Below are 101,696 nucleotides of genomic sequence, written 5' to 3'. Positions count from 1 at the left end.
ACATTCTTCTAGTATATGAATCTTTGTCCGCGTTGCACCAAGTATGTCTGCAATTAGGTGATGCCCTTTGTAATGCAGGCCTGATAGTGGCCCATGAAAAGGTGCAAACCACGGCACCGTCTCACATTTGGGTGACCTTATTTAACAGAGACACATTGTGCCCCACACTCTTCAGATGCAGGTTAACTGTCTTGCAACATTAACTGATTTTTTGACTTTTGGAGGCAACATTAAATGTCTCTTCCCAACCCTTGACTAACTGCTCATGATTTAGGCCTTGTTTTTGATACTGTCAAGGGAGGCCAGGCCCCTATGGCTCTGCTTACAACAGAGGCTAAGGCCACCTTGGACAGTGTTAACCTGGTTCTCTCTAATGTACAGTTCTCTTTATTGACCCATAGTCAGTAATGTTTTTAATTATTTCCCTAACTAAGCACATGCCCACCAGGATCCTTTGGCAGTCTCAGGGCCCTTTACAATAGCAACACATGGCACATGCTCTATATAAAACTGTTGGTGCCTTTTATGATGCTTTGATAGGCCTGATTGCATGTGGGTGAACACGTACTACTCAGCTCTTTTTAAAAATTCTTTCATAAAACTTTATTTTACAAAGAAAAACCCAAAATTTCTAAGCACAATAATTAAAGGGTAACAATGGTACCTGCACTGTGTATTGTTATCTTCAACTCAGTTATTCAGAGTACAAGGCTTCTGCTTTTAGTCATATGAACAGTACTAGTACAAACCTTTCACTTCAGTGAGCTTGGAGAAATCAGTAATATAACTATTTTGACTATTCTTCTTTATGGCTCAATAGTACTCCCTTGTATAAAAATTCCACATTTTTTTTATGCATTCCTCAGTGCATGGGAATTTAGGTTGTTCCCAAAATTTAGTTCTGACACATCGTGCTGCTATAAACACGTGTGCACATATAATTCTGTGGTAGGATGTTTTTTATTTTTCTAGAAAGAAACTCAGAAGGGGAATAGGTAGGTCAAATGGAGCCTCCAATCCTAGGTTTCTGAAGAATCTCCACACTGACTTCCATAGTGGTTGTATCAGTGTTCACTCCCACCAACAGGATCCTGTGGCAGGACTGAGGGTCTGTGGGTGAACACATACTGCGCAGCTCTTTGGTGATGTGTATACTGTCATTGTTCCGTTTCTTTCTCTTCAGCAATAGTGGCTGTGGAATTCCCTCAGTGGGAAGTGTCTCCATTTCCACAGAAGGGTCCTCTTTGGGCAGCAGAGGTTATATAATGGCCTCTTCTTCCTGAATACAGGATATAGGTTTTTCTACCTCACAGAAGACTAAATTTCAGGGTGTTCTACAGGCCTTGTAAGATGTTTTCCCCACTCTCATTAGCCTCTTTCTAGATAGCGCTTATGTTTGCAGTGTGGTGAGCCCCGTTGAACCTGCCACTCTCTACACTGGCCCAAAAGGTCTTTTTCACTGATCTCACACTCTCCATCTTGCCATTTTGCCCACCAAGTCCCCTGTTTCCCTGGTCATGTACATTCCCATTTCCAATTGCTGGGGCCTCTCAGTGAGGGAAGTGCTGCAGTAGACTGATCCCTGGCTCTGGGCACTGTGCTTCCTCAGATACTGTTCAACAGGCTTCTGCCTCCCCTGCCACCTTCCATCAGACTACTTCTGCGTTATACAACAGATCCTTTAATGCAGAACATGCTCGGCCAATTGTTAAATAACGTTCCTCATGCATAATACATCTTCCTCACTCCCTGTGCAGGTTAATCCCGAGGGTTACAGCCCAACCATCTCTGGAAAAACCTGCCAATCACATGCTTCTGTTTGACTCTCCCTTCTGGATCACATGTCAGTGGCTATTCCCTCAGGATTTATTTCTGCTTCTACCCACCCTGGTGAAGCAACTGAACATGTCACTGCTCTCTGCTGGGGTGCTTTTAGTATCCTTGGCTATCCGTGGGCACTTAAAACTGACAGTGGCCCTGTTTTTATGAGAGTTGATTTCCTAATGGGTGTAAAACTTTTCACATTTACCTCACCACATCAATTCCAATAACCCTCAAGATCAAGGAACTGTTGAAAGTGTTCATTGTCCACTCACTATTCAAACACAAAACTGAAAAAAGCCACCTTTCCTTATAAAAATCACATCTCAGAGGATACTTCACTTGGCATTTGTCTTGGTTGTCTTCTCTCATTGCTGAAACATAATTAAAAATGAAATTAAGAAAATTTCATTAAAAATGAAATTAGGAAAGATTTATTTAGCTCCCAGTTTGTGGAGGTTTCAGTCCATAATCAGCTGGCTCTAGGGCAGGGAGGCAAGGCACTGGGCAACACTTCAAGGTAGCAGCCAGCAAAACCATAACAAAGGGTGCTGAAACAAGCCTCTTCTCCTTCCTTATATTATAAGCAGGTGACCTCCACCACCCAGGGCATGTGTAGCACTCACAACAGCTCTGTGGCCACCTCTTGCACAGCCTGAGGATATCTACAAAGTAAGGATCCTGGCTTCTTGCTGAGACCCTTATTGAAGGTTTTAAATTTCTCAAGTTGACACACTGTATCAACCATCACAAAATTATATACCAGTTGCTTTCTAAATGCTAGTAGGGATGGGACTAACGCAGCAGAAAGACAGTTCAATTGGGTAAGGGAAAAGAAGCTAGGACGGGTCCTTCAGAAAGGTCTTTTACTGGATAATGGAAAGGACTCAGCCTCCTACTCATATGAGGCTGAGGATATGCTTGTGTCTTTTCAGAGAACACTAGTGCCCTATCTGGGTTAAAGAGCATGTTGTACATGTGCATGAAGGTCCTAGACACAGAGGAGTTTGTTCCACCAAGCACGAAGCTGACATTCAGTCCTGTGGCAATGATGCCTGAGCTGCCATGCCACAGCCTGTACACAAGGTTGACCTGAGACCTGACCTGGGGTCAATTTAAAAAATTATCACAGGATGCTCAGGAGAAGTGAGATCTTGTAATGCTCCGAGGGAGAAGAAAACTCACTCTACTGCAACGAGGTCCAGGCCAGTGCATGGCCTGTCACCAGCAGGATCCACCTGGGGACAGAAGTGTTCCTTCTCCTGAAACTGGCAGTGCAGTGTGCTGTGTCCCAAGTCATGTGTCAGCCAGCCTGTGGCTGAAGGTGATAATCTTGTGGGTGTTATGTGTAAATTTATGCTGTTATAGAATTTTAGACAGAAGATCATTTGTGCCTCCTGAAAAATTTGCATTCTGGAATTCACACAAGGAAATGTGAGCTGGGAGTGGTGGCACATGCCTATAACCTCAGCACAGAGGAGGCTGTCAAGAGGATCGCTATGAGTTCAAGACCAGTTTGGGTTACAGAAGTGGATTCAATGCAATTCTGAACTATATAACAAGACCCTGCCTGAAAAAATAAACATTTTTTCCTTTGACTAGGAATTTTAGATTTGTCTTCATTGTTATATTAGTATTTTTTGATATAGGGTCCAGGCTGACCATGAACTCACTGTGTAGCCCAGGCTGGCCTCATAACTCACAGCAATCCGCCTGCCTCAAATCCTGCCAAGTGCTAGGAATAAAAGTGCGTGGTACCAAAGCTGATTTATTGGTTTTTTTTTTAACACAGGGAAGCAGTGCTACATAATTTACATTTCATCAATATTTATCATGTCTTTAATACTACTTAAAATAATGAGAGTTTATGTATTCTATTTTTAAATTAGTATTTTAATGAATCTTTATTATTACTAATGTAAGGAGAAATTTTCAATATATCAGTTTAAACCTTGAAATAAATATTTATTCTTTTACCCCATGCAGTTGAAAAGGACTTGGTCAGTTTAAACTTTGGAAAACTACTACCCGGAGCTGCGAGGGTGCACACACCTGCAGCCCCGGCACTCTGGAATGTGGAGGCATTAGGACTGCAATTTCAGTGCAGTCTGGGCCACTACCTTGCTCGCCTCTACCCTGGCTGTCTACCAGCTCACTGCAGCTTCCTCTGGGTACCCGGAAGCTCACCTTCCACTGCCCAGTAATGGAGGTACTATTTTAAGTGCAGGCAGACTGAGCCTCTGCACAGCATGAGTTGTCAGCTCAGGTTGCTCTGTGCTCTCAGTGACTCAGTGGCTGCCATTTCACTGAGAGTCTGAGTCCCAGTCTCCCTGTGTCTGGAAGATCACTGCATGACTGCACTCAGCTGGTCTCACCCTCTTCCCTGTGCCCACTGACCACGTCTCCCTGTGCTCTTGCCAGAAGGGCCTTCTTGGTGTTCTTCTCTCACTAAGCTTCTCCCACTTCAGGGGCTAGCAACTAAAATTTCCTTCTCTATGGAGCACTCCCTCAGACCACTACAGGGTCTCACTTCTACCAGGTCTGAGCTCAAATTTACACTTCTCAGAGACCCTTGGTCCACCTGATGAAAACGTTTCCCTTTCTTTACAATGCTTGACCTGTCCTCCTCCCTCCAAGCAAAAGAACCACTAAGAACATCATATGCAGCTTAACTGAAGCTCCTTGTTCCACTTTGGTGATTTTCATTCACCTGCATATTTGAGCTGTTAATGCTGAACTAGAATCTCTTTTCTTTGGTGGCACCCAAGTTTGCAATGAATTTCTTTGGTCTTAATGGAGTTCACCTTTGGAACTGAATTTACCACAGGCTACACAAGGTATTGAAGAGAATCTGAAGAGTTGTTGGCTTAAATTTTGAGTTAGTGAGTTCTATCTTTCAAGAAAAAAATATAAAACCATTTAAAGTTAAACTCTTTTTATGCTTGGCTATGACATTGCAGACTGGTGATATTTTTGCTCAAGCAGGTAGTTGCAGGATTATATAGGCTGGGTATGGAGGCAAGATACCTATAATCCCAGCACTTGGGAGGCCAAGGCAAGAGGACCCCATGAGTTCAACGACAGTTTGAACTACCTAGCAAGACCGTATCTCAAAAAACAGCAAAAATGGAGGGTTGTAGACATTCTAGGTATTCTGGTGAGAGAACTACACAATACTAGCCTAATCAGTCACATCAGACAACTCAAATGCACTGATTTTTTGGGCTGAGGATTTAGTTCAGTGTCGTAAATGTCTGCCTGGAAAGTGTGAGGTCTTGAGTTCAATCCTCACTACCAAAAAAATAAAATAATAAAAGCCATGCACTATGAGATACACAGGTATCTTGTATTCTCAAACTGGAAGTATAGAAAAAGTTACCCATTTTCTGATTTAGCAAAATGGGAGGATTTTGTCTCATTTTTTTCCTGTCCAGTTTCAGTGTCTCTTAAGCTAGCCCTAGCTGCTATATGTTTATGCAGTCACATCTATGAGAAGACATGTTAATTTCTGAGTAATCTAAGAATGCTGTTATTTTATATTATGCACACATTTCCCGTTAATCAGGCTGATACCAAAAAAGACTGATTGATGACTCTAGAAGAATCTTTGAAAGCTACAGAGAAAACGGAATTGTTGCAGCCAGATAACTGGGAGGTAATGAAACCCATTTTAAGTGGGAATATAGTCAAGAAATTCTGCATGAGTTTATTCTACTTTTAACTTTCATTTGAAATTAAGGTTACATATACCATCTTACTGTTCTGAGTTCTTGAAAAGATTGCAGGAGTTCCTTTTGTTTATTTGTAATCATAGACATATAATTAAAATCTTCATTATGTTTTTTGCAAAGTATGAAATAATGTTACTGAAATTTTAAATATGAATACATTAAAGGAATAAATTAGAAGTCATTTGTTTCTATTGCTTAAATGTAGACACTAAAATTATGAATCATATTAAGAACATTATCAGCTTATACATATATATACATATGAATACAATACAGTATTAAATATATGCTGTGATAATTTTTTTGTACGTGTTACCAAGATTTGCTATGTAGCCCAGGCTGGCCTTGAACTTGCAGCAAGCCTCCTGCCCCAGCTTCCCCTGTGCTGGGATTACAGGTGTGCACCAGCACACCCAGCTATGCTTACTTTAAATTTATAGCTATACATGTATCCATATATTAGATGTCTTCATGCTATATAAAAGAAATGTTTAACAATAATATTTTATGAGCCTTAACCGATAGTATTCTTCATAAATATGATTTAAAGTATCGCTAATATCAGCTGTATGGTTATAGCATCATTTATATAATCATTCTTCCAGATGTAGAAGTTCACGGTAAATTCCAACATTACAGTAACAAATAACTCTACTCATTATATTTATTGTTATGCATTATTCATGCACCATCTTTGATGATTTTCTTGATATTTATGCCCAGGACTAGAACTATGCTCAAGATTTATGAACATTTTTGTTTGTTTCTCATTGAATCTTGTCAAATTGATCCAGAAAAATGTAGCACAACCAACTGTGTGTAAATGAGTGTATACACAGCTTTAAAAGCTTAAATAGGAGGTACCATCCACGGTAGATTAGAGAACATTGGCTATTTTCCCACATGAAAAATGTCAATCAGATGTTTAATTGTCCAGAAAATAAGGCAGATGCTTTAAAGTCTGCTAATATATCTTTGAAAATAATTGAACTCAATTATATTTTCAGCGAAAAACTCTTACCAAAGAGCACTGTTAGGCGTGTCTATAGTGACTGCATGTAAATTCCACATTATCTATTCCTTTCAAAGTTACCTGTTACTGTGATGGTGATAAAGGGTGATTTTCTAATGTCCTCGTTCCTTTTGCACTTGTAAACTGGCTTCTGACTATAAGGAAGAATCTATCCCTCCACCCAGTATTTCTCCCTATGCCAATATAGACTCATGGCCTTCTATTTTATTTAACAAGCTTAAAGCCTGTTATTATTAATTTCCATGGCCAGATCATCCCAGAGTTGCCCAGTGGGAGTTTTTTCTTCAACTGGCTTTCATGCACATTTTGACATGTCCCAGTCATTCTGTGAGGTCTTCCCTGCTTTGCTCTAAGGAGACTTTTAACGTCCATCTTGTTATTTCTGTGCTACCCTCAAAATCAACACTGATATCTCCAAATTCATTCCAATGCCTCAGATTTCAATGAAGCGTTTGTCTTTTTGTTCTTTCCATGTTTCACGTGAAATCTAACTCTCATGTTGGGGAAAACACAAAAATATTTCACCTATTTCCTCAATCTTAGAATGTACAAAGACGGCAGAATTCCTGATTCATGCCTCTAAAATGTTTGAGCTCGATACTTCTTTACATTTTTGTTTTTTACCAGAGGACATAGTCTCCAAATAGTGATCAATAGTTTCAGGGTTACTTTTTTCCCCTTCCCTTACTGTGGGTTTTTTTTTTAATTAATTAAGATCAAAATACTGTTTGTTCGCTCCTGTGTTGGTATTCAACTTGGGGTTTTCCTGTCTTGTAGTTGCAGCCAGGAAGCAGTGCTCAACATAAAGACCAGAATTCCTCTGAAAAGAAACGCAGCCATCTTCAGGGACAGTGAGGACCCGAGCTCTTCCAATTACAAATCAGTTCAGTTCATACCAGGAAAAACTCAGAGTCACATTCAGTATAGTGTGGGGAATCTGTTCACACACTAGAGAGTCAAAGAATCCCACTCAGGGCCTCAATCCCACTGCAGTGTCTTGCACAGGTCCAGTCCCAGGCTTCCAGCCCAGGGCACTGTCCTCTAATAGGCCAACTGGAGGTCTTCAGACCACAACAATGTCTCATTTAAGTCTGTATCAAGAAACTGCACTGGGAAAACACAAAGGCCACTGGTGGAAGCTAGAAAGCCTGCACCAGTGAGAGGAAGGATCTGTGCCAGCAGCCTGAGGATCTAAACTGGAGCCAGGAAGCCATGCTCAATGTGAGGACCAGAGACAGAGCTTTCCTGAAAAGAACCACAGCCATCTTTAGTGATAGCAAGGATCAGAGCTCCTCCGGTGATGAAAACAGCTCAGTTCACACCTGGAAAGCCAGCTTGACAGGCTTGTGCAGGAGAGTCAACAGTGCACCATCTTCTGCTCCAATTCTGCTCGGAGGCTGTTAGCAACAATCCTCGGGTGGGCCTTCCACATGCAGCACTTTGCTGGTGCAGTTCAGATGGGTGTTACAAGGTGACTGCCAGGTATCCATTCATTAGAGAGCCTCAATATGGCCTTTGAACCCGTGTCTCCTTGATACAGTTACTCTACAAAGTCTCCAGTATTCCTCAGGGTTTCCTGGGCACTTTTAGCATTCTGTAGCCACCTATACCTTATAGAAATTTTGCCCTGGACACAACCAACACTTAGAGCCACACATCCCCCACCATGGTTCCCATCCTTGTCCCTCATCTCAGCCCCACAGTCTGGGACACTCAGATCACCCCTGGATTCCATCCAAAACCCACTCCTTATCCCTCTCAAGCCTGACCATTCCTACCCTGCCCAACAACAGTACCCCCTCTTCCCCTACCCTAGGGATCTCACAGTCTGTCCTTTCTTACCTTTTGGGACACAGCCTCCAATTCCTGTCACCTCTTTTTACATTACAGGTTTAGAAATTTTTTTTTCGGTTGTTTGTTGGTTGAGGTAAAGCACCCTCCAGCATGTGGCCCTGGCAGTAGAAAAGACTGCTGCACATAAGATCATGGAAAAGGAGCTTTTATCATGGCCTGAGTTGAGGATGGGTGTGGGGGTGTTCATAAAAGCTGAAGATGAGAGAAAAAATGGTGGGAAAGCCCATGGTGTTGGGTAGAGCATGTTTCTGCCTGAAACATCTAACAGCTTGTGGATCCCCTGTGGGCTGCGTCCTCCCACTGCCCAGCTCCCACTAGCCCAACCTTTGCCAACCCGTGCCAACCCCCAGCTTCTTGTTGGTGGAATAAAATAGCTGACACCCACGTGATAAAGCAGGAAAGGTTCATTTCAGCTCAAGGTTTGTAGAGGCAGCAGGAGGAGGAGCAGGGCGGAGGAGGAATGGCTCCTTCCTGGGGTCAGGCAGGAATCCTGAGTGTGCAGTGTGTATAGGAATTTGTCTCAAGTGTAACAAGTTCAAGTCTAAAAGCCTGGGCAGCTGGAGCCAGGCCTGGGCCTAGGATGCTCTGAACCAAATGTGCCCTGGCAAGAGGCTCAGTGCTCTCTTCTCAGAAGGGGCCCAGGCCTGGGCAGGCAGGGAGCCAGAGGCAAAGGGGATAGTCTTAGTGACACAGTGTTGAGAGCTGGGATGGGGAGTGCTGCAGAGCTCTGGTGGCCCTGCAGGCCTTTTTTTTTTTTTTTTTAACCAAGGCTGAGCTAGGCTGTTCTAGGTCGCAAGCACTGGTACAGAGGCTTCCAGGAGCCACTGATCTCCCTTTTCCCCCCAGCAAGCTCCAGAAGGCAGGAAGGCAGGAGAGTGAGATGGGGTGTTTAGGGAGGCCTATGGTATGAGTAAAGAATGGCACAGTGCCCTGGAGAGGAAAAAGAGAAGTATTTCTGGGTTGTACCTGTTCCCAGTGCAGCCAGAGGCTGAGGTTGAGGCTGAGGCTGAGGCTGAGGCCTGGGGCTGGGAGGAGGGAGCTGGAGGCAGAGGGAACAGTCTTCCAAGCCCTGAACTGAGGAACCCAGACAGGGCTGATGGTGCAGGTGTTAAAGGCACAGAGAGTGAAAAGCAAAGAAGGGGACTCAACCAATCCACTCTAGTGCCTGGAAATTTTACAGATAATAATTCATTAAGTCTCTCAGTGATTTTATAGTTGTTGAATATTCCTCAAAGCATGTATTAGATTTTTGTTATCATCTAAAAATTAAAGAGCTCTTTGTCTGGTAAACTCTACAGTCATGGGATGGATGTATCACAATTGCTGTTCAGTGCTTTAGGTAATCCAGCAGGTCAGGGAAGAGTTGATAGCTCCTCTTAAGAACACAGAGGACTGCAGTGGGATGACCCCATCAGCTTCCTGGCATCTCCAGCAAGCCTTCCAGTCCTGTCCACAATTAATGCATAAAGGAAAAACAGCTTTTCCAAGTCTTGGTGTAGGGATTAGGGGTAGGAAATAAAGCCAGGTCGTAGCCTGTTTCATCATCACCAGTCAGGACACTGGGCTGCGGGCAGGGATAACAGAGAGGGCTGGTGGCAGAGTGGGAAGGAAGCTGGCAGCGGGCAGAGGGCAGGCTGAGGTGTCACTGCTCATGCCCCAGCCTGCAGGCCTCTTCTGTCTTCCTTACCGGGCTCTGCACCTCGCGAGTAAAGGGCTCTCCCCCAAAGTCAAAATGACCATGAAAGGTAAATATTTTGATGAGTTCAGCACACAGATGCAGCCACAACAGTGCCACTCCAGGCACCTGCACACGTGCATGCCCTCAAAAAGTGGCAAGAATGGTGGGGCAGGTGTCACCAACTAGAGAGGGAACATTTTGAGGGAGAATAATGATAAGGTGTCTCTTATGAGGAAATTTTCAAATTTACACATCCCCAGTGGATTCTCCTCACACCTCACCCAGGCGTTAGAGGGTAAGGGAGGTCATGTGGAAACACGGGATTTGGAGAGGCAGAGCCCACTGGGATGTGAGGTCATCACAGGTGGTGGGCAAATAACACACTGGGCAGGACTCCTTGCTCCTGTGATTGTGCTCATGTGGACACCAACAAAGGCACTGAGCTGCTAGTCCCAAAATATGGCACACATAGTGTGCGCATTATGTAATATGCAAAGACAATAAAAAAGTAGTGCTGGGGGCTTATGTATTTTCTACAGTGTGCTTTTAATTATCAGAATCCAAGTTTTTTACTTTAATAAAAAACTGCTTTTTTTAAATTTATTTTTTATTTTTTAAATAAGCCTATGTCCAGGGCTTTCAACAGATTGGGGACGGAGCTGCTCTGCTCCTTAAGAAACCCCTAGCAGGAAGCCTGTGGTCTACCTATGGTTCAGAGCCAGATTCCTACCCACATGAGTTAAGTGCTGGCCACATTTCCCACAGCACCTTTTCCCCCTGAGTGGGGGGAGCAGTTCTCTACAGCTGCCCTGTCTGGAGCAGCTCTGGACAAGCTTTAGGCGGGATGGGGTAGGGACAGCAGGAGACTCCTCTGTTTGAGGTCTGGGAGGCCCCTCTGGGCTCCAGTTATTTTCCCCTTGGGAAGGACTCTGAGTTAGAGCCCCTGAGTTTAAGCCCTCAGATGACAGCTTCCCCCACTGGCTCCTCAGCAGAGCTCATGCACCACATGTGTGACTCTGCGGTTCCCCTTCCATGGAGCACGATTAAGATAAAAACCACACATAAGTAGAGACAGTGAATTTGTCTCACTAATTTTAAGCCTTGTTAGTGGGTGAACAAGCCAAGGCTTTGAGACTATTGCTTTGCAATGCTAGGAAGAGCCAACATCTAAGGATCCAAGAGCCAGCAGGCTGTGAACCCTTGACGGTCAAGAGTAACTTTAACACCAAAAAAAAAAAAAAAAAAAAAAAAAAAGAAAGAAAGAAGGAAAAACAAAAGGGGCGGGGGATTTAGCTCAGCGGCTTAAGCGCCAGCCTTGCAAGCAGGCAGTCCTGAGTTAGATCCCCAGTACTGATAAAAAGGAAAAAGACAAAAAAAAAAAAAAAGTAACTTTAACTGCGGTAACTTTTCTGATGCTTTCTGCTGAAAACCGAAAAGGTCAGAGGGATCGAGAGGCCCCATTGTGAAGGTCTGTATTTGTACTGAAAATGCAGATGAGCCAGCTTTCTGCCTCCTCCCTGAGCTCGCTCTGGGACCCCTGCGCCTCGCGCTGGAGCCCTTGCGAGTCCGCGGAAGGGGCCTCCTCTTAAAAAACCCAAGCACCCCACACTCACAGAGGTCACTGTGCTGGGGTAGCTGCGTGAGAAAACCTTGGATTCACTCTTCATTGGGAGAAGAAGTGATGTTTGTTTATTTGTTAATGTATGAACTCTCACCCCACTTAAGATGACGCGAATTCTCAGTCCAGGAACTCCAGTGGGGGATTTCCTGAGGTTCAGCCTATTAGCGCCAGTCTTCTCAACCGGGGGCTGGTACCACCGCAGCAGGAGGCGGGGAGACGCTGGAGATGTCTCCAAGATTGGGGCGTCATCCCTTAATCCGAACATCAGAAAGCAACCTTGGGGAGCCCCTCAGCCTGCAGCAACAGATACTGTCCCACAGTGACTTTTCGAGTCGCTGGGCAGTTTCGGGGCTGAGCGGACCCCAAGAAACCTGCACCGACGGGCTCCTGATGCGAGCGTCCAGCGCTCGCGGAGTAGAGAGTCGCGGTGGTGATGGCACTCGTGCTGCTCGCTTGTGGGGCGCTGGTGACTGCAGGTAAGAGCTCGGGACTCAGGGGAAGAGACGTGACTTAAGGCTGTGCTCGCCGGGCGGCTCCGTCCCAGGGCTCGTGGGTTTGGGCCCTATCCTCATTCTCTCTGTGGGGACCTAGGAGAAAACGAAGAGGGAGTTCAGAGTAAGAAAAGTTCCTTTCCTTATGTCCTAGGGAAAGACATGGAGGGCGTCACGTCAGCGTGAGCGGACAGTGAAAAACTTTTCTGGGTATTTTTCTCTCGGATTCAGAGTCTCAGTGTGTAACCCAGGCTGGCCTTGAGCGCACTGTGTACCCCGGAATTGTCTTGGACTCCCAGTGATTCTCTAGCTCAGCCTCCCAAACTCTGAGATTACAGTTGCGCTGCAAGCTGGGTCGTGAGAGTGCGCACTTTGAGGAACTTAGCAGCGGGCCAAAGGAAACCACGAAAATGCAACCTGACACGACAAAGCGCAACTTTAGATGTTTTAAGACCTTTATAACTTTTGATTTTTTTTTTTTTTTTTTTTTTTGGTTTTTGTTTGGTGTTTTTAGATAAACCGCCCTCCAGCGGGGCAGGGGAGCCCATGTGACAAAGGCAGTAAAAGGGACTTTGCCAACATGTAGGAACATAGGAAAGAGAAGCGTTTGTCGTGGCCTGAGTAGGCTGAGGTTTTTGAGAGTGAAATCAGAGTGAGAGTTTGGGGTCTACATAAAAGTTGGAGAATATGGAAAAAACAGCTGGGAAGCACCTGTGACTGGATAGAGAATATTTTTTGCTTTGAGAACTTAGCAGCTTTTGTATGGGAGAGGGCGCCTCCCAACTACCCCCTTTTCACCTGCATAACCTTTGCAAAACACCCCCTTCTTCAGCAGTGCCCCACCTACCCTTCAACCCCCACATTCCAGTCCACCCTGAGGAACACACTGCCATTCCCAGCTGAGCCTTCACCAGCCCCTGCTACATTCACATCACTCCACTAAGGGCCCATTCCTTATGCCCCCTCCACCACTCAAAGGCCACCTCCTGCCCCCAGTGCGTCTCCCAGCCTGCCCCACCACCATCCCACTACTATGCATTCCCACTCCACCCCATTTCCTTCGCTTGTATTCCACTTCACAGCCTGACACATCACCCATCTCCCACTCCTGCACCCAGCCTTTGCTGCTACCCTCATCCCCATACCACCTACCATCCCCACCCTGTGCCCTCCATTTCCACATTCCTTCCTTCACTCACCATCTTCATCCCCCTAACCCTCACCTCACCTCTCACCTGCCCCCCAACCTCCCCCAATTCTGACCTGCTCCACTCCCACTCATGTCTAGCCTGGATAAACTAAATGTATGCAGGTATCAAATACCTGTATGCCCAGCACTGGGAAAACCGATGCAGGAGGCTTGTTGTGAGTTCCAAGCCAGCCTAGGCTAAAGAGTGAGTTCAAGGCCAGCCTGAACTGCATAGTAAAACTGTCTCAAAAAGACCAAGGGGTGGGGGGAATTGCAGATGCTGGGCTAGGACATGGTGGTGGCCAGAAGAGATGATGCAAACCTGGAGTCACCTCTTTTCTTATTGTAGCCTTCTCTCCCCTCTATCCCTTCCTGTAAAAATCCCTCACACCAGCTCTCAATAAGATGATGGCTTGACACAGAGGACTCTTCTCCATATCCTCGGAGCAAGCCTTAAAGAGAGTTGTTTTTCCCAGTCAACATAAATGGCCTCCTTAGAGTTGGCTAGAAATTAAATCATCAATGAGAAATTCTTAACACCTATTAGGCCTAGATATGCTAGTGATGAAGTGGGTGGCTTCTGTGTGTGAAGGGGTGGGCAAGGAGACACCAGGAAGCGAAGTGAGTGCCAGTGTGAGGGTTGCTGGGGAGCCAGAAGTGGATGCTCATCTTGGAGAACTTGGCAGCAGCTTCTAGCAGTGGAGCAGCTGTACACACAGCCATGTGGAATGACCTTGAGTGAAGGGAAATAATGAGACCTGTACACCATATACCCCAAACCACATGTGTACTGCATGCACGGTTATATACCATTACCATAAACAGAAACAAAGCAATACACTTTTACAGAGCACAAAAGTTGAAGACATGAAAGGACTTATAATGGGTTGCTGATGGGGAAAGGAAATGACAGTACAAAGAATGAGTGGTATTTGCATACATGTGCAGTAAATAATCTGAAAATAATATTGAGCAAAACTCCTTGTATAGTAGCATCAAAAAGAGTAAACTTGTTTATGAAGAAATTTAACAAGAGAAACAACACATGTATAGTTATATGCAACTCATAGTGGTGTTTTGGTCAGTGAAGAGTTACATACATGATTGTGGTCACATAAGATTATAATGCATATTTCTGGGTAGAGTGGTGTTCCCTGTTATCTAGCACTAAGGAGGCAAAGGCAGGAGGACTGGTGTAAGTTTTGGGTCTACAGAGTGAGTTTTCTGCCAGCCTGATCACAAGAAAAAGATTGCCTTCACCTGGTGACAAAGCGGTCATAAACTTGCAATGTAGCACACAGCTCATGTGTTTGTGCTCACAGGGATACAAACAAAACTCCTGTGCTGCTAGTTGTGTGAAAATGCAGCACACACAGTTATGCACAGATGTAAGAATGACAGTCGATGACACTGAGTTATGTATTTGCTATACAATGCCTATTAGATCACTTTAGAGTGTTCTATTTGTATATTTAAAAAAAAGAGTCCCATAAAAGGCCAGGTGGGCAGTAGCTTCATGAGTTTTGTCACTGCATCTTTGAATCTAATTAGGACCACAGTGAGTGGCTGCCCCATCCACTGAGGTTTGTGAGAGGTTTACACAGTTGATGCTCACACTGTGGTGAATCTGGCTGATGACAATTTCAGGTCCTGTCAGTGAGTGACCTGTGACAGGACTCTGACACCTATAAATATTTTCTAGAGAAATGTAACAAGATCCTCTCTTCCTGTCAAACTGGCACAGCAAATGCCACAGATCAGGTGGCTTCCCAGATATTTTTCTCACCATGATGGAGGCTGGGAAGGCTGAGAGGAATGTCCTGACTGAGGGAGTCTCAGCTGAGGGCCCGTTTGCTGGTTTGCAGGACACTTTGGTGTTTCTTCCAGGCAGAGTGAGAGATCTGTTCCCTTCTCCTGTTAGAAGGACACTAATGCCATTCCTTGGGTTCTGCCCTTAGGTCCTGGTCAATTCTCAGAGGCACTGCCTCCAAACACCATTGCCCTGTGGAGTAGGGCTCCACAGACACATTCTGGGAGGACAGAGACATTGAGTCCATAGCACGTACCACACACCCTTGCGTGGGTGATAGTGGTACTCCCATATCAGTCAGCAGATGGTGTGAAATTTCTAGCAGACTCTCAGCTGGTCACTTGGTAGAAGGTGGTAAGCTGGTTCTGAAATTCCTGTGGAATTATATCAATACAAACAGCCAAAATAATGTTGAAAAACAAGAAAGAGGAATCTTAATGGGTGCATTAGGGCCGTGAACTGAGAGCCTGTGCCCTGAGTCCTCACGGTTACCCCAAAAGGAATTTATTACTTGGTGGATTTGAGATACCAAGGATGCCCAAAACCAAGTGTGTTTTTGTCACAGGTTCTCTGAGAGTGGAGGTGCCACTAAGGAAACTGACCGTACGCCTGAATGACAATGTCACCATGCCCTGCAATTTCTCTGGCTTCGCAAGGCTGGATCTATGTGTTATGGGCATTAGGTGGTATCGCATAGATCCTGAGTCTAAATCGAAGATCACGGTGTTGGAGCTATTTGGCAATAATAAAAACATTCCCAGAACTGGGGCTGAAGTGTCTCCAGAGAGGCTACAGAGGGGCGACGCCTCACTGCAGCTGCCTGCGGTCCAGCTGGGGGATGCAGGAGTATACTGGTGCGAGGTGGTGGACACCCCTGCCATGGAAGATGACAGCATCTTGCTGGAAGTCCTGGGTGAGTGCCTGAGGGCAGAGGCCTGCAGTCACACTGTGCTAGGTCCTGGGGTGGAATGCAGTTGGATGTGTGGGGCAGAGTATGGGTCTATCCCAGACATGAGCTCCCGTCCTGGGCTTCTATACACCCTTAGATAGCTCTGGGCAAGTCATTAGTCAGTCTGAACTTCAGTGCTCTACCGAAGTTGGTCATTGGTGAGATTGGGGGACCACGGGTGAGCAGCTCAGCCCAGAACCCAGTCCTCATCAGTGTTCTGTAAGTGACAGTGCTAGCAGTTGGTAGCTAATTCCCTCCAGCTGTGAATCTACAGTCAGTGTCACTGTGGAAACCACAGGGCAATGAGTAACTGGGGAGGTCTGGGCCCTGGCCTGACTGACCTCAATTCTATCCCAGTGTTGCTGTTTCAAACCTGTGACTGTGGCCAGTCATTTAGTTTCTTGAAACCTGAATATTCAACTGTATAAAATGAGCTGAAAGCGCTTACCTGGCCCATAATAAGATGTAAGGCATTGTGGTGCATGTCCTTAGATGCCGGTGACCTGGGAGGCCAAGGCGGAGGATCTCAAGGGTGCAGAGATCCTAGGCAGCTCAGATAGATGCTCTTTCAAAACAAAGCAAAACTGTATAACCAATAAAGAGATAGAAAAAATATAGCAAATACATCACTGAGTTACAGTGATTCCCTGGTATAGGTGAAAATATCCAGCTGTTTGCCTGTTGTACTGTAGGGAGGTTCTCAGTCAAGGCTTAAAACATTCCCCCAAAAGCTATTTGAGCTGCTTTTTCCTCTTTTATAAAAGCATCTGACATGTGGTTGAGCGTTGTGGCTTTTAGTCTGTGGCATAATCACAGATGTTTATTTTCTTATAGTTCTGGATTCTAGAAGTCTGAGGTGAGATGTCAGTGTGGCTGATTTCCCCTGAGTCCTCTCTTCTTGGCCTTTTCTCTGTTCTCCCTCATGGTCATTTTTCTCTGTTTGTCCTAAATGTTTTCTTGGAGAGGCACCAGTTACAATCAATTAGGACCTACCCTGACAGTCTGTTTTTAATGTAATTATGTCTATAAGAATATGTGTTTAAATCTTCACACTCTATGTCCTCTCCAGGAACACTGGAGAGGACGTAGAAATTTTAGGGAGACACAGATCCTAACAAATGAGCAGCATTTTCAAACCCCCTTCAGTGTATGTGTTGTTTGATCACTTTGTGTCTAAGTAATACTAGGTGTGCAGCATTTTGTACTTGTAAAAATTCATTGATTGTGCAACTTGCAGAAAGCCTGAAATAGCAGTGCTTTTAAAAAAGAAATGAACAAGACATCCCAGTGGGTTCTCATATTATTCCTACCACTGTGCAGAATTTATCGTACCATTACCAGCTTGCCTCAGTATGGTGACTTTCATTTAATTAGAAAACCAATATCAATAAGTTCCTGTTAATCAGGGTCTGTAATTTATTCAGATTTCCTGAGTTTTTACTTAGTATGCTTTTTGTGTTCCTGGATCTCACGTAGAACACCATACACTTTTAATTTGCGTGTCTCTTTTCGGCTGTGAACGTTTCTAGACTTCCCTGGATTTTGATGTCCTTGAAAGTTTGAGCAGCAGTGGTCGAGCTGTTGTAGGAGACACTCTCTGGGAGTTTGTTTGCTGCACTTATGATGTGACTGGGGTTTGGATTTGGGAGGGTGATCATGGGTAAAGGGAGTTTGCAGCCCTCGTCCAGTCACATAATTCATGACTCTCCATGTCGCCCTTGTTCTCCTGGGTGCAGTCCTGTGTGCCTGGCTGCTTCACTGTTAAGTTACTCTTGCTCTAGGCTTCTGTGCTCTGGTCCTTGAGAGGAAGTCACTGTGTGTTACCCCACTGTAGGAGGTACACACCTTTCCCTATGGGATGCAGTAGCTCCATGATTTATTTGGAATTCTTCATAGGAGAGCTGTTTTCATGGGTTTTTCTTTGTTATTTTTTTAACAGATGTATGACTACATAGCTCTATTCAGAAATAGTAAGATCTCTGGGAGGCCATGTGGATGTTAGAGGGACCTAAAGGTGACCATATAGCAGGAAAGTAGCATTTCAAACCCTCCATCATAGAGTGTTGAATTTTGGGGCTCTATTATGTTTTTGTACCAGGCATCAAGCTCAGGACCTTGCGCTTGCAGGTGCTTGTGCTGCTGAGCTGCAACCCTAGCCTTGTTTAATACTGGAGGTGCAGACGTATGTTAATTACAGTTCATTTATTTTGCAGGTTACAGAAACTCTGAAATAACTGGCTTTTCAAAAAAGTTAAGATTCTTAAGATTGTCCAGAGAGGGCCTGGGGGCTTAGGTCAGTGGTAGAACACTTGTATAGCAAGCTGGAAGTCCTGAGTTCAATCCTCAGCAAGAAAGACACTTAAAAAGTTAACAAAGCAACAACACCAAAAAGATAATGCAGAAGGATCCCATGTTACTGTCTCTGCCCCATTACCTGTCATTAACAGCTCAATTTGTTAATTTAATGCACCTGTGTGATAGAGTGGCATCTAATAAAGTCCATAAGAGTCTTTTAGCTTTTACTTAATATTCTCTATTTGTACTAATGTCCTCTCTAGAGTACTACATATCCTCTAGAAGTTCTTAATTTATTTTTTTTTTTGAGGTTCCGGGGTTCGAACTCATGACCTCAGGCTTGCCAGGCAGGTGCTTATGCCACTGAGCTAAATCCCCACCCCCGAAGTTCTTAATTTTACTGAGTTGCAAATTCCCAACTTTTTCTTTCATGTTTTCTTTCATGGCTCATGTTTTGGCGTTTTACTCAATAGCTTTGTCTTTTGGCACTGCTGCAATTAGAGTCAGAGCCTAGAGCATGTCAGGCTTTGCACTCTCACAGGCGACCTCTGCAGCCTTTACCCTGTGTTTAAAAGTGCATCACCAAAAAAAACCAAAAAAAACCAAAAAACCAAAAAAAAAAACAAAAAAAAAACCAACAAACAAAAGTGCATCACCAAATTCAAGGCCACTGGATTTTCTTCTGTATTTGCTTAGTACATTTTATTGTCTTCTGTGTTTATCTAATTCTATGATTCACTTTGAATTAATAACTGTAGAATATCAGTCTGTATCCAAATTCCATGTGCATTGTTTGCATAGGAACGCTGAATTTCCCAGCACCATTCCTTGATTGATTTGGGGTGTTCCTGCTCAGTTATCACCTTGGCTCCTTGGGCAAAGATGAGTTGAACACATTGGTGTGTGTCTATTTCTATTGATTTATTTGTCTACTCTTTCAACAGAATCTCACTGTTCTTATGTAAAACTACTTCCTGATAGGTGCTTTTATCTTCCCTCATTATATCCAGAGTGAGCAGACCCTAGGTTCCGGTTGGCACACCTACCTGCAGTAGGAGTTGGTGATGAACCTTTCAACCTGAATGTGTTGTGTGCAACTGAAGATAAGCATGAGAATCAAGGTCACCGTGTGGCAACACCCTGCTGGGTCCCAGGACCCCCAGCCAGATGCCAAACTTGAACCAGACTCCATTGACTTTGTTTACACTTGCTGAAGTCTAACAGGGCAGATATCAAATTGGTGACCAGCTAGTTTATACCCACCATCCAGAAATTCCCAGTGTGCTGTGGCATCTCAGTAACCCTTCAGCTTATTGATTAGCATGGTTGAGGCATTATTTCTGCCACTGAGTGTACATCCTTGAAAGGAGTGGGTGCTGATATTGCCTGTCCTGCCTGGCTGTGGTAAAAGAGATGTAAATGTTTAGGGGTGGTAGAAGCCAGTTAGCCTGATGTGGGAGTGATAAAGGAGAACTCGCACTGAGTGCAACACTGTGACTTCTTTTCTCTGGCAGATGAGCAAACCAGCAGAGCATTTCCGGAGGGAAACGTGGGAAAAGGTAAAGACATACACCTGTGTGTCAGTCCAATGAGTTCTGCCTGGAAACCTGTAACATCTCAGGGAGAAGCTGACCAACAAGGGTCCCCAATACCAAAGGACTTCCACAGACACCAGTACTGATCCCATCATGAAGAATACGAGTGGTCTGTTTAACACCCCCAGCTGCTTGGAACCCACTGCCTCTCTGGAAGACAATGGGAGCATCTACCTGGTGTGGTAGTGGGCCACATATCCTTGCACACCTCCCTGAGGTTGAAGTGCATTCTGCCTGTGAGAAGTGTCTTCTCACACATTTCTTCCCTCTGCTCCTTGGTCCCTGAGTGGTCTAACGTCTTCGTCAGTGTTTGATGGGGGAAAACAGTAAACTTGGGCTAATGGAACAAGCCGGGTCTGTCTCAGTTGAACAGCAATGTGAGTTCAGTCCCTATTCAGGGGTGGTAGTAGTCATCAGGTGGAAATTGGTCTACGGGCCAGCTCATGACAGTTTTAGGTTTCTTGAAGGTCCTTGTGATGTAGAATGGGACACTTGTCAGCTGCTAGGAAAAAGGGACAGGATTGTGCCTCTGTCCCCTGATAATAAGGGCTGTGGGGCTGAGGACCAGCACCTCTTTCATTCAGACTCCAGGTCCACTAGATGCTATGATCTGACAGAGGCCAAACAGATAGTCCTTAGTAGGCTCTGTCCCAAGATGAGGAGCCATAGGAGGATAACCCTACAAATCCCCATGGCTCTCTGCTGACATACCTGATCCTTCGATAATATGACTCCTACTAAAACCTCCTGCAGGCTGGGGTTTTGGGGCTCCTAAGTTGGTTGCCCAGTTCTTATCTCTCCTATTGAGTGGGCAGGACCCCACTGATGAAATGAATGTTTCAGAGACAGCTTGAAGCCCTGAGGGATGTGAATGGAATAGGCCAGACTGGACCTTGGCTGATACTAAAGAGAAGTGGGTTGTTCTCAAACAAAGGCTGGGCTATGTGTGTGGGCACTGTGTGCAAGACGGGTGTGGCCCCCAGAGAGTGTGACCCCAAAATACGCTTGGTGTGGATGGGAGGAGGGCTCTGTCTGAATGGTATGGAGGTAATTGGTAAGAGACAGCAGGCTCTGTAAGCTGGGAGGATATGTATGACACATGTGTGTGGTGTGTGGGGTTTAATGCTACCTGCTTTCTGACATAAGCATTCTGTACAGTAAGTCGCTGACTTGAAGCATTTCAGTTCTGGGATAGAGTTCCTAGGTCAGACCTATTTGTAAATCTCACAAAATAAACAGTATACACCTTTGATAGCAATGTACAATATAAAGCATGAAAACCCAAAACCAAACACACAAATTCGATAAATATACTATTTCTCCTTTTACTCTTACCCTAACATGGTGGTAGAGTGCAGAACAACAACTGGACTTGCAACAACCTGCACTCCTAGCAGTCCTCCCCCCTCACCGTGGTACTGATGTCCAGCAGACACACATGAGTTACTCCTGACCATAATTTATTCCCACCTGTGTTGTTCACAGCATGAGGTCTGTTTATATATGTAAAAGTTCACAACCCAAATGTTCATTAGTTGGAGACTTCCTGTACTCAGAGAGTGGAGATGTGTGTGATAGGAAAGGGGATGCCAAGTCCTGTGGCTTGAAGTTGTGCTGGGATCTCTTGACAGGAAAGGGGCACAAAGCTCCTCGATGCTAGCAGGAGTAATTTGCTGTGCGTTGTCTTACGCTCTTGCCACTGGTTGCTCCTTACTCTGGTTCTCGTTTTTTCTGCAGCATCTAAGAAGATAGATTCCATCTGGATCCTTGCTCTTCCTATCTTACTGACTTTAATAGTGAATTTTAATATACTGGAACAAGGTATGGTGCACTGTCTTACTTTTTTAGTTGCTGAGACAAAATACTTGATTGTCAAAGTTAAAGGGGGCAAGATTTATTTCGCTCACAGTTTGTCAAGGCTTCAGTGCATAATTGGCTGGCTCCGAGGAAGGTGGCTTGGCAGACAAACACAGATCATGACAGGCAGAATGTAGCAAGAGCAACAAGACACCTTAGCGGCTTTTTTTTTTTCATTCTTCCTCTTGGATTATGGAGTGTCAAATCAATCAGTGAACTGATTTAGTGATTATACACCCTTAGTCCCAGCATTGAACCGTGAATAAATCGGACATGCTAGATCCAGGCACTTCTGGAAAAACCCCAGCTAATAATCACATGAAGCTTAAGGGGGACATCTAGACACAAGCCATAGCAGGCTCTGAAAGAAAAGTACAGTCTTTTGTTTTGGACTTTGCTCCAAGACCTCAGAATCATGATCGGTGGGCAGGGTCAGGCAGCTCTGAAGGTTGGTGCTGGTGCGTTGGAAGTTTTGTGTGTGATTTGAAGGCTCTTGGTCTGCTTATCCTAATCCTCTCTGATTTGTATTGCTGTGGGGTCAACATGTGTTGGTTTATGACACTGGGAAGATGCACTATGGACCTTCCTTTGTCTCTGTACAATGCAAGTGTCACTGTGAATTGAACCTGATCATGTGAACTCAGACCCAGGTTTTGAACTACGTGCAGGCTGCATGGGTCTCACACACACGCAGAGCACAGAGCAGAGAGAAGGTTATTCCCTTTCTCATGTCTACTTCATGTTTCAGCTGGATGAACCACCACCTTGGCTTAGTCCAGATACTTTTCAGCTTCCATGTTTCTACATGGAATCCTCGTGTGCGGCCCAAATATCAAGGGCCACAGCTTCAGTTTACAGACCCACAGGGTGAATGTGTATGCCAAAATGGTTCTATTTTACTTTTTCTCCTATTGCCTAGCATGCTGGCAGACACTGCCACTGTGCTATAGCGCCACTGCTTAAAATGGTTCTAGGTGATACAGTTTTTCTTAGTTACTTATGGCCCTGTCATGGTGAAATCTGTCCAAGACCAACCACCTCTCACCAGAAATGAAAAATGAGAAATTTTTTTCAAGAAAAAAACTGCTCATCTCAGATTAGTTATGTGAGTCCTGGAACTCATTCTCCTGGTTGGAGCGAAACCAGTGAGAAAACTGGTATAAAGTGGTTTTCACATGTTTCCATATGATATTTGTATTTATTGTCACTTTTTTCCTTTCTCTCATTCTCATATGCAGGTGCTCTTGTTGTAAACTAAAACCCAGCTGTGACAATGAAGAAAGAACTGTAGCCCTACAAAGCATGATCGTTTACAAAGATAACTCCAATTCCTCACTGTTTCTTTGTGCACATCTGCTGTCACATAAATTTCCCGTGCCCTCCAGCCCACTCTCTGGACAGTGGGCTCAGGCATGTGCCTTACTCCAGCTAGTATAAGAAAGTGACTCCACGCCAGTTCTCACTGTGCCCTTGAGAGGCCATTTGTGTCTCCCTTTGCTGTCTTTGGTGCTTCTGACATGAGAAGGACAAACCCTGGCTGGCCTGCTGGAGGAGAAGCAATACAGGCCACAGGGCCACATCATCGCGGGTGAAGTGACAGCCATTCATCTCCACTCATGCCGATCTACCTGTGTTCAGCAGTGCTGACAGAGCCAACTCTCAAGACAGGAGAAATATTTTTAATTAAATATTTATTTTTCAGTAATGATATTTGTCAATCTAACTGTGGTCAGGTGTGCTGACTGGGCGAACTCTAAGGACAAGAGAAATATTGAACTGAATATTTATTTTTGAACAATGATATTTAGCCACATCCATGAACTAGCCTAACCCTAACCCTAAGGCGCCCAAGATGAGCTAGATGAACAAGTTGTTAGGCAGAGGGGTTTCCACTGACTTTGATCTGAGTGCAACTATTTTTCTCCCACCAGGAGAGGAGGCTGCACCCCAGCTCGGCTTTCTGCATTCTGACTTGTATCTTCCTTTCTTCATCCTCACCATTCTTCCCCCAGGAAACTCAAGAGCTGCACTGGATGCAGCATTTTGGCCCCTGATAGGGACCGGAGGCATGAGGAAAATCATCATACAGCATGTGAGAGGACACCTCTGGTTCTCATATGCAGGTGCTCTTGTTGTAAACCAAAACATGAATCAAACAGGTTCATGAGAATAAAAGAGCACAGCAGGCTCACAAGAGGCACAGGCAATAACAATGCATGGGCTGATAATTAAACTCCATAACCCACCTACTCCCCGGCCCCAGTAAGAAATCCACTGTTTCAGAGGACAGGCTGAGTTGATAGCAACTAAGGTCCATAAAGCGACTAAATGCATTTCTTTTTTGGTGGACAAGCATTCTGAGCATCTCTTGGGAGGATGACAGTATGCAAGATAGCAAATATGAGGGATTTCCTTCTATCTTGTCTTTGAAATCCAATATTGGTCTTACTGTTTTACTTTGTTCTGATTAATTGATTTGCTTTATTCAGTATTCTGTTTTGATTGGTTTTAGTCCATTTTGGCTTTGGTTTGATTTTGCTCTACCCGATGGCATGGACAACTATTGTGAAGATAACAAGATATACTATGGTAGCTATCATTGTTTTCCTAGTACCCTGCACTGAAGTTCTGTACCAATTTTGCTGCTTTGTCTTGATTGGCTTTTTTCTGTTTTGTTTTTTTGGATTTTATTATCTCTCAAATCAAACATACATAAGCAGGAGAGGTGTTATCAACATTCATTTCTTTGGGTATAAAACACGGGGCAAACAGGCTCTGAAGAACAACAGATGTATACAGAAATGCTTGGTGTATTATTTATTCCTGCATTTACTTTTTGTTTTTGGACTGGCATCTGTGAGTGTCTTGATGACCGTGCACCTGTTGAGATGACCACAGAGAATTTGGCTTGGAGCACTATCTTAAAACTAAGTCCCTAGCAAAAAAGTTCAGTGGAGCTGTGGCACAAAGTGTCCCGCCCCAGACAGTGTACTTCAGTTTGTTAGTTGCCCAGGGAATGCTTCCTTTTCTAGTTGTGGTTGCTCCTGACTCTTAGAAACAGCTGGTCACTGAGATGCACATTGTATAAACCAGTCCCCCATTAACAAGCCATTCTGCCTGTGCACTTTTTGGTTGCTTATCTCATATGAACCCCAGACCACCAGAGATCAGGGCTTCATAGTTTGGGAAATTTCACCCCATTTTCCATACTGGAAACCTGCACTGGCATTTTCAGGCCCCTCAGGCCCCCCACACACCTCAGGCCTTTCTGCTGCTCACACAGGTCTCCCTGCAGCTCACCTCCTTCCAGCTCTGCCCTTCACCTGCTCACTTAGCTCGTCCTCAAAACATTTTCCTGGAGACAGCTTCCCTTAGAGCCAGCAGAGGAGAGTCCTGGCTCCTCACAGGTATCATGATTCCCAAGGCCTCTGAGGTTTCCCCAGGCCTAGGCCTCAGACCATTTATGTTGGACTAAGACATACAGAAGCCCCTGAGAAAGAAGACAGGAATTCTGTACATCAGGGTCATACTCTTTCCATACTGGGGCATCCACGTATCCACTCCAGGATGGAAGGAGGTGGGGACAGGAAGAACAGTGAGATTAAAACAGCTGGGACCAGAAGTGGGCCTTGCTCTATTATTGTAGTGGAGTCGAGATCATTTTAGCTTGTAGCCAGGCTCAGCATGCTGGGGCTTTCAAGATCCTAATGGGAAGGGAGATGGGTGCTTCCTACACTTCATTTGATTCTGTTCAGGGCAGGTCCAGCTTTAGAGGTGGCTGAAGGGTGGGCTGCCCAGACTAGCCACATAGGCGTTCATGCATGAACTCCTGCATTTCCCAGATCCTCATGTCTTCTAAGCTTTGATGGCAATGTGTGGAACACATGAGAGAAAGTGTATATTTGACTTCATGATTTCTTTCCTTCACAGTGAGACACAGCAGGGTAGAGGTGAGTAGCTCTGGTCAGCGCCAACCAAGAGCTTCCTCTGTTTATAGCTCAAAGTCAACCCCTCTCCACTAGTGGTGAACCTTGTTATCAGGAAACCTCAGGCTTTGCAGCCCGAATATGTTCCAAACTCCTCCTCCCCAAGCCATCAACAGCCCAGGTGAAGGAAAGCAGACTCTGTGGAGCTGTGTTGCACACTGGCCTGTGTTGCATTTGAAATAACACTGCTGTTACTGGGGAGGTGGAAGGTGAGCTTCCGGGTCCCCAGAGGATGCTGGGGTGCACTGGTAGACAGCGAGGATAAAAGCAAGCAGTACAGTGGCCCAGGCTGCATGGAAATTTGCAGTCCTTTTGCCTCCACTTTCCAGAGTGCTGAGGGTGCAGGTGTGTGCACACTCTCACAGTTCCTCTAAAAGGAAACACAGCCATCTTTAGGGGCAGTGAGAACCCAACTCCTCCGATGACTAAAACAGTCCCATTCATACCAGGAAAAACTTAAAGAGTCACAAGTAATATAGTGTGGGGAATTGGTCCACACACTAGAGAGTCAAAGAATCCTTCTCATGGCCAGGATCCCAAGGCAATATCTTGCCAACAACCACTGTAAGACTTCCAGTCCAGGGTAATGTCCTCTAAAGGGCTGTCCCCCAATGTCAAATTGACTATGAAAGGTAAATATTTTGATGAATTCAGCATACTGATGCAACCACAACAGTGCCATTAAAGACACCTATACACATGGATCCCCTCAAAAGGTGGCAATAATGATGGGGCAGGTGTGCCCAAGTAGAGAGGGGACATTTTGAGGAAAAATAATGACAATGTGTTTCTTATGAGGAAATTTTCAAATTTACACATCCCCAGTGGATTTTCTCAGGTGTTAGAAAGGTAAGGGAGGCCCTGTGGAAGCATGGGATTTGGAGAGGCAGAGCCCAGTGAGATGTGAGGTCATCACAGGTGGTGGGCAAATAACACACTGGCAGGACTCGTTGCTCCTGTGATTGTGCTCATGTGGAGACCAACAATGGCACTGAGCTGCTAGTCCCAAAATATCGCACACAGAGTATATGCATAGTGTGCGCATTATGCAATATGCATCGGCAATAAACAAACTAGTATTAGTGGCTTATGTATTTTCTATATTGTGTTTTTTAATCACGAGAGTTTAATTCTTTTTACTTCCATTAAAAAAAAATCTGCTTTTTTTTTTTTTTTAAAACAAGCCTGTGTCCAGGGCTTTCAATAGATTGGGGATGGAGCTGCTCTGCTACTTAGGAAACCCCTAGCAGGAAGCCTGTGGTCTACCAATGGTTCAGAGCCAGATTCCTCACCCACATGAGTTAAGTACTGGCCACATTTCCCACAGCACCGTCCCAACCCCCGCAGTGGTGTTGATGAGTTTTCCACAGCTGCCCTGTTCTGGTGTAGCTCTGGTTGGCCTCAGGCCTGGAGGGAAGAGGGAGGGCAGGAGTCTGTCCCTTCCAGGACTGGGAGGCCCCTTCTGGGCTCCAGTTATTTTCCCCCTGGGAGGGACTCTGAGTTAGAGTCCCTCAGTTTAAGCCCTCAGATGACAGCTTCCCCCACTGGCTCCTCAGCAGAGCTCATGCACCACATGTGTGACCCTGGGGTTCCCCTTCCATGGAGCACGATTAAGATGAAAACCGCACATCATCAGTAGGGACCATGAACCTGTCTCACTGATTTTAAGCCTTGTTAGTGGGCAAAGAAGCCAAGGCTTTTTGAGACTATTGCTTCACAATGCTAGGAAGAGCCAACATCTAAGGATCCAAGAGCCAGCGGGCTGTGAACCCTTGACGGTCAAGAGTAACTTTAACTGCAGTAGCTTTTCTGATGCCTTCTGTTGAAAACCCAAAAAGGTCACAGGGATCGCGAGGCCCCATTGTGAAGGTCTGCATTTGTACTGAAAATGAAGATGAGGGAGCTTCTGCCCTTTTCTCCCTGAGCTTGCTCTTGGACTCCTGCGCCTCCTGCTGGAACCCTGGCGAGCTCGCGGACAGGGCTTCCTCTTGAAACACACACTCACCCCGCACCCACAGAGGTCGCTGTGCAAGGGTAGCTGCGTGAGAAAACCTTGGATTTACTCTTCATTAGGGGGGAAGGAGTGATGTGAATTTATTTGTTAAATAATCTATGGAATTCTTACCCCAGTTAAGACCACTGAAATTCTCAGTCCAAGGACTCCAATGGGGTTTTTCTGATTGGTCCGAGACTCCGCCTCTGGGGCTGGCTACCAATGGGCAGGCAGTTGACAGAGAGGCGGCTGGGGCGTGGATTAGTGCGTAAACTGCCCAGATTTACAGCCCTCAGAAGATCCGAAAGCCGCCTTGGGGAGCCCCTCTTCCTGCAGAAGCTCTTGGTATCCGTCTTGGCCAGGGAGGTTCCTTCCTAGCTTCTGGGATGAGCGAAACCCAAGAAACCTGCACCGATGGAAACGTGACCGAAGCGTCCCTGGCTTGCCGAGTCGGGGGTGCCATGGCACTGCTGCTGCTCACTTGTGGGGCGCTGGCGACCGCAGGTAAGGGCTCGTGACTCGGGGAAAGAGATGTGACTGAAGGCTGTGCTCGCAGGGCGGGCTCCGTCCCAGGGCTCATGGGTTTGGGCCCAGTCTTCATTCTTTCTGTGGGGATCTAGAAGAAAACGAGGACGCCCAGTAAGAAAAGTTCCTTTACCGAGGTCCGAGGGAGCAAGATGGAGGGCGTCACATCAGCGTGAGCGGACAGTGAAAAACTTTTCTAGGGTTTTTGTTTTTTGTCAGGTTTAGAGTCTCACTGTGTAACCCAGGCTGACTCAGAGCGCTGTGTACCCCGGCGTGGTCTTGGACTCCCAGTGATCCTCCTGTTCAGCCTCCCAAGCACTGGGATTACAGATGAGATGCAGGCTGGGTCCTGAGCTGGCTCACCTTGAGGAATTTAGCAGTGGGCAAAAGGCAACCACTCAGAACGCAACCTGAGACCGCACAATGCAATTAGATTATAAGTTTTGTGATTTTTATTGTTGTTGGTTTTGTTTGATGTTTTGAGATAAAACACCCTTCAGTGGGGTGGGGCGCTCATGTGGCAAAGGCACTAAAAGGGAGTTTGCCAACATGTAGGAACATAGGAAAGAGAGAAGCATTTATTGTGGCCTGAGTAGACTGAGGTTTCCCAGAGAGAAATCACAGTGAAAGCTTAGGGTATACATAAACGTTGGAGAATATGGGAGAAACATCTGGGAAGCACCTGTGATTGGGTAAAGACTGTTTTTGCCTGGAGCACTTAGCAACTTTTGTAGGGGAGGGGAGAAGTTCCCAACTGCCCCTATATCACCTATCCAACCTTTGTAAAAAACTCTTCTTTAGCAATGCCCTACCCTACTCTTCAACCCCCACATTCCAGTCCACTCTTAGGGAGCACACCCCCCATGCCCGCAGACCTCTCACCAGCCTACCCCTGACAATCACATCACCCCCCTGCTGCGCCATTCCAGGCTCCCACCTAACCAACCCCATGTCCTCTCTTCCACCACCCTAAGCCCACCCACTCCCTACCTCCAGTCTTCACCAAACTCACCCATTCCCATCTTCTGCCCCCCAACATCTCACTCCCAGCCGTACCCCCACCACCATCCACTATTCTACACTCCCACACCAGCCCATTCCCTTCTCTTGTACCCCACCTCACAGCCTGACCAATCACTATTCCCCACCTCTGCCCCCAGCCTCTGCTCCCATCCCCATGCCCCACACCCATTCCCACCTTCTGTGCCCACCTACTCCACATTCATGCCTTGATTCACCATCATCATCCTCCTAAGCCTCACTTCCTACCTGCCCCCTATTTCCCACCACACCCACTACCACTCATGTATAGTCTAGATGAACTAAATATACAGGTGTCAAATACGTGTAATCCCAGCACTCAGAAGGCTGAGGCAGAAGGAGTGCTGTGAGTTCCAAGCCAGTCTGGGCTAAAGTGTGAGTTCAGAGACACCCTGAACTGCATAGCAAAACTTTATCTCAAAAAGACCAAAAAAAAAAAAAAAAAAAAGTAGATTCTGGCCCAGAAGAGATGAAGCAAGCCTGGAGGCACCTCTTTACTCATTTTATCCTTCTCCGTTCTATCCCTTCTTGTAAAATTCCCTTACAACAGGACTCAGTGAGATGGTGACTTGAAGTAGAGGAGTCCCCTCCATGTTCTCTGAGCAAGCTATAAAGTTTTTTTTCCCCACCAACATAAATGGCCTCCTTAGACTTGGCCAGCAGGCAGCAGACCTGAGCACAGGAACCTGAGTGGCTGAAACAGGCTAGGATGCCCCATTTTCCATCAGGAAGCTCAGTGGCTGAAATTCTGGCAGTGAGATGTTCGACCTCACTCTTTACAAACTTGAAGGCCAGAAATTAAACCAGCAATGAGAAATTCTTTAACACATATTAGACAGGCCCAGATGGGCCTGTGATGGAGTGGGTGGCTTCTGTGTGTGTTGGGGTTGAGACTTTATGAATGTGGGTGCTGGTGTGTGGGGTGCTGGGAGCCAGAAGGAGTTACTCACCTTGGAGAACTGGGCAGCAGCTGCTGGCAGTGGAGTACTTGTGTGCACAGCCTGTGGAATAACGTTGAATGAAGGGAAATAATGAGACCCAAACACCATACACCCAAAGCCACATGTGCACTGAATGCATGGGTATATGCCATTTCCATGAACAGCAGCCAAGCAACACAGTTTTACAAAGCAGAACAGTTGTAGACATGAAAGGACTTAGGATGGTTTGCTGATGGGGAAAGGAAATGAGAATACGAAGAATGAATGGTATTTCCATACATGTGCAGTAAATAATCTGAGAATAATATTGAGCAAAACTCTTTTTTATAGTAGCACCAAAAGGAACAAATTTGGTTATGAACAAAATTTAATAGGAGAAACAGCGCAACTCATAGTGATGTTTTGGTCAGTGAAGAATTGCATACACGATTGTGGTCTCATAAGATTATAATGCAGATTTCTGGGTGCAGCCTTTTATCCAGCACTAAGGAGGCAAAGGCAGGAGGCTACAGAGTGAGCTCTCTGCCAGTCTGATCACAAGGAAAAGATTCCCCTCAGCAGCTGGCAAAGCCGCTGTAAAGGTGTAATGCCGCACACAGCTCATGCGTTTGTGCTCACAGGGATGCAAACAAAACTCCTGTGCTGCTAGTTGTGTGAAAATACAGCACACACAGTTATGTGTAGATGTAAAAATGACAATGGATGACACTGAGTTATGTTTGCTATGCAATTCCTAATAAATCACTTTAGAGTATTTGTATTTTTTTTAAAGGTGTCCCATAAAATGCCAGGTGGGCAGTAGCTTGGTGAGCTTTGTCACCATGTTTTGAACTCAGTAGGATCACAGTGAGTGGCTGCCCATTCATTTAGGTTTGTGTGAGGTTCACTCAGTGATGCCCACAGATGGTGAGTGTGGCTGATGAGAGTTCCCATGTCCCTGTCAGTGAGTGACCTGTAACAGCACTCTGAAACCTGTAAACATTGTCCAGGGAAATTTAACAAGATTGAAATATATGAAGAGAAAATTTGGGCTGTCTTTCTGTCTGTCAGGCCAGCCTAACAAATGCCACAGATCAGGTGGCTTCCCCAGATTGACTTCTCACCATGGTGGAGGCCGGGAAGCCTGAGAGGAAGGTGCTGGCTGAGGGAGTCTCTGCTGAAGGCCTGATTGCTGGTTTACAGGACGCCTCTGGTGTGTCTTCCAGGCAGAGTGAGAGATCTGTCCCACTCTCCTGTTAGAAGGGCAGTAATGCCATTCCTTGGGTTCGCCCTTAGGTCCTGGTCACTTCTCAGAGGCACTGCCTCCAAACACCATTGCCCTGTGGAGTAGGACTCCATAGTCACATTCTGGGAGGACAGAGACATTGAGTCCATAGCACGTGCCACACACCCATGCGTGGATGATAGTGGTACTCCCACATCAGTCAGCAGATGGAGTGAAATTTCTAGCAGACTCTCAGCTGGTCACTTGGTAGAAGGTGGTAAGCTGGTTCTGAAATTCCTGTGGAATTGTATCAATCCAAATTGCCAAAGTAATCTTGAAAAAGAAGAAAGAGGGATCTTAATGGATGTATGAGGGCCGTGAACTGAGAGGCTGTGCCCTGAGTCCTCACGGTTACCCCAAAAGGAATTTATTACTTGGTGGAATTTGAGATACCAAGGATGCCCAAAACCAAGTGTGCTTTTGTCACAGGTTCTCTGAGAGTGGAGGTGCCACTAAGGAAACTGAGCGCACGCCTGAATGACAATGTCACCATCCCCTGCAATTTCTCTGGCTTCGCAAGGCTGGACCTAAGTGTTATGGCTATTAGGTGGTTTCGCATAGATCCTAAGTCTGGATTGAAGATCACGGTGTTCGAGGTATTTGGCATTAATAAAAACATTCCCAGAACTGGGGCTGAAGTGTCTCTAGAGAGGCTACAGAGTGGCGACGCCTCACTGCAGCTGCCTGCGGTCCAGCTGGGGGATGCAGGAGTATACTGGTGCGAGGTGGTGGACACCCCTGCCATGGAACATGACAGCATCTTGCTGGAAGTCCTGGGTGAGTGCCTGAGGGCAGAGGCCTGCAGTCACACTGTGCTGGGTCCTGGGGTGGGATGCAGTTGGATGTGTGGGGCAGAGGGTAGCGTGTGGGTCTATCCCAGACATGAGCTCCCGTCCTGGGCTTCTATACACCCTTAGATAGCTCTGGGCAAGTCATTAGTCAGTCTGAACTTCAGTGCTCTACCGAAGTTGGTCATTGGTGAGATTGGGGGACCACGGGTGAGCAGCTCAGCCCAGAACCCAGTCCTCATCAGTGTTCTGTAAGTGACAGTGCTAGCAGTTGGTAGCTAATTCCCTCCAGCGTGAGTCCAGTCAGTGTCACTATGGAAACCACAGGGCAATGAGTAACTGGGGAGGTCTGGGCCTTGGCCTAACTGACCTCAATTCTATCCCAGTGTTGCTGTTTCAAACCTGTGACTGTGGCCAGTCATTTAGTTTCTTGAAACCTGAATATTCCACTGTATAAAATGGGCTAAAAGCTCCTACCTGCCCCATAATAAGATGTAAGGTATTGTGGTGCATGTCTGTAAATGCCAGTGACCTGGGAGGCCAAGGTGGAAGATCTCAAGGGTGCAGAGATCCTAGGCAGCTCAGATAGATGCTCTTTCAAAACAAAGCAAAACTGTATAACCAATAAAGAGATAGAAAAATAGCAAATACATCACTGAGTTACAGTGATTCCCTGGTATAGGTGAAAATATCCAGCTGTTTGCCTGTTGTACTGTAGGGAGGTTCTCAGTCAAGGCTTAAAACATTCCCCCAAAAGCTATTTGAGCTGCTCTTTCCACTTTTATAAAAGCATCTGACATGTGGTTGAGCGTTGTAGCTTTTAGTCTGTGGCATAACCACGGATATTTATTTTCTTATAGTTCTGGATTCTAGAAGTCTGAGGTGAGATGTCAGCGGGGCTGATTTCCCCAGAGTCCTCTCTTCTTGGCCTCCCTGTTCTCTGTCATGGTCATTTTTCTCTGTTCGTCCTAAATGTTTTCTTGGAGAGGCACCAGTTAACATCAATTAGGACCTACCCTGACAATCTGTTTTTAATGTAATTATGTCTATAAGAATATGTGTTTAAATCTTCACACTCAGTGGTACCAGGAACTCTGGAGAGGGCATAGAAATTTTAGGGAGACACAGATCCTAACAAATGAGCAGCATTTTCAAACCCCCTTCAGTGTATGTGTTGTTTGTTCACTTTGTGTCTAAGTAATACTAGGTGTGCAGCATTTTATACTTGTAAAAATTCATTGATTGTGCAACTTGCAGAAAGCCTGAAATAGCAGTGCTTTTAAAAAAGAAATGAACAGACTTACAAGACATCCCAGTGGGTTCTCATATTATTCCTACCACTGTGCAGAATTTATCATACCATTACCAGCTTGCCTCAGTATGGTGACTTTCATTTAATTAGCAAACCAATATCAGTAAGTTCCTGTTAATCAGGGTCTGTAATTTATTCAGATTTCCTGAGTTTTTACTTAGTATGCTTTTTGTGTTCCTGGATCTCACGTAGAACACCATACACTTTTAATTTGCGTGTCTCTTTTCGGCTGTGAACGTTTCTAGACTTCCCTGGATTTTGATGTCCTTGACAATTTTGAGCAACAGTGGTCGAGCTGTTGTAGGATCCACTCTCTTGGAGTTTGTTTGCTGCACTTATGATGTGACTGGAGTTTGGATTTGGGATGGTGACCATGGGTAAAGGGAGTTTGCAGCCCTTGTCCAGTCACATAATTCATGACTCTCCATGTCGCCCTTGACCTCCTGGGTGCAGTCCTGTGTGCCTGGCTGCTTCACTGTTAAGTTACTCTTGCTCTAGGCTTCTGTGCTCTGGTCCTTGAGAGGAAGTCACTGTGTGTTACCCCACTGTAGTAGGTGCACACCTTTCCCTATGGGAGGCAGTAGCTCCATGATTTATTTGGAATTCTTCATAGGAGAGCTGTTTTCATGGGGTTTTCTTTGTTATTTTTTTTAACAGATGTATCACTACATAGCTCAATTCAGAAATAGTAAGATCTCTGGGAGGCCATGTGGATGTTAGAGGGACCTAAAGGTGACCATATAGCAGGAAAGTAGCATTTCAAACCCTCCATCATAGAGTGTTGAATTTTGGGGCTCTATTATGTTTTTGTACCAGGCATCAAGCTCAGGACCTTGCGCTTGCAGGTGCTTGTGCTGCTGAGCTGCAACCCTAGCCTTGTTTAATACTGGAGGTGCAGACGTATGTTAATTACAGTTCATTTATTTTGCAGGTTACAGAAACCCTGAAATAACTGGCTTTTTAAAAAAGTTAAGATTCTTAAGATTGTCCAGAGAGGGCCTGGGGGCTTAGGTCAGTGGTAGAACACTTGTGTAGCAAGCTGCAAGTCCTGAGTTCAATCCTCAGCATGAAAGACACTTAAAAAGTTAACGAAGCAACAACACCAAAAAGATAGTGCAGAAGGATCCCATATTACTGTCTCTGCCCCATTACCTGTCATTAACAGCTCAATTTGTTAATTTAATGCACCTGTGTGATAGAGTCCCATCTAATAAAGTCCGTAAGAGTCTTTTAGCTTTTACTTAATATTCTCTATTTGTACTAATGTCCTCTCTAGAGTACCACATGTCCTCTAGAAGTTCTTAATTTATTTATTTTTTTTGAGGTACCAGGGATCGAACTCATGACCTCAGGCTTGCCAGGCAGGTGCTTATGCCACTGGGCTAAATCCCCAGCCCTGAAGTTCTTAATTTTACTGAGTTTCAAATTCCCTACTTTTTCTTTCATGTTTTCTTTCATGGTTCATGTTTTGGCTTTTTACTCCATAACTTTGTCTTTTGGCACTGCTGCAATTAGAGTCAGAGCCTCACGCATGCCAGGCTTTGCACTCTCACAGGCGACCTCTGCAGCCTTTACCCTGTGTTTAAAAGTGCATCACCAAAAAAAAAAAGGGCATCACCAAATTCAAGGCCACTGGATTTTCTCCTGTATTTGCTTAGTACATTTTATTGTCTTCTGTGTTTATCTAAATCTATGATTCACTTTGAATTAATCACTGTAGAATATCAGTCTGTATCCAAATTCCATGTGCATTGTTTGCATAGGAACGCTGAATTTCCCAGCACCATTCCTTGATTGATTTGGGGTGTTCCTGCTCAGTTATCACCTTGGCTCCTTGGGCAAAGATGAGTTGAACACATTGGTGTGTGTCTATTTCTATTGATTTATTTGTCTACTCTTTCAAGAGAATCTCACTGTTCTTATGTAAAACTACTTCCTGGTAGGTGCTTTTATCTTCCCTCATTATATCCAGAGTGAGCAGACCCTAGGTTCCTGTGGGCACACCTACCTGCAGTAGGAGTTGGTGATGAACCTTTCAACCTGAATGTGTTGTGTGCAACTGAAGATTAGCATGAGAATCAAGGTCACCGTGTGGCAACACCCTGCTGGGTCCCAGGACCCCCAGCCAGATGCCAAACTTGAACCAGACTCCAATGACCTTGTTTACACTTGCTGAAGTCTAACAGGGCAGATATCAAATTGGTGACCAGCTAGTTTATACCCACCATCCAGAAATTCCCAGTGTGCTGTGGCATCTCAGTAACCCTTCAGCTTATTGCTTAGCATGGTTGAGGCATTATTTCTGCCACTGAGTGTACATCCTTGAAAGGAGTGGGTGCTGATATTGCCTGTCCTGCCTGGCTGTGGTAGAAGAGATGTAAATGTTTAGGGGTGGGAGAAGCCAGTTAGCCTGATGTGGGAGTGATAAAGGAGAACTCGCACTGAGTGCAACACTGTGACTTCTTTTTCTTTGGCAGATGAGCAAACCAGCAGAGCATTTCCGGAGGGAAACATGGGAAAAGGTAAAGACATACACCTGTGTGTCAGTCCAATGAGTTCTGCCTGGAAACCTGTAACATCTCAGGGAGAAGCTGACCAACAAGGGTCCCCAATACCAACGGACTTCCACAGACACCAGTACTGATCCCATCATGAAGAATGAGAGTGGTCTGTTTAACACCCCCAGCTGCTTGGAACCCACTGCCTCTCTGGAAGACAATGGGAGCATCTACCTGGTGTGGTAGTGAGCCACATATCCTTGCACACCTCCCTGAGGTTGAAGTGCATTCTGCCTGTGAGAAGTGTCTTCTCACACATTTCTTCCTTCTGCTCCTTGGTCCCTGAGTAGTCTAAAGTCTTCGTCAGTGTTTGATGGGGGAAAACAGTAAACTTGGGCTAATGGAACAAGCCGGGTCTGTCTCAGTTGAACAGCAATGTGAGTTAAGTCCCTATTCAGGGGTGGTAGTAGTCATCAGGTGGAAATTGGTCTACGGGCCAGCTCATGACAGTTTTAGGTATCTGGAAGGTCCTTGTGATGTAGAATGGGACACTTGTCACCTGCTAGGAAAAAGGGCACAGGATTGTGCCTCTGTCCCCTGATAATAAGGGCTGTGGGGGCTGAGGACCAGCACCTCTTTCATTCAGACTCCAGGCCCACTAGATGCTATGATCTGACAGAGTCCAAACATATAGTCCTTACTAGGCTCTGTCCCAAGATGAGGAGCCATAGGAGGGTAACCCTACGAATCCCCATGGCTCTCTGCTGATATACCTGATCCTTCGATAATATGACTCCTACTAAAACCTCCTGCAGGCTGGGGTTTTGGGGCTCCTAAGTTGGTTGCCCAGTTCTTATCTCTCCTGTTGAGTGGGCAGGACTCCACTGATGAAATGAATGTTGCAGAGACAGCTTGAAGCCCTGAGGGATGTGAATGGAATAGGCCAGACTGGACCTTGGGTGATACTAAAGAGAAGTGGGTTGTTCTCAAACAAAAGCTGGGCTATGTGTGTGGGCACTGTGTGCAAGACAGGTGTGGCCCCCAGAGAGTGTGACCCCAAAATACGCTTCGTGTGGATGGAAGGAGGGCTCTGTCTGAATGGTATAGAGGTAAGTGGTAAGAGACAGCAGGCTCTGCAAGCTGGGAGGATATGTATGACACATGTGTGTGGTGTGTGGGGTTTAATGCTACCTGCTTTCTGACATAAGCATTCTGTACAGTAAGTTGCTGACTTGAAGCATTTTAGTTCTGAGATAGAGTTCCTAAGTCAGACCCATTTGTAAATCTCACAAAATAAACAGTATACACCTTTGATAGCAATGTACAGTGCAAAGCACAAAAACCCAAACCCAAACACACAAATTTGATAAATGTACTATTTCTCCTTTTACTCTTACCCTAACATGGTGGTAGAGTGCAGAACAACAACTGGACTTGCAACAACCTGCACTCCTAGCAGTCCTCCCCCCTCACCGTGGTACTGATGTCCAGCAGACACACATGAGCTACTCCTGACCACAATTTATTCCCACCTGTGTTGTTCACAGCATGAGGTCTGTTTATATATGTAAAAGTTCACAACCCAAGTGTTCATTAGTTGGAGACTTCCTGTACTCAGAGAGTGGAGATGTGTGTGATAGGAAAGGGGATGCCAAGTCCTGTGGCTTGAAGTTGTGCTGGGATCTCTTGACAGGAAAGGGGCACAAAGCTCCTCGATGCTAGCAGGAGTAATTTGCTGTGCGTTGTCTTACGCTCTTGCCACTGGTTGCTCCTTACTCTGGTTCTCGTTTTTTCTGCAGCATCTAAGAAGATAGATTCCATCTGGATCCTTGCTCTTCCTATCTTACTGACTTTAATAGTGAATTTTAATATACTGGAACAAGGTATGGTGCACTGTCTTACTTTTTTAGTTGCTGAGACAAAATACTTGATTGTCAAAGTTAAAGGGGGCAAGATTTATTTCGCTCACAGTTTGTCAAGGCTTCAGTGCATAATTGGCTGGCTCCGAGGAAGGTGGCTTGGCAGACAAACACAGATCATGACAGGCAGAATGTAGCAAGAGCAACAAGACAGCTTAGCGGCTTTTTTTTTTTTTCATTCTTCTTCTTGGATTATGGAGTGTCAAATCAATCAGTGAACTGATTTAGTGATTATACACCCTTAGTCCCAGCATTGAACCATGAATAAATCGGATATGCGAGATCCAGGCACTTCTGGAAAAACCCCAGCTAATAATCACATGAAGCTTAAGGGGGACATCTAGACACAAGCCATAGCAGGCTCTGAAAGAGGAGCCCAGTCTTTTGTTTTGGACTTTGCTCCAAGACCTCAGAATCATGATCAGTGGGCAGGGTCAGGCAACTCTGAAGGTTGGGGCTGGTGCGTTGGAAGTTTTGTGTGTGGTTTGAAGGCTCTTGGTGTGCTTAACCTAATCCTCTTGATTTGTATTGCTGTGGGGTCAATATGTGTTGGTTTATGACACTGGGAAGATGCACTGTGGACCTTCCTTTGTCTCTGTACAATGCAAGTGTCACTGTGAATTGAACCTGATCATGTGAGCGCAGACCCAGGTTTTGAACTATGTGCTGGCTGCATGGTTCTCACACACACGCAGAGCACAGAGCAGAGAGAAGGTTATTCCCTTTCTCATGTCTACTTCATGTTTCAGCTGGATGAACCACCACCAGCTTTCCCTGGCTCGGTCCAGATACTTTTCAGCTTCCATGTTTCTACATGGAATCCTTGTGTGCCGCCCAAATAGCAAGGGCCACAGCTTCAGGTTACAGACCCACAGGGTGAATGTGTATGCCAAAATGGTTCTATTTTACTTTTTCTCCTATTGCCTAGCATGCTGGCAGACACTGCCACTGTGCTATAGCGCCACTGCTTAAAATGGTTCTAGGTGATACAGTTTTTCTTAGTTACTTATGGCCTTGTCATAGTGAAATCTTTCCAAGACCAACCACCTCTCACCAGAAATGAAAAATGAGAAATTTTTTTCAAGAAAAAAACTGCTCATCTCAGATTAGTTATGTGAGTCCTGGAACTCATTCTCTTGGTTGGAGCGAAACCAGTGAGAAAACTGGTATAAAGTGGTTTTCACATGTTTGCATATGATATTTGTATTTATTGTCACTTTTTTCCTTTCTCTCATTCTCATATGCAGGTGCTCTTGTTGTAAACTAAAAGCCAGCTGTGACAATGAAGAAAGAACTGTCGCCCTACAAAGCATGATCGTTTACAAAGATGACTCCAATTCTTCACTGTTTCTTTGTGCACATCTGCTGTCACATAAATTTCCCGTGCCCTCCAGCCCACTCTCTGGACAGTGGGCTCAGGCAGGTGCCTTGCTCCAGCTAATATAAGAAAGTGACTACACGCCAGTTCTCACTGTGCCCTTGAGAGGCCATTTGTGTCTCCCTTTGCTGTCTTTGGTGCTTCTAACATGAGAAGGACAAACCCTGGCTGGCCTGCTGGAGGATAAGCAATACAGGCAGCAGGGCCACATCATCGCGGGTGAAGTGACAGCCCTTCATCTCCACTCATGCCGATCTACCTGTGTTCAGCAGTGCTGACAGAGCCAACTCTCAAGACAGGAGAAATATTTTTAATTAAATATTTATTTTTCAGTAATGATATTTATCAATCTAACTGTGGTCAGCAGTGCTGACTGGGCGAACTCTAAGGACAAGAGAAATATTGAACTGAATATTTATTTTTGAACAATGATATTTAGCCACATCCATGAACTAGCCTAACCGTAACCCTAAGGCGCCCAAGATGAGCTAGATGAACAAGTTGTTAGGCAGAGGGGTTTCCACTGACTTTGATCTGAGTGCAACTATTTTTCTCCCACCAGGAGAGGAGGCTGCACCCCAGCTCGGCTTTCTGCATTCTGACTTGTATCTTCCTTTCTTCATCCTCACCATTCTTCCCACAGGAAACTCAAGAGCTGCACTGGATGCAGCATTTTGGCCCCTGGTAGGGACCGGAGGCATGAGGAAAATCATCATACAGCATGTGAGAGGACACCTCTGGTTCTCATATGCAGGTGCTCTTGTTGTAAACCAAAACATGAATCAAACAGGTTCATGAGAATAAAAGAGCACAGCAGGCTCACAAGAGGCACAGGCAATAACAATGCATGGGCTGATAATTAAACCCCGTAACCCACCTACTCCTTGGCCCCAGTAAGAAATCCACTGTTTCAGAGGACAGGCTGAGTTCATAGCAACTAAGGTCCATAAAGCGACTAAATGCATTTCTTTTTTGGTGGACAAGCATTCTGAGCATCTCTTGGGAGGATGACAGTATGCAAGATAGCAAATATGAGGGATTTCCTTCTATCTTGTCTTTGAAATCCAATATTGGTCTTACTGTTTTACTTTGTTCTGATTAATTGATTTGCTTTATTCAGTATTCTGTTTCGATTGGTTTTAGTCCATTTTGGCTTTGGTTTGATTTTGCTCTACCCGATGGCATGGACAACTATTGTGAAGATAACAAGATATACTATGATAGCTATCATTGTTTTCCTAGTACCCTGCACTGAAGTTCTGTACCAATTTTGCTGCTTTGTCTTGATTGGCTTTTTTCTCTTTTGTTTTTTTGGATTTTATTATCTCTCAAATCAAACATACATAAGCAGGAGAGGTGTTATCAACATTCATTTCTTTGGGTATAAAACACGGGGCAAACAGGCTCTGAAGAACAACAGATGTATACAGAAATGCTTGGTGTATTATTTATTCCTGCATTTACTTTTTGTTTTTGGACTGGCATCTGTGAGTGTCTTGATGACCGTGCACCTGTTGGGATGACCACAGAGAATTTGGCTTGGAGCACTATCTTAAAACTAAGTCCCTAGCCGAAAAAGCTTAGTGGAGCTGTGGCACACAGTGCCCCGCCCCAGGCAGTGTACTTCAGTTTGTTAGTTGCCCAGGGAATGCTTCCTTTTCTAGTTGTGGTTGCTCCTGACTCTTAGAATCAGCTGGTCACTGAGATGCACATTGTATAAACCAGTCCCCCATTAACAAGCCATTCTGCCTGTGCACTGTTTGCTTGCTTATCTCATATGAACCCCAGACCACCAGAGATCAGGGCTTCATAGTTTGGGAATGATACCAAACAGTGTTCATTAATGTAAATAAATCTTCCTCCAAATCTGGGGTGGTGTTTGGGTGTCTCACCTTGCCATCACATCTGGCGCATCGACTGAGAGGACTGGCCATACTGACCTCTTTGGTCACTGGCTGTGGGCCTCACAGACAGACCAAGGACCTCTCCAGTTCCTGAGGGGAAGTTGTGCCCTCAAGATTTCTGGAGTCCCTTCGGAGGTCAGGAGAAGGATTGCTGGTGTAGCGGGAGAAGAGTAGTAGCTCTTGCATTTCTGGGGACCTGGTTTGTTGAACTAAGCCTGGCTGCCCCTAAACCAGAGGGGTACATTTGCTGATAAGGGACCCTGCTGCATCAGTGTCTTTGGAGTTCCATTCATAATAAGCTTCCTTCAACCCTCAGGGATTTTCTGTGGCTTGTGATAGTCCACAGGCTGTGTAATTTCCTGTTTCCTTCCCTCTGCTGGTGACTGAAAAAACTGTATGATCCCAGAAAATCATGGCTGGAACACTTGAAATTTCCACTGCCTCTAAATGCTCCCCAGCCTTGAGACTCAGTTCAAGAAGGCGCAAAAAGAGCAGTGGTTCAAGGGCTGGATGGACCAAACCCTGCTTGTCCCCAGTGGTCTAGAGCAGAAGTGTGACTCAAGAAGCTCCAGCGGCCTTCCCGAGCTTCCAGACTGGGATCTGACAACAGGTGGGGTTAAGTGACTGCAAAGAATATGTCCAATATACCCTGGAGTCAGAGGGACCTCACTGGCACTTTCTGTGGCCCTGGTTTAGGATGGACCCTCCGTGTAACTCTTTCCACAATGACCAGAATCCTTGGTTTGTAGTGACTGCTACAGTGCATTCTAGGGAACACAACACCTACATTTCTGTCACTAATCACACTGGTGTGCAATGTTCTGGGCCTGTCCCATGGGAGGAAGCCAGGCTGCCTTTTCCTGATGGGAAACTGCTTGCTAGTTTCGGAAAATTCACCCCATTTTCCATACTGGAAACCTGCACTGGCATCTTCAGGACCCTCAGGCCCCACACACACCTCAAGCCTTTCTGTTCCTCACCCAGATCTCCATGCAGCTGACCTCCTTCCAGCTCTGCCCTTCATCTGCTCACCTAGCTCCTCCCAAAAACATTTTCCTGGAGACAGCTTTCCTTAGAGCCAGCAGAGGAGAGTCCTGGCTCCTCATAGCTATCAGGATTCTCAAGGCCTCTGAGGTTTCCCCAGGCCTAGGCCTCAGACCATTTATGTTGGATTAAGACATACAGAAGCCCCTGAGAAAGAAGACAGGACTTCTGTACATCAGGGTCATACTCTTTCCAGACTGGGGCATCCACGTATCCACTCCAGGATGGAAGGAGGTGGGGACAAGAAGAACAGTGAGATTAAAACAGTGGGACCAGAAATGGGCCTTGCTCTATTATTGTAGTGGAGTCGAGATCATTTTAGCTTGTAGCCAGGCTCAGCATGCTGGGGCTTTCAAGATCCTAATGGGAAGGGAGATGGGTGCTTCCTACACTTCATTTGATTCTACTCAGGGCAGGTCCAGCTTTAGAGGTGGCTGAAGGGTGGGCTGCCCAGACTAGCCACATAGGCGTTCATGCATGAACTCCTGCATTTCCCAGATCCTCATGTCTTCTAAGCTTTGATGGCAATGTGTGGAACACATGAGAGAAAGTGTATATTTGACTTCATGATTTCTTTCCTTCACAGTGAGACACAGCAGGGTAGAGGTGAGTAGCTCTGGTCAGCGCCAACCAAGAGCTTCCTCTGTTTATAGCTCAAAGTCAACCCCTCTCCACTAGTGGTGAACCTTGTTATCAGGAAACCTCAGGCTTTGCAGCCCGAATATGTTCCAAACTCCTCCTCCCCAAGCCATCAACAGCCCAGGTGAAGGAAAGCAGACTCTGTGGAGCTGTGTTGCACACTGGCCTGTGTTGCATTTGAAATAACACTGCTGTTACTGGGGAGGTGGAAGGTGAGCTTCCGGGTCCCCAGAGGATGCTGGGGTGCACTGGTAGACAGCGAGGATAAAAGCAAGCAGTACAGTGGCCCAGGCTGCATGGAAATTTGCAGTCCTTTTGCCTCCACTTTCCAGAGTGCTGAGGGTGCAGGTGTGTGCACACTCTCACATTTCCTCTGAAAGGAAACACAGCCATCTTTAAGGGCAGTGAGAACCCAACTCCTCCGATGACTAAAACAGTCCCATTCATACCAGGAAAAACTTAAAGAGTCACAAGTAATATAGTGTGGGGAATTGGTCCACACACTAGAGAGTCAAAGAATCCTTCTCATGGCCAGGATCCCAAGGCAATATCTTGCCAACAAGCAGTGTAAGACTTCCAGTCCAGGGTAATGTCCTCTAAGAGTCCAACTGAAGGCCTTCAGTCCATAAAGTCTCATGTAAGTCTGCATCAAGGAGCTGCACTGGGGAGGCCCACGTCTCGGTAGTGGAAGCTAGAAAGTCTGCACCAGTGGGATGAAGGATCTGTGCCAGAGGCCTGAGGATCTAAACTGGAGGCAGGAAGCCATGCTCAATGTGAGGACCAAAGACAGAGCTTCCCTGAAAAGAACCACAGCCATCTTTAGTGATAGCAAGGATCAGAGCTCCTCAGGTGATGAAAACAGCTCAGTTCACACCTGGAAAGCCAGCTTGCCAGGCTTGTGCAGGAGAATCCACAGTGCACCATCTTCTGCTCCAGTTCTGCTCTGAGGCTGTTAGCAACAATCCTCAGGTGGGCCTTCCACATGCAGCACTTCGCTGGTGCAGTTCAGATGGGTGTTACAAGGTGACCACCAGTTATTAACCCATTACAGAGGTTCATTTTGGCCTTTGAACCAATGTCTCCTTGATACACTTACTCTACAAAGTCCATAGTATTTCTCTGGGCACTTTTAGCATTCTGTAGCCACCTATACCCTATAGAAATTCTTTAATTCAATAGGTTTTTCTACCACTTCAGGTCAGTTTTCATTCATGCTTTCCTCTATATTTTATCTTTTAAACATACGTTCTGTTACAGGTAACAGCAAAACTAAGATAAATGAGAAAATTTCCCCTTCATAAAAGCAACCTAGGTGCTAGAGGTTTAGCTCAGTGGCATAAGTGCCTGCCTTGCAAGCAGCCAGTTGTGAGGTCGATCCCCGGTACCGATAAAAAAGAAAAAGACAAAAAAAAAAAAAAAAAAAGCAACCTAGAAGTAGGCGACATCAAGTTCCCATCTTGCCATTCTGCTGTCTTCAGTCCCTGATTTTGATCTTCAGGTTCCCTCACTCTAGGGGCCGAACATGGCTCCTGACGGCAAGGGGACACTGGCAAGAACTTTCCCTGTTGCATCAGCTGCCTTCAAGCACTTTTCAAATCCTGCAGCACTTGGATTTGCATCTCGAGTATGTCACAGGGCCACCACACTTGCTGAGGAAGCAAGAAATCCACAGGGAAATTTCCGTGCTGCAAGTAAAGGGTTTTTGTTTGTGGCTTTTAACTAGGAAGAGAAAAAAAAATAAAAATAAAAATAAAATAAAATAAAAAATAAAAATAAAAATAAAGGAAATGTTTGGCTGATGCTTTTCAGTTTTAGATCAAATCACCTCTGTTGGCTACCTAAAGCTCTGTGTTCATTTTTCTTTTGTGACAGAAAACATTCATTCCTACCACTGCATGAAAATACTATCAGAAATGTGATCTGTTCTTGCATATTAGCTCTAAGACCATGACATCTAGGTATCTCATCTCCCTCAGGTTTGCATATTAGTCCACCTGCAGCCTAAGAAAGCATTTTTCCATCTCTAAAAGAACAGCATGTATAATGCATAGGGGCCAGAAAACTGCAATAAAATTGACCTTTTACAAAAGGGAAACCCAGCAACACAGTAGTGGCTGCTGGTAGCAGCAGGTCTTGTCAAAACAACAATAAGAAAAACAAACAAACAAAAGACTCTCTGCTACCGTTTATGACTCTTATTACTTGGTTTGCCTTGGACACAACAATACTTAGAGTCATCCATTCCCCACCATGGTCCCCATCTTTTCCTCTCATCTCATCCCCACAGTCTGGGGCACTCTGACCCCATCCCTGGCTTCCACCCAAAGCCCACTCCTTATCCCTCTCAAGCCTGTCCGTTCCTACCCTGCCCAACAGCAGTTCCCCCTCCTCACCTACCCTAGGATCTCACAACCTGTCCTTTTTCACCTATTGAGTCACTACCTGCTAATTCTTGTCACCTCTTCTTACTCTACACGTTTAGAAGTTTCTTTTTTGGTTTTTGCGTGTTGGTTTTGAGGTAAAGTACTCTGTAGCATGTTGCATTGGCAGCAGAAAAGACTGCTACACACAAAACCATAGAAAAGGAGGATTTACTCTGGCCTGAGTTGAGGATGAGTGTGAGGGTGCTCATAACAGCTTGAGAGTGAGAGGGGAAAAGCCCAGGAAGCACCTGGGTAGAGAATGTTTCTTCCTGGAACCCCTGGCAGCCTGTGGATCCTTGGTGGGGAGTACCCTCCTGATGAACTCTCTCCCCCCAGCCCAACTCTTGGCAACCCTTGCCAATCAGAGCTTCTTGTTGGTGGAAAAAAGCAGGAAAGGTTCATTTCAGCTCAAGGTTTGTGGAGGTTTCAGTCCAGGGCTGGCTGGTACCATGCAGGCAGCATGACAAGGAGCAGGGCACAGGAAAAGGTTACCTCTTAGGGGCAGGCAGGAAGCCTGAGTGTGCAGTGTAAATAGGAGTTAGGCTCAAGTGTAACACCTGCAAGTCTAAAAGCCTGGGCAGCTGGAGCCAGCCTTGGCCCAGGGTGCTTTGAATGATAGGGACTCAGGCTAGGGGCTCAGAGCCCCCTTCTCAGATGGGGCCCAGGCCCGGGAAGGGAGGGAGCCTGAGGCAAATGGGGGCTCCTTAGTGACACAGTGTGGAGAACTTGGGGTGCTGAGCACTGCAGAGCTGTGGTGGCCCTGCTGGTCTTAGTTTCTTTTTTTTTTTTACCAAGGTTGAGTGGGCCTCATCTGGGTCACTGCATCTGGGTGCAGAGGCATGGTAGACTTTGAGAGCTTCCTCATGCCCCTGTGTGACCTTAGGGAAGCAGGACAGGTAGGACCATGGTGATGAGGAAAGATTGCCTGGGCCCCGGGGCCTGATATGAATAACAGAAATATCGCTGGGCTTCACCTGCTCCTAGTGCCATCTGAGACTGAGGCCTGGGGCAGGGAGGAGGGAGCTGGAGGCAGAGGGAACAGTCTTCCAAGCCCTGAACTGAGGAGCCCAGACAGGGCTGATGGTGCAGGTGTTAAAGGAACAGAGAGTGAAAAGCAGAGAAGGGGACCCAACCAATCCACTCTAGTGCCTGGAAATTTTACAGATAATAATTCATTAAGCCTGTCAGTGATTTTATAACTGTTGCATACTCCTCAAACCATGTATTAGATTTTTCCCTTATGTTATCATCTAAAAATTAAAAAGCTCTTTGGTAAACTCTACAGTCATGGGATGGATGTATCACAATTGCTGTTCAGTGCTTTAGGTAATCCAGCAGGTCAGGGAAGAGCTGATAGCTCCTCTTAAGAACACAGAGGACTGCAGTGGGATGACCCCATCAGCTTCCTGGCATCTCCAGCAAGCCTTCCAGTCCTGTCCACAATTAATGCATAAAGGAAAAACAGCTTTTCCAAGTCTTGGTGTAGTGATTAGGGGTAGGAAATAAAGCCAGATCGTAGCCTGTTTCATCATCACTAGTCAGGACACTGGGCTGCGGGCAGGGATAACAGAGAGGGCTGGTGGCAGAGTGGGAAGGAAGCTGGCAGCGGGCAGAGGGCAGGCTGAGGTGTCACTGCTCATGCCCCAGCCTGCTGGCCTCTTCTGTCTTCCTTACCGGGCTCTGCACCTCGCGAGTAAAGGGCTCTCCCTTGAGAGACTAAAGGGCTCTTCTCCAAAGTCAAAATGACCATGAAAGGTAAATATTTCAATGAGTTCAGCACACAGATGCAGCCACAACAGTGCCACTACGGGCACCCCTGCACACTCAAAAAGTGGCAATAATGATGGGGCAGGTGTACCCAAGTAGAGATGTTCCTTTTTTTTTTTTTTCTCGGTACAGGCGATTGAACTCAGGATGGCCTGTTTGCACGGCAGGTGCTTATGCTGCTGAGCTAAATCTCCAGCCCTGAGATGGTACATTTTGAGGCAGGATAATGACAACGTGTCTCTTATGAGGAAATTTTCAAATTTACACATCCCCAGTGGATTTTCCTCACACCTCACCCAGGTGTTAGAAAGGTAAGGGAGGTCCTGTGGAAGCACAGGACTTGGAGAGGCAGAGCCCACTGAGATGTGAGGTCATCACAGGTGGTGGGCAAATAACACACTGGGCAGGACTGCTTGCTCCTGATTCTGCTCATGTGGACACCAACAAAGGCACTGAGCTGCTAGTCCCAAAATACGGCACACATAGTGTGCGCATTATGTAATATGCATCGGCAATAAACAAACTAGTATTAGTGGCTTATGTATTTTCTATATTGTGTTTTTTAATCATGAGAGTGTAATTCTTTTACTTTAGTGAAAAAAATCTGCCTTTTTTAAAAAAAACAAGCCTGTGTCCAGGGCTTTCAATAGATTGGGGATGGAGCTGCTCTGCTATTTAGGAAACCCCTAGCAGGAAGCCTGTGGTCTACCAACGGTTCAGAGCCAGATTCCTCACCCACATGAGTTAAGTGCTGGCCACATTTCCCACAGCACTGTCCCAACCCCCGCAGTGGTGTTGATGAGTTCTCCACAGCTGCCCTGGTCTGGTGTAGCTCTGGATGGCCTCAGGCGGGTTGAGAAGAGGGAGGGCAGGAGTCTGTCCCTTCCAGGGCTGCCCCTTCTGGGCTCCAGTTATTTTTTCCCTAGGAGGGACTCTTGAGTTAGATTCCCTCAGTTTAATCCCTCACATGACAGCTTCCCCCACTGGCTCCTCAGCAGAGCTCATGCACCACATGTGTGACCCTGGGTTCCCCTTCCATGGAGCACGATTAAGATGAAAACCGCACATCATCAGTAGGGACCGTGAACCTGTCTCACGGATTTTAAGCCTTGTTAGTGGGCGAAGAAGCCAAGGCTTTGAGACTATTGCTTCGCAATGCTAGGAAGAGCCAACATCTAAGGATCCAAGAGCCAGCAGGCTGTGAACCCTTGGCGGTCAAGAGCAGGTGATCCCTGCAGAAACTTTTCTGATGTCTTCTGCTGGAAACCCAAAAGGTCAGAGGCATCGCGAGGCCCCATTGTGAAGGTCTGTATTTGTACTGAAAATGAAGATGAGGGAGCTTCTGCCCTCTTCTCCCAGAGTTCGCTCTGGGACTCTGTGCTTCCGGCTGGAGCCCTGGCTAGCACGCGGAAGGAGCCTCCTCCTGAAACACACACTCACCCCGCACCCACAGAGGTCGCTGTGCAGGGCCAGCTGCGTGAGAAAACCTTGGATTTAGTGTTCATTAGTGGGGAAGGAGTGATGTGAGTTTATTTGTTAAATAATCTATGGAAATCTTACCCCAGTTAAGACGACTGAAATTCTCAGTCCAATGGGGTTTTTCTGATTGGTCGAGACTCCGCCTCTGGGGCTGGCTACCAATGGGCAGGCGGTTGTCTGGGTGACAGAAAGGCGGCAAGTGGCGCGGCTTAGTGTCCCAGCTGCAGAGACTTCCCGTGGTCAGAAGATCCGAAAGCCGCCTTGGGGAGCCCCTCTGCCTGCAGAAGCTCTTGGTATCCGTCTGTGGCCAGGGAGGTCGCTAGGTATCTCCTGGGATGAGCCAAACCCAAGTGTCCCTGGCTTGCCGAGTCGGGGGTGCCATAGCACTGCTGCTGCTCACTTGTGGGGCGCTGGCGACCGCAGGTAAGGGCTCGTGACTCGGGGAAAGAGATGTGACTGAAGGCTGTGCTCGCAGGGCGGGCTCCGTCCCAGGGCTCATGGGTTTGGGTCCAGTCTTCATTCTTTCTGTGGGGATCTAGAAGAAAACGAGGACGCCCAGTAAGAAAAGTTCCTTTACCGAGGTCCGAGGGAGCAAGAGTGAGGGCGTCACATCAGCGTGAGCGGACAGTGAAAAACTTTTCTAGGGTTTTTGTTTCTCCTCCGATTTAGAGTCTCACTGTGTAACCCAGGGTGACTCAGAGCGCTGTGTACCCCCGGGTGGTCTTGGACTCCCAGTGATCCTCCTGTTCAGCCTCCCAAGCACTGGGATTACAGATGAGCTGCAGGCTGGGTCCTGAGCTGGCTCATCTTGAGGAATTTAGCAGTGGGCAAAAGGAAACCACTCAGAACGCAACCTGAGACCCCACAGTGCAATTAGATTATAAGTTTTGTGATTTTTATTGTTGTTGGTTTTGTTTGATGTTTTGAGATAAAACACCCTTCAGTGGGGTGGGGCGCTCATGTGGCAAAGGCACTAAAAGGGAGTTTGTCAACATGTTGGAACATAGTAAAGAGAGAAGCATTTATTGTGGCCTGAGTAGACTGAGGTTTCCCAGAGAGAAATTACAGTGAAAGTTTAGGGTATACATAAACGTTGGAGAATATGGGAGAAACATCTGGGAAGCACTTGTGATTGGGTAAAGACTGTTTTTGCCTGGAGCACTTAGCAGCTTTTGTAGGGGAGGGGAGAAGTTCCCAACTGCCCCTATATCACCTATCCAACCTTTGTAAAAAACTCTTCTTTAGCAATGCCCTACCCTACTCTTCTTCTTCTTTTTTAACCTGTTTTATTTTATTTTTTTTTAATTTTTATTTTGAAAGTATACAACAGAACAAGTCAGAATAAAGCCAACTAAGATGTACAGTGAAATTGGTACAGAACTTCACAGCAGGTTACCGGGATAACAGTAATAGGTATCACAGTATATTTTGTTGTCTTTATAATAGTTGTTCTTTCAATCCCGTATATCAAAATGAGATGGAATATAGAACACTATAGAACTTATCAAAACAGAATATTGAATAGAGCAGTATCATTAATCAGAAAAGAGCAAAACAGTAATAAAAATATTTGCCTTCAAAGAAATGGTAGAATGAAGTCCCCCTTATTTGCTATGGTCAACCTCCCAGGAGCTGCTCAGATTTCTGGTTCCCACTTGCTAATGGGCGGGGAGGAGGAGGAGCAGGAGGATAGGGAAAGTGAGGTAATTGACTCTAGGCCATGTAGCAGTAGGTTCACTATTGCTAAGCAGGGAGGCAGAATGGTCGTTTGTTTTCACATTGTCCTCAGTTCCAACATGGCGTGGATTTCAGGAGACACTGCTAGTTCTCCCCCTGGAAGGGCTGCAGTGGGCTACACTACCACTGCTTACCCTACCCTACTCTTCAGCCCCCACATTCCAGTCCACTCTTAGGGAGCACACCCCCCACGCCCGCAGACCTCTCACCAGCCTACCCCTGACAATCACATCACCCCCCTGCTGCGCCATTCCAGGCTCCCACCTAACCAACCCCACGTCCTCTCTTCTACCACCCTAAGCCCACCCACTCCCTAGCCCCAATCTTCACCAAACTCACCCATTCCCATCTTCTGCCCCCCAACATCTCACTCCCAGCCGTACCCCCACCACCATCCACTATTCTACACTCCCACACCAGCCCATTCCCTTCTAACCCCACCTCACAGCCTGACCCATCACTATCTCCCACCTCTGCCCCCAGCCTCTGCTCCCATCCCCATGCCCCACACCCATTCCCACCTTCTGTGCCCACCTACTCCACATTCATGCCTTGATTCACCATCATCATCCTCCTAAGCCTCACTTCCTACCTGCCCCCTATTTCCCACCACACCCACTACCACTCATGTCTAGCCTAGATGAACTAAATATACAGGTGTCAAATACGTGTAATCCCAGCACTCAGAAGGCTGAGGCAGAAGGAGTGCTGTGAGTTCCAAGCCAGTCTGGGCTAAAGTGTGAGTTCAGAGACACCCTGAACTGCAGAGCAAAACTTTATCTCAAAAAGACCAAAAAAAAAAAAAAAAAAAAATGTAGATTCTGGCCCAGAAGAGATGAAGCAAGCCTGGAGGCACCTCTTTCCTCATTTCATCCTTCTCCGTTCTATCCCTTCTTGTAAAATTCCCTTACAACAGGACTCAGTGAGATGGTGACTTGAAGTAGAGGAGTCCCCTCCATGTTCTCTGAGCAAGCTATAAAGTTTTTTTTCCCCACCAACATAAATGGCCTCCTTAGACTTGGCCAGCAGGCAGCAGACCTGAGCACAGGAACCTGAGTGGCTGAAACAGGCTAGGATGCCCCATTTTCCATCAGGAAGCTGAAATTCTTGCAGTGAGATGTTCGACCTCACTCTTTACAAACTTGAAGGCCAGAAATTAAACCAGCAATGAGAAATTCTTTAACATGTATTAGACAGGCCCAGATGGGCCTGTGATGGAGTGGGTGGCTTCTGTGTGTGTTGGGGGTGAGACTTTATGAATGTGGGTGCTGGTGTGTGGGGTGCTGGGAGCCAGAAGGAGTTACTCACCTTGGAGAACTGGGCAGCAGCTGCGGCAGTGGAGTACTTGTGTGCACAGCCTGTGGAATAACGTTGAATGAAGGGAAATAATGAGACCCAAACACCATACACCCAAAGCCACATGTGCACTGAATGCATGGGTATATGCCATTTCCATGAACAGCAGCCAAGCAACACAGTTTTACAAAGCAGAACAGTTGTAGACATGAAAGGACTTAGGATGGTTTGCTGATGGGGAAAGGAAATGAGAATACGAAGAATGAATGGTATTTCCATACATGTGCAGTAAATAATCTGAGAATAATATTGAGCAAAACTCCTTTTATAGTAGCATCAAAAGGAACAACTTTGGTTATGAACAAAATTTAACAGGAGAAACAGCGCAACTCATAGTGATGTTTTGGTCAGTGAAGAATTGCATACACGATTGTGGTCTCATAAGATTATAATGCAGATTTCTGGGTGCAGCCTTTTATCCAGCACTAAGGAGGCAAAGGCAGGAGGCTACAGAGTGAGCTCTCTGCCAGTCTGATCACAAGGAAAAGATTCCCCTCAGCAGCTGGCAAAGCCGCTGTAAAGGTGTAATGCCGCACACAGCTCATGCGTTTGTGCTCACAGGGATGCAAACAAAACTCCTGTGCTGCTAGTTGTGTGAAAATACAGCACACATCGTTATGTATAGATGTAAAAATGACAATGGATGACACTGAGTTACGTTTGCTATGCAATTCCTAATAAATCACTTTAGAGTATTTATATTTTTTTTAAAGGTGTCCCATAAAATGCCAGGTGGGCAGTAGCTTGGTGAGCTTTGTCACCATGTTTTGAACTCATTAGGATCACAGTGAGTGGCTGCCCATTCATTTAGGTTTGTGTGAGGTTCACTCAGTGATGCCCACAGATGGTGAGTGTGGCTGATGAGAGTTCCCATGTCTCTGTCAGTGAGTGACCTGAAACAGGACTCTGAAACCTTTAAACATTGTCCAGGGAAATTTAACAAGATTGAAATATATGAAGAGAAAATTTGGGCTGTCTCTCTGTCTGTCAGGCCAGCCCAACAAATGCCACAGATCAGGTGGCTTCCCCAGATTGATTTCTCACTATCGTGGAGGCCGGGAAGCCTGAGAGGAAGGTGCTGGCTGAGGGAGTCTCTGCTGAAGGCCCGATTGCTGGTTTACAGGATGCCTCTGGTGTGTCTTCCAGGCAGAGTGAGAGATCTGTCCCACTCTCCTGTTAGAAGGGCAGTAATGCCATTTTGTAGCCCCTACCCTGGGACCTGATCACTTCCCAAAGGCGCTGCTTCCAAACACTATCACCTTAGGGAGAAGGGCAGCATAGTCACATTCTGGGAGGACAAAACATTGAGTCCATAGAGGTGCCACACACATGTCCATAGGTGATATTGGTGACATGGTGAAGGTGGCAGTACTCCTAAGTCCGTCAGCTGATGGAGTATAATTCCTAGCAGACTCTTAACTGGTCACTCAGTAACAGGTGATAAGCTGATTCTGAAATTCCTATGGAATTGTAAGGGACCCCAGCAGCCAAAGTAATTTTGAGAAAGAAGAAAGAGGGATTTTAGTGGATGGATGAGGGCAGTGAACTGAGAACCTGTGTGTTGAGTCCTCAGGGTTACCCGAAAAGAAATTTATTACATGGTGGAATTTCAACCAAAGGATGCCCAAAACCAAGTGTGTTTTTGTCACAGGTTCTCTGAGAGTGGAAGTGCCACGAAGAAAACTGAATGTACGCCTGAACGACGATGTCACCATCCCCTGCAATTTCTCTGGCTTTGCAAGGCTGAACCTTAGCGTCATGGGCTTTAGGTGGCGTCGCATGGATCCTGTGTCCAAAGCAAAGATCACAGTGTTGAAGCTATTTGGCAATAATAAAATCATTCTGAGAACTGGAGCTGAGCTGTCTCCAGAGAGGTTACAGAGTGGCGACGCCTCACTGCAGCTGCCTGGTGTCCAGCTGGGGGATGCAGGAGAATACTGTTGTGAGGTGGTGAACACCCCTGACATGGAAGATGACAGTGTCTCGCTGGAAGTCCTGGGTGAGTGCCTGAGGGCAGAGACCTGCAGTCAGCCTGTGCTGGGTCCTGCGGTGGGATGCAGTTGGGCCCTGTGGGGCAGAGAGTAGAGTGTGGGTCTATCCCAGACATGGGCTCCCGTCCTGGGCTTCTGTACACCCCTGGTCGGCGCTGGGAAGGTCATTAGTCAGCCTGAGCCTCAGTGTGTCATTGGTGAGACTGGGGAAACAGGGGTGAGCGGCTTAGTCCAGAGCCTGGTCCTCATCAGTGTTCAGTAAGTGACAGCGCTAGCAGTTGGTAGCTAATTTCCCCTCGTGTGAGTCCACAGTAAGTGTCACTGTGGAAACCACAGGTCACTGGGAAAGGGAGAGGTCTGGGCCCTGGCTGGACTGACCTCAATCCTATCCCAGTGTTGCTGTTTCTAACCTGTGACTGTGGCCAGTCATTTAGTTTCTTGAAACCTAAATTTTCCTATGTATAAAATGGGCTGATAGCTCCTAACTGCTCCATAATAAATTGTGAGATAGGTGGTGCATGTCCTTAAATGCGAGTGCCCTGGGATACCGAGGCTGGAGGATCTCAAGTGTGTGGAGATCCTGGGAAGGTTGGCTTTATTTCAAAATAAAACCAAACTGTATAACCAATAAAGAGATGGAAAAAAATATAGCAAACACATCACCGAGTCATAGTGATTCCCTGCTATGGGTGAAAATATCCAGCTGTTTGTTGTACTGTAGGTGGAGGACTTAGTCAAGGTAAAACATTTCCCAAAAAGCTCTTGACCTGCTCTTTCCTCTTTTATCAAAACATCTGACACGTGGATGAGTGTTGTGGCTTATTAGTCTATGGCATAACCACAGATGTTGATTTTCTTACAGTTCTAGATTCTAGAACTCTGAGGTCAGAGTGTCAGAGGGGCTGCTTCCCTTTGGGTCCTCTGTTCTTGGCCTTCTCTCTGTTCTCCCTCATGGTTGATTTTCTCTGTCTGTCCTAAATCTCCATTCTTGAAAATTTGATTAGAACCCACACTGACAGTCTCATTCTAATGTAATTATTGTTTTGAGTGTTTATCTGCCAGTCTTCACATTCAGTGATACCAGGAACTCTGCAGTGCACATACGAGATTGAGGGAGACACAAATCCTAATGAAAGCAGCATTTTCAAACCCCCTTAAGTGTATGTGTTACTTTGATCACTTTGTATCTACTAATATTAGGTGTGCATCATTTTAGTACTTGTAAAAATTCATTGATTGTGCAACTTGCAGAAAGCGTGAAATAGCAGTGCCTTTTAAAAAACAAACAAACAGAGTTATAAGATAGTTCAGTGGATTCTCTTGTTATTCCTAACACTCTGCAGAATTTATCATATCATTACCAGCTTGCCTCGGTATGGTGCAGTTCATTCAATTAGTAAACAAATATTGATAAGTTCTTCTTAATGTATGTCCATAATTTACTCAGATTTCCTGAGTTTTCACTTAAGTATGCTTTTGGTCTTCCAGGATCACATCTAGAACACCACACACTTTTAATTTGCATGTCTCCATACTCTTTTTGGCTAGACTTTTCTGGATTTTGATGTCCTTGACAGTTTGAGCAGCAGTGGTCGAGCTGTTGTAGGAGCCACCCTCTTGGAGTTTGTTTGCTGCACTTATAATGTGACTGGGTTTGGATTTTGGAGGGTGATCACGGGTAAATGGAGTTTGCAGCCCTCGTTCAGTCACATAATTCATGACTCTCCTTGTCGCCCTTGACCTCCTGGGTGCATCCTATGTGCCTGGCTCCTACACTGTTAAGCTTTTCTTCCTCTCCACTTCTGTGCTCTAGTTCTTGAGAGGAAGTCACTATGTGTGACCTCACTTAAGGAGGTACACTGCTTTCTCTTTGGGATACAGTAGTTCTGTGATTTATTTGGAATTCTTCACAGGAAGATTTTTTTTTTGCTTTTGCTTTTTTTTTTATTTTTTATTATTTCTTTACAGACTCTATGCCCAAATAGCCTGATTCAGAAATAGTAGGAACTCTGGGAGTTCATGTAGATTTTTGGGGTACCTAAAGTGACTCCATAACAGAAGAGTAGGATTTTAAACCCTCCATCCTTGTACATAGATCTTTGAGTGTTTCATATGTATTAACACTGTAGTTGCAAATGTAGGTTCATTAGAGTTCATTTATTCTGCAGCTTACAGAAATCCCTCAATAACTGTGGCTTTTAAAAGTTAATAGAATAGTAAGATAATTCATTGGAGAGCTGAGAATTTAGCTCAACAGTAGAATACTTGCCTAGCAAGCTGGAAGCTCTGGTTTTACTCTTCTGCACCAAAATATTGAAAATCTAGGAAAAAAAAAGAAGAAAAATTCAGGAGGTTCTCAATTTAGTCCCATCACTATGCTCCACTTACCTCATCATTAACAACACAATTGATAAAACTGATGTACCAATATTGAAAAAATAGTGTTCAATAATGTCCACAGTTTAAGAGTATTTGTTTTTATTTAAGGAGAAAAAGAATAAAAAAAACCCCAGAAAAACGGTACAAGTTATACAGAATTTCAGAAAAAATAAACAGCAGGAAATCACTAGTTAATAGATTACATATTGTTATCTTAGAAATTACAAAATTACAAAATTAAAGCATATAAAGTGGACTTTCAAACAGTGAGACTGGAAACAGTTTTGTTCAGTGATCCAACAAAATTCAGTAATATAGTTATCTATCTTATACACTTAAATATATGTAGTTATATTCTTTAGAGCACTTTCTTTTCCTTTCTTTTGTACAATGACAATTACACATTTTGGGTTTTATTACTCCCACAGTTTTTATTACTTTTTTTTAAGAGAGTAAAACCAAATGTGACATAACAGAATAGAGTCAGTCAAATCAAAAGGATGGACATAATAGATAATGTAAAAACAAAAACAAAATACTAGGTGATCAACAATGGTTACCATACTGCCTCTTGTATCTTAAAAAGAATTGCCTATATCATCAGTTATGATAAAATTGAACAAAACAATAAAGAATAAAACCAAAGCATTGGAAACATTACAGGACTTTAAAAGAAGATAATAGTCAACCGGAATGGGCGTATAATGAATCTTATTGCCTTTACAGTTTTGCCTATACTTTCGAACTTGTTACTATTAAGCAAAGCAGAATAGAAGAAAATTAGTCAAAGCAAGCTGGTGAGGGCTATACAGGGTTTCAAATCAAGTTAATAGGAAGTCAAAGTGGGTTACTTTAATGTATCCTGCTATTTTTTATTTTTCCCTTAATTAAAAATAAAAAAGTAAATAATTAAAAAAAAGGAGACAGATAAAAGAGTGCATAACAACAAAACAGCACAGGTCAAAGCATAACCATTTAAGCAAAATAGTGTTTCATCACAAGATATCCTGGTATAAAAGTAGTTACCATAGTGTCTGTTTCCTTGAAATCTTTGAGTATAACTTCGTGTACTGTAGCACCAAACATATCAAGACAATGTAAAACCATTCAAGAGAATGATAGTATTACAGGGTATTTAGAACCGCCTATCAGAAAATGAACAATGGTTTCTGTATAATCTCCTTGTCTATAAAAGTTTTTGCTTATATTATCACATATAATAAAATCTAATAAGATACAACCTGTTAAGACCGATGGAGACAGAAGAATAAAAGCTTGATGGGACTTCAAAGCAAGATGATACTAAATCAGCACTAGCTATTATGATGTCTTGTTTTCTCCAAAATAGCTGTTCATACCATCCAATCTTCTCTGTCTCATTTTTGTTGAGCTCTTTTTCTGTCGTTTGTTGTCAGTTTGTCTTCTTCATTTCATTTTCTGCTCCATTCATTGTGGCCTCTCTGCCACTGTTTCTGAAATCTTGGTATTTTCCTTTTTTAGAATATCCTGCAGTATTCTCTGTAGAGTTGAATTGGTGGTTGCAAATTCCCCTAGTTCCTCTTTATCCTGGAAGCACCTTGTTTTTCCATCAATTTCTAGGGACAATTGTGCAGGATATATCAATCTTGGCTGGCGGTTGTTATCTTTCAAAGCTTGAATTATTTCCCCCCACGCTCTTCATGATTTGATGGTTTGTGCCGAGAAGTCTGCTGTAATTCTGATGGGTGTTCCCTTGTAAGTGATCTGTTTCTTGTCTCTGATGGCTTTTAGTATTCTGTTCTTATATTGGATTTGTGGAATTTTGATTATTACATGCCTGGGTGTAGCTCTGTTTGGGTTGTAGGTGGCTGGGGCCTTGTATGCCTCATACATCTGAGTATTTTTACCTTTTGCTGAATTAGGGAAATTCTCTTGGATTATTTCTGTGAATAGCTTTTGTAGTCCATTTGTTTGTGTCCCTACTTCTTCTTTTATGTTCTTAAGTTATAGATCCTCTTACCATCTTCTAGTCTTTGTATTATTGCTGTTTGTTTTTTTGTTATTTTTAAGAAGTTTTTCATTTCATGCTCCCATATTACAAATCTGCCCTCCCGTTCAGATAATCTATCCTTAGTTTCTTTCAAGCTGTTATGCCAGTTTTCAATTGAGTTTTTAGTTTCCTGGTAATCTCTTTGAACCTGCTTCATGTATTCTATGTTTTCTCTATTTTCTCCATCAAACAATTCTCCCCTTTTTTTCTGTTCTTCGATTCCACCATCTATTTTTTCTTGGGCAGTGCTTAGCATTTCTCTAACTATTCTACTTATATCTTGCTTTATTTCATTAAATGTTTCATTTTTAAACTCATCTATGAGGCTCTGGAGATATCGCTTTTTGTCTATTGGTGCCATGTTTGATATTGCATGTTTTCTGTCTTCCTTTGCATTTCCTTTTCCTAGACCAGTGTTCTCAGGATTGGGGACTGAGGACCCTTTCTTGTTGCTTTCTCTTCCCATACTTTTTGTTCCTTCCATACAAGCGAATGTAGGAGGCCCAAATTTTTTCTCTTTGTCGGTTACATTTCGTTTGAATTGTGCCGGCTAGGCATTCCTGCCCACTGCAGTGTACTAGGGAGACATAGACCTGGGCAGCCTCTGCTGTGCCCACCCCTCCAGGTCAACCTACCAAAGGCTTTACTGCTAGGGTGCACCTCTAGGTGCTGGGACCTGGTTTGGGCTAGCCTACTGGGTCTTAGTCAGTGGCGACACGCATGCCAGCCACTTCCCACCAATCCCGCCTTAAGGGGGAATATGCGACTAAAGTCACTGCAGCACCCTGTTCCAGCAAGTCTTCCCTATCCCAGTATGTCCTTTGCTGGAGCCTCCTAGTCTATGCAAGGGTCCCCAATCTGCTCACTCACCGCAAGTCGATGTAGGGCTCCCTGCTAGTCCCGCTCTCAACTCTGTTTGCAGATTCCCTCTCTGAGAGCTTTCGCACGTCTCTCTCCCTGTCCAGCAGATTTGGATCCAGCAGCGGCAGCAGGAAATTCAAATTGCGGCTTCCAGTGGCACGGGTTCTAGCTTCTGCTCTGAGATTTTATCTGTTCCTGTTATAGCACCAGCATTGGAGTTCCAGTTGGTTTCTCTTAGCTTAGTTCATTCCTGGGCCGGCAGGGTGTATTTCCCCTTGGTTAGGACTCCTCGTACTGAACCATTCCTGGATTTTAAGCGGGGTATCTCAGAGAGCCTCAGTAGCTGCTGCTATCTACCTGCCATGTTCTTCCGGAAGTCAGTAAGAGTATTTTAACTGTGACTCAGTATGCTTTTTTTGTGCCAAGATGCCATGTAGAGTACCACATTTCTTTTAGTAGTTCTTAATTTTACTAAGTGGAAACTTAATCAGCTTTTTCTTTCATGCTTCATGTTCTGGCATTCTACTCAATAATTTTGTGTTTTGGCACCATTGCAATTACAGCCAGTGCCCCATGCATGCTGGGTTTGCACTCTCATGCAGTTACTTCCCTGCCTTCACCTGTGTTTGAAATTCAAGGCCACTGGATTTTCTCCTGTGATCACTTAGAGCCATTTCATTGTCTTCTGTATTTATTCAAATCTATGATCCATTTTAAATTAATGACTGTAGAAACTAGGTGTCTCTCCAATTTCCATGTGCATTGTATGCATACGAGTGTTGAATTTCATGTAGTGCCACCTATTTGCAATAGGACTTGATCATGGATCTTTAAAGGTGAGTGTGTTACACCCAGCTGAAGATGAGCATGTTGTCAAGGTCACAGTGTGTCAACATCTTGCTGGCTGTGGTACCCTCAACCAGACTATTAAACTTCAGCCAGGTCCTATTCAGTTTACTCACCTTCCTTGAAGTCTAACACAGGCTAGATATCAAATTGGAGGTCAGTTACTTCCTACTTCTTGTTCAGAAATTCCCAGTCTGTGGTGGCAACTCAGTAAGTTTTGAGTTTATTGCTCAGCATGGTTGAGGCATTATCTCTGCCTCTGAATGTACATCTCTGAAAACAGCGGACCCTCGTGGTTTCAGATTTTCGGTTGCCCGGCTATGGGAGAGAGATGCTAATGTGTAGGTGTGGCAGAATCCAGTTAGTTTGATGTAGGAGAAGAAAAGTGTAATTAGTGCTGAGCTCAACTGTGTGACTTCTCTTCCCTGGTAGCTGCACCAACCAGCAGAGTGTTTGTGGAACAGACCACGGGGACTGGTAATGACATGTACCTTGTGTGTCAGTCCTTTGGGTTCTACCCAGAAGCCATTAACATAACATGGGAGAAGCGGACCCACAATGTTTCCCAGGACCAGAGGATTTCTACAGACATCTGTACTGATCCCATCATCGTGAATGAGGATGGTACCTTTAACATCACCAGCTACTTGAAACTCAGTGCCTCTCTGGAAGACACCTACTCTTGTGTAGTGGACCACATATCCTTGAATACCTCCCAGAGGCTGAACTGGACACTGTTTGTGAGAAGTAAGCATCTTTTTACATTTCTTCACTCTGCACTTTGGTTTCTGGGCAGTCTAAAGTGTTTGCTAATGTTTTATGATGAAAAGGATAAACTTGGGCTAAGGCAACAAGCTGAAGTCTGGCCTAACTGAGCCCCAGGGGCAGCAGTCTGAGTTCAGTCCCTGTCCAGGTGCTTGGCCAGGTAGGTGGAGAGGGGTGGTAGTAGTCATCAGGTGGAGACGGGGCTACTTGCCAGGTCATGGCAGCTTCAGGTTTCTGGATGGTCCTTGTAGCTGGGACTGGAGAGCTTGTCAGCTGCAAGGAAATGGGGATGGGATTTTTCCTTGTCCCCTGATGGTAAGAGGTTTTTGGGAAAGAGGACCAGCACCTCTTTTATTCAGGCTCCAGGTCCACTATACACTGCTATCTTATGGAGTCCAAATGAGTAATCCTTAACAGGTTCTGTCCCAACTTGAGTAGGCTGTAGAAGGGTGATCCTACAAATCCCCATGGCTCTCTGCAGACATACCTGATCCTTTGATAACAGGACTTCTAAAACCTCCCTCCTGCTGGGGCTTTTGGGCTAAAGTGTTGGTTGCCGAGTTCATATCTCTGCCGTTAAGGGGGGAGGACACCTTTGATGAAATGAATATTCCTGAGAGCTCGGAGCCCTAGGCAATGTGAATGGGACAAGCTGTATTGGACCTTGGGTGACACTAAAGGAGAAGTGCACTGTTCTTAAAACAAAGACTGGGCTACATCTGTAGGCACGGCATGTGAGGTATGTGTGGACCCAGAGAGTGGGAAACTGAAATACGCTTTGTGTGAGGGGAGGAAGGCCTCTGCTGAGCAGTACTGATGTAAACGGTAAGAGATGGCATGTTCTAGAAGCTGGCTGCATGTGAATGACACATGTGTGTTATGTGGTGTTTAATGCTACCCGCCTTGTGAGACAAATGTGCAGTATAGTGAGTCCCTGACTCACAAGCCTATTTGGTTTTGGGAGAATATTTTTAAGTTTGATCCATTTCTAAGTCTGAGAATGTAAGTGTGACACACCTTTGACAGAAATATACAGTGTAAAGCATAAAATCCCAAACACACAAATACTGTGAATTCAACATTTGTACTTTTACAGCTACCTTACAGTGAGGGTCTAGTACAACACAACAGCTGATACACCCGGGGTTGCACGGGTGTTACCTTGGGCTTCCCGGAAGTCCCGTCACCTCACCACTGTGATGGTATCCAGGAGACACATGAGCTACTTCTCACTCACACTTTGTTCCCATCTATGAATGCTCACAATGTGAGGTCCTTTTGGATCTGGAAAAATTTCCAACTCGAATGTTCCTAAGTTAAGGGGGTTCCTGTACTCAGATGTGGGAGATGTGTGTGGTAATTTGGGGGCTCCCTGTGCTCAGATGCAGGAGTTGTGTGTGATAGGAAAGGGGATGCTGAGACCTGTGAAGTGGGGTTGGTGGTGGGAACTATTGACAGGAAAACAGAAAAGTCTCACTGGAGTTAGTTGTTTTGTGAGATGTGTTTTGGGCCTTTGCCAATGATTTTTCCTGATTCTTCTCTCTCTCTCCTCTTTCCTTTTTGCAGAAGCTGAGATACAGTACATCTGGATTCTTTTAGCTTTTATCGGACTGATTTTAATAATGATTTTTTGTTTTATTTGGACAAGGTAAGGGGCCCTGTCTTAGTTACTTTTCTTGCTCCTAAGAGAAGATGCTTGACACCTGGAGTTAAACAGAGAATGATGTATTTTGCTCCCAGTCTGTTGAGGTTTCAGTCCATAACTGGTGGCTCCAAGGAAGGTGGCTCGGCAGCACAGCCCAGATCCTGGAGGGAAGAAGCAGCAAAAGCACCCAGAGACCTCAGCACCCTTTTACTTTTTTTCTGCTTCTTTTTTACTCTCTAAAGGCTACTGGGATTAGGGCTATGACAAATGAATTAGTGGACTAATTTAGTAATCACACATCTTCAATCCCAGCATTGTGCCATGAATCAATCACACACTCTAGATCAAGCCACCTGTGGACAAGCTCCATGTCCCATGAGACTTTGGGGGTTTGTCTAGACATAAGTCAAAACAGACTCTGAAAGTGTAGTCCTTCGTTTTGGAGTTGGCTCCAAAACCTCAGGATCATGGTCAGTAGGTGGGGTCAGGAAGTTTTGAGGGTTGGTGCTGGTGTGTTGGAAGCGTTGTGTGTGTTTCTCTCTGATGTTGTGTTGGGGAAGAACTTTGCTGTGGGATCATCATGTGTTGGTTTATGACACTGTGAAGATACATTCTGGAGCTTCTTTTGTCACTTTACATTGAACCTGACCATGTGAGCTCAGACAAGAGCTTTGAACTATGTGCAGGCTGCGTTATTCTGATGAACACCAGGCCCACAGCTGAGAGAAGGGAATTCCCTCCCATGCTTGCTCATGTCTACTTCATGCTGCAGTGGGATAACTCACTACTGGTTCTTTCTGTCTTGGTTCAGACTCTATTCACCTTCAGCAAGTGACACAGTGTGCTAGGCAAGCACTCTGCCAATGTGATACAGGGCTGCCTCTTAAAATTGTTCTATGTGATACAGTTCTTTTTAGTCATTTATGGACTCACCTGGTGAGATCTGTGCAAGAACCAACACTTCTCTTTGAAAAAAAAAAAGTGAGAAATTGAGTTTGTCAACCAAAGAACTGCTTATTTAACATTAGTTAAGTGATTTGTGGGACTTAGTCTCCCCGTGGAACTTACCCCAAGGAGAAAGCAGGGTGTAAAGCAATTTTCACGTGTTTCTTGGGATTCTTGTGATTGTTTTTATTTTTGTCCTTTCTCTAATTCTCATATACAGGTGCTGTTGTTATAAACCAACACCCAGCTTTGACCCTGAGGAAGGAAGCACAGACCAAAAATACGTGGCAGTTTACAGAGATGAGCCCAAACCTTCACACCTCTCTGTGCCTGCATCTGTTGCCACATAGCTTTCCAGTGTCTTCCAATGCACTCCCTGGACATTTGGCTCAGACTTATGATTTGCTTTATTCGATGGAAGAAAGTGACTACAAGCCATTTCCTAGTGTGGCCCATGAGAGCCCTTTTGTGTATCCGTTTGCTGTCTTTGGTGCCTCTGACATGAGAAGGACGAATCTCAGCTGGCCAGTTGGGGGATAAGCAATACAGGAAGCAGAATAACATTGTTCTTGGTGAAGTGACAGCCATTCATCTCCATTCGCGACAATCTACCTGTGGTCAGCAGCGCCGACAAAGCCAACTCTCAGGGCAAGAGAAATATGTTTTAATTATGTATTTATTTTTGAATAATGATATTGAAAAATACTCATGAACTATTATGTGTGGGGAGCAACTGAAGCTGGAGGTTGATCAAATGTACAGGGCTAAAGCAATGCCAGTCCTGAGAACTCAGAGCACCTGAGGTGAACCATGTAAGTGAGCTGCTGCAGCCCAAGAACACATGGCGCCCAAGGCAAGCCAGACAAACAAGCTACTAGGCAGGAAGATTTAACTGAGTTTGGCCTCCCCAGTGCAACTATTTCTCTTCCACCAAAAAAGGAGGCTCTGCTGAATCTTACCTTTCTACGTTCTGACTCTTGGCTTACTTTTTCATGGTCCCCTGTCCTCTCCACATGAATTTTGAGAGCGGTGTGTTGATGTTTTTCAATATTCATATCATGAGGTGTAAAACATGGGCCAGACAGGTTCTGAGAAACAACAGATGTATATAGAAATGCTTATTGTATTGTTGTATTATTGATTCCTGTATTTATTTTTGTGTTGTGGACCTGGATCACAGATTATCTCGATGATCATAAGCATGTTGAGAAGACCACAGAGGATTTGACATGAAGCACTACTTTTTTTTTTTTTTTTGTCTTTTTGAGACAGAATTTCACTATGCAGTTGAGGCTGGCCTTGAACTTGCAGTGAGCCTCCTGCCTCAGCCTCCAAAATGCTGGGATTACAGGCATATGCCATCATGCCTGGCTTCAAACTAAGCCCCAAGCATTAAGAGGATAGTGAAACTGTAGTAGAAAATGTACTGTCATGCCAGCCAGTATATTTCATTTTTTCATTGCCCTATTGTTCCTGTTCCAGTTATGGTTGCTCCGGTCTCTTGGAAACAGCTGGTCACTGTGGAGCACACTGTACAAACCAATCCCCAAAAGATGAGCCATTCTTGCTCTGTATTTTCTCCTTGTTCATTTGACATAAGCCCTAGACCACCAGAGATGAGGGCCTGACAGTTTGGGAACGATCCCATCACTGCTCATTGATGGGAATAAATCTACCTCTGAATCCTGGATGTTGTTTTGGTGTTTGTGCTTGCTGTTGAAAAGCAACAGCCCCCTGATAGAGCTTGAAACGTCTTACCTTGCTCCATCAAATAAGGAAGGAACTGTGGAGGAGGTTTGAAGAAGTCCCCTTCCCATTAGAAGTGTGTTTTGTTGTGACTTCCATTTCACACTCACCCAAAATAAAACTGATAACCTGAAGCGCTCCACAAGTGACTGCTTCCACTTAGAGTTCAAAATATTTTTCCCATGTCACAGGCTGAGAATTCTGCCCTTCATAGAAAAAAGTCATCCCGTCATTTTCTGTTAGTTGGTTCTAAATACGCTCGAATACTGTCATTCTCTTGAATGGTTTTACATTGTCTTGATATGTTTGATGCTACAGTATACGAAGTTATACTCAAAGATTTCAAGGAAAGAGACACTATGGTAATTACTTTTATGTCGGGATATCTTGTGGTGAAACACTATGTTGCTTAAATGGTTATGTTCTGACCTGTGCTGTTTTGTTGTTATGTCCTCTTTTATCTTAATCTCCTTTTTTTATTATTTATTTTTATCTTTTTAATTAAGGGAAAAAATAAATAAAAATTAGCAGGATATATTATAGTAACCCACTTTGATTTCCTATTAACTTGATTTGAAACCCTGTATTGCTCTTACCATCTAGTTTTGACTGATTTTCCTCTATTTTGTTTTGCTTGATAGTACCAAGTTTGAGAGTATAGGCAACAACTGTGAAGACAATAAGATTCACTATGATGTCCATTCTGGTTTGACTATTATCTTCTTTTGAAGTCCTGTAGTATCTCCAATGTTTTGGTTTTATCGGTTTTGTTCTTTACTGTTTTGTTCAATTTTATTATTACTGATGATATAGGCAATTCTTTTTAAGATAGCAAGAGGCATTACGGTAACCATTGTTGATCAACTTGTATTTTTTTTTACATTATGTATTATGTCCATCCTTTTGATTTGACTGACTCTGTTTTGTTATGTCACATTTGGTTTTATTCTGTTCAAAAAAAATAATAAGAATGGTGGGAGTAATAAAACGCAAAATGTGTAATTGTCATTATAAAAAAGAGAGGAAAAGAAAGTGCTCTAAACGATATAACTGCATGTATATTTAAGTATATAAGATAGATAACCATATTACTGAGTTTTGTTGGATCATTGAACAGAACTGTTTGCAGTCTCACTGTTTGAATGTCCACCTTATATGCTTTAATTTTGTAACTGGAACAACTATTTCTAGGATGACAATATGTAATCTATTAACTAGTGATTTCCTACTGTTTATTTTTTCTGAAATTTTGTATAACTTGTACTCTTTTTCTATTTTTTTTCTTTTGCTCCTTAAATAGACTTAAAAAAAAAAGGAACAAAGAAAAAACTCATCCCTTACAATTGGTACTAAGAGAACCCAGGGTGGCAGGAGAATCCCTGAAGGATTTTCAGCATGTTTTTATGCTGTTGCTGAAGTCCCAGATCACAATAATGTGTTACAAAGTTGTGTCTTCATGAAGCTGTACATTTTAACATTTTACAAGAAAAAATGACCTTAAAACAAGCGACCAGTACCTATGGCCCTAGAGCTCTTTTTACCTTGGGTTGTGTAGAGGTCTAAGAAACTGGTCATGGCACCAAATGATTGGAAAGAAGCTACAGGGGATAATTTATTGTGGAAGGGAAACATTCAAACTGTCCCCAGAGCAGGCTGCTCACAAAGCCACTGACAACATGGCCTTTACAAAAGACATGTTACTCAGTGAAGGTGCCTTTGCTGCCACAAATAATCAACTTAGATTTGAATTTGCAAGCATATCAACAAATTAAAATAGCTGCCACCAGCCTTGGAGGGAACTTCCTTCAAATGATGGGCCATCCATTGGTTGGACCTCCATTTGCCAGGGTCCCAATGAACTTTTCCAGAATTTCCCAGCACTCTAATAGCAAGCCAGAGAGAAGATTATGAATGACACAGATGCTGGCACGTTAATATTCAAGAATTGGCCTTTGACAAGGAAAGTAAATGGTGTGAAGAGGTTTAAGATGACAAAAAAGGGAGTTAGAGTGTCTGAGATGATTTGGATTTCTGTCTTGGTCCCTCATATGTAAAAGGGGCTGCCTTGACAGCAGCTATCCCTCATCCCCAGCCTAGAGGAAAAGGAAACAATAAGGTTGCTTGTTCCCGCTGCAGAGGCACGGACATCTCCTCAAAAGTGCTCCTCTGTACCTGTAAGGGCAGCACAGACATTAGCTGTCCCTTCAACAAAACCTTCTAATATGTGTCCAAAGTGTAGATGAGGCTATCCTTGGGCCACTGAGTGTAGATTCAAAGCTGATATGGAGGACTCACCCATTCCATGAAACTTTCAGCAGGGCCTGGCCTGGTTCCACCAAAAACTTGGAGTCCTTTCTCTACTTCCTCCCCAAACCTGCTCTCCACTGTGAAGACCATTTCTGAATTCGGTGAACAATAAAAACAGTGGAGCTTTGGACCTCAGTCTCTCCTCAAGATTCACACTAACTGCTGAAATCAGAGCCCAGGGATTCCTCCTGGAGTTTGTGGACCTTCACTCTAAAGGACAATGAGACTCATGCTAGGCCACAGAAGTCTCACTGAAAGGTCTCCAGGTTTTGCCTCATATCACGGATGCTGAGTGTACAGGGAAGATCACAGTTAGGGTTCCAGGGATTCAGTGCACTGTTCAAGTCATCCCAGACTCTCCTGTTGCTCAATTGGTTACTTGTCCTTTGACAAACATTCGAGAATCTATGAACAAGGAAAGAAGGTCCAAGTGTTTTTGGGTTCTCTGATACTTACTGGGTTCAACAGGTTAAACAAGATCATTCCTAGATGGAATTCATCACTGAGGCAGAAATATGCAAAGGGCTTTCAGGCTCAGGTGCAGATGTTTCAGTTGCTGCCCAATGTCACTGGCCATGGCAGTGTAGCAACTTCAGATCTGCCAGAGGTGTGCAGTGTTTCTTATCCTAGCAGAAGTGCTAAATTGTTAACCTGGAGGGATGCAGAAGTGCATTCCAGACGTGCCTCAACTCATGTTCTTTCCCATATGCCACTTACTTTATGGGGTTGTGATGTATATAGGATATGGAGCCATTTTTGGTCAGTCCTAACTCCTTGAGTTTCAACAGATTTATGACAAGTTTGCTCCCCTACTGAAGGGCATGGTAAATACCATCATGGAGGGAGAGAACTCCTTCCAGTAGACCCCAAAAATCTATGTGTTGGCATAGGTTATTTTACTTCACATTTTCAGGAGAGGCCTTGATCTCTTCAGTGACCCCATGAATGGCATTCAAGATCACTTGGATGACCTAAACCCTGTTTAGGTTGACCCATGGCCCCTCACTCAGGAGAAGCAGCTCACACACTGGCTAATGAGCAGATGACTGCAGGGCACCTAGAACCCTGCAATGACCCTTGTCATACTCCAATTTTGATAAAAAGGAAGTCAGGAATTGGAGGTTATTACAAGATTTATGGGCTGTGAATCGTACCATGGAACCTACGGGAGCTCTTCAACCAGGATTGCCCAGTATCCTAGTTATCTCTTCCCATTCTTCCTTCATGTGGATTGGTTTTAAAAGACTGGTTTTTTCACATTCCCTGTCCATCCTCAACATAAACACCACTTAGTATTTAGTTTACCTTTTCCTAACCGTCAAGCCCCTGTGAGCCCTTTCCAATCGTGTTGCCTACCACAAGGAAGGTAAATAGTTCTACTGTATGTCGAGAGTCTGTTACTGCAGCCATTTTGTCAGTCAGGCTGATCCATCTGTTTATCTTATTCGTTACATGGATGACATTCTTCTAGCATATGAATCTTTGTCCGCGTTGCACCAAGTATGTCTGCAATTTTTAGGTGATGCCCTTCATAATGCACTGATAGTGGCCCATGAAAAGGTGCAAACCACGGCACCGTCTCACATTTGGGTGACCTTATTTAACAGAGACACATTGTGCCCCACACTCTTCAGATGCAGGTTAACTGTCTTGCAACATTAACTGATTTTTTGACTTTGCGAGGCAACATTAAATGTCTCTGCCCAACCCTTAACTAACTGCTCATGATTTAGGCCTTGTTTTTGATACTGTCAAGGGAGGCCAGGCCCCTACGGCTCTGCTTACAACAGAGGCTAAGGCCACCTTGGACAGTGTTAACCTGGTTCTCTCTAATGTACAGTTCTCTTTATTGACCCATAGTCAATAATGTTTTTAATTATTTCCCTAACTCAGCACATATCCACCAGGATCCTTTGGCAGTCTCAGGGCCCTTTGCAACAGCAACACATGGCACATGCTCTATATAAAACTGTTGGTGCCTTTTATGACGCTTTGGTAGGGCTGATTGCATGTGGGTGAACACGTGCTACTCAGCTCTTTTTAAAAATTCTGTCATAATCAGGGCTGGGGATTTAGCTCTGCGGCATAAGCGCCTGCCTTGCAAGCAGGCAGTTGTGAGTTCGATCCCCAGTACAGATAAAAATGAAAATGAAAAAAAAAATTCCTTCATAAAACTTTATTTTAAAAGAAAAACCCAAAATTTTCAAGCACGATAATTAGGGGGTAACAATGGTACATGTACTGTGTATTCTTATCTTCAACTCAGTTATTCAGAGTACAAGGCTTCTGCCTTTAGTCATATGAATAGTATTAGTACAAGCTTTGAGAAATCAGTAATATAACTATTTTAACTATTCTTCTTTATGGCTAAGTAGTATTCCATTGTATAAAAAATTCCACATTTTTTTTATGCATTCCTCAGTGCATGGGAATTTAGGTTGTTCTCAAAATCTAGTTCTGACACATCGTGCTGCTATAAACACGTGTGCACATATAATTCTGTGGTAGGATGTTTTTTATTTTTCTAGAAAGAAACTCAGAAGGGGAATAGGTAGGTCAAATGGAGCCTCCAATCCTAGGTTTCTGAAGAATCTCCACACTGACTTCCATAGTGGTTGTATCAGTGTTCACTCCCACCAACAGGATCCTGTGGCAGGACTGAGGGTCTGTGGGTGAACACATACTGCGCAGCTCTTTGGTGATGTGTATACTGTCATTGTTCCGTTTCTTTCTCTTCAGCAATAGTGGCTGTGGAATTCCCTAAGTGGGAAGTGTCTCCATTTCCACTGAAGGGTCCTCTTTGGGCAGCAGAGGTTATATAATGGCCTCTTCTTCCTGAATACAGGGTATAGGTTTCTCTACCTCACAGAAGACTAAATTTCAGGGTGTTCTACGGGCCTTGTAAGATGTTTTCCCTACTCTCATTAGCCTCTTTCTAGATAGCGCTTATGTTTGCAGTGTGGTGAGCCCCGTTGAACCTGCCACTCTCTACACTGGCCCAAAAGGTCTTTTTCACTGATCTCACACTCTCCATCTTGCCATTTTGCCCACCAAGTCCCCTGTTTCCCTGGTCATGTACATTCCCATTTCCAATTGCTGGGGCCTCTCAGTGAGGGAAGTGCTGCACTAGACTGATCCCTGGCTCTGGGCACTGTGCTCCCTCAGATACTGTTCAACAGGCTTCTGCCTCCCCTGCCACCTTCCATCAGAGTACTTCTGCGTTATACAATAGATCCTTTAATGCAGAACATGCTCGGCCAATTGTTAAATAATGTTCCTCATGCATAATACATCTTTCTTACTCCCTGTGGAGGTTAATCCCGAGGGCTACACCCCAACCATCTCTGGCAAAAGGCTGCCAATCACATGCCTCTGTGTGGCTCTCCATCCTGGATCTCATGTCACTGGATGCTCCCTCCGGATTTATTCTTCTTCTACCTATCCTGCTGAGGCAACTGAACATTTCACTGCTCATTGTTTGGGTGCTTCTAGGGTCCCTGTCTTTCTGTGGACACTTAAGCTTGACAGTGGCCCTGTTTTTATGAGAGTTGATTTCCTAATGGGTTGTAAAACTTTTCACATTTCCCTCACCACATCAATTCCCACAAACCCTCAAGATCAAGGAATTGTGAGAAGGGTTCCCGAACACTCAAAATTCAAAAACAAAAATAGAAAAGCCACCTTTCCTTATAAACATCACATCTCACAGTAGACTTCACTTGGCATTTGTCTTGGTTATCTTCGCTCATTGCTGAGACAAAATACACAACACTCAAAATGAAGAGAGGAAAGATTTATTTAGCTCCCAGTTTGTGGAGGTTTCAGTCCATAATCAGCTGGCTCCAAGCAGGTTGGCAGGGAGCAAGAGTTCATGGCAGCAGCCAGTAAAAGCCATAATAAAAGGATGGGGAAACGAGCCTCTTCTTCCTTATATTGTAATCAGTCCACCTCTACCACCCAGGGCAGTGTAGCACTCACACCACTTCTGTGTCCTTCTCTTGCACAGCCTGAGGATATCTACAAAGTAAGGATCCTGGCTTCCTGCTGAGGCCCTTATTGAAGATTTTAAACTTCTCAAATTGACACAATGTATCAACTATCACAGAATTATATACCAGTAGCTTTCTAAATTCTAGCAGGGATGGGACTACAGCAACAGAAAAACAGTTCAACTGGGTAAGGAAAGGAAGTTAGGAAGGGTCCTTTGGACAGGTATTTACGCTGAATAATGGAAAGGACTCAGCCCAATACTCATATGAGGCTGAGGGTATGTTTGTGTGTTTCCAGAGAACACTGAGTGCCCTATCTGGGTTCAAGAACATGTTGTCCATGTGCATAAAGGTCCTAGACACAGAGGGGTTGGTTCTACCAAGCAAGAAGCTGACGTTCAGTCCTGTGGCAATGATGCCTGAGATGCCATGCCTCAGCTGGTAGACAAGGATGAGGCTAGCCTGAGCCGGGGTCAATTAAAGAAATTATACAGGATGCGCAGGAGAAGTGAGACCTTCTAATGGTCTGAAGGAGAAGAAATCTCACTCTACAGCAAGGAGGTCCTGGGCCATGCCTGGCCTGTCATCAGCAGGATCTGCCTGGGGACAGAAGGTGGTCCTTCTCCTGAAACTGGCAGTGCAGTGTGCTGTGTCCCAAGTTATGTGTCACCCAGCCTGTGGCTAAGTATCATAATCTTGTGGGTTTATGTGTAAATTTGTGCCATTATAGAAGTTTAAATAGAAGAGCATTTGTGCCTTCTGAAAAATTTGCATTCTGCAATTCACACAAGGAAATGTGAGCTGGGGATAGTGGCTGAGTCAAGAGGATCGCTATGATTTCAAGACCAGTTTGGGCTACATAAGTGGATTCACTGCAACTCTGAACTATATAGCAAGACCTTGCCTGAAAAAATAAACAATTTTTTTCTTTCGATATGAATTTCTCTTCGTTTTTATGTTAGTATTTTTTGATATAGGGTCCAGGCTGACCTTGAACTCACTGCGTAGTCCAGGCTGGCCTCACAACACACAGCAATCCTCCTGCCTCAAATCCTGCCAAGTGCTAGGAATAAAAGTGCGTGGTACCAAAGCTGGTTTATTGGTTTTGGTTTTAATGCACGGAACCAGTTGTACATAATATACATTTCATCAATATTTATCATGTCTTTAATACTATTTAAAATGAGGAGAGTTTGTGTATCCTATTTTTAAATTAGTATTTTAGTGAACTTTTATTATTACTAATTTAAGGAGAAATTTTGAAAATATCAGTTTTAATCTTGAAATAAATATTTATTCTTTTACCCCATGCAGTTGAAAAGGACTTGGTCAGCTTAAATTTTGGAAAAATACTACCCTGAGCTGCGAGGGTACACACACCTGCAGCTCTAGCACTCTGGAAAGAGGAGGCAACAGGATTTCAAGTTTCCATACAGCCTGGGCCACTGCACTGCTCGCCTCTACCCTGGCTGTTAGCAGCACACTCCAGCTCCCTCTGGGTACCTGGTGGCTCACTTTCTACCTGGCCAGTAACAGAGGTGCTATTTTAAGTGCGACGCAGACCAATATGCAACAGGGCTACAGAGTCTGCTTTACTTCACCTGTGCTGTTGATGGCTTGGGGAGGAGGAGTTCGGAGGTTTCCTGATGACCAGGTGAGCACTACTGGAGAGGGGTTAACGTGAGCTGTGAGCTGAGGAAGCTCTTGGTGCTGATCAGTGCTGCTCCTTCTATATTGCTGTGTCTGCCAGGGAAGGGAAAAAAATCGTTCAATTAGATGTGCACTTGGTTTTCTATGTTCCACACCTTAACATCAAGGCTTAGAAGACATAGGGATCTGGGAAAAGCAGGAGTTCATGCATAGGAACCTAAGAGGCTGGTCTGGGCAGCCCACCTTTCAGGCCACTCCAAAACTGGGCCTGCCCTGACCAGAATTAAATGAAATGTAGGAAGTACCCATCTCCATTCCCATGAGGATCTTAAAAGCCCCAGCATGCTGAGCCTGGCAGAGGAGCTAAAATAATCTCAACTCCACTGTAATAATAGAGCGAGCCCCACTTAGGTCCCAGTTAGGTCTCACTGTTATTCCTGTCCCCACCTCCTTCCATCCTGGAGTGGATATGTGGATGTACCAGTCTGGCAACAGCATGACCTCGATGTGCAGAATTCCTGTCTTCTTTCTCGGAGTCATCTGTATGTCTGGGTCCAGCCTAAAATGTCTGATGCCTGGGCCAGGGGAAACCTCAAAGGTCTTGGGCATCCTGATAGCTGTGAGGAGACAGGACCCTCCTCTGCTATAACAGCAGGTTCTCAGGAAAGTTGTCTCCAGGAAAAGATTTTGGGGAGGAGCTCAGGTGAAGGGCAGAGCTGGAAGGAGGTCAGCAGCAGGGAGATCTGGGTGAGCAGCAGAAAGGCCTGAGGTGTGTGTGGGGCCTGACGGGCCTGAAGATGCCAGTGCAGGTTTCCAGTATGGCAAAGGGGATGACCTTTCCCAAACTAGCAAGCAGTTTTCCAACAGGGAGAGGCAGCCTGGCTTCCTCCCATGGGACAGGCCCGGGACATTGCACACTAGTGTGATTAGTGACAGAAACATAGTAAATGTGTCCCCTAGAATGCACTATAGCAGTCACTAAAAACTAAGGACTCTGGTCGTGTGAGAATGGGGAATATGGTGGGCCATAATGCACTGGGGCAGAAGAAAGTGCAGTGAGCTTCCTCTGACTCCGGGCTATATTGGACATAATCTTTGTAGTCATTTACCACAGCCTGGAGTCTGGAAGCTCAGCTGGGGCCCTGGTGCTTCCTGAGTCACATTTTCCCTCTAGGTCATGGAGACAAGCAAGGGGTAGTGCATCCAGCCCCTCAACATGGGCAGTTTTCATGCCCTCCATGAACTGAGTGTTAAGGCTGGGGTCTCCCTTAGAGCCAGTGGGAACCTTAAGGGCTGCCACCTTGATTTTCTGGGATCATGTAGTTCTTCTCAGTCGCCAAAAGACGGCGAAAAACATACTTGCACAGCCTTTGGACTGTTACAAGCCACAGATAATCCCTGAGTCAGGGAAACTTATTCTGAATGGAACTCCAAAAATATTGATGCAGCAGAATCCCTTATCAGCAACTCTGGCTCTCTGTGTGGCTTTAGGGACATCTAAGCTTAGTCCAACAAGCCAGGTCCCCAGAACCCTGGACAGAGTGTGAACAGCTCTTCAAGTCTTCTCCCTGTACACCAGAAATGAGTCAGCTGTAGGAGGAGAACCAAGTCTGCCTTTGGACCCAGCAGGAGTGGAGAGACTGAGGGACACACATGGGGAAAGGATCACGGCCCTTCTAAGGTCACTCTGCTGTCTGTGTGGCAGGTGGGCTGTGTGCGGGGCCTAGGGGGAGCCAAGCTCCCAGATGACAGGCACTGCCTCAACCCCTGTGATCACAGTCTCAGCCGAGAGGGACACAGTGCCAAAGTCAGGCCAGGCAGAGAGGCGCATCAGCAAGAGGAAGGACAGCACCTTCTCTCCTCATGTTTGCTTGGACTTCCTGTCCACGTGGCTGATTCCACAGCAGTCAGGATCGCTCAGGCTTACACAGCGCTTCTAGACCCGGCCCTGCAGCATTCCACATGTGCTTCTCCCTCCTGCATCTGTTCTCTGAGGTAGGCACTGTTAGCACAGCTGAGGCCACTGAGGCTCACAGAGGGTCTTTGAGCAAAGTCCTACAGCTAGAGGAGGGACTGGAGCCCAGGCAGGTGGCTGGAGAGCTCATCCTCCACTCATGACCCTAAGGTCTATGGTGTCCACACCTCTCTCTCTCTCTCTCTCCACGGGTCCTTCCCTTCCAGCAAGGCCCCAGGTAACAGGCAGGGCCCAGGCTGCTGAGCCTTGTGGATGTACGAAGGCAGAGATGATGAGACACTCTGGCAGGCACCAATAGGCTTACTCTGAGGAGAAAGGCCCCTCTAGCTGGGGCCAGATGTCACTATATTTGGCTCCCAGCTAGGGTCCTGGCCTGTCCTCAACATGGAGTGGCAGCTGGGAACCTCTGTCCTCTCTGTCCCCCCACACGCTCCAGGCCTTCCCACCAGAACTGCCCAGAGTGGAGGTTGTGGTTGTGCAGGTTTTATTGGTGATAGGGAAGGCAGAATGGTGGGCAAGGACACAGCACTGCTCTGAGAGTCCAGGTTCCAGTCAGTCCTGTGGCCTCCTCTCCCCCACATGCTTACCTATCCCATACCTCCGTTCCAGAAACCAAACTCTTTCCACCAACTGCACACCCAGCCAGTGTGGTTAGAACAGAGTGAGTCAGAGCTCCTGGAAAGGACCTGAATAAGCATGTAGAGCTGGCGTTTGGCCCAAGAATTAGGTCTCTCTAGTGGGTAAACAAGGAGTATCCAGTGTATCTCAGACTCCCAGGGTGGGGCCAGATGGCCACCAGCAGCCCGGCACACAGAGCCCTCTCTGTAGAAGCCTGGTGCTAGGCATGCAGGACAGGGAGCCAAGTCCATTTCCTGTCCTCAGAGCTTTGGCAGGGACAGCAAAACTTCCTCGTGTCACTCTCCTCTTGGTGCCTCAGACATTACCTACACCAGCGCTTGTGTGAGATCTACCTGCAGCCCAGCTGTGACCCTGCCTGCGTGGTGGCTGAGGACTCCATCTCACTGGTCCTGGCAGTTAGTGATTTCCTCATCCGAAGGCTCTCAGTTGGTTAGGGATGGAGCTTGACCACCAGCATGTTTTGCAGCCACACAAACAGAACAGGCAGCATCCAATAGGGGACTTTCATCCCAGGCAGACCCTGCTTATGACAGGAAGTCATGGGCAGGACCTCTGTGATGTCTGTTTCCTTTTGACTGTTTCATCATGGGCTAGAAATATAGCTAAGTGGCATAAGCACCTGCCTGGCAAGTGTACGGTCCTGAGTTAAATCCAGTACCCCTGCAAAAAATAATGAGGCTTGACTGTGTCATGAGACAGAGCCATGAGAAGTGTATGTCTCTACACTCATACAGACATGCACAGACATGCAGACACATGAGAAGAACACACATACACTTTTTGTGAGTACATCCTAGGCTCCTGTAAGGGTAATTTCCATCCAGCTACACAAAATTCCTCTCCTTTTCATGCTCCTTCTGCTTGTCTTCTTTTTCATCTTTCTCCTCTTTTATCTTTTTTTCAGATGACAATGTCCACATTGTAATTGAACTCCTGGACTGAAATAATCATCTTGCTTCAGCCTCCAATACCTGGAACTATAAGCACAAACCACTGTGACTGAGCTTCCCGCAGAATTCCTCTTCTGCCATCCCACAATTGTGTATTCCAGCTTCCTGAGTGACAGCCCTTGCTTCCAACATCAACAGGTGGCCATTTTGTCCTTAGATCGTACAGGAAGTCCCAGGTCCCTGTGCACAGTCTACCTGCTGGCGAGTGCAAGCTTGTTTTCCCATTTTCTTCTTTTCCTGAGCTCCAGGCTTCCATCTGCTTGACACTGCCCCTGGCACGTTTCATATGCAGACCCCAAACTGCTCTTTCCTGAGCCTTCTTCCTCTCAACAAGTGAATCATGATCTGCGGTGTTGTTCAAACCACATGATCTTCCCCTCTCCTTCCTCACACCCTGCTCTGACTCTACGGGTCCATTTTCATCCAGCTTCCAAAAGATCCAGAATCCCCACACCTGTGGCTTCTGAGTCCTCGGTCTCTCTGCTTCTGCTCCTTACCCCACTGCAGTCTCTTCCCCACACTGCAGGCAGAGGAGTCTCTGCACAGCACGAGGTGTCAGCTCAGGGTACTCTGTACTCTCAGTGCCTCAGTGGCTACCATTTGACTGAGAGTCTGAGTCCCAGTCTTCCTGTGTCCTGACGATCACTGTGTGACTGCACTCACCTGGCTTTGCCTTCTCCTGTGTCCATTGACCACATCTCCTGCTCTGGTCATGAGGGCCTTCTTGGTCCTCTTCTCTCACTAAGCTTCTCCCACTTCAGGGCCTGGGAACTGGAATTTCCTTCTCTGTGCAGCACTCTCTCGGACCACCACAGGGTCTCACTTCTACCAGGTCAGAGCTCAGACTTTCACTCTTCTCAGAGACCCTTGGTCCTCCTCTTGAAGACATTTTCCTTGCTTTGCAGTGCTTGACCTGCCCTCCTCCCTCCAAGCAAAAAACAGATATGCACATCATATGCAGGTTCACTGAAGCTCACTCTTTCTGTTCGATGATTTTCACCCAAAGTAACTGAGCTGTTAGTGCTGAACTGGAGTCTCTGTTGAGTGGAAGTACCCAAGTTTTCATTGAATTTCTTGGTCGTTGTAGAGTTCAGCTTTGTAGCTGAATTTATCACACACTGTGGAAGCCATTAAAGAGGATTTCAAGAGGTTGTCAACGTGCTATTTGAGTTAGTGAGCTGTGGCTTTTAATGAAAAAACATACCCAGAGCATTTAAACTGAGACTCCTTCCTGCTTGGCTGAAGCAATTCTTTTTTTTTTTTATTTAAGGAGAAAAGGAAAAAAAAAACAGTGAAGGGGTACAAGTTATACAGATTTACAGAAGAAAAAAATGCGCAGTAGGAAATCACTAGTTAATGGATTACATATTGCCATCTTAGACATAATTGTTCAAGTCACAAAATTAAAGCTTGTAGAGTGGACATTCCAACAATGATACTGCAAACAGTTCTGTTCAATGATCCAATAAAACTCTGTGATATCATTTTCTATCTTATACACTTAAATATACATGCAGTTATATAGTTTAGAGCATTTTCTTTTCCTCTCTTTTGTACAATGACTATTACACATTTTGGGTTTCATTGCTCCCACGGTTCTTATTGCTTTTTTGGAAGAGAGTAAAACCAAATGAGACATAACAGGACAGAATCGGTCAAGTCAAAAGGGTGGACATAATAGATAATATAAAAACATAATACAAGGTGATCAACAATGGTTACCATAATGCCTCCCGCTATCTCTAATAGAATTGCCTATATCATTAGTTGTAATACAATTGAACAAAATAGTAAAGAATAAAACCGACAAAACCAAAACATTGGAGACATTGTAGGTCTTCAAAAGTAGATAAAAGTCAACGAGAATGGGTGTTATAATGAATCTCATTATCTTCTCAGCTGATGCCTAAACTTTCGAACCTGATACTATCCAGCAAAACAGAATAGTGGAACCTCAGTCAAAAACAAGATGGTGAGAGTAATACAGGGCTTCAAATCGAGATAATAGAAAGTCAAAGTGGGTTACTATATTATATCCTGCTATTTTTTCCCTTTAATTAAACGGATAAAAATAAAAAAGTAAATAATGGAGTGGAGATTGAGAAAAAAGAGGGCATAACAGCGAAATAGGGCAGATCAAAACATTTTCACCACCAGATAATTCCGACCCAAAAGTAGTTACCATATTGACTCTTTCCTTGAAGTCCTTGAGTACAACTTCATATACTGTAGCATTAAGTATATCAAAACAATGTAAAACCATTTAAGAGAATGACAGCATTATAGAGTATTTAGAATCGACTAACAGAAAATGAACAATGGTTTCTGTAAAATCTCCTTGTCTTTAAAAGGTTTTTGCTTATTCTATCGTACATAATAAAATCCAATAAGATACAACCTGTTTAGACCATTGGAGACAGAAGAACAAAAGCTAGATGAGACTTCAAAACAAGATGGTACTAAATCAGTATTACCTATTAAGATGTCATTTTCTCCAAAATAGCTGTTCCTATCATCCAATCTTCTCTGTCTCATTTCTGTTGAGCTCTTTTTCTGTCAGTAGCTGTCAGTTTGTCTTCTTCATTTTGTTCTCTGCTCCATTCGTTGTGGCCTCCCCGCCACTATTTCTGGGTTCTTTGTATTTTTCTTTTTTTAGAATATCCTGCAATACTTTCTGTAGGGTTGAATTGGTGGTTGCAGATTCCCCCAGTTCCTCTTTTTCCTGGAAGCACCTCCTTTTTCCATCAATTTCCAGGGACAGTTGTGCAGGATATCTCAATCTTGGATGGAGATTATTATCTTTCAAAGCTTGAATTATTTCCCCCCATGCTCTTCGTGATTTGATGGTTTGTGCAGAGAAATCGGCTGTAATTCTGATGGGTGTTCCCTTGCAAGTGGTCTGTTTCTTGTCTCTTACAGCTTTTAATATTCTGTTCTTGTATTGAATTTCTGGAATTTTTATTATTATATGCCTGGGTGTTTCTCTGTTAGGGTTGTAGGTAGCTGGGGTCCTGTATGCCTCATACATCTGAGTATCTTTACCTTTTGCTAAATTAGGAAAATTCTCCTGGATTATTTCTGTGAGTAGCTTTTGTAGTTCACTTGTTTGTTCTTCTTTTATGTTCTTAATCCTTAAGTTATGGCTCCTCTTATCATCTTCTTGTCTTTGTATTATTGCTGTTTGTTTCTTTGTTATTTTTAAGAAGTTTTTCATTTCATTCTCCCATATTACAAGTCTGCCCTCCAGCTCAGATAGTCTGTCCTTAGTTTCTTTCAAGCTGTTATGCCAGTCTTGAATAGACTTCTTAATTTCTTGATAGTCCCTTTGAACCTGCTTCACATACTCAATGGTTTCTCTGTTTTCTCCATCAAGCAATTCTCCCCTCTTTTTCTGTTCTTCCATTCCACCATCTGTTTTTTCCTGGGTGGTGCTTAGCATTTCTCTAACTATTCTGCATACTTCTAGCTTCAGGTCGTTGATAACTTCATTCCTGAATTGGTCTATGAGGCTCTCTATATGGCGCTTAATGTATATTGGTGCGGTGTCCACTATTGCCTGTTTCTCAGAATTGGGGGCCGAGGAGCCTTTCTTGTTGCTTCCCTTCCCCATATTTTCTGTTCCTTATAAAATGCAAGCTTACATTGGAGGCCCGGCTTCCCTGCCTGTCAGCCACAGCCTGATCAAATTGCGCTGGCTAGGTGTTCCTGTCCACCGCTGCGCACCAGGGAGTTGCGGAGGAGGCAGCCTACACGGGAGTCAGTCGCTCCTCCGGGCCACCGTCAGGCTCTGGGATCTGGGTTAGGCCAGCCTACTGAGTCCGCCCGCAGCGTCACACAGGCCAGGCACTTTTCACCAATCCCGTCCGAGATGGGTATGTGTGGCTGGAGTCGCCACCGTGCCCTGCTCTTACAGGACTGCCTGAGCCCAGAAAGTCCTCCGCTGGAGTCAAACTGTGGTAGGGGGTCAGTTTCTCTCACTCACCTCGCCACCAGTCAGTTTTCGTGTACACCTCCTTGTCTGTCCTGTTTTCGACTCCATTCGCAGACTCCTGTTCCCAGAGCTTCTGCGCGTCTCTCCTTGCCGAGCCGCAGTGGAGGCAGTCAGCCGCCGGGCGGCGGGAAACCCAAATCGCGGTTTCCAATGGCGCGGGGTCGAGCCTCCACACCAAGTCTTTTCTGTTCCTATTTTAGCGCCAGGACTGTATTCTAAGTTGGTTTCTCTCAGCCCAGTTCGTTCCTGAGTCAGCAGAGCATATCTCTACCGGTTCATGTCTCCTTAGTCCGCATCTTTCCTGGCTTCTGAGCCGAGCCTTTCAGAGAGCCTCCGGTAGTTGCTGTTGTCTGTCCGCCATGTTCTCCCGGACGGCTGAAGCAATTCTTATTCTGGAATCAGAGTAAGAATGCTGGGCATGGTGGTGAATCCCTGTGGCCCACACCCATAAACCCTCAGAAAGCTAAGGCAGGAGGATGGGCAGGAGTTCTAAAATGGCCTAGTGATGGCCAACCCACTTTCTGGGCCCTTTTCTTTACTTCTCACACAGAGGCTTCCTTTCACTTAATAAATTCTCCCAACTCTAAAAAGAAAAAAAAAATGGCCTGGGCTCCATACTGAGCTCAAGGGCAGCCTAAACTTCAGAGCAAGTCTGTTTCTCGAGGAGAATAAGTAGCTCTTTTCCCTATCGGTTGCTCGTTTCAGCAAGAGAGGAAGACAATAAATAGCAACCTAACCTGTCAGATTAAGTGACTCAAATAGTTGAATCTTGTGAATTCAGATAGGTGGGTATTTTGTATCATGAAATTTGAATGATTTAGAAGAAAAAGATATCTGATTTCTGATTTAGTACAAGGCAGAGTTTTTGCTTCAGTTTTTCCTCCAACTTCTGTGACTGTTACACTGGTCCTAATTGTCATTCATTTATATAGTAGGTTCTATTAGAAGATAGATGGTAATGTCTAAATAATTGGAGAAATTTATTAGTTTATATTATACGTATATTTCCTTTAATCAGGTTAATACTGATAAAGTCTGATAAGTCACTGCAGAAAATTCTTTGAAACCTACACGCAATAAAGGCATTTTTAGAATCAGATATTTGCAAAATAATAAAACCTACTTCACATTATCTAAATAGTCAAGAAATGTAGACATGAGTCTAATCCACTTTTATTTCTCATTAGGCTTATGTATAGTTTGGTTGCCATAGTTTTAATATTAAAGGGAAAACACTTTCTTGGAGCATTTGCAACTATTGATCTGTTTATTTATAATGATATTGCATATAATTACAATTCTTAAAAGTTGTTCTTTGTTTGAAGTATAAAATAATATATGTGCCAGTTGTGGTGGTTCATGCCTGTAATCCCAGGACATGGGAGGCTGAGACAAGAGGATTGCTTTGAGTTTGCGACCACACTGGACAGTACAATGAAATCAAAGCTAGCCTAAAGTGCAGATTGAGAAACAAAGAATGAATAAAAAAAAAAAGAAAGTAGGTCAGAAGTCATGGAGAAGGAAAGGAAGGAAGGGGAAAGAAATGAAAATGATAAAAGAAGAATAACATGGAAACAAAGCTTTGCAAATAAGGCAGGGAAAAAGGTTTGTAGAGAAGGGAAGTGATTGGGAAAAGGAAGAGAAATCAAGATACATAACATACAGATAAAAATTCCCAATGATGAATGTGATCGTTATGTATATGTAAATCATACCAATAAACTTAATTTTAAAAGTTTAAAAAAGCAAAAAAAAAAAAAAATCCAGGCTTGATGAGCCATACTTGTAATCTGAGCACTGGAGAGGTTGAGGTAGGAGGGTATCTGTGAATTTGAGGCCAAATTTGAGGCCAACTCACTGACCTACAAAGTGAATTTCAAGGTAGTCTGGACTGCATAGTGAGACTGTCTCCAAAATACAAAAAAAAGTAAAAAAATCAGAAATCATACGTAGTTCTGTCTCCTAGATGTTGGTGCTAAATTTAAGCATTCTATTATGGCCACTGAGGATAGTATCAACATATATATGCATGTATGTAATATAAGTAGTATACTATTTAACAGTGTACAATCTTACTTTTAATTTATGCATATGTATTCATGTGTACACATTAAATATCCTTATACTATCAAACTCAAACTCATACTTACTGCATCAAGAACAGCTCTTGAAATTCTCAGAAGGATGGTTGAGGATGAAGAGAGGAAAACAAGAATCAAAATGTGGAAAGCTGAGGTCAGGTGGAGCCTCCTCTCCTGGTGGGAGAAACAGAACATCCAACAACTGCGGTACACTTATTTATACACTCAAGAGGTTGATGGGAGGAGAAATTCCTCTGCCTAACGACTTCTTTACCTGACTTGCCTTGAGCATCTTGTGTTTTTGGGGCTGGAATAGCTTGTTTATCTGGCTCACCTTGGATGCTCTGTGTTCTTGGGGCTGGCCTTGCTCTAGCCCAATTCATGTGATTGATTTCAAGCCTCAGGCACTCCCCATCTCTGCCTCTCTTCTCTTTTGTAGTTGAATGTTATGGGCAGTCTGCTGCAGTTGGAGGAGCTGTGTTTGGAGGACTCTGAAGAAGACCACCTCATTCTTGAACCATTTATATTCTGAGCGTACTTACTCTTTTAGGCCAAAGATTTCCAGGGGATTTCAGCTCCCTGTATTCTGCAGTTTGTCCCTATACAACCCATTAACCAATAACAGTAGTCAGTTACCAGTATAGCTTGCAGTTGTCAGAAGGTATTAGTCATTTGAATTTCTTTCATAGGTAACATATTTCTTTGGTATTGTTTTGTACATGTTGTGATTATACTCTTTGCTGACTGTTCAAGGACAAGTTAAGGTGAGCTGTATATTAATCAACTCTTTGCTATTTATCAAGGTCAGTTAAGTCTCCCCAGGCTTTACCCTGGGGCCATGAGTAACACCCCTCAATTCTCCTGTGTCAGCCTTCTAATTGAATCTTGGCCATAGCTTGAGTAAGTTGCTTTCTAGGAATGTTTGGGAGTTTTTTCTCTCCTGGTGACTCTCCTTATGCACACTATTCACCATTGACCTCCTTCTTCTGTGGTCCAATAATCTCCTTGGTCAGAAGATCAAGGACTTAGGGGCTTGGGATTTAGCTCAGTGGCATAAGCGCCTGCCTTGCAAGCCCACAGTCATGAGTTCGATCCCTGATGCTGATTTAAAAAAAGAGAAGATCAAGGACTTGCAAATTTTTAGGATGTCACAGCAGGGATTCTTTGTATCCTGGCTCCTCATTGAGCTCAGAGAGTTGGTGCCAAAATGTTGGCTGTTTTCCTAGCCCATCTATCTTTCTTGGTTTTGGTCTCCAAACCACAGTTGTTGAACATCCTGAAGAGAAAGTTAGTGATATTACATTCTGATGATAGCAACAAGGCTAATATTACAAATTTATCTGAATATCAAGTACCTTGAAATATAAAATAGAGCCATTATTTCCTACCAAGCATGGATTTTCTAGTAGGTGAACCCCTGTAGATTGTTACCAGACAACAGGTATATAGTTTTCCACAGCAAATTTGAAATCAAAAGCTGTACATTGTATTGTAGTATGGCAGTCATGATGACATTTTTGTAACACACCTAAGTTTCAATTTTGACATGAAATAGCCTTTTTTGTCAGTCATCTCTATCTACTACATAAGAAGATTTTACCTAACTTGTTGGCTTTAATAGGTTGTCATGGAAGAAATTTGTGACACAGTCTGCACTGCTTAATGTCTATGCATCACTAAGAATACAGTCACATACATAATATATGCATCTTATGAATTTTTGTTAAAAGAAGATATATGAATGTGAAAAATCCATCCTCACCATAAACAACTGCAGAATTACATGTAGGAAGACCTATACATCTGAAGGCAGGCATGCATTCAGTACGCGATGAGATTAATTATAATAAATTATCCTAGCTCTATAAAAACTTTTGTTTTTAATTTGGTTTTGTAACAGAGCATCTCCAAACCACAAAATCTTATTGCCTCATTTCTAGAAAACTTAATCTTTTGATGATGATCAATGTAAACATATCACAAAATATATTTTAATAACATTTATTGGGGTATCTCTCATAAGGCTATAGAGATCATTTGAGGCTCCCGTTAATGAACAAAGGTTGCGATATGATTCTTCTCAGGAAGCTGCTCCTTTATTCACCAAAGGGAGCCCTGATCAATAATCCCCCATCCCTAAAGGGTCCCTATTTAGTTACCTTAACAAATTTCTGATGACCTATGAGAAAAACAATTTTAATACCATTTTAACCACCTGGCAACGCACTAGGAAGCATATATTTTAAATCTGTAAAACAAATTAAATTAGAAAAAATGATCCAAAAATGCAAAAGAAAAAAGGTACAGAGAAAAAAATTGTTGAGTTCAAATAAAAAACAGCTGTTTGCAGGTAGGGCAAATAGACAAACAAAAAATGCACAATCTGCTTGCAATATCAGGGTGCATCTACCCAAACCTTTGATTCCCATTTTTGGTTACCATCTCCTGAGCATCCTGTGATAATTTCTTTAATTGACCCTGGCTCAGGTCTAGTCTCATTCTTGTCTACCAGCTGTGGCATGGCATCTCAGGTATCATTGCCACAGGACTGAATGTCAGCTTCATGCTTGGTGGAACAAACTCCTCTGTGTCTAGAACCTTCATGAACATGGACAACATGCTCTTTAACCCAGATAGGGTTTTCAGTGTTCTCTGGAAACACACAACCATACCCTTAGCCTCTTATGAAGTACTGGGCTGAATCCTTTCCATTATCCAGTGTAAAGACCTGTCCAAAGGACCCTTCCTAGCTTCTTTTCCTTTACCCAATTGAACTGTCTTTCTATTGCTTGTAGTCCCATCTCTGCTAGCATTTAGAAAGCTACTGGTATATAATTCTGTGATAGTTGATACATTGTGTCAACTTGAGAAATTTAAAACCTTCAATAAGGCTCTCAGCAAGAAGCCAGGATCCTTACTTTGTAGATATCCTCAGGCTGTGCAAGAGAAGGACACAGAGGTGGTGGGAGTGCTACACCCACCTGGGTGGTGGAGGTGGCCTGCTTACAATACAAGGAAGGAGAAGAGTTTTTGTTTTCTCTCACCTCTTTTGTTATGGCTTTTGCTGGCTGCTGCCTTGAAGTGTTGCCCAGTGCCTTGCCACCCTGCCTTGGAGCCAGCTGATTATGGACTGAAACCTCCACAAACTGTGAGCTAAATAAATCTTTCCTCCCTTCATTTTAAGTGTTGAGTATTTTGTCTCAGCAATGAGCGAAGATAACCAAGACAAATGCCAAGTGAAGTCTACTGTGAGATGTGATGTTTGTAAGGAAAGATGGCTTTTTTCATTATTGTTTTCAAATTTTGAGTGGACAGTGAACACTTTCAATAATTCCTTGACCTTGAGAGTTAGTAGGAATTCATTTGGTGAGGGAAATGTGAAAAGTTTTACAACCCATTAAGAAGTCAACTCGTATAAAAGCAGGGCCACTGTCAGTCTTAAGTGCTCACAGATAGCCAAGGACCCTAAAACTACCCTAGCTGTCAGCAGTGACAAGTTCAATTGCTTCACCAAGGAGGGTAGAAGCAGAAATAAATCTGGAAGGAGCATCCACTGACATGTGGATCCAACATGGAGAGCCACACAGAGGCATATGATTGGCAGCCTTTTGCCAGAGATGGTTGGGGTGTAACCCTCAGGGATGATGTATTATGCATGAAGGACATTATTTAACAATTGGTTGACTGTGTACTGCATTAAAGGAACTGTTGTATGACGCAGAAGTACTCTGATGGAAGGTGGCAGGGGAGGCAGAAGCCTGTTGAACAGTATCTGAGGGAGCACAGTGCCCAGAGCCAGTGATCAGTCTAGTGCAGCACTTCCCTCACTGAGAGGCCCCAGCAATTGGAAATGAGAATGTAAATGACCAGTAAAACTGGGGACTTGGTGGGCAAAATGGCAAGTTGGAGAGTGTGAGATCAGTGAAAAAGATCTTTTTTGCCAGTCTATAGAGTGGCAGTTTCAATGGGGCTCACCACACTGCAAACATAAGCGCTCTCTAGAAATGTTAATGGAGAAAAATCTTACAAGGCCTATAGAACAGCCTGAAATTTAGTCTTCTGTGAAGTAGAAAAAGCTATATCCTGTATTCAGGGAGAAGAGACCATTATATAACCTCAGCTGCCTGAAGAGGACCCACCTGTGAAAATGGAGACACTTCCTACTTCGGGAACTGAGCTTGTTTTTGAAGGGAAAACAAAGGGCGTGAGGAAGAAAATTCAATCAATTTGTCTGGAGGAAAATGTCAACCAATAATACCGGGGGTTGGACAATGAAAGATGGTCAAGAGGACAGAAATTGCCACAGCTACTATTGTTGAAGAGAGAGAAAGGGAACAAGGACAGTTTGCACATCACAACCAAAGAGGTGAACAGCATGTGTTCACCCACAGACCCTCAGTCCTGCTACAGGATTCTGTTGGTGGGAGTGAATACTGAAACAACCACTGTGCAAGTCAGTGTAGAGATTCTTCAAAAAGCTAGGACTGGGACTTCTGGGAGGACATGGTGGATAGATAACAGCAGCTATAAAGGCTCTCAGAGATAGCCAGCTTAGATTCCAGGAATGGTGTGGTATGGGAAGTCCTAAGCAGGGGGAGATATACCCTGCTGCCCCAGGAACAAACTAAGCTGAGAGGAACCAACTGGAAATGCAGTCCAGGTGCTAGGACTGGAACAGCTAAAGTCTCAGTGCTGAGCTGTAACTCGGGCCTCTGGAAAGTGCAGTTTGAATTTCCTGCCGCTGCTGCAGCATCTGAATTGGCACAGCAGGGATAGAGATGTGTAAACTCTGAGAGTGAGAATCAGCGAACCAAATTGAGAGTACAGCTGGCGGGAAGCCCTGCATTGACCTGCAGTGAATGAGAGGAACTGAGACCCTTCCATAGACAAGGAGACTCCAACAGAGGACCTTCTGGGACTGGGCAGACTAGCTGGAACAGGATATTGCAGTGACTTCAGTCACATATTCCCCTCTCAAACAGGATTAGTGGGGAGCGCTTGACCTGGGTGACATGGCAGACTAAGACAAAGTAGGCTACCCAAACCAGGTCTCTGCTCCTGCCAGTGCACCTAATACAGTGAAGCCTTCAGCAGGTTGACTGACTAGGAGGAGCAGGCTCAGCATAGGCTGCCCAGGTCTGTGTCTCCCTAGTACACTGCAGTGGGAGGGAACACCTAGCCAGTGCGATTTAAACAAACTGTAACCAACAAAGAAAGAAACTGGGCCTCCTATATATGCTTATATGGAAGGAACAAAAGGTGTAGGAAGAGGGATCAACAAGAAAGGGTCCTCAGTCCCCAATTCTGAGAACACTGATCCGGGAAAGGTAAATGTAAAGGAGAATGAGGACAGAAAACATGCAATATCAGGCACGGCACCAATAGACATAAAGTGATATCTCCAGGAACTCATAGAAGAGTTCAAAAGTGAAGTATTTAATGAAGTAAAGCAAGATATAAGTAAAATAGTTAAAGAAATGCTAAGCACCTCCCAAGAAAAAAACAGATGGTGGAGTAGAAGAACAGAAAAAAAGGGGAGAATTGTTTGATGGAGAAAATAGAGAAAACGTAGAATACATGAAACAGGTTCAAAGAGATTACCAGGAAACTAAAAACTCTATTGAAAGTTGGCATAACAGCTTGAAAGAAACTAAGGTTAGATTATCTGAACTGGAGGACAGATTTGTAATATGGGAGCATGAAAGGAAAAAAATTCTTAAAAATAACAAGGAAACAAGCAGTAACAATACAAAGGCTAGAAGATGATACGAGGATCTATAACTTAAGAATTAAGAATTTAAAGGAAGAAGCAGGGATACAAACAAATGAACTCCAAAGGCTATTCACAGAAATAATCAAGGAGAACTTCCCTAATATGGGAAAAGGTAAAGTTAGATCTATAAGGCATACAGAACCCCAGCCACCTACAACCCAAACAAACTACACCCAGGCATATAATAATCAAAATTCCAGAAATCCAATATAAGAACAGAATATTAAAAGCAGTTAGAGACAAGAAACAGATCACTTACAAGGGAACACCCATCAGAATTACAGCAGACTTCTCGGCACAAACCATCAAATCACGAAGAGTGTGGGGGGAAATAATTCAAGCTTTGAAAGACAATAACCTCCAGCCAAGATTGATATATCCTGCACAACTGTTCCTAGAAATTGATGGAGAAACAAGGTGCTCCTAAGATAAAGAGGAACTAGGGGAATTTACAACAACCAGTTCAACTCTACAGAGAATACTGCAGGACATTCTAAAAGAGAAAAACACCAAGATTCCAGAAACAGTTGCACAAAGGCCACAATGAATGGAGCAGAAAGCGAAATTAAGAAGACAAACTGACAACTAATGACAAAAAAAGAGCTCAACCGAAATGAGGCAGAGAAGGTTGGATGGTATGAATAGCTATTTTGGAGAAAACAAGAGATCATAATAGCTAGTGCTGATTTAATATCATCATGTTTTGAAGTCCCATCAAGCTTTTGTTCTTCTATATCCATTGGTCTTAACATGTTGTATCTTATTGGATTTTATTATATGTGATAATATAAACAAAAACTTTTATAGACAAGGAGATAATACAGAAATCATTGTTCATTTTCTGTTAGTTGGTTCTAAACTAACACTGTAACACTGTAACACTGTCATTCTCTTGAATGGTTTTACATTGTCTTGATATGTTTGATGCTACAGTACACAGTTATACTCAAAGATTTCAAGGAAAGAGACACAATGCTAACTACTTTATGTTGGGGTATCTTGTGGTGAAGCACTATTTTACTTAAATGGTTATGTTCTGACCTGTGCTGCTTTTGTTGATATATGCTCTTTTATCTTAATCTCCTTTTTTATTATTTATTTTTATCTTTTTAATTAAGGGAAAAATAAATAAAAAACAGCAGGATATATTATAGTAACCCACTTTGATTTCCCATTAACTTGATTTGAAACCCTGTATTGCTCTCACCTTCTTGTTTTGACTGATTTTCCTCTATTCTGTTTTGCTTGATGGTACCAAGTTTGAGAGTATAGGCAACAACTGTAAAGACAATAAGATTCACTATGATGCCCATTCTGGTTTTACTATTATCTTCTTTTGAAGTCCTGTAATGTCTCCAATGTTTTGGTTTTATCAGTTTGTTCTTTACTTTTTTGTCCAATTTTATTATAACTGATGATATAGGCAATTCTTTTTAAGATAGCAAGAGGCATTACGGTAACCATTGTTGATCACCTGATATTCTGTTTTTACATTATGTACTATGTTCATCCTTTTAATTTGATTGATTCTGTTTTGCTATGTCACATTTGATTTTATTCTCTTCAAAAAAAAGTAATAAGAACTGTAGGAGTAATAAAACCCAAAATGTGTAATTGTCATTGTAAAATAGAGAGGAAAAGAAAGTGCTCTAAAGGATATAACTGCATGTATATTCAAGCGTATAAGATAAATAACCATATTACTGAGTTTTTGATGGATCTTGAACAGAACTGTTTGCAGTCTCATTGTTTGAATGTCCACTTTATATGCTTTAATTTTGTAACTGGAACAACTATTTCTAAGATGACAATATGTAATCTATTAACTAGTGATTTCCTACTGTTTATTTTTTTTAAAAATCCTGTATAACTTGTACCCTTCTTCTGTTTTTTTTTTTTCTTTTTCTCCTTAAATAAAATTTTTTAAAAAGCAAGGATTGGAGGTTCCACTTGACCCAGCTATTCCCCTTCTGAGTCTCTTCCTAGAAAAATAAAAATCATCATACCACAGCATTATATGTGCACCCATGTTTATAGCTGCACAATGTATCATAGCTAGATTTTAGGAACAGCCTAAATTGCCATCGGCTGAGGAATACTTTATAAAAGATGTGGTATTTTTATAGAATGGAGTACTACTCAGCTATAAGGAAGAACAGTAAAGATAGTTATATTACTGATTTCTCCAAGCCCATTGAAGTGAAAGTTTTGTGCTAGTACTGTTCAGATGACTAAGTGCAGAGGCTTGTACTCTGAATAACTGATCTGACGATAGCAATACACAATGTATGTATCATTGTTATTCCCTAATAACCATACTTTGAAATTTTGTTTTTTTCTCCTTCAAATAAAATTTTAAACAAGTATTTTAAAAAAGAGCTGAATAGTATGGGGTCACCCACATGCAGTCAGCCATACCAAAGCATCATAAATTCACATCCCTCAAGGCTCCAACCTGTCTCTGAAACATTCATTTCATCAGAGGAGTCCTGCCCACTCAACAGGAGAGATAAGAAATGGGCAACCAATTTAGGAGCCCCAAAACCCCAGCCTGCAGGAGGTTTTAGTAGGAGTCATATTACCGAAGGATCAGGTATGTCAGCAGAGAGCCATGGGGATTTGTAGGGTTATCCTCCTATGGCTCCTCATCTTGGGACAGAGCCTACTAAGGACTATCTGTTTGGACTCTGTCAGATCATAGCATCTAGTAGACCTGGTGTCTGAATGAAAGAGGTGCTGGTCCTCAGCCCCACAGCCCTTATTATCAGGGGACAGAGGCACAATCCTGTCCCTTTTTCCTAGCAGCTGACAAGTGTCCCATTCTACATCACAAGGACCTTCAAGAAAACTAAAACTGTCATGAGCTGGCCTGTAGACCAATTTCCACCTGATGACTACTACCACCCCTGAATAGGGACTGAACTCACATTGCTGTTCAACTGGGACACACCCCGGCTTGTTCCTTTAGGCCAAGTTTACTGTTTTCCCCCATCAAACACTGACGAAGACTTTAGACGGCCCAGGGACCGAGGTGCAGAGGGAAGAAATGTGTGAGAAGACACTTCTCACAGGCAGAATGCACTTCAGCCTCAGGGAGGTGTGCAAGGATATGTGGCCCACTACCACACCAGGTAGATGCTCCCATTGTCTTCCAGAGAGGCAGTGGGTTCCAAGCAGCTGGGGGTGTTAAACAGACCACTCTCATTCTTCATGATGGGATCAGTACTGGTGTCTGTGGAAGTCCTTTGGTATTGGGGAATCTTGTTGGTCAGCTTCTCCTTGAGATGTTACAAGTTTCCAGGCAGAAACCTGTAACAATTAGACTGACACACAACGTGTATGTCTTTACCTTTTCCCATGTTTCGCTCCAGAAACGCTCTGCTGGTTTGCTCATCTGCCAAAGAAAAGAAGTCACAGTGTTGCACTCAGTGCGAGTTCTCCTTTATCACTCCCACATCAGGCTAACTGGCTTCTCCCACCCCTAAACATTTACATCTCTTCTAGCATAGCCAGGCAGGACAGGCAATATCAGCACCCACTCCTTTCAAGGATGTACACTCAGTGGCAGAAATAATGCCTCAACCATGCTAAGCAATAAGCTGAAGGGTTACTGAGATGCCACAGCACACTGGGAATTTCTGGATGGTGGGTATAAACTAGCTGGTCACCAACTAGATGTCTGCCCTGTTAGACTTCAGCAAGTGTAAACAAGGTCAATGGAGTCTGGTTCAAGTTTGGTATCTGGCTGGGGGTCCTGGGACCCAGCAGGGTGTTGCCACACGGTGACCTTGATTCTCATGCTAATCTTCAGTTGCACACAACACATTCAGGTTGAAAGGTTCATCACCAACTCCTACTTGCAGGTAGGTGTGCCCACGGGAACCTAGGGTCTGCTCACTCTGGATATACTGAGGGAAGATAAAAGCACCTACCAGGCAGTAGTTTTACATAAGAACAGTGAGATTCTCTTGAAAGAGTAGACAAATAAATCAATAGAAATAGACACACACCAATGTGTTCAACTCCTCTCTGACCAAGGAGCCAAGGTGATAATTGAGCAGGAACACCCCAAATCAATCAAGGAATGGTGCTGGGAAATTCAGCATTCCTATGCAAACAATGCACATGGAATTTGGATACAGACTGATATTCTACAGTGATTAATTCAAAGTGAATCATAGATTTAGATAAACACAGAAGACAATAAAATGTACTAAGCAAATACAGGAGAAAATCCAGTGGCCTTGAATTTGGTGATGCCCTTTTTTTTTTTGGTGATGCACTTTTAAACACAGGGTAAAGGCTGCAGAGGTCGCCTGTGAGAGTGCAAAGCCTGGCATGCGTGAGGCTCTGACTCTAATTGCAGCAGTGCCAAAAGACAAAGTTATTGAGTAAAATGCCAAAACATGAACCATGAAAGAAAACATGAAAGAAAAAGTTGGGAATTTGCAACTCAGTAAAATTAAGAACTTCGGGCTGGGGATTTAGCTCAGTGGCATAAGCACCTGCCTGGCAAGCCTGAGGTCATGAGTTCGATCCTCGGTACCTCAAAAAAAAAAATTAAGAACTTCTAGAGGACATATGGTACTCTAGAGAGGACATTAGTACAAATAGAGAATATTAAGTAAAAGCTAAAAAAAAAGCAAGTCCACTGGAGATCTTCACTGTTTATTTAATTGTCTCTAGTTTCTTCCAAATAGTTGTTCCCATATTCATACACATTAAATACATACTGCATATTATAGAACTAATTGAATCATTACAGGTTGATGAAGGCTTTTTGGGTCTTCAAGATCTGACATTAGGGAAGACCATAATAAATACCATAATATCTCTCATTCTCTTCGTAGCAGCTGTCCTTATCTTTACATATGCTGAAACTGAACTTAAGAGACTAGACTAATTATGATTATGATTAGTTAATGATAGTATTGCTAGATTTTATATCATAACGCTACAGAATTAGCATTTTGGGTTTCTTAGTGTCTCTTCTTCAGAGTGTCTGTTCATTACATCTTGCATTATATAATCTCTTCCCGTAAATAGTTTTTAAAAAATCTTCTCCTGTGTAAATTTCTACATGTATATCTATCCTCTCTGTATTATAGGGAAAAACAAATCATAACAAGACAGCAAAACAAATTCCTAGAAAAACATGCAATGAAAAAGACACATAAGTTGGTCTTTTTGAGACAAGGTTTTGCTGTGCAGTTCAGGATGACCTTGAACTCACTCTTTAGCCTAGGCTGGCTTGGAACTCACAGCAAGCCTCCTACCTCAGTCTCCCCAGTGCTGGGAATACAGGTATTTGATACCTGCATAATATTCAGTTTATGCAGGCTAGACATGGGTGGGAGTGGAATGGGGCAGAAATGGGGGAGGTTGGGGGGCAGGTGAGAGGGGAGGTGAGGGTTAGGGGGATGAAGATGGTGAGTGAAGGAAGGAATGTGGAAATGGTGGGCCCAGAAGGTAGGCCTGGGTGGGGAGCATGGGGAGGGGGACAGGAGCAGAGGTAGGGACAGGAGTGGGAGATGGGTGATGTGTCAGGCTGTGAGGTGGGATACCCGAGAAGGGAATGGGGTGGAGTGGGAGTGCATAATAGTGGGATGGTGGTGGGGCAGGCTGGGAGACGCACTGGGGGCAGGAGGTGGCCTTTGAGTGGTGGAGGGGGCATAAGGAATGGGCCCTTAGTGGAGTGATGTGAATGTAGCAGGGGCTGGTGAAGGCTCAGCTGGGAATGGCAGTGTGTTCCTCAGGGAGGACTGGAATGTAGGGGTTGAAGGGTTGGTGGAGCACTGCTGAACAAGGGGGTGTTTTGCAAAGGTTGTGCAGGTGAAGAGCAGGTAGTTGGAGGGCACCCTCTCCCTTACAAAAGCTCCAAGTTCTTTACCCAATCACAGGTGCTTCACAACTGTTTTTTCCATATTCTCCAACTTTTATGTAGACCCCAAACCTTCATTCTGATTTCACTCTCAAAAACCTGACCCTACTCAGTCCCCAACAAACACTTCTCTTTCCTATGTTCCTGCATGTTGGCAAAGTCTCTTTTACTGCCTTTGCCACATGGGCTCCCCTGTCCTGTTGGAGAGTGGTTTATCTCAAAACACCAAACAAAAAGCAAAACTTATAAACATCTTAAAACATTTTAGATGTCTTAAAACATATAAAGTTGCGCTTTGCCTTCTCAGGTTGCATTTTCGAGGTTTCCTTTGGCCCGCTGCTAAGTTCCTCAAAGTGCGCAGTCTCAGGACCCAGCTTGCAGCGCATCTGTAATCCCAGCGCTTGGGAGGCTGAGCTAGAGAATCACTGGGAGTCCAAGACAATTCCGGGGTACACACTGCGCTCAAGGCCAGCCTGGGTTACACACTGAGACTCTGAATCCGAGAGAAAAATACCCAGAAAAGTTTTTCACTGTCCGCTCACGCTGACGTGACGCCCTCCATGTCTCTCCCTAGGACATAAGGAAAGGAACTTTTCTTACTCGGTGTCTTCCCTCTTCGTTTTCTCCTAGGTCCCCACAGAGAGAATGAGGATAGGGCCCAAACCCACGAGCCCTGGGACGGAGCCGCCCGGCGAGCACAGCCTTAAGTCACGTCTCTTCCCCTGAGTCCCGAGCTCTTACCTGCAGTCATCAGCGCCCCACAAGCGAGCAGCACGAGTGCCATCACCACCGCGACTCTCTACTCCGCGAGCGCTGGACGCTCGCATCAGGAGCTCCTCGGTGCAGGTTTCTTGGGGTCCGCTCAGCCCCGAAACTGCCCAGCGACTCGAAAAGTCACTGTGGGACAGTATCTGTTGCTGCAGGCTGAGGGGCTCCCCAAGGTTGCTTTCTGATGTTCGGATTAAGGGATGACGCCCCAATCTTGGAGACATCTCCAGCGTCTCCCCGCCTCCTGCTGCGGTGGTACCAGCCCCCGGTTGAGAAGACTGGCGCTAATAGGCTGAACCTCAGGAAATCCCCCACTGGAGTTCCTGGACTGAGAATTCGCGTCATCTTAAGTGGGGTGAGAGTTCATACATTAACAAATAAACAAACATCACTTCTTCTCCCAATGAAGAGTGAATCCAAGGTTTTCTCACGCAGCTACCCCAGCACAGTGACCTCTGTGAGTGTGGGGTGCTTGGGTTTTTTAAGAGGAGGCCCCTTCCGCGGACTCGCAAGGGCTCCAGCGCGAGGCGCAGGGGTCCCAGAGCGAGCTCAGGGAGGAGGCAGAAAGCTGGCTCATCTGCATTTTCAGTACAAATACAGACCTTCACAATGGGGCCTCTCGATCCCTCTGACCTTTTCGGTTTTCAGCAGAAAGCATCAGAAAAGTTACCGCAGTTAAAGTTACTTTTTTTTTTTTTTTTGTCTTTTTCCTTTTTATCAGTACTGGGGATCTAACTCAGGACTGCCTGCTTGCAAGGCTGGCGCTTAAGCCGCTGAGCTAAATCCCCCGCCCCTTTTGTTTTTCCTTCTTTCTTTCTTTTTTTTTTTTTTTTTTTTTTTGGTGTTAAAGTTACTCTTGACCGTCAAGGGTTCACAGCCTGCTGGCTCTTGGATCCTTAGATGTTGGCTCTTCCTAGCATTGCAAAGCAATAGTCTCAAAGCCTTGGCTTGTTCACCCACTAACAAGGCTTAAAATTAGTGAGACAAATTCACTGTCTCTACTTATGTGTGGTTTTTATCTTAATCGTGCTCCATGGAAGGGGAACCGCAGAGTCACACATGTGGTGCATGAGCTCTGCTGAGGAGCCAGTGGGGGAAGCTGTCATCTGAGGGCTTAAACTCAGGGGCTCTAACTCAGAGTCCTTCCCAAGGGGAAAATAACTGGAGCCCAGAGGGGCCTCCCAGACCTCAAACAGAGGAGTCTCCTGCTGTCCCTACCCCATCCCGCCTAAAGCTTGTCCAGAGCTGCTCCAGACAGGGCAGCTGTAGAGAACTGCTCCCCCCACTCAGGGGGAAAAGGTGCTGTGGGAAATGTGGCCAGCACTTAACTCATGTGGGTAGGAATCTGGCTCTGAACCATAGGTAGACCACAGGCTTCCTGCTAGGGGTTTCTTAAGGAGCAGAGCAGCTCCGTCCCCAATCTGTTGAAAGCCCTGGACATAGGCTTATTTAAAAAATAAAAAATAAATTTAAAAAAAGCAGTTTTTTATTAAAGTAAAAAACTTGGATTCTGATAATTAAAAGCACACTGTAGAAAATACATAAGCCCCCAGCACTACTTTTTTATTGTCTTTGCATATTACATAATGCGCACACTATGTGTGCCATATTTTGGGACTAGCAGCTCAGTGCCTTTGTTGGTGTCCACATGAGCACAATCACAGGAGCAAGGAGTCCTGCCCAGTGTGTTATTTGCCCACCACCTGTGATGACCTCACATCCCAGTGGGCTCTGCCTCTCCAAATCCCGTGTTTCCACATGACCTCCCTTACCCTCTAACGCCTGGGTGAGGTGTGAGGAGAATCCACTGGGGATGTGTAAATTTGAAAATTTCCTCATAAGAGACACCTTATCATTATTCTCCCTCAAAATGTTCCCTCTCTAGTTGGTGACACCTGCCCCACCATTCTTGCCACTTTTTGAGGGCATGCACGTGTGCAGGTGCCTGGAGTGGCACTGTTGTGGCTGCATCTGTGTGCTGAACTCATCAAAATATTTACCTTTCATGGTCATTTTGACTTTGGGGGAGAGCCCTTTACTCGCAAGGTGCAGAGCCCGGTAAGGAAGACAGAAGAGGCCTGCAGGCTGGGGCATGAGCAGTGACACCTCAGCCTGCCCTCTGCCCGCTGCCAGCTTCCTTCCCACTCTGCCACCAGCCCTCTCTGTTATCCCTGCCCGCAGCCCAGTGTCCTGACTGGTGATGATGAAACAGGCTACGACCTGGCTTTATTTCCTACCCCTAATCCCTACACCAAGACTTGGAAAAGCTGTTTTTCCTTTATGCATTAATTGTGGACAGGACTGGAAGGCTTGCTGGAGATGCCAGGAAGCTGATGGGGTCATCCCACTGCAGTCCTCTGTGTTCTTAAGAGGAGCTATCAACTCTTCCCTGACCTGCTGGATTACCTAAAGCACTGAACAGCAATTGTGATACATCCATCCCATGACTGTAGAGTTTACCAGACAAAGAGCTCTTTAATTTTTAGATGATAACAAAAATCTAATACATGCTTTGAGGAATATTCAACAACTATAAAATCACTGAGAGACTTAATGAATTATTATCTGTAAAATTTCCAGGCACTAGAGTGGATTGGTTGAGTCCCCTTCTTTGCTTTTCACTCTCTGTGCCTTTAACACCTGCACCATCAGCCCTGTCTGGGTTCCTCAGTTCAGGGCTTGGAAGACTGTTCCCTCTGCCTCCAGCTCCCTCCTCCCAGCCCCAGGCCTCAGCCTCAGCCTCAGCCTCAACCTCAGCCTCTGGCTGCACTGGGAACAGGTACAACCCAGAAATACTTCTCTTTTTCCTCTCCAGGGCACTGTGCCATTCTTTACTCATACCATAGGCCTCCCTAAACACCCCATCTCACTCTCCTGCCTTCCTGCCTTCTGGAGCTTGCTGGGGGGAAAAGGGAGATCAGTGGCTCCTGGAAGCCTCTGTACCAGTGCTTGCGACCTAGAACAGCCTAGCTCAGCCTTGGTTAAAAAAAAAAAAAAAGGCCTGCAGGGCCACCAGAGCTCTGCAGCACTCCCCATCCCAGCTCTCAACACTGTGTCACTAAGACTATCCCCTTTGCCTCTGGCTCCCTGCCTGCCCAGGCCTGGGCCCCTTCTGAGAAGAGAGCACTGAGCCTCTTGCCAGGGCACATTTGGTTCAGAGCATCCTAGGCCCAGGCCTGGCTCCAGCTGCCCAGGCTTTTAGACTTGAACTTGTTACACTTGAGACAAATTCCTATACACACTGCACACTCAGGATTCCTGCCTGACCCCAGGAAGGAGCCATTCCTCCTCCGCCCTGCTCCTCCTCCTGCTGCCTCTACAAACCTTGAGCTGAAATGAACCTTTCCTGCTTTATCACATGGGTGTCACTGTGGGGCAGTATCTGTGGCTGCAGGCTGAGGGGCTCCCCAAGGTTGCTTTCTGATCTTCTGATAAAGAGATGGTGCCCCAATCTTGGAGACATCTCCAGCGTCTCCCCGCCTCCTTTCTGCCGTGGTACCAGCCCCCGGGTGAGAAGACTGGCGCTAATAGGCTGAACCTCAGGAAATCCCCCACTGGAGTTCCTGGACTGAGAATTCGCGTCATCTTAAGTGGGGTGAGGGTTTGTACATTAACAAATAAACAAACATCACTCCTTCCCCACTAATGAACACTAAATCCAAGGTTTTCTCACGCAGCTGGCCCTGCACAGCGACCTCTGTGGCTGCGGGGTGAGTGTGTGTTTCAGGAGGAGGCTCCTTTTGCGGGCTCGCCAGGACTCCAGCAGGAAGAGCAGGAATCCCAGAGCAAGCTCAGGGAGAAAACGGCAGAAGCTCCCTCATCTTTATTTTCAGTACAAATACAGACCTTCACAATGGGGCCTCGCGATCCCTCTGACCTTTTGGCTTTCCAGCAGAAGGCATCAGAAAAGCTACTGCAGGGATCACCTGCTCTTGACCGCCAAGTGTTCACAGTCCGCTGGCTCTTGGATCCTTAGATGTTGGCTCTTCCTAGCATTGCGAAGCAATAGTCTCAAAGCCTTGGCTTGTGAACCCACTAACAAGGCTTAAAATCCGTGAGACAGGCTCATGGTCCCTACTGATGATGTGCGGTTTTCATCTTAATCGTGCTCCATGGAAGGGGAACCCCAGGGTCAGACATGTGGTGCATGTGCTTGGAGGAGCCATTGGGGGAAGCTGTCATCTGAGGGCTTAAACCAAGGGACTCTAACTCAGAGTCGCTCCCAGGGGGAAAATAACTGGAGCCCAGAAGGGGCCTCCCAGCCCTGGAAGGGACAGACTCCTGCCCTCCCTCTTCTCAACCAGCCTGAGGCCATCCAGAGCTACACCAGACCAGGGCAGCTGTGGAGAACTCATCAACACCACTGCGGGGGTTGGGACAGTGCTGTGGGAAATGTGGCCAGCACTTAACTCATGTGGGTGAGGAATCTGGCTCTGAACCATTGGTAGACCACAGGCTTCCTGCTAGGGGTTTCCTAGGTAGGAGAGCAGCTCCATCCCAAATCTGTTGAAAGCCCTGGAGACAAGCCTTATTAAAAAAAAAAAAAAAAAAAGCAGTTTTTTATTAAAGTAAAAAACTTGGATTCTGATAATTAAAAAGCACACTATAGAAAATACATAAGTGCCTAGCACTACTTTTTTATTGTCTTTGCGTATTACATAATGTGCACACTATGTGTGCTGTATTTTGGGACTAGCAGCTCAGTGCCTTTGTTGGTGTCCACATGAGCAGATTCAGGAGCAAGCAGTCCTGGCCAGTGTGTTATTTGCCCACCACCTGTGATGACCTCACATCTCAGAGGGCTCTCCCTCTCCAAATCCCATGCTTCCACAGGACCTTCTTTGGTCACACCTAGCTAAGGTGTGAGGAAAATCCACTGGGGATGTATAAATTTGAAAATTTCCTCATAAGAGACACGTTATCATTATTCTCCCTCAAAAGGTTCCCTCTCTACTTGGGCACACCTGCCCCATCATTATTGCCACTTGTTGAGGGCATCCACGTGTGCAGGTGCCTGTAGTGGCACTGTTGTGGCTGCATCTCTGTGCTGAATTCATCAAAATATTTACCTTTCATGGTCATTTTGACTTTGGGGGAGAGCCCTATACTCTCGAGGTGCAGAGCCCAGTAAGGAAGACAGAAGAGGCCTGCAGGCTGGGGCAGGAGCAGTGACACCTCAGCCTGCCCTCTGCCGGCTGCCAGCTTCCTTCCCACTCTGCCACCAGCCCTCTCTGTTATCCCTGCCCGCAGCCCAGTGTCCTGACTGGTGATAGTGAAACATTGATGATGAAACATCCTCACTAGTGATGACCTGGCTTTATTTCCTACCCCTAATCACTACACCAAGACTTGGAAAAGCTGTTTTTCCTTTATGCATTAATTGTGGACAGGACTGGAAGGCTTGCTGGAGATGCCAGGAAGCTGATGGGGTCATCCCACTGCAGTCCTCTGTGTTCTTAAGAGGAGCTATCAGCTCTTCCTTGACCTGCTGGATTACCTAAAGCACTGAACAGCAATTGTGATACATCCATCCCATGACTGTAGAATTTACCAGACAAAGAGCTTCTTAATTTTTAGATGATAACATAAGGGAAAAATCTAATACATGCTTTGAGGAATGTGCAACAATTATAAAATCACTGACAGGCTTAATGAAATATTATCTGTAAAATTTCCAGGCACTAGAGTGGATTGGTTGGGTCCCCTTCTCTGCTTTTAACTCTCTGTGCCTTTAACACCTGCACCATCAGCCCTGTCTGGGCTCCTCAGTTCAGGGCTTGGAAGACTGTTCCCTCTGCCTCCAGCTCCCTCCTCCCACCTCCAAGCCTCAGCCTCAGCCTCTGGCTGCACTGGGAGCAGGTCCAACCCAGAAATACTTCTCTATTTCCTCTCCAGGGCACTTAGTCACTCTTTACTCATCATCACAGGCCTCCCTACACACCCCATCTCACTGTCCTGGCTTCTTGCCTTCTGGAGGAAGGGGGTGGGGAGCACTGGCTCCTGGAAGCCTCTGCACCAGGACTTGGGACCTAGAAGAGCCTAGCCCAGCCTTGGTTAAAAAAAAAAGGCTTGTAGGGCCACCAGAGCTCTGCAGCACTCCCCATTCCAGCTCTCAACACTGTGTCACTAAGACTATCCCCTTTGCCTCTGGCTCCCTGCCTGCCCAGGCCTGGGCCCCTTCTGAGAAGAGAGCACTGAGCCCCTTGCTAGCAGCCCTATGGTTCAGAGCATCCTGGGCCCAGGCCTGGCTCCAGCTGCCCAGGCTTTTAGACTTGCAGTTGTTACACTTGAGACTAACTCCTATACACACTGCACACTCAGGATTCCTGCCTGACCCCAGGAAGGAGCCATTCCTCCTCTGCCCTGCTCCTCCTCCTGCTTCCTCTACAAACCTTGAGCTGAAATGAACCTTTCCTGCTTTATCACGTGGGTGTCAGCTATTTTATTCCACCAACAAGAAGCTGGGGGTTGGCACGGGTTGGCAAAGGTTGGGCTAGTGGGAACTGGGCAGTGGGAGGACGCAGCCCACAGGGGATCCACAGGCTGTTAGATGTTTCAGGCAGAAAC

General features: G+C 44.8%; 2 protein-coding genes and 1 long non-coding RNA gene across 5 annotated transcripts; 2 read left to right on the top strand and 1 right to left on the bottom strand.

Moving 5' to 3' along the window:
- The first annotated feature begins 11,951 nt into the window (after nt 1-11,951).
- Nucleotides 11,952-25,075, top strand: LOC134476576 (natural cytotoxicity triggering receptor 3 ligand 1-like). The gene is made up of 5 exons (XM_063251802.1): nt 11,952-12,214; nt 15,794-16,141; nt 19,987-20,031; nt 21,805-21,888; nt 23,163-25,075. Exons 1-5 carry the CDS (start codon nt 12,172-12,174, stop codon nt 23,180-23,182), a joined length of 540 nt encoding a protein of 179 aa, XP_063107872.1. The 5' UTR covers nt 11,952-12,171; the 3' UTR covers nt 23,183-25,075.
- Nucleotides 25,076-28,203: 3,128 nt separating this feature from the next.
- Nucleotides 28,204-66,346, top strand: LOC106026732 (natural cytotoxicity triggering receptor 3 ligand 1-like). 3 transcript variants are annotated; one of them, XM_063251799.1, is made up of 5 exons: nt 28,204-28,407; nt 32,104-32,451; nt 60,457-60,771; nt 62,356-62,437; nt 63,594-66,346. In XM_063251799.1, the coding sequence occupies exons 1-5, from the start codon at nt 28,290-28,292 to the stop codon at nt 63,727-63,729; spliced, it is 999 nt and encodes a 332-aa protein (XP_063107869.1). In that variant the 5' UTR covers nt 28,204-28,289; the 3' UTR covers nt 63,730-66,346. The 3 variants fall into 3 exon arrangements, with proteins under 3 accessions (XP_063107869.1, XP_063107870.1, XP_063107871.1); XM_063251800.1 differs by lacking the exons at nt 60,457-60,771; nt 62,356-62,437; nt 63,594-66,346 and adding exons at nt 36,252-36,296; nt 38,072-38,155; nt 39,439-41,437; XM_063251801.1 differs by lacking the exons at nt 60,457-60,771; nt 62,356-62,437; nt 63,594-66,346 and adding exons at nt 38,072-38,155; nt 39,439-41,437.
- A 4,864-nt stretch (nt 66,347-71,210) lies between these two features.
- On the bottom strand, nt 71,211-83,109 carry LOC106026719 (uncharacterized). The gene is made up of 2 exons (XR_001200296.3): nt 82,777-83,109; nt 71,211-73,164 (listed from the first exon to the last, which is right to left on the bottom strand). It is a non-coding gene; the product is annotated as an uncharacterized LOC106026719 (long non-coding RNA).
- Nucleotides 83,110-101,696: the final 18,587 nt, after the last annotated feature.

This window comes from Cavia porcellus, unplaced genomic scaffold, assembly GCF_034190915.1.
Source record: "Cavia porcellus strain 051 isolate PalLab524CR breed Dunkin Hartley unplaced genomic scaffold, mCavPor4.1 scaffold_6, whole genome shotgun sequence".
NCBI lineage: Eukaryota > Metazoa > Chordata > Mammalia > Rodentia > Caviidae > Cavia > Cavia porcellus.
This window is presented reverse-complemented; position numbering and strand designations above follow the sequence as displayed.

Bases quoted from the DNA above. Each gene is read 5' to 3' on its own strand.
- LOC134476576 (XM_063251802.1), top strand. From the start codon at position 12,172: ATGGCACTCGTGCTGCTCGCTTGTGGGGCGCTGGTGACTGCAG. The intron at 12,215-15,793 runs GTAAGAGCTCGG...TTTTTGTCACAG, and splicing joins TGGGGCGCTGGTGACTGCAG to GTTCTCTGAGAGTGGAGGTG. The intron at 20,032-21,804 runs GTAAAGACATAC...TTTTTTCTGCAG, and splicing joins GGAGGGAAACGTGGGAAAAG to CATCTAAGAAGATAGATTCC.
- LOC106026732 (XM_063251799.1), top strand. From the start codon at position 28,290: ATGAGCGAAACCCAAGAAACCTGCACCGATGGAAACGTGACCGAAGCG. The intron at 28,408-32,103 runs GTAAGGGCTCGT...CTTTTGTCACAG, and splicing joins TGGGGCGCTGGCGACCGCAG to GTTCTCTGAGAGTGGAGGTG. The intron at 60,772-62,355 runs GTAAGCATCTTT...TCCTTTTTGCAG, and splicing joins CTGGACACTGTTTGTGAGAA to AAGCTGAGATACAGTACATC.